Source organism: Phyllobates terribilis, unplaced genomic scaffold (genome assembly GCF_046119375.1).
Source record: "Phyllobates terribilis strain yellow unplaced genomic scaffold, ASM4611937v1 Scaffold_13__5_contigs__length_258822181, whole genome shotgun sequence".
Lineage (NCBI taxonomy): Eukaryota > Metazoa > Chordata > Amphibia > Anura > Dendrobatidae > Phyllobates > Phyllobates terribilis.
In genome coordinates, this window is record NW_027362773.1 from 122,165,310 (window position 1) to 122,309,488 (window position 144,179).

At 45.2% G+C, this 144,179-nt stretch overlaps 2 protein-coding genes across 4 annotated transcripts in view; one reads left to right on the top strand and one right to left on the bottom strand.

Moving 5' to 3' along the window:
* Window positions 1-8,571, bottom strand: part of POLA2 (DNA polymerase alpha 2, accessory subunit) — a 70,398-nt gene extending 61,827 nt beyond the window's left edge. Inside the window, exon 1 of one of the 3 annotated variants that reach the window (XM_073658572.1) lies at window positions 8,347-8,571. The gene's annotated coding sequence lies outside the window, so the exon portion shown is untranslated. Of the gene's footprint in view, window positions 1-8,327 lie in introns of all 3 variants that reach the window. The other 2 variants (XM_073658571.1, XM_073658570.1) reach the window with 2 other exon arrangements.
* A 42,501-nt stretch (window positions 8,572-51,072) lies between these two features.
* On the top strand, window positions 51,073-113,000 carry LOC141174584 (solute carrier family 22 member 6-A-like). Its single transcript, XM_073659526.1, has 10 exons — window positions 51,073-52,295; window positions 59,359-59,462; window positions 61,292-61,446; window positions 62,394-62,562; window positions 66,513-66,636; window positions 88,721-88,836; window positions 100,825-101,039; window positions 101,935-102,043; window positions 102,179-102,382; window positions 111,326-113,000. The coding sequence occupies exons 1-10, from the start codon at window positions 51,930-51,932 to the stop codon at window positions 111,432-111,434; spliced, it is 1,671 nt and encodes a 556-aa protein (XP_073515627.1). The 5' UTR covers window positions 51,073-51,929; the 3' UTR covers window positions 111,435-113,000.
* The last annotated feature ends 31,179 nt before the right edge of the window (window positions 113,001-144,179 follow it).

Here is a 144,179-nt window from a genome sequence, read left to right on the forward strand (position 1 = left end):
GCCCCACTTACAGCACCCACCCCCCCCACACACACACACCGGCCTCTGCCCCACTTACAGCACCCACCCCCCCACACACACACACCGGCCTCTGCCCCACTTACAGCCCCCCCCACACACACACCGGCCTCTGCCCCACTTACAGCCCCCCCCACACACACACCGGCCTCTGCCCCACTTACAGCCCCCCCCCACACACACACACACGGCCTCTGCCCCACTTACAGCCCCCCCCACACACACACCGGCCTCTGCCCCACTTACAGCCCCCCCCACACACACACACCGGCCTCTGCCCCACTTACAGCCCCCACACCCACATACACACACCGGCCTCTGCCCCACTTACAGCCCCCCCCACACACGGCCTCTGCCCCACTTACAGCCCCCCCCCCCCCCCCCCACACACACACACACACCGGCCTCTGCCCCACTTACAGCCCCCCCCCCACACACACACCGGCCTCTGCCCCACTTACAGCCCCCCACACACACCGGCCTCTGCCCCACTTACAGCCCCCACACACACACACACCGGCCTCTGCCCTACTTACAGCCCCCCACACACACACACACACACCGGCCTCTGCCCCACTTACAGCCCCCCACATACACACACCGGCCTCTGCCCCACTTACAGCCCCCCCACACACACACCGGCCTCTGCCCCACTTACAGCCCCCCACACACACGGCCTCTGCCCCACTTACAGCCCCCCACACACACACCGGCCTCTGCCCCACTTGCAGCCCCCCACACACACACCGGCCTCTGCCCCACTTACAGCCCCCCACATACACACACCGGCCTCTGCCCCACTTACAGCCCCCCACACACACCGGCCTCTGCCCCACTTACAGCCCCCCACACACACACTGGCCTCTGCCCCACTTACAGCCCCCCCCACACACACACTGGCCTCTGCCCCACTTACAGTCCCCCCCACACACACACTGGCCTCTGCCCCACTTACAGCCCCCCACACACACACACACACACACACACACACACACGGCCTCTGCCCCACTTACAGCCCCCCACACACACACACCGGCCTCTGCCCCACTTACAGCCCCCCACACACACACACACTGGCCTCTGCCCCACTTACAGCCCCACACACACACACACCGGCCTCTGCCCCACTTACAGCCCCACACACACACAGGCCTCTGCCCCACTTACAGCCCCCCCACACACACACCGGCCTCTGCCCCACTTACAGCCCCACACACACACACACCGGCCTCTGCCCCACTTACAGCCCCACACACACACAGGCCTCTGCCCCACTTACAGCCCCACACACACACACACACACCGGCCTCTGCCCCACTTACAGCCCCACACACACACACCGGCCTCTGCCCCACTTACAGCCCCACACACACACAGACCTCTGCCCCACTTACAGCCCCACACACACACACACACACCGGCCTCTGCCCCACTTACAGCCCCACACACACACACACACACACCGGCCTCTGCCCCACTTACAGCCCCCCCCCCCCACACACACACACACACACACTGGCCTCTGCCCCACTTACAGCCACCCCCCCCCCCCACACACACACACACACTGGCCTCTGCCCCACTTACAGCCCCCCCCCCCCCACACACACACACACACACACACACACACACAGGCCTCTGCCCCACTTACAGCCCCCCACACACACCGGCCTCTGCCCCACTTACAGCCCCACACACACACCGGCCTCTGCCCCACTTACAGCCCCACACACACACACCGGCCTCTGCCCCACTTACAGCCCCCCACATACACACACCGGCCTCTGCCCCACTTACAGCCCCCCACATACACACACCGGCCTCTGCCCCACTTACAGCCCCCCACATACACACACCGGCCTCTGCCCCACTTACAGCCCCCCCCACACACACACACACCGGCCTCTGCCCCACTTACAGCCCCCCACACACACACACACCGGCCTCTGCCCCACTTACAGCCCCCCCACACACACACCGGCCTCTGCCCCACTTACAGCCCCACACACACCGGCCTCTGCCCCACTTACAGCCCCACACACACCGGCCTCTGCCCCACTTACAGCCCCCACACACACACACACACCGGCCTCTGCCCAACTTACAGCCCCCCCCCCCCCACACACACACACTGGCCTCTGCCCACTTACAGCCCCCCCCCCCCCCCCACACACACACACACACTGGCCTCTGCCCCACTTACAGCCCCCCCCCCCACACACACACACACACACCGGCCTCTGCCCCACTTACAGCCCCACACACACACCGGCCTCTGCCCCACTTACAGCCCCACACACACACCGGCCTCTGCCCCACTTACAGCCCCCACACACACACCGGCCTCTGCCCCACTTACAGCCCCCCACATACACACACCGGCCTCTGCCCCACTTACAGCCCCCCACATACACACACCGGCCTCTGCCCCACTTACAGCCCCCCCCACACACACACCGGCCTCTGCCCCACTTACAGCCCCCCCCACACACACACCGGCCTCTGCCCCACTTACAGCCCCCCACATACACACACCGGCCTCTGCCCCACTTACAGCCCCCCACACACACACACCGGCCTCTGCCCCACTTACAGCCCCCCCCACACACACACACTGGCCTCTGCCCCACTTACAGCCCCACACACACACCGGCCTCTGCCCCACTTACAGCCCCACACACACACACCGGCCTCTGCCCCACTTACAGCCCCCCACACACACACCGGCCTCTGCCCCACTTACAGCCCCCCACATACACACACCGGCCTCTGCCCCACTTACAGCCCCCCACATACACACACCGGCCTCTGCCCCACTTACAGCCCCCCACATACACACACCGGCCTCTGCCCCACTTACAGCCCCCCCCACACACACACCGGCCTCTGCCCCACTTACAGCCCCCCCCACACACACACCGGCCTCTGCCCCACTTACAGCCCCCCACATACACACACCGGCCTCTGCCCCACTTACAGCCCCCCACATACACACACCGGCCTCTGCCCCACTTACAGCCCCCCACATACACACACCGGCCTCTGCCCCACTTACAGCCCCCCCCACACACACACACACCGGCCTCTGCCCCACTTACAGCCCCCCCCACACACACACACTGGCCTCTGCCCCACTTACAGCCCCACACACACACACACACCGGCCTCTGCCCCACTTACAGCCCCACACACACACACACCGGCCTCTGCCCCACTTACAGCCCCACACACACACACACCGGCCTCTGCCCCACTTACAGCCCCACACACACACACACCGGCCTCTGCCCCACTTACAGCCCCACACACACACACACCGGCCTCTGCCCCACTTACAGCCCCACACACACCGGCCTCTGCCCCACTTACAGCCCCCCACACACCGGCCTCTGCCCCACTTACAGCCCCCCACACACACACACACACACACAGGCCTCTGCCCCACTTACAGCCCCCCACATACACACACCGGCCTCTGCCCCACTTACAGCCCCCCCCCCCCCCCCCACCACACACACACACACACACACACACACAGGCCTCTGCCCCACTTACAGCCCCCCACACACACCGGCCTCTGCCCCACTTACAGCCCCCCACACACACCGGCCTCTGCCCCACTTACAGCCCCCCACACACACACCGGCCTCTGCCCCACTTACAGCCCCCCACATACACACACCGGCCTCTGCCCCACTTACAGCCCCCCACATACACACACCGGCCTCTGCCCCACTTACAGCCCCCCACATACACACACCGGCCTCTGCCCCACTTACAGCCCCCCCCCACACACACACACACCGGCCTCTGCCCCACTTACAGCCCCCCACACACACACACACACACACACCGGCCTCTGCCCCACTTACAGCCCCCCACATACACACACCGGCCTCTGCCCCACTTACAGCCCCCCACATACACACACCGGCCTCTGCCCCACTTACAGCCCCCCACATACACACACCGGCCTCTGCCCCACTTACAGCCCCCCACATACACACACCGGCCTCTGCCCCACTTACAGCCCCCCACACACACCGGCCTCTGCCCCACTTACAGCCCCCCACACACACACACACCGGCCTCTGCCCCACTTACAGCCCCCCACACACACACCGGCCTCTGCCCCACTTACAGCCCCCCACACACACACCGGCCTCTGCCCCACTTACAGCCCCCCACACACACACCGGCCTCTGCCCCACTTACAGCCCCCCACACACACACACACACACACACCAGCCTCTGCCCCACTTACAGCCCCCCCCACACACACACCGGCCTCTGCCCCACTTACAGCCCCCCCCACACACACACCGGCCTCTGCCCCACTTACAGCCCCCCCCCACACACACACACACACCGGCCTCTGCCCCACTTACAGCCCCACACACACACACACACACAGGCCTCTGCCCCACTTACAGCCCCCCCACACACACCAGCCTCTGCCCCACTTACAGCCCCCCACACACACCGGCCTCTGCCCCACTTACAGCGTGCCCCCCCCCCCCCACACACACACACACACACACACACACACACACACATCGGCCTCTGCCCCACTTACAGCCCCCCCCCCCCCCACACACACACACACCGGCCTCTGCCCCACTTACAGCCCCCCACACACACACACCGGCCTCTGCCCCACTTACAGCCCCCCACATACACACACCGGCCTCTGCCCCACTTACAGCCCCCCACACACACCGGCCTCTGCCCCACTTACAGCCCCCCACACACACACACCGGCCTCTGCCCCACTTACAGCCCCCCCACACACACACACACACACCGGCCTCTGCCCCACTTACAGCCCCCCCCACACACACACACACCGGCCTCTGCCCCACTTACAGCCCCCCCCACACACACACACGCCTCTGCCCCACTTACAGCCCCCCCCACACACCGGCCTCTGCCCCACTTACAGCCCCCCACACACACACCGGCCTCTGCCCCACTTACAGCGTGTCGTCCCCCCCCCCCACACACACACACACACACAGGCCTCTGCCCCACTTACAGCGTCCCCCCCCCCCACACACACACAGGCCTTTGCCCCACTTACAGCGTCCCCCCCCCCCACACACACACAGGCCTTTGCCCCACTTACAGCGTCGTCCCCCCCCCCACACACACACACCGGCCTCTGCCCCACTTACAGCCCCCCCCACACACACACACACACCGGCCTCTGCCCCACTTACAGCCCCCCCACACACACACCGGCCTCTGCCCCACTTACAGCCCCCCACACACACCGGCCTCTGCCCCACTTACAGCGTCCCCCCCCCCCCCCACACACACACACACACACACACACACCGGCCTCTGCCCCACTTACAGCCCCCCCCCACACACACCGGCCTCTGCCCCACTTACAGCCCCCCCACACACACACCGGCCTCTGCCCCACTTACAGCCCCCCACACACACCGGCCTCTGCCCCACTTACAGCCCCCCACACACACACCGGCCTCTGCCCCACTTACAGCGTGTCGTCCCCCCCCCCCCCCACACACACACACACACACACACAGGCCTCTGCCCCACTTACAGCGTCCCCCCCCCCCACACACACACAGGCCTTTGCCCCACTTACAGCGTCGTCCCCCCCCCCACACACACACCGGCCTCTGCCCCACTTACAGCCCCCCCCACACACACACACACACCGGCCTCTGCCCCACTTACAGCCCCCCCACACACACACCGGCCTCTGCCCCACTTACAGCCCCCCACACACACACACACACACCGGCCTCTGCCCCACTTACAGCCCCCCCCCCACACACACCGGCCTCTGCCCCACTTACAGCCCCCCCACACACACACACACACACACACACCGGCCTCTGCCCCACTTACAGCCCCCCCCCACACACACCGGCCTCTGCCCCACTTACAGCCCCCCCACACACACACCGGCCTCTGCCCCACTTACAGCCCCCCACACACACCGGCCTCTGCCCCACTTACAGCCCCCCACACACACACCGGCCTCTGCCCCACTTACAGCCCCCCACACACACACCGGCCTCTGCCCCACTTACAGCCCCCCACACACACACCGGCCTCTGCCCCACTTACAGCGTCCCCCCCCCACACACCGGCCTCTGCCCCACTTACAGCCCCCCACACACACACCGGCCTCTGCCCCACTTACAGCCCCCCACACACACACCGGCCTCTGCCCCACTTACAGCCCCCCCCCACACACACCGGCCTCTGCCCCACTTACAGCCCCCCCCCCACACACACCGGCCTCTGCCCCACTTACAGCCCCCCACACACACCGGCCTCTGCCCCACTTACAGCCCCCCACACACACACCGGCCTCTGCCCCACTTACAGCCCCCCACACACACACCGGCCTCTGCCCCACTTACAGCCCCCCCCACACACACCGGCCTCTGCCCCACTTACAGCCCCCCCCACACACACCGGCCTCTGCCCCACTTACAGCCCCCCCCACACACACCGGCCTCTGCCCCACTTACAGCCCCCCCCACACACACCGGCCTCTGCCCCACTTACAGCCCCCCCCCACACACACCGGCCTCTGCCCCACTTACAGCCCCCCCCCACACACACACCGGCCTCTGCCCCACTTACAGCCCCCCACACACACACCGGCCTCTGCCCCACTTACAGCCCCCCCCACACACACACCGGCCTCTGCCCCACTTACAGCCCCCCCCACACACACACCGGCCTCTGCCCCACTTACAGCCCCCCCCCACACACACACCGGCCTCTGCCCCACTTACAGCCCCCCCCACACACACACCGGCCTCTGCCCCACTTACAGCCCCCCCCCACACACACACCGGCCTCTGCCCCACTTACAGCCCCCCCCACACACACACCGGCCTCTGCCCCACTTACAGCCCCCCCCACACACACACCGGCCTCTGCCCCACTTACAGCCCCCCACACACACACACACACACCGGCCTCTGCCCCACTTACAGCCCCCCCCACACACACACACCGGCCTCTGCCCCACTTACAGCCCCCCACATACACACACCGGCCTCTGCCCCACTTACAGCCCCCCCCCACACACACACACCGGCCTCTGCCCCACTTACAGCCCCCCCCACACACACCGGCCTCTGCCCCACTTACAGCCCCCCCCACACACACACCGGCCTCTGCCCCACTTACAGCCCCCCACACACACACACACCGGCCTCTGCCCCACTTACAGCCCCCCACATACACACACCGGCCTCTGCCCCACTTACAGCCCCCCACATACACACACCGGCCTCTGCCCCACTTACAGCCCCCCACATACACACACCGGCCTCTGCCCCACTTACAGCCCCCCACATACACACACCGGCCTCTGCCCCACTTACAGCCCCCCACATACACACACCGGCCTCTGCCCCACTTACAGCCCCCCACATACACACACCGGCCTCTGCCCCACTTACAGCCCCCCACATACACACACCGGCCTCTGCCCCACTTACAGCCCCCCACACACACACCGGCCTCTGCCCCACTTACAGCCCCACACACACACACCGGCCTCTGCCCCACTTACAGCCCCCCACATACACACACCGGCCTCTGCCCCACTTACAGCCCCCCACACACACCGGCCTCTGCCCCACTTACAGCCCCCCACACACACACACTGGCCTCTGCCCCACTTACAGCCCCCCCCCACACACACACACTGGCCTCTGCCCCACTTACAGCCCCCCCACACACACACACACACACACCGGCCTCTGCCCCACTTACAGCCCCCCACACACACACCGGCCTCTGCCCCACTTACAGCCCCCCACACACACACACTGGCCTCTGCCCCACTTACAGCCCCCCACACACACACACTGGCCTCTGCCCCACTTACAGCCCCCCACACACACCGGCCTCTGCCCCACTTACAGCCCCCCCCACACACACACTGGCCTCTGCCCCACTTACAGCCCCCCCCCACACACACACACTGGCCTCTGCCCCACTTACAGCCCCCCCACACACACACACACACACACCGGCCTCTGCCCCACTTACAGCCCCCCACACACACACCGGCCTCTGCCCCACTTACAGCCCCCCACACACACACACTGGCCTCTGCCCCACTTACAGCCCCCCCCACACACACACACACACACACACACACACACACACACACCGGCCTCTGCCCCACTTACAGCCCCCCCCCACACACCGGCCTCTGCCCCACTTACAGCCCCCCACACACACACACACCGGCCTCTGCCCCACTTACAGCCCCCCACACACACACCGGCCTCTGCCCCACTTACAGAGACACACACGCACCACCTGGGCCTCTGCGGGGAAATCCGGAGACAAGGGCTCGGCACCGAGTTCCCTACACGCCACGTATAACAGTGGCCCGGTACCGCGCTTCTACACACAGCAATACGGTAACAATCTTCACACTGTCCGGACCGGATGGAATTTCCCGCGCTCAGACATTGTAACAACAGCGCGCGGGGAAACAGGACGCTGCGTCCTGACAGTCGGCCAATCAGCGACCCGTTGCTAAGGCACCAATGGGCGTGGTTAGAAATATGACATGGATACGGAGAAGGTTGAAAGGGAGGAGCCGCGTGATTGGCGGCGATAGGGAGATAGTGTGTACGGGGCCCTGCGGGAAGTGGCGGCCGGGGTAAGGGGCCGAAGTACTAAGTAGACGACTGCGGGCCGGGCAGTGCTGGTGCCATAGGTAGGGGGTGGTAATTTCCGGCTGTAACTGCATTAACCCCTGAGTTACCATTTTTTTTTTAATTATTCCAATACTTCCAATAGGTGGCGCTATAAAGTACAAGTCCTCTTTTTCTCTGAAGAGGCAATTTGCATATTTTTTATTATGATTTTTGTGCTTTTCTTTTTTTATCCACAACTTCTTAAAGGAGCCATAACTTAAAAAAAATCCCTCTTTTTAGCTCCTGAGAGCTTTTTCTTTTTTTTTCCGGGAGAGTCATAGTTTTGAATAAAAATAAAACATTAATTTTATCATATGATGCACCAGAAAACAGGAATATAAAAACTGCTGAGGTGACATTAAGGGGGGGAGGTCGCAGTTGTTCACCGTGCGGTAAAAATGACGAAAAAAAAAAAATGAAATTTTAATATTTTTGTTGTTGGTGTCGCTATTTTCTGCCACCACAGATTATCTGCTCCGGTGTTCTGATTTTATGTTTGGCGTTTAATATATGGTTTAAATAACCTTATACACTGCTCAAAAAAATAAAGGGAACACTCAAATAACACATCCTAGATCTGAATGAATGAAATATTCTCATTGAATACTTTGTTCTGTACAAAGTTGAATGTGCTGACAACAAAATCACACAAAAATTATCAATGGAAATCAAATTTATTAACCAATGGAGGCCTGGATTTGGAGTCACCCCCAAAATTAAAGTGGAAAAACACACTACAGGCTGATCCAACTTTGATGTAATGTCCTTAAAACAAGTCAAAATGAGGCTCAGTATTGTGTGTGGCCTCCACGTGCCTGTATGACCTCCCTACAACGCCTGGGCATGCTCCTGATGAGGTTGCGGATGGTCTCCTGTGGGATCTCCTCCCAGACCTGGACTAAAGCATCCACCAACTCCTGGACAGTCTGTGGTGCAACGTGACGTTGGTGGATGGAGCGAGACATGATGTCCCAGATGTGCTCAATCGGATTCAGGTCTGGGGAACGGGCGGGCCAGTCCATAGCTTGAATGCCTTCACCTTGCAGGAACTGCTGACACACTCCAGCCACATGAGGTCTGACATTGTCCTGCATTAGGAGGAACCCTGGGCCAACCGCACCAGCGTATGGTCTCACAAGGGGTCTGAGGATCTCATCTCGGTACCTAATGGCAGTCAGGCTACCTCTGGCGAGCACATGGAGGGCTGTGCAGCCCTCCAAAGAAATGCCACCCCACGCCATTACTGACCCACTGCCAAACCGGTCATACTGAAGGATGTTGCAGGCAGCAGATCGCTCTCCACGGTGTCTCCAGACTCTATCACGTCTGTCACATGTGCTCAGTGTGAACCTGCTTTCATCTGTGAAGAGCACAGGGCGCCAGTGGCGACTTTGCCTATCCTGGTGCTCTGTGGCATATGCAAAGCTTCCTGCACGGTGTTGGGCTGTGAGCACAACCCCATCTGTGGACTTTGGGCCCTCATACCATCCTCATGGAGTCTATTCCAACCGTTTGTGCAGATACATGCACATTTGTGGCCTGCTGGAGGTCATTTTGCAGGGCTCTGGCAGTGCTCCTCCTGTTCCTCCTTGCACAAAGGTGGAGGTAGCGGTCCTGCTGCTGGGTTGTTGCCCTCCTACAGCCCACTCCAGGTCTCCTGGTGTACTGGCATGTCTCCTGGTAGCGCCTCCAGCCTCTGGACACACTACGCTGACAGACACAGCAAACCTTCTTGGCAAATGCCAAGCGTCCTGCACGGTGTTGGGCTGTGAGCACAACCCTCATCTGTGGATGTCGGGCCCTCATGCCACCCTCATTCTAACTGTTTGTGCAGACAGATGCACATTTGTGGCCTGCTCGCATTGATGTGCCATCCTGGATGAGCTACACTACCTGAGCAACTTCTGTGGGTTGTAGAGTCCGTCTCATGCTACCACGAGTGTGAAAGCACAACCAACATTCAAAAGTGACCAAAATATCAGCCAGAAAGCATTGGTACTGAGATGTGGTCTGTGGTCCCCACCTGCAGAACCACTCCTTTATTGAGAGTGTCTTGATAATTGCCATCTATTGTCTATTCCATTTGCACAACAGCATGTGAAATCAATTGTCAATCAGTGTGTTAGGCATTGGGCTGTTGCTGGATTCAAAATGGGTCCAGAACCTTCTGTGGACTCCCATTTTAGTCTAGCCAGGGCTGATGCTGTGCAGCATCATCATCAGCCCCAACGCCTAGCTGGTCCACGAGACGTCTCTCTGGTATTTGTGCCTAGCAATGTTAAGCATAGGTTGCTGAGGGAGACAGGGCTGTTGGAGCCTAAGTCCAGGATTCTCCGAACTGAGCATGTCCGTGACCTGGCGGACCGTGATTGGTGCTTTGGCAACCACCTGATCTGGTGACCTGGCACCACCTGATTGGTCGCGGGTGACGCCACCAATAGTGCGAAGGTGGGCAGGGCTTAGTCTTTAAAAGACCCGCCCACAAACATGGCAGCGCGCTCTGATCATTGAGCAGTGATGCTGATGTGTGGACGACTGTGTTCCACGTAGTTTCTATAGGCAGGCTAGTGGAAATAGGCAGGTAGCTTCGCCTAGCAGTCTGGCTCTGCCAAAGGGGTCGCCTAACACGCCAAGCGGCCTGCAGGCGTCCTATCCACGGCTATCGCCTGTCAGCCACGTGGAGTAGTACCCTTCAGTCCGGTAGCACGCCGGCTGGAGGCATGTGTACCCGTCGGCGTAGTCACACACGCATCCTAGCGCCGCCAGTGTAGCCCCTGTGCAGTTAACAGGGCTACAGCTACTTCCCCGGTCGCGCATCTCCCGTGTAGTTAACAGAGATAGAGCGAACCGCTATATCCGTACCTGTGTGCAGTAACACGGAAGGGTTATCATTTAAGTTAGTTACTTTCCTTTCCACCCGGAAAGTGTTCGGCAGCAGTCCACCAGGCTGCATCGCGGACCCTGGGGTCGGTTGCGTTCCATTATAATAAAGTTGTCTGCAACCGCCCTCCTAACACAGTGTTGCTTCCTGAGTGGACAGTTTGATTTCACAGATTGATTTATTTGGAGTTATATTCTGTTGTTTAAGTGTTCCCTTTATTTTTTTGAGCAGTGTATTTTGATAGATTGGACTTTTTTGGTGGATATGGCACCGCTTCTAATCTTAGCCTTAGATTTGTTAGGCCAGAAGAAATACACTATTGTGTTTGTATCACAACACAAACTTGTGCTTATCACAGTAGTTTCAGCAGGAAGATATCCAGAATGACTTAAAATAAATAATACTTATTTCATATAAGTTAAAATCAACATTAGTAAAAAACAGGAGCTTTCAAAATACAGATCACCGCCAATTTACAAGCTGAAATCACCATCCCACAACAATGATTATTATCTGCTAAATACTAATATCCTATTACACTTATTCTCATAAATAAGGTGCTGCTTTCAACAGAATGCTCTAAGGAATTCCACACAAAGAAAACATGAAAATTCCAAAAGAAATTCTTTATATATGCATGTAAAGTATCCCCATATTCTATAGTCCTCTTATATAGATATAAAGTGCCAAGTGCCATGAGATTACCATCTAGCAAAGGGCCATTTAATACCCCATTATCCTTGTGACTGTTCTGTATGCCTATGTAAAGTGCAAGTACCAAAAACTGCTACAAGAACTGTTAAATCAGATAGGGATTTTGACTAGTGTTATGGGAATATTGCTATCAGTATAATTATTAGTGGAGAGAGCATACTTACAAATTGCAGTGTCAGGAAGTAAATGGCGGTGTTAATCTTTACCCCGATGACGACGTTTCGCTTTGGGCTATTTCCAAAAAGGCACTTGATTAAATCTCATTTACTTAGTTATATATACCTAGTTTCTCAGCTGTTCCTAATCCCCTTACGGAGGCAAGACTGCGGCGCTTACGTAAATCATTCTTCATCCTTGTATGCTAAAGGGACTTCCGGTAATGCGGTGCTTGGAACGCATGCGATGGAACGCATGCTGTGTTCACTGCGCAGGTCCATAAGTCATAAGGATAAGTGAATCACACCGCATATGCACTCATTGCCCGGATTCCCCATATAGCAGTGGCGCTGTATGCGAGGGGCATGGCTAATAAAATGGCGATTAGTGAGGGGAGGATTTGAAAACTATGAAGGATTCTATCAACTATACATAAAAAGGGGACGTAACTAATATAATTAATGAGAAGCGGATTTACGGTCTATTAACAGTTTTAACACTTAAGAATACCAGGGTAAGCCCGAAATATCGGTCTAATATGATCAATCTAATTAAATAGATATAAAATATATATAAGAAAAATACATATAAAAAAAAAAGAGGTAAAGAACATGCATTTCATTTAGTAGAATTAGGCACAAATATGATTAAAGTGAGATATGTGAATGAAAATAAAAAATGTGAAGGATAAAATGCACCAATAGCTAATATGTAATGATAATTCCAAATAAATCTTATGTGGGAATATGAGTATATGAGTATAAGTGTGTATCCGTGAGTACTCATATATGGGTGTTTGTATAAATGACAGTGTTGAAGTGAAAATAAGTGATGAAGGAAATAACAAAAGAATGTATATGAAGAATTAAATATGTGGAATGTGGGGTATGAGAATGAGTGATGAAGGAAATAACAAAAAATATATATTTAATGAATTAAATATGTGGAATGTGGGGTATTTATCAAAAATGAACATCAAGTGTCAAGTAATCATTGTATGAAGGTGTGAGTGTATGTGTGTGGGTGTACACCGGTGAGTGCTCGCATGTGAGTGTTTGTGTAAGTATCCGTGTCAGGATAAAAAATGAATAAATGTGAAAGGGGAAAATAAAGTGTATATAGGGGATTTAAATATGTAAGGTGTGAAGTATGTATCAATGAAGTGAGATACATAGAACATACACATAAATCCAACATAATCAGTACATAATACATACATTAAATTCTTGTGATTTTTACCCCCTGAAAAGGAGGGGGCTTTCCCCTCTTCAAGCTGTCATGGTCAAAATATACATGAACCCGGAAAGTCTCAATTAATAAAACGTTGACCATAATCCAAATCTTCACTCCAGGCCTTCCCTCAGCCTTTATCAATTAAACGGAACCTCTGGTGAAGTATAGTTGCTGATAAAATTTCATACATGATTCCAGTTCATTCTTAGTGCATGATGTCCTCACAGATGGATTTTCTCTCACCACCATAGCAGCCACAATTCTGGGCAATACCTCCTAATCTTAGGTCGCCTCCAGATGCCACACCATGACACAAGAGCAGCAACAACAGCTATAATCTAAATAATTAAAACATAATTTAAATTCTACAAATTTAAAAACCGGTTTATAAAAGAATGCCAAGCAGAATCTAGGAAAGGGTAAGAACCACAGATTTTTAAGGAATTCAACATAAATCAGTTCTGGCTACAGATTATAAATGTAGAAAAAGTGGCCGTAGACCTCAAAGAGTTTTTCCAAATTAATAATGGAACAGCATCTACTCCAATGGTCTGGGAGTCTATGGAGGCCTACCTAAGAGGGATATTCATTAGAGAAATAACTAGGAAGAAAATGAAAACTAAAAAAACAGATCGGGCCATATTTCAGGAACTCAGGCAGGCTGAAATCAACGTGATAGTTAATCCTACACCTGACGCTCAAAGAAGGCTTAAAGCAGCCCACTCCCTGGCTGCACGCATCATATTGCAAAAAGCTGAGAGGAAAAAAGCCTTTCAGGGAATCACCTTTTTTGAAGACGGTGAAAGAGTATGGCATTTACTATCTCTTGTTACTGCAGCGCAAAGGGATCTGACCCATATTTACAAGCTTCGCTCTGAAAATGGGGGTTGGGCAAAGTCTACGGGGGAGATTCTGGAGGTTCTGCTTTCATCTTACGAGACATTATACTCTTCAAAGGTTAGACCCTCGGAAGGAGAAATATCAAATTTCTTAGAAATGGCCAGGTTGCCCACATTGTCTGAAGATGAGCGGAGGGCTCTGGATGGTCCCCTGTCACTGGAGGAACTAGAAAAGGCTCTAACTTCTATGCCGGATGGAAAAGCTCCAGGAGTATATGGCCTCCCTGCGGAGGTGTATAAACGGTTTAACAAGATACTACTCCCAAATTTGCTACAACTATACAACCACTCCCTTGCAGTGAGGTTTCTACCACCTTCCATGAGAGAGGCAATTATTATTATTATCCCTAAATTAGGGAAAGATCCTCAGCTCCCTGAGTCATATAGACCTATTTCTCTATTGACGGTGGCTATCAAAGTATTGGCTAAAATATTAGCTAATAGGCTGTCAGGAATTATGTCTAAAGTGATACATCCAGACCAAACGGGCTTTATGGCCAACAAATCCACAGCAATTAATTTGCGCTGCCTCTTGTTGAATATGCAGCTCCCAGCAGATAACATTGGGCATAGAGCGATGCTGTCGTTGGATGCACCTAAGGCATTAGATAACATAGAGTGGAACTTCCTCTGGGAGGTGTTAAAAGAAATGGGGTTCGGACCCACATTTATATCATGGGTACAGTTGCTATATACTCCACTCCTACAGCTAAAATCAAAGCAAATGGTGAGCTGTCTCCAAGCTTCCGATTATATAGAGGCACAAGACAGGGGTGCGCTCTGTCCCCATTATTGTTTGCCATTGCAATTGAACCTTTAGCGGCAGTAGTGAGGAATTCTTCTGAAGTTAGAGGATTTTAATATGGTAACATAGAAGAGAAGATTGCATTGTATGCAGATGACCTTCTGCTATTTCTGAGAGACTATGGTAGATCCCTGAATAGTGTAATGGATCTACTTAAACAGTTTGGGCGGTTGTCAAGTCTGACTATTAACTGGGATAAATCTGTACTATTCCCCTTAGATGGTCCGGTAGACCATTCAGACATTCAGCATACCCAGATAGAGGTGGTTTCCCAGTTCAAGTACTTGGGGTTGGTGATATCGTCCCCTCTTAGAGATTATGAAAAACAGAATCTACTGCCTCTTCTAGACAAAATTAAGTGCAAAATAACGGCATGCCTCTTCTAGACAAAATTAAGTGCAATATAACGGCATGGTGTAAACCCCAACTCTCTGTGGTGGGCAGGTTAAATCTTATTAAGATGATGTTAATGCCTCAGATTTTATATATTCTACATAATACTCCCATTTGGCTCCTGCTATCTAGATTCCATAAAATAAACTCGCTTTTCAGAAATTTGATCTGGCGTAAAGGGCAATCCAGAAAAAGACTAGAAACTTTGCAGAGACCAAAAGACGACGGTGGCCTGGCACTGCCCAATGCATGGTTATATTTCCTGGCGGCTCAATGCTAACATATGAAGGGATGGAAAAAAAATGACACGGGCAGTTCGGTCTGCAAAATTATTCAAAACACTGTGGGACAGGGGCCCCTTGTGGAAAGCTTGGGTCAGGGAAGTTTGGTGGTCTCTCAGTATACCCTACATTGGACTTAATATTCAAGGTTTGGTGTAAAGTCAAACAAATAAGAGAGGTCATACACTTATCAATGTACACACCTATTTGGAATAATGACTTACTTTCAGAATTTGCCAAATTAACTGAGTTCAGGAACTGGAAGAATATGAGTATACAGTACGTTCACCAGGTGATCAGCAATGAGGGACTTCAATCCTTTGACTATCTGCAAAAAGAGATCCATCCACCTGATAATTGCTTCTACCAATACTGTCAACTCAAACATGCCTATAGAGCCCAATGTAAAGTGAAAGATGTTGAAACTCAGAGAGATGTGGTATTGGACACTATTTGCTCAGATGGAGCCACGGAGGGGCTAATATCCAGTGTCTACAATGACCTTCTCTTTGTCTTCCTTAAGAACTTCTCTCTGTTGGTTAAACGGAAATGGGAGATGGATATTGGTGTTATCACAGATGATGAGTGGGCTTCGGTGCTGGAGTACATGCCCAATCTTTCGCTTAGTGAGCCCAAACGACTCTTGCAGCTATATGTCATTCGCAGAGTGTACAGATCACCCAAAATGAAGTTTAAAATAGGTGTTAGAACTGATTCTGGATGCCCGAGGTGCGCCCAACAGGAAGCGGGGATATTGCACATGTTATGGTCATGCCCGCGTTTACACACATATTGGGGAGCGGATTTGGGCTATATAGAGTCAGCCTATGGGTGCGTGGTGACCAGTAACCCTCTGACCTGCATACTGGGATATGTAGGCGAGCTGAGTACTGTTGAGACTTGGAAACTTGCCAAAGCGCGATTACTATACATGGCTAGAAAACTGATTGCTAAAAACTGGATTTCTGCAACTCCCTCGACAGGCAGAGAGTTTATTAAACAAGTTGAGTCCCTTACATCATTGGAAAAAGGGGTATACCTCAAAAGGGATAGAAGTAAATATTTTGATAAACTATGGGGTCCGTGGCTCGAAAACAACCAGTTATCAGCCTTGATAGGGTCTTGTCAGATGTTTTGCAGTTGTTATGGAATCACTAAACATTGTGTTAACAAATGCCAAACGGCTCTGTGCCTTTCAACTTGGCTGGTCTTGATCGGCCTGATTTATTCTGTTTTGTGTGGACATATACCTATGATATGGTATTCTGAATAACATATGTTGGGGGGGTTGGTTTCAGGGCATCTTGTGCCCCCATGTACGCAAACCTGTACTTAGGGGCATGGCATCATTTTCCATAATGATGAAATTGATGTTATCCACCTCGTACAAGGGTGGATCAGATTTATAGATGATATCTGGTTTATCTGGGAAGGATCTGAGGTTGGCTAAACAAGATTGATGGATCAACTAAACAAAAATGACCTGAATATAAAACTTACGTATCAACATGGAAGAACGGTGAATTTTCTGGATCATTAGCACTACCGCAAACGGGGTCATTGTGATAGATGTCTTTCGGAAGCCTACCGTCACCGATACGCTACTACATGGCACTTCATCTCATCTTCCCTCCACTATCAGGGGGATCCCGACAGGCAAATTTCTGCGCCTAAAAAAGATCTGTACTAGCGAGAGGAATCTTTCCAAGATCAAGCCCGTGATCTAACAAGACACTTTAAAGACCGGAGATACAGTGACAGGAACATCAAAAAAGGATTCAAAAGGGCCACAAGAACGAGCAGGGAGCAACTTCTCTATGGCAAAAAGACGGAAAAGAATGAGAAAAAATGCTCCATCAGATTCATTACTAACTATAATAGTCAGTGGCCAGAGTGTACTAATATCATTAAAAAAACATTGGAATTTGTTGATGGATCCTGTTTTACAGAAAACCTTACCACCGGTTCCATCTATTGTAGCCAGACGGTCAAAAAATTTAAAAGATACCCTGCTTCATAGTCATTACGAGCCCAAGTTAGAACTGAAAGATAAGTCCAAATATGGCTTTTTTACTTGTGGAAGGTGCAAGGCTTGTAAAAACCTAGTAAAGGTCATGAACTTCTGCAATCATAACAACAGCAGGACATTTGACATCAGGAAAACTCTATATTGCACTTGCAAGGGTGTAATATATCATGTGCAGTGCCCATGCGGAAAAGTCTATGTGGGACTAAGAACTCGCTAGTTCAAAATAAGGACAAGAGAACATGTCCTGGATATTGAGAAGTCTGCTACGATAAATGATACTGCCTCTTTGAGAACGCTACCTCCACACTTTAAGTTATACCACAATAGTGACCCCAAAGGATTACAAATAAGGGGAATTGATCAAATAGATATGGGCATAAGGGGAGGAGACTTAGGCAAGGCACTGGCCCAGTTGGAGGGTAAGGGCCCCGTCACACTAAGCGATGCAGCAGCGATCCCGACAACGATACGTCCTGTCAGGGATCGTTGCTGCATCGCTAATACATCGCTGGTGAGCTGTCAAACAGGCAGGCTCACCAGCGATCAGGGGAGCAGCGATATCGTGGAAAGAATCGTTCCACGATGTCCTGCTCCCGTTACCAGCCTGCTGCAAGCAGGAGCAGGCTGGTAACTATGGTAAACATCGGGTTACTAAGTGCGCGTGTGCCCCTAGTAACCCGCTGTTTACCATGGATACCACTCTGCTACGGTGCGCGGGAGCCTCCGTGCACCGTAGCAGAGTGGTATCCATGGTAAACAGCGGGCTACTAAGTGCGCGCGTGCCCCTAGTAACCCGATGTTTACCATAGTTACCAGCCAGATCGTTGGTCCCGCTGGTCACACACAGCGATGTGTGCTGGCCAGCGGGAGGCCAACGACCAAAAAATGGTCCAGGACACTTTGCAACGATCAGCGACCTCACAGCAGGGGCCTGATCGTTGCAAAGTGTCACACACAGCGACATCGCTGGTGAGGTCGCTGGTGAGTCACCAAAACCGTGACTCAGCAGCGATATCGCTAGCGATATCGCTATGTGAGACGGGGGCTTTAGTGTATCTTCAGGTAGGGCACACTATCTCCACAGGGGCTTAACGAACACTTCGGTTTTGGTGCCTATCTCTAGCTCATAAGTCTCACTCTGTCTTAATGTGGTGGTGATACTCTGGCTGTTGCTCCATGTTGAATTCCTTAAACATCTGTGGTTCTTAGCCTTTCCTATTTTCTGCTTGGCATTCTTTTTTAAACCATTTTTTAAATTTGTAGATTCTAATATATGTTTTAATTATTTAGATTATACCTGTTGTTGCTGCTCTTGTGTCATGGTGTGGCATCTGGAGGCGACCTAAGATTGGGAGGTATTGCCCGGAATTGTGGCTGCTATGGTGGTGAGAGAAAATCCATCTGTGAGGACATCATGTGACTCACCCCCTGGGCCGTGGGGCTCTCGGATCCGGGCAATAGGGGAACGATGGGGGTAGTAGTAGCTACCCGGTTCCGTGGCTCAGGGTGGTCAGACCAATGGTAGTCTGCTATGCGCTGTTGGTATGTCAGACTACGCCACCCGTGGATTGCGGTCAGTGCGAACCGCCGCTGTCAGGCAGACCGCTGGGGCTGATGATGTATGCAGCTGGGGTAGTGTGACTCCCCACGGGAAGAGTGCGGCCCCAGGGCAGTATAATGGAGGATGGGGGTGATGGTGTAGGGTGTCCCAGTACCGTTAGTGCTGGAGGAGCAAGGAGCACACAGACAACAGGTTGCAGTCCAGGGTCTTTACTAGAACAGGTGAACTGACCCACAAACAGTCCCGGCTAAGAGGGGACCTGGATGTCTGAGAGCAAATGGGGAGTTGGCCCTGGTCAGAGTGAGGGTGTAGGCCTACCGTGCTCTCTGCGCTCCTTCTGGCTATCTCCTCCTTATAGGGTAACAGCCCACGTTCCCGAGCTCACCGTGTCCTCTCGCCCTTATGGTTTGCAACGTGGGTCCCTTTCTACTCTCGGCCTGGTACGGCTTTGCTGGTCCCTTCTGCTGTGGCGGAGCCTCCGGGCTTCTTAGGCCAAGGAACATACAGTCCCCCGCGGACTGGTTATCTGCTGCAGGACGTGGAATCCTCACAGCCTCAGACACCAAAGTCTGGTAAATTTGGTTCTTTGTCTGCCAGGACAGGCGTACTTCACCTCTTGTCCCTGGCTTGTGGCTCTCCTACTGCCACACGTCCTCTTAGGCTGCAACACAACTGTTTCTCTCTGCTCTGGGACACCTCTCAATCCAGAGACAGGTCGTCCAATTCTCCCTAACCCTGCCCCCAGTTCCAGCTTTTATAGGGGCAGCCTGCTCCCCCTACTAGCCTGAGACAGGAGGTATTGCATGCTAATGTTCCCCTGACTAGAGAACCTCGCCCTTGCTCTCAGACACAGCTTTATTATATTTGTGGCATCCAGGCCAGGGTGACCCACATGCACTAAGAATGAACTGGAATCGTAAACCCAAAGAGAAAAACCGAACACACTGGTCATACACACTAAAATGAAGAACTAACCAACAATGGTGTTAGATTAAAAAACCTTTATTCAAAGTCCATGGTTCTAGGTGGCACTGAACAAAAGTGCACACACGGATATAAGAACAACTAAAATAAAAGGACTGCTTGGTGCATCAATATCCATAATTAATAAGAAGCCAGATTACAACATAATTTATACCATATTTTATACATGCTATACACAAGATATGCCTATATATATATATATATACTCTATATTAAATGCTCTGACTCAAAGTAAATTGCAGCTCTGTCATTATATGCGCATACATAAGGTCATAGACCAGATACTACTAAAAAACCTCATCATGTGAATGTTATGGGCACACATAATACTCAAAGAAAGAGGAGCATATATAGTAAAAAGAGAGAGGTGTGTATAAAACATTAATGCATGTCGATGTATAAGCTTGCCGCATTAGTCAAAGGCTACGAATATGCACAGCATGGAAAGAAATCTCAGTACCTGGTGGTCCGTGGGTCTGTGTCATGCACACCGACCCCGACGCACGTTTCAGCACACCTTCGTCCAAAGCACCAGTGATCATTAAAAAGGCAGTCATGTCCAATGAGGAGAGACCAGTCAAAAAGGATGCATCCGAGGTCAGGAGGACCTGCGAGTTAAACCACCCTCCGCGTCATGTGACCCACGATGCAGTGACATGCCATCCGCGTGATCATGCATCACGGGGCACATATAGATACAAGGGCTACACGTTCCGATATTATGAGTACCAATAGAGAGGTCAGTCAGGTCTAATAGTGAATTCCACATCCTCATATAACAATACTGTTAGAACCCTCCTGTTTGTTTTTTCCATCTTGTGTTTTGTGGTCACGTGACCATCTGCCTTTATATTCCAGCTCCGCCCTTTTGGCTGTGCTGGACTTCAGTGTTATTTGACTGTTTTGCTAGCCAGGTGCTTCTGTGCTTTTCTCTGTCAGTTCACTTGGTCCTTCTGGGACCTCTAGTGCCTTTTTGTCAGTTTATCTTTTTGTGTTCTGCAACAATCTTCTCTGTTTAGGAGGTGTCCCATTTTGTTCCAGTCCTTAGTTCTTTTAGGGACTCCTCCCCTTATGCTATAGGTCTTCGTTCCGACTAGCCGAGGACTAAGGCGGGTCTGTTCGCAAGGAAGAGACAGCCCCCTACATCATAGGGATTCAGCTTAGTCTTACTATAGGGATAGCTTTCCCCTTTCTTTCCTTAGTACTTGTTGCAGAACAGCCCAAAAAAACTAAAGGAAAGAAATTCGGGGATCAGTATGGCTTCCGTTCAAGTTTTGGCTCAACGCTTGCAGGGATTGTCTCTGGAGGTGGCCGAGCTCCAGTAACACGTGAGTAGCTGTTCTGGAGCGTATTTTGTGGAACCCAAGGTAGGACTGTCTGATGTTTTTTATGGTAAATAACAAGATTTTTTTTCCTTTAAAAATGCTTGTTTGTTATATTTTCATTTGAGACCAAGGTCCTCTGGGAATGAATCACAGCGCATTGGTTTTATTATGTCACTTTTGCACAATGAACCACAGGGGTGGGCCTTTTCTCTCCAATCTAATGATCCATGCTTAAGGTCTGTAGAACAATTTTTTTCTGCTATCGGTCTATTATAAGACAATCCTGATCGAATCAGGGGTCAGGTGATGTTGAAAATTATTGCACACATTTTAGAAGATGGGCTTCTGAAGTTAAATGGAATGATCCTGCTCTGAAATGTCTATTTCTTGCTGGTCTGAGTGAAAGGGTTAAGGATTTCCTAATTGCATTCCCCGCACCTGAGACTCTGCAGGATGACATGCAATTAGCTGTTCATGTGGCTAGGAGGCTGAGATTTAGGCAGAATGAGGTAAAGACTCCTGTAATGCCAGGTCCTAGTCCCCAGAAAATCTGCTCAGACAGCGGAGAACCGATGGAGGTTGGGGCGAAGTCGCTCCCCTCTCAGGAAAGAGACCGAAGGTTCGCCGAGGGATTGTGTCTTTATTGTGGTAAAGCTGACCATTTGATTAAGTATTGTGAGCTTCGTTTAAGTAAAGAAAAAAAAGAGGTCAGGTACGCCCGTATAGCTTGTTTACGCTCTGCAGGAGTATTTCTTTCAGGGAGTACCACTTTGCAGGAAAATTTGATTGAATTTCAGGTATTTATGGATGGTGGTTCAACACTTAATGTGATTGATAAAGGGTTTTTGGAAAAACTTAAATTGAAATCCAAACCTTTGTCTTCACTTATTTCTGTGATTACAATTGATAACACTCCTTTGAAATGTATTACTCACAAGGTTGCTACATTTCCCCTCACTATCAGTGGTCTTCACCAAGAAATTTTGGACTTGGTGTTATTAGATAATTTACCGGTCGTTCTAGGATTGTCTTGGTTAAACTGCACAATCCTTTGCTGGACTGGTCTACTAATATGATAATGTCTTGAAGTCCGAAGTGCTATGATAAATGTTGTAATGGTCGCATTGCAGCTGTGGAAAAAGGGGAATTACCTGTGCCTATTAAAGATTTTTGGAGGTTTTTTTCAGAGGAGGATTCACAAGTTTTACCTCCTCATAGGGATTATGATTGCGTCATTGAGTTTGTTCCGGGAGCTACTTTTCCCAAGAGTTGCTTGTTTAATGTGACTATCCCTGAAAGAAAGGCCTTGGAGGAGTACATACAGACTAGCCTCGCTGCTGGTCACATTAGACCTTCTAAGTCGCCTGTGGCAGTTGGATTTTTCTTTGTTAAAAAATAGGACGGCGGTTTACGTCCATGTCTGGATTTTCGTGAAATTAATAAGATTACCGTACGCAATTCCTACCCATTGCCGTTAATTCCTGACTTGTTTAACCAGTTAGTGGGGGCCAAGTGGTTCTCTAAGATTGATCTCCGGGGGGCATACAATTTGTTACGAGTGAAGGAGGGTGATGAATGGAAAACTGCCTTTAACACTCCGGTAGGTCATTTTGAGAATCTGGTGATGCCTTTTGTTCTTACAAATGCACCTGCATTTTTTCAGAAACTTATTAATGACATCCTGAGACCTTTGATTGGTAAGAATGTGGTTGTGTATTTGGATGACATTTTGATTTATTCGCCAGATCTGGAGTCCCATTGGCAGAGTGTACATGAAGTTTTGCAGTTATTGAGTGATAATTCACTCTTTGCTAAGCTGGGGAAATGTGAGTTCGCTGTGCAGAAAATTAGTTTTTTTGGACTACATTGACTCCAGTGAGGGCTTTGAGATGGACCCTGTGAAGGTTCAGGCTGTGCAGGAATGGCCTAGGTCTATTGGTTTGAAATCTATACAGAGATTTTTGGGTTTTGCCCATTATTACAGTAAATTCATTAAGAATTTTTCTGTAATTGTTAAGCCTCTGACCGATCTCACCAGGAAAGGTGAGAATACGGTCCAGTGGACTACTGAGGCCATTGAAGCGTTTAAGTATCTCAAAGAGAGGTACAGTTCTGCCCCTATCCTTATGCAGCCTGATGAGACCAAGCCTTTTTTTGTCGAGGTCGATGCTTCATCGGTGGGGGTGGGAGCAGTTTTGTCACAGGAGAACAGGGATGGAGTACATCCTTGTGCCTTTTCGAAAAAAATTTCGGAAACCGAACTGAATTATGATGTTGGAAATCGTGATTTGCTGGCTATTAAACTCGCGTTTGAATATTGGCGTCATTTTTTGGAAGGCGCTAGATTTCCTATTCAGGTTTTCACAGATCATAAGAATTTGATCTATCTGGATGATGCCAAGCGCTTGAATGCCCGTCATGCTAGGTGGTCACTTTTTTTTTCTCGGTTTCATTTTTCTGTTACCTATATCCCTGGTACTAAGAATGTTAAAGCCGATGCTTTATCTAACAGCTTCTCTCCTACGGTCGGTGCCGAGGAGGAGGAGAGCATTTTACAGAAAGGAGTTGTGGTGGCGGCATTGGACTCCGTTTTGGAGAATGGGATTCTGAATGCTCAAGATGATGCTCCATCTAACACTCCCCATGGGTGGTTGTTCGTGCCTAGAACCTCTAGGAGAGATTTGTTTGTGGAGTTTCATGAGTCTCGGTTGGCAGGTCATCCAGGAGTTTCTGAGACTAAGAGACTTATCAGTCGCAGTTTTTGGTGAACTGGATGGCAGAAGGAAGTCATCAAGTGGGTGCGTCAATGTACTGTGTGCGCTAGGTCAAAGACTTTACATACTCCTGCTGCGGAGTTGCTTTGCCCTCTGGAGGTTCCTAGTGCGCCTTGGACGCATCTCACAATGGATTTTATTACTGATCTGCCTGTGTCCGAGGGTTTTACTGTCATCTGGGTGGTCGTGGACCGTTTTAGTAAGATGTGTCATTTGGTTCCATTCATTAAGTTGCCCTGCACCAAGACTCTCGCTAAGGCGTTTGTTAAGGAGATTGTCAAGCTTCATGGCGTTCCCATGGATATTGTTTCTGATAGAGGACCTCAGTTTGTGGATCGCTTTTGGCGTGTTTTTTGTGACAGGTTGGGAGTCCATTTGTCATTTTGGTCTGGGTATCATCCTGAGTCTAATGGACAGACTGAAAGAAAGAACCAGGATGTAGAACAGTTTTTGCGTTTTTTTGTGGCGGACAATCAAAAGGTGTGGTCTGAGTTTCTGCCTCTCACAGAATTTGCTCTTAATCATCATACATCCTCCTCAGCTGGGTGTTCTCCTTTTTTTTGCTGTACTGTGAGACATCCGTCTTTTTGTTCGTTCTCCAAATTCAGGTCGGCGGTGCCGGAGGAGGAGAATTTTTCCGGTGATTTGGAGAGAGTTTGGACTAATGTACGTTGCAACCTTCAAGAGGCTAACAAGAAGTCGAAGAAATATTTTGACAGGAAACGTAAGGAGGTTTTGTTTACTGTGGGTGACATGGTTTGGTTGTCCTCAAGGAACTTGCGGTTGAGGATTCCCTCTAAAAAACTGGGTCCTAAGTTTGTGGGTCCATTTAAAGTGCTTCAGGTTGTTAACCCGTCTGCTGTTAGGTTGGATGTCCCTACTTCCTGGAAGATTAATCCTGTGTTTCATGTTTCCTTGTTGAAAAAAGCTGATGTATCAGATAGGGACGCCACTGTCACAGTTCCTCCTGTGGTGGAAGACGGCGAATATGAAATTTCTCGTTTCTTGAATTCTAGATGGCATAGAGGGAGATTACAGTATCTCGTCTCCTAGAAGGGTTTCGGTCCCGAAGACAACTCCTGGGTAAGGGCAGATGATGTCTCTGCTCCTAGGCTTGTTAAAGCTTTCTACAGGAGGTTTCCTGATAGGCCTGGGCCTGGAGGATCCAGAGGATCCTCATAAAAGAGGGGGTACTGTTAGAACTCTCCTGTTTGTTTTTTCCATCTTGTGTTTTGCGGTCATGTGACCATCTGCCTTTATTTTCCAGCTCCGCCCTTCTGTGCTGGACTTCAGTGTTATTTGACTATTTTGCTAGCCAGATGCTTCTGTGCCTATCTCTGTCAGTTCTCTTGGTACTTCTGGGACCTCTAGTGCCTTTTTGGCAGTTTATCTTTTTGTGTTCTGCAACAACTTTCTCTGTTTAGGAGGTGTCCCATTTTTGTTCCAGTCCTTAGTTCTTTTAGGGACTCCTCCCATTATGCTATAGGTCTTCGTTCAGACTAGCCGAGGACTAAGACGGGTCTGTTCGCAGGGAACAGGCAGCCCCCTACATCGTAGGGATTCAGCTTAGTCTTACTGTAGGGATAGCTTTACCCTTTCTTTCCTTAGTACTTGTTGCAGATCATAACAAATACAAGTGGAGCATATTTATGTGTGTCCTTAGAACATCCAAAAAGATGTGCTCACATATTAAAAATAAAATAACAATAAATATAAATGAATATACACTGCTCAAAAAATAAAGGGAACACACAAATAACACATCCTAGATCTGAATGAATGAAATATTCTCATTGAATACTTTGTTCCGTACAAAGTTGAATGTGCTGACAACAAAATAACACATAAATCATCAATGGAAATCAAATGTATTAACCAATGGAGGCCTGGATTTGGAGTCACCCGGAAAATTAAAGCAGAAAAACATACTACAGGCTGATCCAACTTTGATGTAATGTCCTTAAAACAAGTCCAAATGAGGCTCAGTATTGTGTGTGGCCTCCACGTGCCTGTATGACCTCCCTACAATGCCTGGGCATGCTCCTAATGAGGTTGCGGATGGTCTCCTGTGGGATCTCCTCCCAGACCTGGACTAAAGCATTCGCCAACTCCTGGACAGTCTGTGGTGCAACGTGACGTTGGTGGATGGAGCGAGACATGATGTCCCAGATGTGCTCAATCGGATTCAGGTCTGGGGAACGGGCGGGCCAGTCCATAGCTTCAATGCCTTCATCTTGCAGGAACTGCTGACACACTCCAGCCACTTGAGGTCTGGCATTGTCCTGCATTAGGAGGAACCCAGGGCCAACCGCACCAGCATATGGTCTCACAAGGGGTCTGAGGATTTCATCTCGGTACCTAATGGCAATCAGGCTACCTCTGGCAAGCACATGGAGGGCTGTGCGGCCCTCCAAAGAAATGCCACCCCACACCATTACTGACCCACTGCCAAACCAGTCATGCTGAAGGATGTTGCAGGCAGCAGATCGCTCTCCACAGCATCTCCAGACTCTGTCACGTCTGTCACATGTGCTCAGTGTGAACCTGCTTTCATCTGTGAAGAGCACAGGGCATCAGTGGCGACTTTGCCAATCCTGGTGTTCTGTGGCAAATGCCAAGCATCCTGCACGGTGTTGGGCTGTGAGCACAACCCTCATCTGTGGACGTCGGGCCCTCATGCCACCCTCATTCTAACCGTTTGTGCAGACAGATGCACATTTGTGGCCTGCTCGCATTGATGTGCCATCCTGGATGAGCTGCTCTACCTGAGCAACTTCTGTGGGTTGTAGAGTCTGTCTCATGCTACCACGAGTGTGAAAGCACAACCAACATTCAAAAGTGACCAAAATATCAGCCAGAAAGCATTGGTACTGAGATGTGGTCTGTGGTCTCCACCTGCAGAACCACTCCTTTATTGAGGGTGTCTTGATAATTACCAATAATTTCCATCTATTGTCTATTCCATTTGCACAACAGCATGTGAAATTGATTGTCAATCAGTGTTGCTTCCTAAGAGGACAGTTTGATTTCACAGAAGTTTGATTTAGGGTATGTGCACACGATGCAGAAATGCTCAGGATTTTTTCCTGAGCGTTTCTGCATTTCTCTGGCAGGAAAAAACGCATGCGGATTGTACATGCGGTTTCCTGCCAGGGACATGCGGAAATGAAGCGGTCTTCACTTTCATTTCCGCATGCGGGTTGACAAGCGCTTCCCAAGCGATTTTAGCATCACTTGGAAAGTGCTTGTCAACTTCACACTATATAAATCCATGCAACCGGCATGGATTTATATAGTGTGTGAATGTCAAAAAATAAAAAATAAATCTATACGTTACCCTCTGATGGCCCCCGGTGTCCTGCTTCGCTCGGTCCCGGCTGCCGGCAGTGAAGACTGTAGGACCTTCCGACGTCAGCGTCACGTGACCCGTCACATGACTCTGACGTCAGCGAAGGTCCTTCATTCAACCGCGAAGTGCGCGGGAAGCCGGCAGGACGCAGCGCGGGCCGTCAGAAGGTGAGTATATATATATTTTTTATTTTATTCTTTTTTTTTTAATGGTACCTGGGTCTGGATGAGAGTCCTCTCATCCACACCCGGGTACCATCCGCACATTAGACCGCATGAAAAGCGCATCAACATATACAGTGATGCGGATTCCATGCGGTCTAATGCAAGTCAATGGCGGCAAAAGAGCAGCGTTTCCGCAAAATTAATTGACATGCTGCGGATTTTTGACCGCAGCGTTTACGCTGCGGAAAAATCCGCATCATGGGCACAGCACATGCGGATTTCCATTGGGGAACATTGCTGCCCTTCTACCATGCGTTTTTCATGCTTTTCCGCGGCGTTTACGCAACTGCAAAAACGCCGCGGAAACGCACGAAAAACGCATCGTGTGAACTCAGCCTTACTTGGAGTTATATTCTGTTGTTTAAGTGTTCCCTTTATTTTTTTGAGCAGTGTAAATGCCCTATATTATTTTCATGCACAATTTCTGTTTATTTATTTATTGCAGGGTATTTGCTTATTATGTTTCTGTCTTTGCTTTTTTCTGTTTAGTGGAAAGGTGTGAAATTGCAGTTACATGCTTCAAGCACACCAATTTATATCCCAGTTCTTTTTTTTAGTTTTTTTTTTTTCATTATTATCCAAGCTGTTTACAACCCCCAAATTATAGTCTCCTTCCTCCACACTGTAGATTGAAGCCATGAGAATCAGTAGAATAAGGATGTCTGAAATGAATTACTACCTTAGTCAAAGAGCTTTTGTTTTCATTGTAATAGCACTCATAATGCATAATCACTGAAGGAATGATATAGAACTTTGACCCTGAAAACAAAATAGATTTAGATATAGATTAGACTCTTAGGCTATGTGCACACGATCAGGATTTGAAGCAGAAATTTCCTGAGCATTTCTGCATCTCCTTGGCAGGAAAAACGCTGCAGAAATTACGCACATTTTTGACACGTTTTTTGAAGCGTCTTTGTACATCAATGAATGCTTTTTGGAGCAAAATAAAGTTATTTTGTGGGACATTGCTTAAACCCTTGCATTACTGTCAGAACTGGGGTGAGTATATTGGTTAATTTAAATGATTAAAGAATATGTCTGTTGTGTTTCAAATAAAATGTTTGCTCTGTGTCTGTGTGTTTATTTAACTCTTTACTTTACTTTAATTAGGTTTGGTCATGAAAAAGTCTGATTGACACCTTTACAACATCACCAAACAAAAGAGCTGGGTGTCAGCTAATCCCATTCACTCAGTCTTCATTAGCATTTCTATTCATGTAATTTCTGGGGCAGCTGTGAGCTGCTATTTTTAGCCTAGTAAGGTGCCATTAGGCAAACATGGTCCCTGGCTATTATTCACAGCTCACAGCTATTTTATTAGCCTCTACGTCCCCACGAACATCAATAAGCAGCGCTTTGGACACAGCATATTTTTGTTGCGTCCAAAATGCCGTGTTCTAATGCCGCACTCTTGTTGTTGGTACATGTGAATCCACTGCATGTAATGACATTTCAATCGGTTAAAATCTGCAGCGGAGACTAGCGTGTCCGCTACAGAAAATGACATGCTGCGGGTGAGCTTCGGTACGTGCCCACGATCAGGAGCTGCTACAGGTTTGAAGCTGCGTGTTTATGCAGCGTCAAACCCGCAGCATTTAGATGTTACAGCATAGTGGATGGGATCTCTAGAAATCCCATGTCCACTATCCATGCATCAGAGGCTGCGGATCACCCATGGACACTGACATGCGGTGCGTCTTTCAGGACCTCAGCATATCAAATTCTCTTGTGGAGTCACTAGTCTCCGCAACAGAAATTTGAAAACTAGAAAGTATAGAATGCTGTAAATATGCATGGTTCAGTGAACACATGCGGATTTACCTGCGTTCAATAGAATGCAACGTTTTGGACGCAGCAAAAATATGCGTCCAAAGCGCTGCTACGTCAAAAACGTGGGCAAAGAGCCTAAAATTTTAAAAAAATGGCATGGGCTCCCGCGTCATTTTTATAACCAGCTGAGGGAAAGCTGACCACTGGGTGTTGATATTAGTAGCCAGGGAAGGGGCCAATAGCCAACACTGTTCCCTGGCTATTAATATCAGCCCACAGCTGTTTGTTTAGCCTTTACTGGCTAGATTACAGGGGGACTCCAGAAATTTTTTTATGTAGGGTCCCCCTATAAAATCTAACCAGAAAAGGCTAAACAGACAGCTGCGGGCTGATATTAATAGCCAGGGAAGGGGCCATGCTTACTAGCCCCCACCACGCCTAATAATATCACCCCTCAGCAGATGCACCAAATCTGGAGCTTAGCCTCCACTCTTCCCACTGCCCTGTAGCGGTGGCGTGTGGGGTAATGGGGTTGGGGTTCACGTCAACCTTCTATTGGCGGCTGACGTGAAGCCCAGGTTAGTAATGGAGCGCGTCTAAAAGAATCTCCCATTACTAACTGCGTAGAAAAGTGGACGTTGCTTTTTGAATAAATATACGGCCAGAGTAAAGTATTTTAATGAAATCAAAAACACACGGTTTTAAAATTTTTTTTATTATTCTCTCAGTCCCCAAATCCCTCAATCTTCTGAAAAAAAGTAAAATAACAAACAACCATATCCCTCACCTGTCCGCCATAATGACGTAGTCCACGAATCCTTGACGATTGTCCCTGAGTGATCCGGGTCACTTCTACAGCAGTGGCATCAGCAATTACTGATGTCACTGCTGTAGAAGACAGCAATGTATACTGACAGGAGTGTAAAATCTCTCATGTCAGTATACATGCTGCTGCAGGAGTGAGGTCATTGGGGTTCATCAGCTGAAGATCACCTGATCAGCCCCGGTGAGCTCACCACCAGTACTGGTGGAAACATTCTTGAGAATGTTCCCACGGTGAGGCCACGTGAGCGATCAGCTGATCGCTCACTTTACCGCAGATCCTGGCAGCGCAGTACACTGCATCACCGAGGACCAGGAGGACACCGGGGGACACCGGACAGGTGAGAACAATGTTTTTTTTTATTTTTTTTAATTTTTTTACTGTGAGTGGTTTCCGGCTCGACTGAGGGCACTACTGCTCCTCTCAGTCGCGCCACTCTCGCTGTTATCAGCGGGAGCTGCGGTCGGATGAGAGTAGTAGTCCTCCTCTGCCTACCCGGGTACCACCCGCAGCACATTTCCACAGCGTTTCACCGCCCATTGGCTTTAATTGAAACACAGCAAATCTGCAGGTATAAATATTATACCTGCGGATTTGCTGCGTTTCAATTAAAGTCAATGGGTGGGAAACGCTGGGCATAATAGACATGCTGCGTTTTTTTCTGCAATGGTAATCCTGAATGGAAATTTCCACATCATGTGCACAGCACATCAGGATTACCATTGCAATAGCTGGCAGACCATTTTTGATGCGTTTTCGCACAGAAAAACCGCCGCAAAAACGCATCAAAAATGCTACGTGTGCACTTAACCTGAGCCTGTGTTTTGTGGTTAGCTTTTGTGTCTGGGTGCTTAGTTTCTGTTATCCTTGCTGCTGTCTTTTTAGGATAACAGGTGTTTTCATTTTCTCATTTGTCTGCCCTATCACCTTTTGGATGCGGCTTTATATAATTTACTATTCGTAGTACTATTTACTATTCGTTGAAGTGCAGGACTCGCCCGAAACGGCCGCTGTCTTCTTACCCCCCACATCCCAGAACTTTCACCACCCCTCCACATGTGTAATCCCGAATAAACAGGACTATTATCAAGCAACACTGTTGGTGAGTGCATTATCTGTTCCATTTTTATAGCTTTTATGGCTCAAGTTTCACTATATGTGGAATTTGCACCACCTGGCTCGCATGCACATGGCTAGTGCCCTGTCTACGTGGTTTCCAAGCTAACACTCTTTCATATGCAGAGGGCAGCGATTAGTGCTCGACAATTGAAAGCTGCATAGTGTGACTGGTGCCTTACTATCTCTTTTCATATGCTGGACACTTGCATTTATATATTTTCCCCCTGCTGGTATTTTCTGCTGGTGATAGTCTCATTTGGATGTTCAGCCACATTGCTGTAATTTAAGACAGTCAGTGAAAGACCAGCTAGGGTTTATCTCTCTGGTGTTTATGTTCTTTACCCTGCACCTATCTTCTGTTTCTTGTTAGGAAGTACGCAGCATATTATCTAACAGTATGTACTTAATCCTTTATTTTGTATTTTGTGGTTTATTTTACTCACTCTGGGATCTTTTTCTATTTCAGCACACTTTCCCTTCTGTAGGTAATTCACACTCTGCTCTGCTCTCCAGTTCTTTAGGAGGAAAGTGAATCGCTCGACAGCCTTTCAGGCAGCATAGGTCCGAGTTGCCATTATCTAGTCTGTGGTTAGGGCTATCTTAGCTCACGCACGAACCACTGGGGACTGTGGAGTCAGGATCTCTAGTCTGTACAGGAAGCGGTAGGGTCAGTTGCCGTTTTTAGTCTGTTACTGATATTCCAGAGTGAGTTGTTACACTATCATAAAACCCAGCTGCCATGTCTCCACAATCGCGTCGCCTGATGCCTACAGAACCCTGCTGCCAACTCATTATCACCCAAGCTGCTTCCAACCCCCAAATTATAGTCTTCTTCCTCCACACCTTAGATTGAAGCCAGGAGAATCAGTAGAATAGGATGTCTAAACTGAATTATTATTACCTTTGTCAAAGAGCTTTTATTTTCATAGTAATAGCAGGTTAGGGAATCAGTGACCACTGCACACATAATATATAATCACTGATGGAAGAAAATAGAATGTTGACCCTGAAAGCTAAATAGATTTAGATCCTCATTTGACTCTCAGGCAAAATTTGATTTCATGAAAATCATTGTTTATTTGCTCCTAGTGTAAAAGACAAGCACCTTATGCCATCAAAATGCTCTTCAAAGATAAAGAACTAACATGCAACAATTGAACAAGATAAAATCTATAGATTTCCCTAACCCCTGATGAAGCCGAGTTAATGGTGAAACACATGTGGAACTCTGACCCACACACTTAGACCTAGGAATATAATATTTTCTTACTCTTTCAACTTGATTTTGATACCTAATTTCTTACATTTATTTTAAAACCACTTCTTGCTTGTATCTCTTAGCTAATTGCATATTCCCTGGGTTTGTGTGTCATAATTTTGTGGTTTTAACCTAGATATATTGTTTAATGTTAGTGTTTTTAAGTTTGTTTATGCTCTGTGTATAGAATCAATGAATTAATAAATCCCTTATGTGCAGGGTAATATTGATTTTTGACATGACAGGTTCAGTGGTAATGCTGTTGCCACAGTTTTACCAACAACTCAAAAACATCTGTCTTAAGGCTCATGCGGACGAGCATAGAAATCAGACGTGTGCTGTATGATTCTCGGGCCGAGTGTCCATGAGAAAAAGATAGCAACATGCACTACTTTCTTCCAAGTCTTGGATGAGACTCACACATTCAAGTCTATGGGTGCGTAAAATCAAGTCTATGGGTGCTGTCAATCTCTGACAATGGGATTTAACACACGCTGGCAGAGAGGACATAATTCCATCCGCGCACCAGTGACGCGCCTGTCACTATGATCCTCCTGTGAACGCTAGCCCGTGGCTGACGTTCATAGGAGATCGTGATTTCTGCTATACATAGCAGTGCTAGATGCACTGCTATGTATAGCACAAGCGATCAGATGATTGGAGATTAAAGTCCCATAAGGGGTCTAACAAATACAGTAAAAAGAGAAAAAAGATTTTCAAAATATGAAAGAAATAAAAAAAGAACAAGTTTAAATCACCGTCCTTTTGCCTATTAAAAAAAATAATAAAAAATACACATATTTAGTATCACTGAGTTCAGAAATTATTGATCTATAAAAATCTAAAATAAATTAATCCAATCGGTAAACAGAGAAACAAGAAAGAAAATCAAAACTCCAGAATAACTTTTTTTTGGCCGCCGCAACATTGTAATAAAATGCTATAAGAGGCGATCAAAACATTATAGCTACTCTAAAATGGTATCAGTAAAAATGTCAGTTCATGGCGCAAAATTAAGCCGTCATCCAGCTCCATAGCCAGAAAAATGGAGATACTATGAGTCTTGGAATATTACGACACAAGCAAAAAAAAATGTTCTTATAAATTTCCAAAATTTTTCTCACCATTTAAATAAAAAAAAAAACTATACATGTTTCATTTCTGAGTACTCGTACTGACCTGGAGAATCATATTGCCAGGTCAGTTTTACCATATAGTGAACATGGTAAGTAAAAAAAACAAAAAACAATGGTGTAATTGCATTTTTTTTTTCAATTTCAACGTACTTGGAATTTTTTTCCTGCTTTCCAGTTCATCACATGAAAAAATGAATGATTTCATTCAAAGTACAAATCATCCCCCAGAAAACAAGCCCTCAAACGGCTATATTGAGGGAAAAATAAAAGAACGTTCTGGCTCTTTGAAGAAGGGGAGGAAAAAAATGAAAAAATAGATATGTATGAGGGCTTTGTTTTTATGGGACAAAATGTTGTTTTTACTGGTACCATTTTGGGGAACATTTGACTTTATTATCACTTTTTCTTTTCTTTTTTTCAGAGTCAAGGTAACTAAAAGCTATTCTGGCTTGATTTGGATGGTTTTAGTCTTTTTAAACAATGTTCACTGGGGGGATAGCTAATATGCTTAATTTTATAGTTTGGGTCGTTACAGACACAGCAATACTAGATCTGTAAAATTAGATTAGATTTTAGAACTTTTTCATAGTAACAATCCCTTGAATGTCTTTTCAATACATTTTTTTCAATACATTATTGACACAATCTTACCAGCTTCCACCATCATCTTCACAAGGTCTTTTGCTTTTGTCCTTGGGTTGATATGCACATGTGGGGCCAAAGCACGTTCATCTCTGGGACACAGAACCCGTCTCCTTTCTGAGCGGTATGGTGGCTGGACATTCCTATCTTTTTTGTCCTTGCGTATAATTGTTTGTGCAGATGAACGAGGCACATTCAGGTATCTTGAAATTGTACCCAAGGATGAGCCAGACTTGTGCAAGTCCACAATTCTCTTTCTGATATCTTGGCTGATTTCTTTAGACTTTCAGCTGTTTCAGCTGTGCATTCAAATACATCCACAGGTGTGTCTCTAACTCAGATGTTGCCAAAAACCCTATCAGAAGCTCCAAACACATGACGTCACCATATGGGCAGTCCAGAATTGTTTAAAGGCATAGTAATCTTAGTGTATGTAAACTTTTGACTTTGCAATAAGTAATAAAAATGCCTTAAAACATTCTCTCTCTCTCATTATTCTGACATTTGGCAAATCTTAAAAATTATGGTAATCCTAATTGACCTAAAACAGGAAAGGTTTATTCTGATTTCATGTCAGATAATGAGAAAAACATGAATATCTGTCTTTTTATATAGTGTATGTAAACTTCTGGTTTCAACTGTATATATACGTCATCGGTCATGTCCCTGTCTTTGCTATGTGCTTTGGTGCTGAGCCCGCATTTTTCCCTGCACTTGATGGCTGATTTAATCAGCTGACACGTGCCTCTAACAACTTTTAACCAGTTAAATGCCACTGTCAATCACTGACAGCAGCATTTAACACACACTGGATGGATGAGCGTCCTAAGTCCCGCCCATCGGCTCCCCTGTCACGTAATCGTGGGACGTTGATGGGTTGTCATGACAGCCTGGGGTCTGCATCAAAATGCCAGAATTACTTTTTTGGTTGCCGCAACATTGCAATAAAATGCAATAAGAGGCGATCAAAACATCGTATCTACAGCTGTGCTCAAAAGTTTGCATACCCTGGCAGAATTTTTGCTTTCTTGGCCTTGTTTCAGAGAATATGAATGATAACAAAAAACTTTTTCTCCACTTTTGGTTATTGGTTGGGTGAAGCCATTTATTGTCAAACTACTGTGTTTTCTCTTTTTAAATCTTAATGACAACCAATATATATTCTCTACTACTATTTCCTCTACAATCACTAGAATTCTCCTTGATGGGAGAGACGAGGAAACATGGGCAATTGTTGTTATTGGCGCTCATTTGACGCCACTGTTAAAGTTTACTTATTACTTCTCTTTAGTCAAATCAACCATTTATTACTCTAGTTCCTTTGTTTATATATGTTTTTGTAATCTGAAAAATGTTAGTAAAAACATTTTAAAAAAATATAATAATTGCATTTTCTTTTTTTAGGGCTAGCGCACACTAGCGTATAACACGACCGAGTTCTCTCCGATGTTTTATCGGATTGCACTCGGACTAATGTTATCCTACCGGGCAGTGCTGATCTGCTAAGTGCTTTAGCACTTCAATGATTATATATATCGGTTATTTATGCGTATGTGTTAGCAAATTGATATTGTCACCCCCAGACATGATTATGATTTACATGTGCATTTCTATCTAGTCTACCTGTTTTGCTCTATTTTTTCACATGGCAGTTTCTTCTGATGTTTTTATCTCACATCAATCTGCTTGTAATTTTTAAATAATAAAGACTATTTTTTGCACGTTATGGACGTTATCATCATTATGACGTCTCTCCCCTGAACGCTATATATAATGATTTGTCCTTTAGATGGTCCCAAATCTGACAGCCACTATTACTATTATACATATGAAGATGTCTAGTATTTATTAACATGTTTGGCTGATTTCTGCTAGCTATCTTTATCTGGTATTTGCTGTGTCTTGCACAGGTTCTACTTCAGAAATGGACTATAAAGCTAAGGAAAAAGCTTGACTCTCCCAGGTTGAGCAGGTTTTTTTTGTGTTGATAATGGTGGCGCTCAAATAACTGGTGATCACAAATGGGAGGATCAATTCTCTACAATTCAGTCTTTACTAATTAAAAGGACTAAGCTCTGGTGGAACTGAGCATTTTTGGAAAAATATATGAAATGTAAACTGATCCCTAGAGGTCTTCAGATACGTGTCACACCAACCTTTTTTATGGATGACGAAATGTTTATTGTGAAATGGGAAGAAGCATGCAATAATTGCTCTAATATCTTTATGCAACTGTTAGTGGAATCTAATACTACTGCCATTACAAATCTAGATAAATTGATTGATGCAGCACAGACTGGTCTCAGATCCAACTGTCCATCTGAAAAAATACAGGCTTTTGATACCCAGATTGACAATACCTTGGATGTCACGGTGAAAAAAATTCATGAGACTCAAACAACCAAACTCAATCGTGACATAAGGGATTATCAATCTAAGACAGTACACCGTTGGAGACAAGCACCTTGGTCCCGTACGCCACCCTCCCGTACCCCATCGGTTACCTCTATGTCATCTCAGAGTGACATATCAGATGCATTGACTACGTCTATGGTTACGCGGTCTGGCAACTCCCTGAAACAACGTGAATATAACTACCATCCCTATAAACGCCATGACTTCCAAGCAGCAGATAAGAAAAAGAGGGATAACAAGGTAATTAACCTAAGTAAGCATAGTCTTTCTTCTGTCGATCTCTCTCTACTCAATAAGGGTCTGTCTTTTTCTCCATCTTCTGGGTTTGATAGTTTTACCGCCATAAAAGACCTACACATCTTTGCACGGTCATTGATTTTTAAATGCCATTTTTATAGTGATGATCTCTATAAATTGTTCCCTACAGAGAAAGAACAATTGGCCCTAAGGACATTGGAGGAGCTATCCATTGAACGCAACACAACTGAAAATGGTAAGATACCGTCATCTATTCGACAACGTTCAAAAAAATTCCCCCCCTCTCGGCATGTACAAACGTGGAACTATTTCTGCAGATCGTCACTAACGAATTTCAAAAGATTCCTCGGTATATCAGGGGTGACAATCTCACTGGCGAGGAAAGTAATAGACTCAAGGTATTGAGTGGTTTGACAGATGTTGTATTGAAACCAGCATACAAGGGGGTAATATTGTCATCTGGCCGGTGGAAATGTACGAAAAAGAGGCATTCCGCCAACTTAACAACAAAACTTGCTATAAGAGGCTTACATATAACCCCTTGTGTGCTTTCAGACAGCAGCTGCAAACCATTCTAGATAATGCCGTCGGCGGTGGGGTTGTCACCCGTGAGCTGGCTTCAGCACTATCGGTTATTGAGCCTACAATACAGACATTTTATTTGCTCCCAAAACTCCACAAAAATTCGGAGACACCTCCGGGGCGTTCCATTATATCTGGAAGGGGCAACTATTTGGAGCATGTGAATAAGTGGATCGATTCTAAATTACAGCCCTTAGTTGAGGATCTCCCTTCATTTCTGAAGGACACAGTGGATCTATTGCAGAGGGTAGATGGGGTATATTTAGAACCTGATGTTAACAGCAGACATAGAATCCCTGTATACTAACATAAGGCACAATGACGGTCTAAGAGCAACTAAATTTTTCCTTGATAGTTCTAATTTACCAGTGACCATCCGCCAATTGGTGATTGAGCTGTTAGAATTTACATTGACACATAACTTTTTTGTTTTTAAGGGGTCCTTCTTCCTGCAGCTCCAGGGAACAGCCATGGGGGCGGCCTTCTCTCCCTCGTACGCCAATCTGTTCCTGGGGCTGTGGGAGAGGGACCTCTTCCTGTCAGATCGGTGTTCATCGATGGACCACGTCCTTTCCTGGACGCGGTACATCGATGACATACTACTGATCTGTCAGGGCTCTGCCCAACAGTTAGAAACTTTTATGTCTAGCCTAAAATTTAATGACCTAAATGTTCATATTACATACGAATATGATCCAAATAAGGTGGTCTTTCTAGATGTTACACTTAGGAGAGATAATGGGAATGCAATACAGACCAATATATATAGGAAGCACACGTCTACTAATATGCTCCTCCATGCAAAATCTTCACACCCTAAACATATGGTCCAATCTGTTCCTATGGGGCAATTCCTGCGCCTATGCAGGATCTGCTCCACCGATCAAGATTTCGAAAATCAGGCCTTAGACCTAAAAAATAGGTTTTATGATAGAGGGTACAGCCATAGGATGATTAAAAGAGCATACCATAGGGCCAAGTATGCATCTCGCCATAATCTCCTGTATGGTTCCTGTAACACCAAAGAGGGCGACCTGGTGAGATTCATCACTAAATATCATTCACAAGTCCCTGCAATAAGGGAAGTGTTATGTAAAGCATGGCCAATCTTGAAGGTGGATCCAATAGTCTCAAAATTTATACCTGAGACACCTGCTATTGTGTTCAGACGATCTAGGAACCTCCGTGATCGTCTGGTGAGGAGTCACTTTGTGGGTGAACCTGTAGCAACATTTTTGGACGGTATCACCAGGAAATATGGATGTGCTCCATGTGGACGCTGTGTGGCGTGTCCCAATGTGGAACGCTGCACTGATTTCTCTGATTCTAGTGGTACTACTAACTACAAGATAACAAAACATATTACATGCTTATCGAAAAATGTAATTTATTATGCTACATGCCCGTGTCGGTTAACTTATGTTGGACTCACGACACGTCAGCTTAAAACACGTATAAGGGAACATGTTTTGGGCATAACTGCGGCAGCAGAACATATGGATACATCCACCCTGAAAACGATCCCAAGACATTTTAAATTACACCATCAGAGTAATGCTAATTTACTAAGGGTGAGAGGAATTGATTTGATCGAGGTGGGCATCCGAGGCAGACAAACATCTCAACGCCTTGCCCAACTTGAGTCCAGGTGGATATGGACTCTTAATACTGTCCATCGGCCGGGCTTAATGAGAATTTGAGCTTTGCTCCATTTTTGTGATCACCAGCTATATTAGAGCATATATCCTTGCCCATGTCACCTATTCTATTGCCATGTGTTGTTTTTATGTGTTTTTAACTTACTTTTATTTTTATAAGGTCCTTTGGTCCTGTGGCATCTACCTTGAATGGGTTGGCGTCCGTCTCTTGTTTTTTCTGGGGTTCTTCTTGGCTGCAATGATGGGATCCATCTTATTCTTCGACACAAAAGGAAGATTACATAATCCTGTGTGCGAAATAGAATAATACTATGTTATGAAATTTCATAGTTTTAGCACTTCAGTGATTATATATATCGGTTATTTATGCATATGTGTTAGCAAATTGATATTGTCACCCCCAGACATGATTATGATTTACATGTGCATTTCTATCTAGTCTACCTGTTTTGTTCTATTTTTTCACATGGCAGTTCCTCCTGATGTTTTTATCTCTCATCAATCTGCTTGTAATTTTTAAATAATAAAGACTATTTTTTGCACGTTATGGACGTTATCATCATTATTTAGGCGACGCAGTGGTCTCTCCCCTGAACGCTATATATAATGATTTGTCCTTTAGATGGTCCCAAATCTGACAGCCACTATTACTACACTGTGTTCCAAATTATTATGCAAATAATATTTTCTCAGATTTTCCCAAATTACCTATATGAATTGCAGTCATTGTAATTTTCCAGTCAAATAACTATTAGAGTACAATTGAAAGGTTTTTGTACAAACTGCCTATGATAACAGTATATTTTTTAAAAAATGAAAAACTCAAACTGCGCTCAAAATGCATGTTCCAAATTATTATGCACAGCAGAGTTTTCAACCTTTTCATTTTAATAAAGAACAAAAAAATGGTCATTTTTGAAATTATAAGCATTAGCAGGTTATTACAAACTGAAATCAAACAGTTTTCAACTAAAAATTTTATTCTAGGTGATGTTACATTTGCACATAGGACCGCTTGTTCGAAAGGAGCTTCTGAACTCTCTCGCCCATTGAATTTGTCAGGTTTTGGATGGTTTCTGCTTTAATTGTTTTGCATGAGGACAGAATACCCTCCCAGAGCTGTTGATTAGATGTGAACTGCCTCCCGACATCATAGACACTCCTTTTGATGATGCTCCAGAGGTTCTCAATGGGGTTGAGGTCAGGGGAGCATGGGGGCCACACCATAAGTTTGTCCCCTTTTATGCCCATAGCAGCCAGAGATGCAGATGTGTTATGTGCTGCATGAGACGGGGCATTATCATGCATGAAAATGATCTTGCTGCGGAATGCACGGTTCTTCTTCTTGAACCATGGCAGGAAGTGCTGTTTGAGAAACTCAACATACATTATGGAGTTCATCTTTACCCCTTCAGGGATCCTAAAAGGGCCGACAATCTCTCTCCCCATGATTCCAGCCCAAAACATTACTCCACCTCCTCCTTGTTAGCACCGTAGCCGTGTTTGCATTGGGTGTCCATCAACCAGCCATCCTCCACTCCATCCATCTGGACCATCGAGATCATTTCATGCATGATAATGCCCCGTCTCATGCTGCACATAACACATCTGCATCTCTGGCTGCTATGGGCATAAAAGGGGACAAACTTATGGTGTGGCACCCATGCTCCCCTGACCTCAACCCCATTGAGAACCTCTGGAGCATCATCAAAAGGAGTGTCTATGATGGCAGGAGGCAATTCACATCTAAGCAACAGCTCTGGGAGGGTATTCTGTCCTCATGCAAAACAATTAAAGCAGAAACCATCCAAAACCTGACAAATTCAATGGACGAGAGAGTTCAGAAGCTCCTTTCGAACAAGGGGTCCTATGTGCAAATGTAACATCACCTAGAATAAAGTTTTGAGTTGAAAACTGTTTGATTTCAGTTTGTAATAACCTGCTAATGCTTATAATTTCAAAAATGACAATTTTTTTGTTCTTTATTAAAATGAAAAGGTTGAAAACTCTGCTGTGAATAATAATTTGGAACACGCATTTTGAGTGCAGTTTGAGTTTTTTATTTTTTTAAAAATATACTGTTATCATAGGCAGTTTGTACAAAAACCTTTCAATTGTACTCTAATAGTTATTTGACTGGAAAATTACAATGACTGCAATTCATATAGGTAATTTGGGAAAATCTGAGAAAATATTATTTGCATAATAATTTGGAACACAGTGTATTATACATATGAAGATGTCTAGTATTTATTTACATGTTTGGCTGATTTCTGCTAGCTATCTTTATAGCGTATAACACGACAGAGTTCTCACCGATGTTTTATCGGATTGCACTCGGACTAATGTTATCCTACGGGGCAGTGCTGATCTGCGATTATTTTCTCATGTCGATATGGTATGCTGCAAATGTCACGCCAGGTGTGGGAAAGACTTAGTGCTACACAAAGGGAAGAGGGAAAGGGACCCCAGACCCTAGGGAAAGGGGGAAGTGGAGACCTCCTAGTCTGGTTTAGTGTCACCCTGTCTCAACTAGCGACCCTATATTGGCTTTTCACCAATCGCCGCACGCGTGCCTCGCCCTGACTTTCCCTGGCGTATGGCTAAGGCTAGGGAAGGGAGGAGATGAGCACTAGTCCACCTCACTAAACTCTATAGACAACAAGGGTAGACAAACATTGAGAGATTTCTTAGCTTTAGACGACTCCAGACAAATGCGCACTCGGCCTCAAGCTCCAGAGAGGACGAAGTACTGCTCTTGCTAAGCCTTCACAAGTAGTAATGAATATAGCCGGCACCTCCCTCTCAGATACACCAGGTATTTATACACCCAGGCCAGGGGGCTAAGTAGCCAGAGGGAGGTAGCCACTTGGTCCTAGAGACAGCCTCTCATCTAAGAAGATGCCTGTAATGCCAAACGTAGAGATCTACTGCAACCAACTGCAGGGCGACTGTCTGCCACCTCTGATACACCCGTGACAGTACCCTCCCCCCCTACAGGTGGACTCCGGACACTCAGCGCCGGGTTTCTCAGGAAAAGAGCTGTGAAATGAGCAAACCAATCTGGGAGCGTTCACCTCTGACGCTGAAACCCACACCCTCTCCTCTGGATCCTAGCCTTTCCAGTGCAGCAAGTATTGCAGAGAACGATGTTGGAGACGAGAATCTACAATTCTCAAAATCTGGAACTCCAGGTTACAATCAACCATTACTGGGGGTGGTTGTAGAGGTGAGGGCTCAAGAGGTTCAACATACTTTTTGAGTAAGGACATGTGGAACACATTGTGGACCTTAAGGGCCTGAGGAAGTTCAAGACGAAACGCTGCTGGGTTAATGACAGTGGTTATTTTATAGGGACCAATAAACCTAGGTCCCAGCTTCCAAGATGGAACTTTCAATCTTATATTCCTAGGAGACAACCACACAGTCATTCACATTCAGGTCCAGACCTGGCCAGTGTTTTCTGTCAGCCAGATGTTTATACCTGTCTCCCATGATCTTTAAATTACTCAGGACACCCTGCCATACCGAGGAGCGTGACGAAGCGAACCGTTCCTCCTCAGGAACTCCTGAAGCTCCTCCCCCACTAAAGGAACCAAACTGTGGGTGATAACCGTTTGCACTGAAGAATGGTGACCTACCAGTGGATTCTTGACAATGATTATTAATGGCAAATTCTGCCAGCGGTAAGTAGAATGCCCAATCCTCCTGATTTTCAGAGACTAAACACCTGAGGTAGGTCTCCAAATTCTGATTGACACCCTCCGTCTGACCATTTGACTGAGGGTTGAAGGCAGAGGAAAAGGACAGATGCACTCCCAGTCAAGAACAGAATGCCTTCCAGAACTTGGAAACAAACTGGATCCCCTGATCTGACACCACATCGGAGGGAACCCCGTGTAGCTTCACAATCTCATTTATGAACACCTGAGAAAGTGTCTTGGCATTTGGTAGTGCAGGCAATGCGACGAAGAGAACCATTTTACTGAACCTATCTACTACTACCAAAACCACCGTTTTGCCTGCAGATACCAGTAGATCAGTAAAAAAAAACATGGACAAGTGTGTCTATGGCCTACTAAGGATAGGTAGCGGAAGAAGAGTACCAGACGGACGAATATGTGAAACCTTGTAACGCGTGCAAATACTACAAGCAGCTATGTGTTCAATCACATCCCGATGCAACCCCGGCCACCAAAAACGACAAGAGAGGAGGTCCGCGGTTGCCTTCCCACCTGGATGCCCAGCAAGCACAGAGTTATGATGTTCCTTAATTACTTTGCGGCATACATCAGATGGTACAAATAAGTTTCCTGAAGGGCACGAAGCATGGGCATCCCCCTGTGCCTCCAACACCTCACCCTCCAGTTCAGGATAAAGTGCTGAAATGACTACCCATTTCTATAATATTGAGGCAGGGTTCTCATTGTCACCACCACCAGGGAAGCTCCGGGACAAAGCATCAGCCTTGACATTTTTGACCCCTGGACGAAAAGTGACAACAAAATTGAACCTAGTAAAAAACAGGGACCATCTGGCTTGCCTAGGGTTGAGACATTTAGCTGACTGGAGATATGACAGGTTCTTATGGTCAGTAATAAGACAATTTTTTAGAGAAGAAGGCGCATGGACGCCATTTACCAGGGGACGGACCCTGAGACAACAGAGCCCCAACCCCGACATCCGACGCATCAATCTCCACAATAAAGGGTTGAGAAACATCGGGTTGACTGAGTATAGGTGCAGTGGCAAAATGATTCTTTAAAGAAGAAAAAGCCTGGAGGAAAGCATCCAACCATTTGGAAAAATCAGACCCCTTCTTAGTCATGTCAGTAAGTGGTTTCACAATTACAGAGTAATTTTGGATGAATTTCTGGTAAAAATTAGAAAAGCCCAGAAAACATTGTAGAGCCTTCAAGTTCTTGGGATTTTCCCAGTCAAGGACTGCACAGAATCCATCCGAAAACCCAAAGATGACAACAAGTACCCCAAAAACTGCACCTCCTGAGCAGCAAAAACACATTTTTTTAGTTTGGCATAAAGATTGTTATCCCTTAATATCTGGAGCACCTGCTTAACATGCCCCCGATGAGTCTCAAAATCAGGTGAGTAAACCAAAGTATCATCCAGATAAACCACCACAAACCTCCCCACCAAATGATGGAAAATATCATTTATGAAATGCTGGAATATCGCAGGTGCATTGGTCAAATCAAAAGGCATAACCAGACTCTCTAAATGTCCTTCAGGAGTATTGAATGCTGTTTTCCATTCACCCCCTTCTTTGATTCTAAACAGGTTATAGGCTCCCCTTAAATCCAGCTTGGAGAAAACCTTAGCTCCCACAACCTGGCTGAACAATTCAGGAATCAGAGGAAGAGGGTACGGATGGTAATTTAATTTAATTCCCAGAAATCTAAACAGGGAAGTAGACCGCCATCTTTTTTCTTCACAAAGAAAAACCCTGCCGCCACAGACAAAGATGTGGGTCTGATATGTCCCTTCTCCAGACTTTCCGCAATGAAATCCTTCATGGCTTGTTTCTCATTGCCAGAAATATTATACATTCTGGACTTCGGTAGTTTAGCTTCGGGGGTCAGGTTTATAGGACAGTCATAAGCACGATGAGGAAGCAAATCCTGACACCCCTTCTCAGAAAAAAAGTCCTCAAAACCAGACAGAAAAGTAGGTAATAAGCAAGGGAAATATCTAAACAGTTCTCCTGGCAGCAATCTCCCCATTCAATAATCTCCCCGGTTTGCCAATCCACCAACGGATTATATTTAACAAGCCAAGAGATACCCAAGACAATCGGTGTGGGAAGATTATCCAGGACATAGCACGGAATTATTTCACAATGAACTGACCCCACCCTCAGTTTTACATTATGTACAATCTGAGTAAATGCTTTCTGTGCAAGTGGCGCCGAGTCGATGGCAAAAATGGAAATAGGTTCAGCTAAAGCACAGCAAGCAAGACCATGAGTTTTCACAAACTCAGCATCCACCATGCTGACTCCGGCTCCACTGTCAACAAACACAGAAATTTTCTCGGTTTTGCTCTCTAGCACCACCTCTGCTGTAAGGACAAAGCGGGAACTGCAGTTTGGCCACAAATGCACCCCTTGTTTATCCAACTCCAGACTACCAAGATTTAATCGAGTCTCCTTTTGTTTAGGAATTGAAGGACAGGTCCCAACAAAATGTCCCTTTTTCCCACAAAAAAAACATACGCCTTTTTTCTTGCGAATCTCCGGGGAGATGTATGATGCAGATGTAAGGTGCCTCAGCAAGGTAGTCATGGGTGAGCTGTAGTCCAGGCTCGATCTGGCACCCTACAGACAATACGTGTCCTCCATCTGATGTGTGGCTGTGTATGTAGTGCTCTCCACTTACTTCAGACCATCTGATTGCGGCTGTCTCCAGGCATTTCTCTTCTGGGACCAGGGCAGCAATAAATTCAGAGAACACGAGGTTCTTAACCATAACTTGAATTTTGCTTGGGAAAGAGGAATATGTACAATATTTACAGGCAGATATAATGGATAAGGCCCGACAGGTTATCATTTCCCTCACAGGCGCTGGCAACATTTTCAGCCCTGGTTCCCTCTTTAAGTGAAGCATCTCTGTGACTCTAATCTCTAGCCCAAGAGAATCTTCCTCACAATCGACAGTGTTTCTGGATCCTATATCCCCCCCACGTCTTAGCCTGGAGTCCTATCTTCCTCTGCTGCCTGCAGACTGAAAGTGCCCCGGGTCCTCCATACCTCCGTTGAGTTTCTCCGGCCGGCTAACAGGACTCTTTCATAGGGAGATCTTCACACTGGTGATCCTACTGTCTAGGATACGGAGCTCCCGTCTACCCTAGCAGCCACCATATAATTAAGCTGCCCGTACAGTTCTCTGTCCAAACTCTCACTGAGTTCTTTCTGGAAACACCACAGGTTTTCCTAGAGTGCCCACCCTCTGTAGGCTGTCCTTTTACTCAATTAGCTCCTCACTATCACCCTGCTAGCAGACTCTTACTAACAGCTGTACCCGACAGTGGCATCTTGTGGCTGGTTACAAGTACTGCAGCCCACAAGGAATTATGTTAAACTAAGCTCTAGACATACTCAATGTCTGACCATGGCACCAAGTTCCCCCTCTACTCTACGGACTGGACCACTGCAGCTAACCCCTTAGCTTGGCCTAACAACAGTTCAGAGAGGACTAACTACGGGAACATTTTCTTTAACTACTTCAGTGCCAAAGAAAGGTTACATCCTTCCTCACTATTACACAGAGACACCCCCTAACTGCATGGATTCCTCCACCTCCCCCAGTACTGGTTCACCCCCAGACTGCTCCCCTGGCAGAGGTACATAACCCTGACAAGAAGGCCCTGGAGAAGGTGGTCTCACCCGTCTATCTGAAGGTGTCTATCAAGACGTATAGCCAACGACATGACAGCCTCCAAGGACTGAGGGGTATCATATACTGCCAAGGCATCTTTCAACCTTTCAGTAAGCCCCTCACAAAATTGACTTCTAAGGGCTGTGTCATTCCATTTGGAATCCGTTGCCCATCTACGGAATTCTTTACTGCATGTCTCCACTGACTGATTCCCCTGCCTAAGGCGACGTAGCCTAGACTCAGCCAAGGCGACTTGATGAGGGTCATAATAGATGAGGGCCAGAGCCCCGAAAAATCCCTCCACAGACTGGAGACAAACCGAGTCCTGCGGTAAAGAAAACGCCCAGGATTGAGAATCTCCCTGCAGTAGAGAGAGCATAATACCAACCCGTTGGTCCTCATTTCTGGAGGAGTTGGGGCGAAGTTTAAAATACAGTTTGCAGGCCATCTTGAATACAAAAAACTTGTCCCTACCTCCATAAAACCCTTCCGGGAGGGCAACCTTGGGTTCAGGGTGGGCAGGCCTACCTGCAGAGAACCCCATTGGCGGCCTGTCGCCACTGATACTGTGGTTGAACCTCACAGTGGAGGTCATTCACCTCCAGAGACAGATGGTGGACCTGTTCTGTGAGCTCTGCAACTGCACCCAGCTGGCTATAATGTTATGCCAGGTGTGGGAAAGACTTAGTGCTACACAAAGGGAAGAGGGAAAGGGAGTCCAGACTCTAGGGAAAGGGGGAAGTGAAGAGCTCCTAGTTTGGTCTAGTGTTAACCTGTCTCAACTACCGACCCTATATTGGCTCTTCACCAATCGCAGCACGCGTGCCTCACCCTGTCTTTCCCTGGCGTATGGCTAAGGCTAGGGAAGGGAGGAGACGAGTACTAATCGATCTCACTAAACTCTATAGACAACAAAGGTAGATTGCTTAGCTTTAGACGACTCCAGACAAATACACATTCGGCTTCAAGCTCCAGACAGGACGAAGTACTGCTCTTGCTAAGCCTTCACAAGTAATGATGAATATCACCAGCACCTCCCTCTCAGTTGTTATTTATAATGTATTGTATTTTTAGCTTTGCTTTGTATTTGTTTTGTGTTAGGCGTCAGTTTGGTGCTGGATTTGAAATGGGTCCAGGACCTTCTGTGGTCTCCCACTTCAGTCCAGCCAGGGCTGATGTTGCTCAGCATCACCTTCAGCCCCAACACCTAGCTGGTCCACGAGCACTGTTTGTCTCCCAGGTAGTTGTGCCTAGCAATGTTAAGCCTGGGTTGCAGAGGGAGACAGGGCTTATCCCGGTATTCTGGAGGGGTCCGGCTGGGCATATTAAAGATGCTTTATCTACCAGAGAAATCCCAACCTCTCTGGAGGAGTTAATATCTCTCGCTGACCGTATTGACTTGCGTCATGCGGAACACAAGTTAGAGCTGGAGGTTGCCAAACCTCAGTATCTGTTGGCACCATCCGCCTTTAGACCCATTTTCAAACCCAAGACGCTGGACCCGGAGCCTAAGGCTACGGATGTACCCCGGTCAAAGTCGAGTTTCTCTCGTTCCCGTTCTGCACATATCTCGGAGCACCCCGTAAATAAGGGTTCCAAGCAGCCGGTAAAACGAGTAGGTCTTACCACCGTTGGTGGGGGTACATTAAATTCTGGGTCCCCTTCCTCCAAGTTATCATATAAGGTGATCTTGTCCTTCGGTAAATCTGCAGTTACTGCCAAGGAGTGGGTGGACTCTGGTGCTGAGGGCAATTTTTTATCATCTACATTTGCCCAGAGACATGCCATCTCTACTGAGCCACTCTCTAGTCCAATAAACATTAGTGTTGCCAATGGTTCACTCCTGGATGTGCAAATCACCCACCGGTCGATCCCTCTCACCATGTCATTTCCTCAGGGCCACCGGGAGGTTATCTCTTTTCTTATCATTCCAGGTGGATTAGACGAGGTGTTGTTGGGTCTCCCCTGATTACGTTGTCATTCTCCACACATTGACTGGAGGTCGGGGAGAATTTCTTCCTGGAGAGGGAATTGTGCATCTCAGTGTTTGGGCAAAGTCACCCGGAGGGTAGTCTCTGATGCTTCTATCATTGCGACATCCGGTACAGATTCCTTGTCTGTTTCCAGGACCCGGTCCTTGTCTGATTATGTCGCAAAGAACTCTCAGAAAGAGAGGGTGGCTGCAGTGTCTTCCAACCCGGGTTCTGTCGGGGAGGATGTTTGTTTCCCCTAATCTATGGAGTATGGTGCTCTCCTGGGCTCATGCCCCTAAGACCGGAGCTCACCTGGGGGTCAAACGTACCACTAAGTCCCTTCTACGGTCCTATTGGTGGCCCCGGTGGCGCCAGGACGTCAAGGACTTTGTTCTCACGTGTCCCGTCTGTGCGAGAGATAAATCTTTTCGCCAGAGACCGGCGGGTCCTTCCTCCCTGTCACCCATGAAGGATCCTACGCATAGAGAACCAGTTGTCACTGCTTCCCATCCTAAAAAAGGGCACCCTGTACACCGGAGAGGTCACTGTTTCATGAATCCTCTCTGTGACCTGTTGGACCACATCCTTGCCCACCCAGCTCATGGAGGAGAATGAGCATCAGGTGGAGGGGAATGTTAAAGGGGGGGTAAAGTTAGGCAACAGTTTGGTGCTGGATTTGAAATGGGTCCAGGACCTTCTGTGGTCTCCCATTTCTGTCCAGCCAGGGCAAATGCTGCTCAGCATCACCATCAGCCCCAACACCTAGCTGGTCCACGAGCACTGTTTGTCTCCCAGGTAGTTGTGCCTAGCAATGTTAAGCCTGGGTTGCAGAGGGAGACAGGGCTTGTGGAATCCAGGATTTGCCGCACTGAGCATATCCGTGACCTGGCGGATCATGATTGGTGGGTTGGCACCCACCTGACCCGGTGACCTGGCACCCCCTGATTGGTCACGGGTGTCGTCACCAATGGTGGGACAGTGGGGCAGGGCTTAATCTTTAAAAGGCCCGCCCACAAACAAACGCCTGTGAGCTATATAGAGCGGGTTTGCTCAGTCCGGTAGCACGCCGGCTGAGTGCTCGAATATCCAGCGGGAATCACACCCGCACGCTAGCGCCGTCTCCTATAGCGCCTGGGCTACTGACAGGGCTACTGCTCCTAGTCAGGTCACACGTCTCCCTGCTTTTTCTTGGAGATTGTGTGAACCGCTTTAGCGCCAATCCCCATAGCGTAGCGCCTGTATCAAAGACAGGGCTACTGCTTTTCCCACGGTCGCACGTCTCCCTGCGGTTCTTGGAGATTGTGCGATCCGTCTTACCCTTCCGTGTGCTTTTACACGAAGGGCTAAGATTGTTGTTAGGTGCGTAGCCGGTCGCTCTCCCTCCGTGCAGTTAACGGAGATAGAGCGTACCGCTTTACCCGTTCCTGTGTGAAGAAACACGGAAGGGTTTAACATTTAAGTTGTCGTTTGCCTTTCCACCCGGAAAGTGTTCGGCAGCAGTCCTCTAGGCTGCATCGCGGACCCCGGGTCGGTTGCATTCCATTAAATAAAGTTGTCTGCATCTGCCCCCCTAACAATATGTTTCTATTGTTTTCCATTTATTCTATGGTACTCATGCTGACTAACCTTTCCTTTCCCTTATAGGGTTAATATTCAGCTGAACTTTTAATTAACATGCTCTGCTTGCTGGTTTTTCCGGTTTGCAGCTTCATATGTGAATTTTCCTTCCATAGTAGCTATACCATGATTAAAGCGATGAGCTGTTGGTCTGTTTCTCCTTTTTTCTCAGATCTCATTTGGTGACCTGCTTCTACAGTTTTTAATGCGATCAATAAATTTCACTTTATATATATTTTTTTGGCTACCGCTAAAGGATTTTCTTGTTTTTCTGCTATTTGTCTCCTCTGGGACGGATCCATGCGCTGCCTAACAGATAAAGACTGCTAATTAATGTCTGGTGAGCTGACTATTCCTTTACCCCGCATTTCCCTTTGTTTTTTCTAGACTAGAAAATTAGTATACTATTTATCTCACCAAGTGAACAGTTTAAAATAAGTGCAGAACAAAAAAGGCACAATATATCGACATAACGGACTTTCTAAGAAGAGAAGAAGTGTTCAACTGCAAAGTAAGCAATGAATGCAGCTGGTGATTGATCCGTTCTTTATTGGCGTACAGTAGGTCTTTAACGGTATCAATTATTGCTGATGGTTGGTAGCTAATTGCTACTGTTAGCCTTTCATCCATATCTGCAATAAATCTGGTATAACAATGTCAAACGGTGAGGTTTTAACTTTTACAGAAATAACATTGCAACTTGAGGAATGACTATTGGCCATTATACACATGAGCAGTTCTCCTCCCTCTTCACTTATATTCTGGTCCAAATCTATGGCATAGAGAATATCAGCCGTGCCTTACACCATGCCAAGACAGACACAGTCACTTTGACATCTATCCCTCGGAGGTAGAGCTACAAATCCACTATTGGACTTGCAAATTCCAATTTTATTTTCTTCTTTTCTGTCCACAGGGCACTAACTAGAAAGTGATTTATAATGGGGTTTAATGACGTCCTAGAAATAGTTGGGGGACTAGGAAGATTTCAGGTGATCAACACTGCAATGCTTTTGATCCCAATGACTTTTATGGCTTCTCATAACTTTCTTCAAAATTTTACTGCTGCGATACCGGCGCACCGCTGTTGGGTACCTGGTGTGGATAATTCTACAGTTAATTATAACCAAAGTTACTTGGCTGCATTTATACCACTGGATGAGGATCAAAATGCCAAGAGTTGCATGCGGTTCACAAATTCTGAGCATCTTTATTGGAAAAATGGAACTTTTAAGAATCAAACTGAAGCTTGTAAAGATGGCTGGGTCTATGATAAGAGTGCCTTCTCCTCCACTATCGTCACTGAGGTATGTGCAAATTCTGTTTATCCATCTATTATGATACCAGTATTCCTTTCATGTTCATTCCATGTTTTTTTGTGTAAAGTCCTTTTAAAGGGATCCTGTCATCAGTTTCATGTTACCCTACTACCGGCAGCATAAATCCGAGCTTGGCTGCGCAGTTGCAGATATGTGTGTTTAACTCTGAAACGCTGCGGCATTTCAGAGAACACATAATATGAAAAAGGGAATAAAAGGATTTTCAGGATCCTAAAATTATTACTAGCCCTATAAATATTTTGTTATAATACATTCTCTGTCAGGAGTATTGCTATAAAACACAGGGTGTCCCTCTAACCTCACTGAATACTTAAAGAGGTTGTCCACTATCCCTCGGATAGACCATCAATGTCTGATCTTCTGGGGTCCGACACCCGGCACCCCCGCCGATCAGCTGCTATAGGTTCCGCCGCCACCCAGAAGTACTTACTTGCTGAGCTTAGTCCTACACATCCACCTCCTATTCTGCCCCCCTGCAGTCACTACATGTAGACGGCCAAGCTTGGCAATTAAGTACTTCCGGTCGTCGGTGGCACTGATAACAGCTGATTGGTGGAGGTGCCGGGTGTCGGACCCTGGCCGATCAGACATTGATGACATATCCTAAGAATGTCCTAAGGATAGGCCATCAATGTAAAAGTAGTAGACAACCGCTTTAACCCCTTTCTGATGCTTCAGAGGCCCCTTCAGAGGCTGTGCGGGTGCGATCGCCGCCGGGTGTCAGCTGATTCTCACAGCTGACACCCGGTACTAGGTGCCACGAGCAGTGCTGCACCGCTCCCGGCAGATTAACCCCAGAAATTCTGCGATCGAAGTCGATCGCAGCATTCTGGGAGCAAGGAGAGGTAAGCGTTTCCTCCGAGTTCTCCGGTTTCCTCCCACACTCCAAATGTTATGATCTGCAACATGTACTAAGGAAAGATAAGGGAAAACTGTCCCTACAGTAAGACTAAGCTGAATCCCTACAATGTAGCGGGCTGCCTGTTCCTAGCGAACAGACCCACCTTAGTCCTCGGCTAGTCTGAACGAAGACCTATTGCTATGATCTGCAACATGTACTAAGGAAAGATAAGGGAAAACTGTCCCTACAGTAAGACTAAGCTGAATCCCTACGATGTAGTGGGCTGCCTGTTCCTAGCGAACAGACCCGCCTTAGTCCTCGGCTAGTCTGGACGAAGACCTATAGCATAAGGGGAGGGGTCCCTAAAAGAACTAAGGACTGGGACAAAAATGGGACACCTCCTAAACAGAGAAGTTGTTGCAGAACACAAAAAGACAAACAGACAAAAAAGTACTAGAGGTCCCAGAAGGACCAAATGAATTGACAGAGAAGGCACAGAAGCACCTGGCTAGAGAAACAGTCAAACACTGAAGTCCAGCACAGCCAAAAGGGCGGAGCTAGAATATAAAGGCAGATGGTCACGTGACCGCAAAACACAAGATGGAAAAAACAAACAGGAGGGTTCTAACACCAAAGACATATTGATAGGGAATGTAGATTATGAGCCCCAATGGGGACAGCGATGATAATGTATGTAAAGCGCTGCGGAATATGTTGGCGCTATATAAAAATAAAGATTATTATTATTAAGTGCGATCTTCTTACCTTGTATCCGGCATCCCGCGCTGTGAGTGCTGGTTACGGATAGTTGTCATGATGACCCGATGTCGTCATGATGACATCTGGGTCACCAGACATCAGGAAGTTAGGTAGATCGTGCTTAGTGCACAATCTACCTAACTTGAGTGTGCAGAACTGACAGCCTTCATAGCATAGAGATGCCCCTGCAGCTGCTGCGTCTCAATGCTATGCAAGCGATCAGCCTGCAAAACATGAAAGTCCTATAGTGGGACAAAGTATAAAAGTAAAAAAAAAGTGTCAGAAAGTGAAAAAAAAGTGTAAAAATATTTAAAAAAATATGAAAAAATAATCCAAAAAAATAAAAATATACTGTACCCATAAATAAATATTATTATGAAAAAAACAAAACAATAAAAGTACACATATTTGGTATCGCTGTGTCCGAAACAACGTGACCTATAATACTGTCCCACTAGTTAACCCCTTTAGTGAACACAGTAAAAAAAATAATAAAAAAACAAGCAAAAAAGATAGTTTATCATCATACTGCCAAGCAAAAAATGGAATAGAACGCGATCAAAAAGACGAATGTAAATAAAAATGGTACCGCTGAAAATATCATCTTGTCCCGCAAAAAACAAGCCATCATACAGCTCCATCAGCCTAAAAATAAAAAAGTTATAGCTCTCAGAATAAAGCAACACACAAAAAAAATCTTTTTTCTATATAAGTTTTTATTTTGTAAAAGCGCCAAAACACAAAAAAATTATATAAATGTGGTACCGCTGTAAACATACTAACCCGAAGAATAAAGCTGCCTTATCAATTTTACCACACGCGGAACGGCATAAAAAAAAAAAATTCCTGAAATGTTGGTTTTTGTTTATTCTGCCTCCCAAAAATTGGAGTAGAAAGCGATCAAAAAATGTCACGTGCCAGAAAATGGTACCAAGAAAAACATCAACTTGTCCCGCAAAAAACAAGCCCTTGCATGTTTCTATCTGCCGAAATATGGAAAAATTATAGCTCTCAAAATATGGCGATGCGAAAACTAGTCTTTGCAAAAAAAAGTTTTTTTTAGTGTGTGACAGCTGTCAATCATAAAAACCCGATATAAATCTGGTATCGCTGTAATGGCACCAACCCGAAGAATAAAGTCATCTAATCATTTATACCTCACAAAGAACGGTGTAAAAAATAAATGCTAGGGTTAGGGTTGTGCTAGGGTTAGGGTTTTGCTAGGGTTATGGTTGTGCTACAGTTAGAGTTGTGCTAGGGTTAGGGTTGTGCTAGGGTTAGGGTTGTGCTAGGGTTAGGGTTGTGCTAGGGCTAGGTTTGTGCTAGGGTTAGGGTTGTGCTAGGGTTACGGTTAGGATTGCATTAGGGTTAGGGCTGTATTAAGGTTAGGGTTAACTCACTACTTGAGTTTGCATTGCGTGCTCGGGTATGCACCGAGTATCGCAGGTGCTCGAGTGACATGCTTGTGTCTCCGCCTCATATGTTTCGTGGCTGTTATACAACCAAATAAAACACGCGGGGATTGCCTGCCATGCACGGACAATCCCGCATGGCTTTTTCTGGGTGTCTAGCAACCGTGAAACATGCTGGATGGGGACTCCAGCATCTCACTCGAGCACCCACGATACATGGTGCATACCCGAGTACCCGATGCAAACTCAAGTAGCGAGCACTTGCGCTCAAGACTAATGACAACTTATTCAATATGATGACCTAATGTTATCAAATTCTGTGTCATAAATCTGAGTTCAAAATGTTCACTATACCCCTTGATAAAATCCTTGAGGGGTTTAGTTTCCAAAATGGGGTCACTTGTGGGGGGTTTCCACTATTTAGGCGCATCAGGGGCTCCCCAAACGCGACATGTCCGCTCTCGATTCAAACCAATTTTGCATTCAAAAGGTCACACTGTGCTCCTTCCCTTCTGAACCCTGCCGTGCGCCCAAACAGTGTTTTTTCCCAACATATGGGGTATCGGCGTATTCAGGAGAAATTGCACAACAAATTGCATGGTGCAATTTCTCCTGTTACCCTTATTAAAATGCAAAATTAAGGTCTGAAAAATATTTTTGTGGGAAAAATGTGAAACTTTTATTTTTACGGCTGAATGGTATAAACTTCTGTGAAGCACCTGGGGGTTCAAGGTGCTCACCACACATCTAGATAAGTTCCTTGAGGGGTCTAATTTCCAAAATATGGTCAGTTGTGGCCAGTTACCACTGTTTAGGCACTTCAGGGGCTCTCCAAACACGACATGGCATCCGCTAATTATTCCAGCAAATTTTAGATTTAAAAAGTCAAATGGCGCTCCTTCCCTTCTGAACCCTGCTGTGTGCCCAAACAGTGGTTTGCCCCCACATATGGGGTATTGGCGTGTTCAGGAGAAATTGCACAACAAATTTTGGGGTCAATTTTTTCCTGTTACCCTTGCGAAAATAAAAAAATTTGAGTCCAAAGTAACATTTTTGTGAAAAAGTTAAATGTTCATTTTTTTCTTCCAAATTCCCAAAATTCCTGTGAAGCACTTAAAGGGTTAATAAAGTTCTTGAATGTGGTTTTGAGCACCTTGAGGGGTGCCGTTTTTAGAATGGTGTCACATTTGGGTTTTTTCTGTCATAAAGGCCCCTCAAAGTCACTTCAAATGTGATGTGGTCCCTAAAATATGGTTTTGTAAATTTTGTTGGAAAAATGAGAAATCGCTGGTCAACTTTTAACCCTTATAAAAAATTTGGGTTCCAAAATTGTGCTGTTGTAAAGTAGACATGTGGGAAATTTTATTTATTAACTATTTTGTGTGACATATCTCTTTGATTTAAGGGGATGAAAATTCAAATTTTGAAAATTGCTAAATTTTCACATTTTTTGCCAAATTTTAAATTTTTCACAAATAAACCCAAGTCATATCGAAGAAATTTTACCAATATAATGAAGTACAATATGTCACAAAAAAACAATCTCAGAATCAGTGGGATCCGTTGAAGCGTTCCAGAGTTATTACTTCATAAAGTGGCAGTGGTCAGAATTGTAAAAATTGGCCTGGTCATTAACATGCAAGCCACCTGGGGTAATGGGGTTAAAGGGTTGTCTCATCAAAAGTTGCTACAGCTTGTAGGGAAAATGTCTGACTGGTAAAGTTTCCCCTCCAAAAATCAACTAGTTGCTGGGGGAAACCTCCCAGCCAAACAAACATTTCCTTTGCAGGTGAAATGTAGTGCTACATGTCATAACAGGGTTTGCTGCACAAACAAAGTACATTTTTAAATGAATAGATCTTGGAATAATAATAAGTTCTACAAATGGATATGTTAAAAAATGTTCCTAAGCCGAGATAATCATATAAATGTGCCCCTCATGTGTACTGTGTTATGGCTGTGTCTGACTATGTAGAGCTCCTCTAGTTCATGGTCTTCACATACCGCAGCTCCTGGCCAGAGGAGATAGCATAAGTCACTTGTGATAAGTGAGTATAAAGACGAAACAGTAATGACTTGAAGCTGCTGTTTTATTAGATAGCACATTTCTCTTCCTGAGGTAACACATTTCACTGGCTGTTTTATCACAGAAGTGAGTGTTTCTGCCATGTCTCCAGCCTCTGAGCTCATCATAAATAAAGTCAGTAACAAAGGAGCTCTAGCAGCCACTGAGCTTATATGTCATTGACTTTTTTTTAGCATGAGCTCACAGCACTGGTTACATAGCCGAAACACTCCCTCCTGTGTTAAAACAGGGAAATGTGTTACCTCAGAAAGCAGCAGTTGCGAGGTCCTGCTGTTTTGTCTGTATACTTTCTTATCATAAGTGATTTATGCACGGGCACATTTATAAAATCATCATAGAAGGGGAACAATTTTTTTAAACCTGCTATAATTATTCTACGATCTATTACCGTATATACTCAAGTATAAGCCGACCCGAATATAAGCCGAGGAACCTAATTTTACCACAAAAAACTGGGAAAACTTATTGACTCAAGCATAAGCCTAGGGTGGGAAATGCAGCAGCTACTGGTAAATTTCCCCATCCTGGTAAGTATTGCCCCCTCATTCCCAATCCTGGTAAGCATGGCCCCCTCTTCCCCAATCCTGATATGCATGGTCCCCTCATCCCCCATCCTCGTATGCATGGCCCCCTCATCCACGATCCTCGTATGTATGACCCCCTCATCTCCCATCCTGGTATGCATGGCCCCCTCATCCACCATCCTCGTATGCATGGCCCCCTCATCACCCACCTCATATGCATGGCCCCCTCATCCCCCATCCTCGTATGCACAGCCCCCTCATCCACCACACTCGTGTGCATGGCCCCCTCATCCCCCATCCTGGTATGTATGGCCCCCTCATCCTCCAATCCTGGTATGCATGGCCCCCTCATTCCACAATCCTGGTATACATGGCCCCCTCATCCCCCAATCCTGGTATGCATGATCTCATCATCCCCCAATACCCCTCATCCCCTCTAATTAAAAAGTACTTTGTTGGTGGGACAACCCCTTTAAATCAGATAAATGCATGAGTCTGTCAGATCATGAGTCCTGATTTATTCACACAGATTGTCTTCAGGAGACTAAACCTTAAAATATTACCTCCACTTAAGGCCTCATTCAGACGTCCAGTTTTTTCCTTCGAGTGCTATCCATGGTTTTCACAGATAGCGCTCGTACCTGTGATAGTCTATGGGGCCATTCACATGTCTGTAAGTTTTCCCAGACCGGTCATTCCGCAGAAAATCGTGGAGACATGTCCTATTTTTAATATGAGCGTCGGATCAAAATCAGCAATGCAAGTCTATGGGTCCATGAAAAAATATGACCGCACTGGGATGACATCCAGGTGTGGTCCGATTGTCAGAGACTGTCACAGAGGAGCAGATGGAGAACCTTTTTTTTTCTCCATGTGCGAGGAGAAAAACTGATGATACTCTGACCACACTCTGATCAAAGTCTAATTGGTCTGTTTTTCTCATTTGTAAAAAATACTGACATGTGTAAGAGGCCTAAGGTTGAACATGCTGTAATCGGCAGAATTGGCTGACCATTGGTTGACCAAATCTTCCTTGAAAGATGATGTTCTCTAGGAGAAAAGCCAACACCAGTACTGTTTGGCATCGGATTTCACTTCTCTCCCCAATAAAAACATATGAACTCGCAACCATGCTGAAAGTTCATGTTTCGGAGCAAATTATAGGAGTAGCTTTCGACCAACTGCTATCACATGTGCATAGCCAATTTTAGACCTGACTGCAATCATTTCCCTATTTTCCCACATATCGGCATGGCTGACACAAGGTAAGCATGCCTGATTTCATTATTTTTAACACATCCATGCCTCCTGTAATCTTCTTGCTTGGGCCAGACATCCCTTTTTAAGAATTCAATAAACTTATGTTGCTTTGTGTGATATGACTTAAAGTTTTCTCTCTCTCCCGCAGTGGGACTTAGTCTGTAACCATCGTAAAATGAGGCAAGTAGCTCAATCAATTTACATGGCCGGGGTGTTGGCTGGAGCTTTCATGCTCGGGAGTTTGTCTGACAGGTAATCTTACATAATATGTATTTATGGTGGTTCAGGTGGTGGGTACACATTTAGAGCGCAGTCAGACAGCCATATAACATGGATGATGATCGCATCGCAGTGCACGAACTGGCCGGCGGCTCTCCTCACCCAAGTGTGACAGCTACATAGAAATACCGGCTGTCATGCTTGGGTCAGGAGAGCCGCCAGCCAGCTCGATCATCGTGCAGAGACAAGTCTGGCGGAAGGCACAATCGGCTGAAAAAATTAACAAGGCTAGAAAAAAGGTTAACCGAGTCATATCAAATTTCGTGTCACGGAACAGGGGGGGGGGGTTGGCAGTAAGGCATCTACATTTAGAAGACAGCTCAGAAAAATGTTGGTGGCCAGATGGGGGACACTTGAATAATGTGGGGATAGATCTATGGACTTTGACACTGGAAGGGGGCATCGGCCAAGCATTATTTTTCAAGGAAAGGGGGGGTCTCGAGAATTTGAGGAGGTCAAATGTTCTCGTGTTGGTGTGCGTCAAGGTCCTTGAAGTTGGTAAAATTTTGGTTGGGGCATTCATCAAGACTAGGATCCCTTGGGATACTTTGGTTGGGGCCTGGTGATTTTTGGGGCTTGCGGCAAAAGAATGCCGGGCCCCTGGTTGGAGGTTATCCGTTTATAAACCCTTTGGGGTTATGGGTTCTACTGAGCCTGTGGTAGCAGCTGAGAGTAATTACTGGCTGGTTAATTGGTTGGTCACCAGATTACGAAGCTACAAGGACTTTATCATATGTTCTTTACGAATGTTTTTACATGTTTGTATTGTTTGTAATAAAGGCCACAGTGGCTGAGATTTATCCAACCTTGCGTGGTTCTTGGGGTAAGGTCATGTAAGGTTGGGTGATGGATTATAAGGGATTAAGGGATTATAAAGGGATTATAAAGCAATTAAGGGATTGTAAAGGCGGATTCAGAGGACCACACTGATAGTAGACAATACTAGCATCATGGTTCTTTTAATTATATTCATTAAAGGTTACATTTTATTATACCCACTACCCTGCTTTAAACTTCTCTATGGTCGGTAGTTCTGCTTCTAATTTCTATTTTTAATGGAGGTGTAATAAAGCTGCATATATTTTATCAGAGACGCTGTTTTTTTTTTCGTTGCATTGGATTTCTTGATTCCGTGCTGAAATTTAATATACACCAAGTCAATTAGATTTCACCCTTTGTCAAATTAATGGTTCTGTAAAGAAAAACCAGACAGCACCCGGATGCCATCCATGTGTCACCCAAGTGATGTCTGTGTTTTACTGTGTAATAGGTAGGAGAAGCTTGGAAATTTTGTGGTGGTTTTTTTTGCATAAAAGAAACATGAATGAAATACTAATGGTAAAAGAAGACACACGGATCAAAAATGGATACAAAGCATATCTGCCACAACACTGCACAGCAAAACTGTTTTTCTTGTATGCAAAAAAAATCAAAAACCCAGATAACAACATTTTAACTAATTACAGCCTCTAACAGGGTTTAAGTTTAGCCCCTTAGATGTTGCGTCTAATAGTGATCGCAGCATCTAAGATCCTTGACAGAGGGAGAAGGCTCCTTCTGTCACCCTATTGCCTGCCCTGATGAATGTGAGATTTTTGGGGGTCAATATAATTCTGTGGAGACTACAGGTATTAACAGCTTAGCAATGTATCTAGTGAATGTTGTCTTGTATAATGTATATTATAAACAATACTTTAGAATCAAGTAGTTTAGGTTAAACTTGATTAGAAAAAAGTGAAGAAAGACGGGTTGTCCTATTGTTTTATTCAATAAACAATACATTTTGATTTTGTATTTATTAGGTTTGGACGAAAAGCCATTCTGTCTAGTTCATGCCTGACGATGGCTGCATCGGGCACGTGTGCCGCCTTCCTTCCCAGCTTCGTGACTTACTGCGTCTTCCGGTGCTTGTGTGGGATGGCTTTCTCTGGGATTGTACTCAACACCATCTCTTTGTGTACGTGGACAAATCTCCACGTTATCCAATATCTTCGAAAATTGACAATTTTACATATAATATAACATTAATTTATTAAAAATGAAAAGGTTATTCTCATGATCCTATCTTCAGGAGCGCACTGCTCCCCTGCCTTCTGGCTTCCTGTTTGCACTTTGCAATTTCACCCATTTATGATTATGAGAAAACTCCTTTAAAGGTTTGCATACGCTGTATGGTTTCTTGACTTTAGAGCAAATGGGGCATCATTTTTAATTATTTTTATACATTAGTTTTCCAACTAGATCTCTGTAAATGGGTTTTCCTCAGTTGGAGAAAAAACTTTCCAAAACTGCACTGCACCTGTCCACATGCTGTGCACCGTACTATAACTCTGGAAAACGCCTTAAAAACTTCATATGACAACCACGTTCAGGATGCCATATAAGTACTCTTAAGATGTATGCGATTTTTCTAACTTTTCACTTAAAGGGAATCTTTTGGTTGTTTTTTCCTATGTAATTTGAGTGCTGTACGATGTAGAGGCTGAGACCCCGATTCCAGAGATGTATCATTTACAGTACTAGGATGTGTGTTGCTGTTTCTATAAAATCAGTGTTTTATCAGCAGGAGATTATCACTGCCGCCTAGTCAACTGCTCTGTTAACCCTGCCCCCCACCACTCATTGGCAGCTTCCTGCCAATCAGTGTTGAGGGCGCGGTTATAAAGGGAACGAGCTCTACTACATCAGCAACAGAGAAACATTGGCTCAAAATAAAGCATGCAAACCAGCAAGTGATACGTCATTGGAATCAGGGTCTCAGCCCCTACATCATGCTGCTCTCAGATTACAAAACAAAAATATGCTGATAGAGTTTTTTTTAAAGAGTTTCTACGATCAGATTATGCATTGAAATCAGTGTAACATCTGGCACTCAAAGTCAACCAAAACTATTCACTTTTGCAGGTCTAGAATGGACGGCACCCAGGGGACGGACTGTGGTCGGCACACTCTTTGCTTATGGTTTTACATGTGGACAGCTGGTTCTGGCAGGAATTGCATATGGGGTTCGAGACTGGCGATGGCTTCAGTTTAGCGTTTCTGCACCATATTACATCTTCTTCTTGACCTCATGGTAAGGATGTATATTCCAGAAATTAAAGCTGTCATTTTCCTCCTGACACCAAAAAGGTGGCGATAACAAGTAGCCCCCACTCAGCAGTTATCATGTATTACGTCGTTGCCAATTTACGTGGATTTATAGTGTTAAATCTTCATCTTGACCACATTTCTTTTTAGCTATCAGGATGAATGCAGCTCATGCAGACGTCTATGCAAAACGGTCCAAGCATGGACTGTAATGCACGGAATGGCCGGGGGTCTCCCGACCCGAGCATGACAACGTCATATGTTTCTATGAGGCTGCCAGGCTCAGGTCGGGAGAATCGCTGCTATTCCGTGTATTGTGGTTCTTGCTTGGACTAAGATTCACGGATGTCTGCATGAGCCCTTAGGGTAAGACTTACAGTTGTGCCGCAGTTTTGATGCCGATTTTGCAAAAAAACAGCACAGTTTTGACAGTGTTTTTTGATGGCCTGTTGTTTCGCAGGGTCCTCACCACAGTTATTCTGTGTTCATTTTATTGATCCATTAAAGGGGTACTCCCATAATTGAAAGTTATGCCCTAGCCATAAAATAGGGGATTAATTAGTGATAGCTGAAGGTTCAGCCGCTACGAATGAGACTCTGAAAAGTGGAGATCAGCAAGCTCGATTATCGTACATTCATTGTCTATGGCAGGGTTCCCCAACTCCAGTTCTCAAGGCCCACCAACAGGTCATGTTTTCAGGATTTCCTTAGTATTACACAGGTGATAATTGCATCACCTGCACAAGCAATAATTCCATCACCTGTGCAATACTGAGGAAATCCTGAGAACATGATCTGTTGGTGGACCTAGAGCAGAGGTGTATCTAGGTTTTCCGGCACCCAGGGCAAGAATTCAGTTTGGCGCTTTCCCCCCAAGCACATATGTGATTTGCACATTTAGTCACATGCCAACTAGCTTGCCCTCCCTAATTCTATCAATGTTTAGTGAAAAAATGAAGAAAAGCTAGTTGTCACTTGTCTGCAAGTATGAAAATCGCATATGAGTGAAGTGGCCATGTGATGACTGATGGAACCTGCAAGCAGAGCTGAATCCTGACAGTGAGTATATTACACGCTATTAGGATTCGCATGCTACAGGGCTTCATTTTATAATTAAAGGGCTCGTCCACATTTGAGATGAAAGTCTGCAGTCACTCTATGTGACTGCAGGCTTCTGAATTCTCACAGCTTATGCACTTCACACTTTTAGGATTCTCCCCTGTCGGTGGCAAGAGTGGGCAGTCATGTGAGCACAAGTATGTAATTTGTATACTTCTGGCCACATTGCGACTAGACGTGTCTTGCTCAATTCATTTTCATTGAGTGAGGCCATGCATGTCTAGTTGGCACATGACCGCAGGTATGCAAATTGCCAGCACCAGAGAATCCTAACAGCGTGCAGTGCGCACTGAGAGAATTCAGAAGTCTGCAGTCACATAGAATGACTGCAGATTCATCACAAGCTTGGACAACCCCTTTAATGCTCCTAACATAAATAAAAATATGAGAATTAATCAGTATCACAATAACAAATTATGTCTAGGTACACGATAGATGATGTCTCTGATTTCAGTCGTTCTCTTTTGTTTCATCACACTCCCCCACCTTGGCTTACTGTCCCCTTATGTCTGTGCCCTTACACTGTCCCCCCCATGCTATCTCCCCACACTACTCAGTTTTTATTCTGTGCCCACTCATAGTTTTCTCCCCCATACTGTCTCCTCCTCCTATTTCCCTCAACAGTCTTCTCCCACATTTCCCCCTCCCCCCACTCACCATACTGTGTCTGCACCCATCCTCTCACTCACTCCCCATACTATGTCCTCTTACATCGCCCCTTCGCTCCCCATAATGCGTTCACACTTATCCACCCCATTCTGTGTCCGCACCATCCCCTCACTCACCATACTGTGTCTGCTCCCACCCCCTCATACATTTCCACTCCTCACTTTTCATACTGTGCCCACACAATCCCCCACTCATCATACTGTTTGCACCCATCCCCCCATACTGTTTTCTCATACATGCCCCCCATCTCCCCCCTTGCTCCTCATACTGTGTCTTCAAATTTCTTCCGCTCCCCATATTGTGTCTGCACCTGTCGCTTCCTCGCTCCCAAAACTTGTGTCCTCAAATATTGCCCCGTTGCACTAAATCTCCTCCATCTCTCCCCCTCACACTAAATCTCCCCCACCCCTCCCCCCGCACACTAAATCTCCCCACAGTAAATCTCCCACACACAATAAATCTACACACAGTAAATCTCCCACACACACTAAATTTCCCCCAGTTACACTAAATCTTCGATGCCTTCAGCTCCACTGGTCTGGTGCACTTACCACCAATGTTCTTCGCGCCTCTGTGAGCCGGTGAGTGACATCCTGACCTGTCGATCAGTGTGTAAGAAGGTGACTGGATGCAATGCACAGATGAGCACAAGGTGGAATAGACAGTAAAACTATTTGTTGCTTCCGGTATGGCGGGAATTTGTGGAACTGGGGAAGCAGTTTAACAGTAGAAAACAGTACAAACACAAGTGGGTTATACAATGCAAAACACAGAATAAGTCTCACAGTTCAGTCTGAATAATTGGAGAAGTCTCTTAAAAGATTATACTAGGGTCTCTTCGACAGGGGTGGTACACCCCTGGTGGTTCCTGGGAGAGCTGCTATGCTAGCTCCTGTTGACACAATGGCCCTAGTGGGGGTCACCAGGTGTGCCCGCTAGGCCACAAGAACTCCTAACGAAGTCTATCAAGGAATGTTGAGCCTACTTCACCCAACCGACCCCCACCCCACCTTGCCCAGGCCAACCCCTGTACTTTACGTTGGTGTAGGAAGTGACGACCCATCTCACTCGTGTCTCCCTCTAATCACTGCAAGCATCTTCCCCCGGTCAAAGTCTCCTCTTGGATCTTTGTTGTTTGACTGACAGCCGGTGTCTCCTGGACCTAAGGGAAAGAGGGCTTGGTTCCGGCTCCCGATCGTTGTTGTCTGGTCTCTGGACTTTGACCGGCACAGATCAAGGATTTGGACCTTGATAAGGTACAGTCTGGGCTCTGGCTCTTGACTGACATAGATCTGGTTCTCGAGTCTTGATCGGCATAGTCGGGTCTTTGGATGTCACTGGCCGTCGTCCGGGCTCTGTCTGACAGCTGCAAGCACCCTGCTGGCACACGCTCTACGCTGAAGCCTGTCACACTGGCTTCAGCGTTGTCTCCAGCCCACTTCCACACCGCACCTCTCCTTGGAGAGGACCTTTTTATCCGGGAACTTTGTCATCCAAAGCACCTAACTGGGTCCCGCACATGAACTCATTCCCACTGCAACTCTTCTGGTTGGTTCTGCATGGTTCCATCTGGCCAGTAGCTGGTAGCCTTTCCGCACTAATGCCACAGGCGCTCTTCAGGGGTATAGTCACCTCCCCTTACAAAAGCTTCAATTGTACTTGCGTCTGAAAGACACGAGTACAATTGTTCACTGGGAGCCAGCACGCTGCACCTTCTCTGAGCCAGCTGTCAGCTTAAAAACCCGCTCAAAGAACAGCCGACTCCCAGCTCGGGGAGGCAAAATGCAGCCGCTAGTGAAAACACTTCGGACCGTCGCATTAGGCGCCCCGACTGCGCCCCCCCCTGCCGGCTGCGCCCGGGGCAGATGCCCTGCCTGCCCTCCCCCCTAGATACACCTCTGGCCTTGAGGACTGGAGTTGGGGAACACTGGTCTATGGAACTGCTAGAGATAGTCAGGCGCTGTACTCCGCTTTCTCCGGCATTCCTATTGACAATGAATATAACAGAGGTCAGGTTTGCTCACCTACTCGCCATTCTAGATGCAAATTTATAATAACATTGATTGCACAGTCACAATACAGCATGATGAAGGTTCTAACGTGTCGCCATTGTATATAATGTACTCCTGGGTGATCCTTGTGCTACAGGTGTGTTCCAGAATCTGCCCGCTGGCTCATCATGAATGGCCGATCCCATCAGGCACTGAGAAATTTACAAAGAGTAGCCAGGATCAATGGAAAGGCAGAGGAAGGCAAAAAGCTTTCAGAGAAGGTAACATTTCAGTACAGTGGTACTTTGACTAATGAGTTTGATTCATTTTGTGACCGAGCTCTTAACTCAATTTGCTCTTATATCAAATTAAATTTCTCCATTAAAATGAATTGAAATGCTATTAATCTGTTCCAGTCCCCCAAAACCATACCAATTTTTGTTAGGTGTTATTAAATAAGAAAAATGAACTTTATTGATAACAAATACAGTAATGTACAGTATGAAAAACTATTTTTTTTATTATTTATTTTTTTATAACCTCACTTAATCATCTTCACACAATAAATATAGCAAATATTGAGCCCTAAATCCAACACTCAGTGTCAGAGAGTGCACATAATATTGCAGTATACTGTACCTAGCTGCACATGTGAAATAACATAAAGTACTGCCACAGAAAAAATAGCAGAAGCAGAAAGCAAAAAATAACCATTATCCTATGTACAGCCAAATGCATGCAGCATGCAGTGCTAAAAATACTGTCCATCCCAGGAAAGTGATTAACAAGAAAAGGTCAAAAGTGCAACAGCAATGAAGGAGATGCTTGCATGGCAGAATAACCGCATGGTGAGTGTCATAAGCTCACTCGTTCGTAACTCAGATCGTGTCTCGCATCATAAAACAACAAATCAACCGGCTCGTATCTCGGAAAATTCATAAGTAGATGCACTCGTTAGTCAAGGTATCACTGCACTTGTAATATTATTTACTTCTAACATATAATGTAATACTGATACTGTGTCATGTAATCTTCTATAATAGAAGAATAGCTTATGGGGCACACGGTGGATCATGTTGTGTTTGCAAACTTAACTAAACTATTTGAGAGTTTGCAAAAAAAAAGAGAGAATTACCTGACATGTCGTGCAAGTTTGCCTCAAAGCTGCAAGGCATCCTAGGAGAAAAAAAACACGCCCCACTGTCAGTATTCGGTCAGTATTTTTTCTCAGGAGTGGGAGCCAAAACCAGTTGAAGGCTTTGTTGTAGTCTATTAAGCAAAAATATATCTTCTTGTTGTATTATTTGGCCTTTTCCATTATCCATCTAACGTTAGCAATCACATCTCTTGTTCCTCTACCTTTTCTGAATCCTGCTTGTTCCTCTGGCAGCTCTTTGTCAAAGTAAAGCTGTAGCCGTCTTTGTAGGATCTTCAGTAGTATATTACTGGCATGAGGTATGAGCAGGGCTGCCACCAGGAATTTCAGGGCCCCATACTGGCGGCAACATTTTCGGCCCCCCTTGAGACTCTGCACGGGCTCCACCTTAGTTCCACCTCCACCCCTCAAACCTTCCACAGTCCCACCGCCCACTCTTGGAAAAACTCCACTTCTGAACCATGTCCTTACCAATCACACATTAACAGTTCCCATGGAACACTATATCACATACATAGTCATCAGCATTTGTTTTGGCCAAAAGATTTTTTAAGCCTACCACCATGAAAGGGTAGACTCTTTTGACCGAGCCCTACTCTACTCTAACCTATTAAAAAATTCTTAAAATACCCAATTGTCATAGAAAATATTAAGAATCTCTCTCTCCCTCTGAAATCCCTCTCACTCTTCCCCCTCCCCTATACCATTTGTCAAAGGAGCAAGAGCTTGCAATCTACAAGACTGCTTCTATGTGTCACGGGTATGTCAGAAGTGACAGACAGTCGCTCTGCACTTGTTTGCAGGAGATCTCTGCGTTTGGCATTACAGACACCTTCTTAGATGAGAGGCTGTCTTTAGGATCCAGCGGCTACCTCCCTCTGGTTAATTAGTTCTCTGGCCTGGGTGTATAAATACCTGGTGTGTCTGAGAGGGAGGTGCCGGCTATATTCATTTCTACATGTGAAGGCTTAGCAAGAGCAGTACTTCGTCCTCTCTGGAGCTTGAGGCCGCGTTCACATTTGTCTGTAGTCGTCTAAAGCTAAGCAATCTCCTCCTATTTGTCTACCCTTGTTGTCTATAGAGTTTAGTAGAGATCGACTAGTGCTCATCACCTCCCATCCCTAGCCTTAGCCATACGCCAGGGAAAGACAGGGCGAGGCACGCGTGCGGCGATTGCTGAAGAGGCAGTATAGGGACGGTAGTTGAGAAAGGGTGACACTAGACCAGGCTAGGAGGTCTCTACTCCCCCCCTTTCCCTAGTGTCTGGGCTCCCTTTCCCTCTTCCCCCTGTGTTGCACTAAGTCTTTCCCACACCTAGCATGACATTATAGCATTATAGCCGGCGGAGCACGTTTTGAAAAAGGAAAAAAAAAGAAAGAAGAAAACTGACATTTTGTTTTTGTTTTTTTCTTCTTTATGTGTTTTTGGTCGTGGACCCTTTTTTTCCTTACTCCCTTGGTATGGTTTAAGAGCTTGCAAAGCGACTGCACAGGCTATCTCTGGAGGTGGAGGTGAATTACCTCCGCGGTGAGGTTCAGCAGCACCATCGGCTACAGGTCGCCAATATGGGGGTCTCTGCAGGTAGGCCTGCCCAGCCTGAACGCAAGGTTGCCTTCCCGGACAGGTTTTCTGGAGGTAGGGACAAGTTTTTTGTATTTAAGGAGGCATGCAAACTGTATTTTAAACTTCGCCCCTATTCCTCCAGAAATGAGGAGTAGTGTTGAGCCACCCCCATAGTGTTCGAGTTCGGTTCGGTTCGTCGAACACCCTTATGTTCACCGAACTGTTCGTCGAACACCTTCGAACACCGTTAAAACCAATGGCAGGCAAACAAAAACACATAGAAACACATAGAAAACACCTTCAAAAGTGTCCAAAAACTGACAAACTCCTCAGAAGACACAACTATCACATGGAAAAGTGACAAGTACATATAGTCATGCGAAAAGAAAAGAGGTGGAGGAGTAAAAGGAGGGGGAGACACAGATATAGGCATGTCATGCCCTTCTAAAACCAAAAAAGTGCAAAGCCGACACGGCCAGTCCGTTCCTGCCCGTGCGCCCTCCGTGTCGCCGGGTTTGTGCCAGAGCTGCGGTAGACCCTAATGGCCAGACCCCTCTCCCAATACTGGTGCCTGTCCGCTGGTGGGTCGAGCGAGTCCCCCTGCGGTGGAGGCAGGTCTAATCTTTTTAATTTAAATTGTCTCTCTAATTTGAATGAATACACTTTAAATCCTTTTACAAGGATCTATTGGAGGGCAAGTCTCATGCCAGCAGCCGCGGTAATTCAAGCTCCAGTAGCGTCCACTAAAGCTACTGCAGTTAAAAAGCTTTTATAAGGATCGAGCTTGGCGGCCCACCGCAAGGCGTCCTACCGCCAGTCCCAGCCCCTGTGCCTTGGGGTGCCTCCCCGATGTTCTTCATTGAGTGTCCCGGGGGCCCGAACCATTTCCTTTGAAAAAATTAAGTGTCCAAACTACAGGTGGTGTAGCTTGCTTAACAGCTGGGATAATCGGCTGACTAGCAGACACTGCTACTAGGCACAAAGTATTTTCTGGGATAGATGCAGTTAAAAATTTATAATTAGATACCCTCGTTGGATGCTGAGAAAGCATTCCATAGAGTCTCCTGGCACGCCATATATTATTCTCTTAAAAAGCTTGGGGTAGGGGTCTAGTGGACCCTTTTATAGGCAAAATCACGGCCCTGTATCGCAATATGTCACCTAGGCTGTAGATAAATGGAACATTTTCATCACCTTTCATAATCACCAATGGGACAAGACAGGGATGTCCTCTGTCCCCTCTCTTATACATCCTAGTGACGGAGCACCTGCTCTCATCAATTCGCCATAACCCTAATATTAGGTGGATTGAGGTGGGAGGCACTGAGTACAAGTGCTCTGCATTTGCTGATGATGTCCTAGTATATATCACTCAATCACATATATCCATCCCTGCTGTTATGGCTGAAATAGATCACTTTGTTACATGGTCAAATTTTAAAATCAATGCAGCGAAGTCTGAGGCCCTCGATGTCTCCCTCCCCAAATCCATACAGGATTCCATCCAGTCCAACTTTCCCTTTGCCTGGCCCTCACAGGGTATCAAATACTTAGGAATTCGTATTCATAGAGAGTTCTCCCGTCTATGTTATCTTAATTTTGGGCCCTTTATTGAACAACTCCATACAGACCACAGTTGGCAAGTTAGAACTGTAAGATTCACTACGTGAACAACTGGTGTTTTGTGGAAAAGCACATGTACACCGCGTTCCAAATTATTATGCAAAAAGTGTTTAGGAGTGATAAGGTAAGAATTTTTTTGTTTGTCAGTTAAACTCATTGATGGTGATGTGTGTCAGGGCTCTTTATATCACTGTAAGCAATTGCACACACCTGTGCTAGATGTTACAACTCTCCTGTTAGTTTTTTTTTAGTTTGCTGGTCACATGACCATTTTTGCCTATTTAATCCGGCTCCGCCCTCCTAGCATTGCTGGACTTCATTGTATTTACTACTGTTGAGCTAGCTTGGTGCTCTGTTGCCGTTCTCTGTTAGTTTTGCTAGGTCTTCTGACCTCTATGCTTTTTGTTGTGTGTTTGTCTTTGACTGCTACGATTTCTGCTAGGAGGTGTCCAACTTATCCCAGTCCCTAGTTCTTGTAGGGATCCCTCCCTCACATCTATAGATCTTCGTACAGACTAGCCGAGGACTTTAGCGGGTCTGATCGCAGGATCAGGTTCCCCGTTACATCGTAGGGATCTAGTTTAGTTCTATTGTAGGGACAGATCTCCTGTCTTTCCTTAGTCTCTGTAGCAGATCATAACACTAGATAGTTTGGCAGGTGTATCCAATGAAAGGCAAGACTACTTAAGAAGGCTGTCCCACATTATTAAGCAGCCTACATTTTCTGCCAAAATGGGAAAGAAAAAGGATGTGTCGGCTGCTGAGAAGCAACAAATTGTGGAGTGTTTAGGTCAAGGCATGACTACAATCAACATTGCCAAGACACTTCATTGTGATCATCGCACAATCAAGAAGTATGTAGCTGATTCACAGTACATACGTGTGCGTGCTGATAAGGGAAAATTGAGGAGTCTTTCCTACAGGCAATTACGTCAGGTTAAAAGAGCAGCGGCAAAAAAGCCTTGTCATAGCAGCAGACAAGTTTTTGAAGCTGCTGGTGCCTCCAACATCCCCCGAACAACAAGATGCAGGGTCCTTCAGAGGTTTGCAGCTGTGCGTAAGCCATCCTGTCGACCTCCTCTATCCACTGTACACAAGCAGAAACGGCTGCAGTGGGCCAAACAATACATGAAGACTGACTTCAAAACTGTTTTGTTCACCGCTGAGTGCCGTGCAACGCTCGATGGTCCAGATGGATGGAGTGGAGGATGGCTGGTTGATGGACACCCCATGCAAACACGGCTACGGCGCCAACAAGGATGAGGTGGAGTAATGTTTTGGGCTGCAATCATGGGGAGAGAGATTGTTGGCCCATTTAGGATCCCTGAAGGGGTAAAGATGAACTCCATAATGCATGTGGAGTTTCTCAAACAGCACTTCCTGCCATGGTTCAAGAAGAAGAACCGTGCATTCCGCAGCAAGATCATTTTCATGCATGATAATGCACCGTCTCATGCTGCACATAACACATCTACATCTCTGGCTGATATTGGCATAAAAGTGGACAAACTTATGGTGTGGCCCCCATGCTCCTCTGACCTCAACCCCATTGAGAACCTCTGGAGAATCATCAAAAGGAGTGTCTATGATGGCGGGAGGCAGTTCACATCTAAGCAACAGCTCTGGGAGGGTATTCTGTCCTCATGCAAAACAATTGAAGCAGAAACCATCCAAAACCTGACAAATTCAATGGACGAGAGAGTTCAGAAGCTCCTTTCGAACAAGGGGTCCTATGTGCAAATGTAACATCACCTAGAATAAAGTTTTGAGTTGAAAACTGTTTGATTTCAGTTTCTAATAACCTGCTAATGCTTATAATTTCAAAAGTGACCATTTTTTTGGTCTTTATTAAAATGAAAAGGTTGATCGAAGAGTGTGGGGGATCTAAGTGTGTGGCAACCCAGTAGTCAGGATTATTTCAAATTCTGACAATCTGATGGTCATGTTGCAGGTAGTGCAGCAAGAAGACACTCATGTGTCTTGCGCATCTAGGAGCCCCAAAATTATTTTCCAGGCTAGATGCAGCTAAAAATTATTATTAATTTGAAAGCTGGTGGAGCTTAGTATAGATGGCCTAATAGAATCAGTACTGCAAACTGCTACAAGGCCCGAATTATTTTCCAGCCAAGATACAGATAAACATGATTAGTAATTTTAAATCTGGTGGAGTTTAGTATAGATGGCCTAATAGAATCAGTACTGCACACTGCTACAAGGCCCAAATTATTTTCCAGCCAAGATACAGATAAACATGAATAGTAATTTGAAAGCTTAAAATGGTTGGTGAGATGATTTTAACAAATAATCAAGCTTTTACTCTCCCCAGGATGACACAGGGGTAGAAAAGTCGTTTCGGATCCATGATTTGTTCATCTCTATTATCAGTGGAGAGCCGCGTGCGCTTATCTGTCAGCACACCACGAGCAGCGCTGAACACACGTTCAGACAGAATTCTGGCTGCGGGGCATAACAAGATCTCCTGTACCATCGTCTCTAGGCGTTGACTATGTGTCAGACTTCTTGTCTCCTGTGGCCTTGCAAAGGATGGGCTAAAAAAGTGGTGAAATGATTCCACAAAATTGATGTTACCAGCAGATACTGTGTTTCTGTTACGTTTTGAGTGCTGAACACTCGACGGTCCCACGGTTGGCAAGTTGGAACTGTGAGATTCACTACGTGCACCACTAGTGTTTTGTGGAAAAGCACATGTAAGATTCTGCAACAGTCTGTGCTGATACTCCTGCATGCGTGCATCTCTTTCTATGGCAGGAATAATTTCTGCAAATTTACTTTTGTACCGGGGATCTAACAGTGTGGCAACCCAGTAGTCAGGATTATTTCTAATTCTCACAATTCGAGGGTCATGTTGCAGGTAGTGCAGCAAGAAGGCACTCATGTGTCTTGCGCATCCAGGAGCACCAAGTCCCTGTTGTGTTGGTGGCGAGGTAACAATCATGCTTCCTTCCTCTGCCCTCTCCCCCCAACCTCGCTCAACAGAAATGTGATCAAGGTCTCCCTCATCTGATGAGTCTTCCATCAGTTCGTCCTCCACTTCTTCCTGGGCTCCTGCACCTTCCTCACTAGTTTGGCTGCTACCATGCGCCCTGGTAAAACCATCTCCCCCACCCTCACATGCCTGCCGCCTTTGTGCTGCCAACCGTCTGGACCTTGCAGATGTTAGCCCTTCCGCATACAATTCCTCCTCCTCTACTTCCTCCACCTCCTCTTGTGCCACCACCTGACTCTGAATTCTGTTTAACAAGTGCTCCAGCATGTAAATCAGCGGAATAGTCATGCTAATAATGGCATCGTCAGCACTAAACATCTTCGTCGCCATTTCAAAACTGTGCAGAAGGGTGCATAGGTCCCTGATCTGAGACCACTCCTCCAGTGTGATTTGCCCCACCTCTGGATCTCGTTGGCCCAGGCTATACGTCAGAATGTATTGCACCAGGGCTTGTAGGTGTTGCCACAGTCGCTGCAACATGTGCAAAGTTCAATTCCACCGGGTAGGCACATCGCATTTTAGCCAGTGAAGTGGCAGGCCCAACGACTTCTGTAAAGATGTAAGTCGCTGAGCTGCGGGATGCGAACGGCGGAAGTGAGCACACAGCGACCGTGCCCTCTGCAGAAGGCCATCTAGTCCGGGATAGTGGGCTAAAAATTGCTGGACACAAGGCACGTGTGTGACATTGCCCCGGCGAAGGGCCGCACCCAGGTTTGCAGCATTGTCGCACACGGCCTTCCCTGGTTTCAGGTCCAGTGGAGACAACCATTCATGAAACTGGTTCTCCAGAGCTGACCACAACTCCTCAGCTGTGTGACTCAAATTTCCCAGACATTTCAAAGTAAAAACCGCCTGATGACGTTGAGCCCTGCTGCCAGCATAGTAAGGAGGTGTGCAAGATCCCTTCTGCGCAGTTAGAAAGCTTGTGGCATGACCAGACAGGCTTTGGGTGCAGGTGGAGGACCGAGAGGAGGTTGAGGAGGCAGAAGCAGTGGAGGAACTTCGAGATAAAGAGGATTGACGCACAACTTGTGGGGACGGCAAGACTTGGACAGCAACCCCTTGTCCTGCTGTCACCATAGTTACCCAGTGCCCAGTCAGCGACATGTAACGCCCCTGTCCATGCCTACTCGTCCAAGTGTCTGTGGTGAAATGCACCCTGTCACACACAGAGTTTCTCAAAGAAGCGGTGATGTTGTGTGCGACATGCTGGTGGAGCGCAGGCTCACCTTTCTTTGAGAAGTAGTGCCGACTGGGCATCTGGTACTGGGGCACTGCGACGGACATAAGGTCTCGAAAATCTTCTGTGTCCACCAGGCGGAAAGGCAGCATTTCTGTAGCCAAGAGCTTGCAGATGGTGAAATTCAACCTCTTAGCTTTCTCATGGCTAGGAGGAAATGGTCTTTTACTTGTCCCTTGTCCACATCTGAGGGACCGAGGGCTGGCTGTTGTGCTTAGACTGGGTTGAGAAGAGTGTCCCCGGCAAACTGCCAGTCTGTGAGGAAGATGCAGGCGGAAATGTTAGGTTGCCTTGATCCAAAGTTGGTGCTATTGATGTCGGACAGCGCTGAACACCAGCTGGTGTTTCCACCTCCAAATAAAATGATGACCTGTCAATCACGCTGGCTGTTGCGGGTAAAGAGGTGGCAGGTCTGCGTCCCAAAACAGGTGTGACTGCTGTCCCCCCAGTCACAGAGGATGAAGAGGCCGCGGATGCACAAGATGTGGCAGACGGTGGTTGGCCCGGCCGGCTAGGCCGCATTGTAGCACAGTGAGCTTCCCACTGCAACTTATGCTTCATATCCATGTGCCGGTTCATGCATGAAGTACTCAAACTATGTATTTTTTGGCCTCTACTTAGCTTTTGCTGACAAATGTTACAGATAACACGAGTTGGGTCATCCTTATCGATCTGAAAAAATGCCCAGGCTATGCAAGGCTTAGCACCCATGCGACCTGAAGAGCCACCACGACTTGTGGTCAGAGGCAGAGTTGTGGTTGAGGATGCAGTTGTTGACGTGCTTCCAGTACTACATCTCTGTCCAGGAAGGCGCAATCTGACCTCGTCGTCACTAGCATCCTCCTCCACCTCCTCTGCTGACCTCATCGACTGGCTGACTGTGGGTTTACAGTAAGTGGGATCTCCAACCTCGTCATCATCACCCTGTGTGTTATCACACCCGTCGTCCTCAGAGCCAACCTCTTCCTGCCCTGACAAAAAACTAAAGTTGTCACTCCAATCAGGTATTTGAGTCTCATCATCGTCTTCCTCATTGTCTCCACCAACAGGAGTTACAGTTTGGGAACGAGGGTCTACATTATGGTCAGAACCTTCTGCGTCTGGTCCTGGATCCGACTCATAAATATTCTGGGCATCAGTGCAGATCATTTCCTCGTCTGGATTCACAGAAGCTCTGGAGCCGACCTCTGATTCCCAGGCTATAGTATGAGTAAACAGCTCTGCAGACTCAACCATCTGTTCTACCCCATACTCAGATGGGCAGCTGGAGACTTGGGAGCTGTGAGGAAGCAAGTGCGATTGGGGTGAAACCTCTGAGGACTGGAGTATTTGTTATGTTGAAGTTGAGGTGGAGGAGAGCCCACTTAAAGGAGCACTTGATATCCATTGAAGCACCTGCTGTTTTTGTGCCTCATCTGGAATTTGTAGCGATTGGCGTGGCCGTAAGAAAAGGATCTTATCACATTGTCCGCTAAAAGAAGTAGACATCTTAGTTTGGCTGGAAAATGGTCTTTCTTCTGCAGATGTTACTGTTGCTTTAACACCTACCCCACGGACACAACCTTTTTTTCCCTTCACAACACGCCTATTGCCCTTTTCACCAGCAGCAGGCCTTTTTCCACTCATTTTGGTGGTTAACTAATTGACAACTCTGGAGTTGTTTGCACAAAAAACAATGGATGGGAACCGAGCAGAGCTGAGTGGCCAAACTGTGGTATTAGCCCAAAAGCATTGGCTGGGCTAGATGCAGATAAAAATTATTTTGAATTTGCAACCTGGTGGAGGTTAGTATAGATGGGCTAATAGAACAAGTCCCACACACTGCTACAAGCCGAAGCCAAAATATTTTTTCAGAGCTAGATGCAGATAAAAATTATTTTTAATTTGCAACCTGGTGGAGGTTAGTATAGATGGACTAATAGAACAAGTCCCACACACTGCTACAAGCCGAAGCCAAAGTATTTTTTCAGAGCTAGATGCAGATAAAAATTATTTTGAATTTGCAACCTGGTGGAGGTTAGTATAGATGGACTAATAGAATGATGCTATGCCCAAAAGGTTTTACTTCACTAGGTGCAGTAAAAAAATTGTATTCTATACACAGGTGGTGTAGCTTGCAACACAGGTAGGCTACTCCACTGACTAACACACACTGCAAGAGGCCAAAAAGGATTTGCTTTGCTAGATTTAGCCAAATGCTGTGAAAAAAACCTGCACAGCACTGGCACAGACCTGCCTGGCAAAAAGTGATAGGAACTGATGTAACCTAGCCCTCAAAAGGACTGCAATTACAATTAGTCTTTACTCCCAACCTATCTATTTAAGAGCACAGACCTGCCTTATAAAAGTGATAGGAACTGATGTAACCTAGCCCTCAAAAGGACTGCAATTACAATTAGTCTTTACTCCCAACCTATCTATTTAAGAGCACAGACCTGCTTGATAAAAGTCGTAGGAAATGATGTAACCTAGTCCTCAAAAGGACTGCAATCACAACTATTCCCTACTCCCAAGCTATCTGTAGATTTGTGCGAAAATTGGCTTGAAATTAACACTGAAAGTATAGCGCACACAGCAACAGCGGTGCCGTTTAAGACGCAGCTGCAGCAGTGAGAAAATGGTGGCGACGGGGAAAATGGCTGGGTCTTATAGGGCAAGGACATGTGACATACACTGCCAATGACACATGCCCTTGCTTGTGTGAAAAAAAGCAGTTCGCTCCGTGTGTGCGCTGCTGATAGGCTGACAGATTGCACCTCCCCACTGTAAATGCGGGAAAGAGAAAAAAAAATAGAGATCTTCATTATTTATGCAGAGATCCATCCCCTGCCCCTCCCCCCGCCCCGCTGTACACTCAAACTGCGTATTAACATTAATTTTTAGCATTACTGAGAAAAAATCCAGTTATGATTTTGGTGCACGAACAGTTATCGAACATAACCTCGAACAGCCGAATTTTTTTCAAATTGTTCGTGTTCGCTGAACGGCTCGAACACCGCCCAAAACAGCTCAAATTTGAGATTGGCGAACAGTTCGAGTCGAACACCGCTCATCTCTAATGAGGAGCAACGAGTTGGAATTGTGATCTCTTTACTCCAGGGAGATCCTCAGTCCTGGGCGTTTTCTTTGCTGCAGGACTCAGTTGGTCTCCAGTCTGTGGAGGTTATTTTTGGGGATCTAGCCCTCATCTATGATGACCCTGACTGAGTCGCCTTGGCTGAGTCTAGGCTACGTCGCCTTCAGCAGGGGACAGTGGAGGCGTACAGTTCGGAATTCCATAGATGGGCAACGGATTCCAAATGGAATGACTCAGCCCTTAGAAGTCAATTTTGTGAGGGGCTTACTGAAAGGTTGAAAGATGCCTTGGCAGTATATGAAACCCCTCAGTCCTTGGAGGCTTCCATGTCGTTGGCCATACGTCTTGATAGACGCCTTCGGGATAGACGGGTGAGACCACCTTCTATGGGGCCTTCTTGTCGGGGTTGTGTTCCTCTGCCAGGGGAGTGTTCTGGGGGTAAACCAATGCTGGGGGAGGTCGAGGAACCCTTGCAGTTGGGGGGTGTCTCTGCATCATACATCTCCCAGAGATTCGCAAGAAAAAAGGCGTATGTTTTTTTGTGGGAAAAAAGGACATTTTGTTGGGACCTGTCCTTCAATTCCTAAACAAAAGGAGACTCGATTAACTCTTGGTAGTCTGGAGTTGGATAAACAAGGGGTGCATTTTTGGCCAAACTACAGTTCCCGCTTTGTCGTGACAGCAGAGTTGGTGCTAGAGAGCAAAACCAAGAAAATCTCTGTGTTTGTTGACAGTGGAGCCGGAGTCAGCATGGTGGATTCTGAGTTTGTGAAAACTCATGGTCTTGTTTGCTGTACTTTAGATAAACCTATTTCCATTTTTGCCATCAACTCGGTGCCACTTGCACAATAAGCATTTGCTCAGATTGTACATAATGTAAAACTGAGGTTAGGGTCAGTTCATTGTGAAATAATCCCTTGCTATGTCCTGGACAATCTTCCCACACCAATTGTCTTGGGTATCCCTTGGCTTGTTAAACATAATCCGTTAGTGGATTGGCAAAACAGGGAGATTATTGAATGGGGAGATTACTGCCAGGAGAACTGTTTAGCTATTTCCCTTGCTACTGTCTCTACGGAAATATTACCTGCTTTTCTGCCTGGTTTTGATTACTTTTTTTCTGAGAGGGGGTGTCAGGATTTGCCTCCTCATCGTGCTTATGACTGTCCTTTTAACCTGACTCCCGGAGTTAAACTACCTAAATCCTGACTGTATAATCTTTCTGGTCCTGAGAGATAAGCCATGAAGGATTTCATTGCGGAAAGTCTGGAGAAGGGACATATCAGACCCTCATCTTCGCCTGTGGTGGCAGGGTTCTTTTTTGTGAAGAGAAAAGATGGCGGTATACGTCCCTGCTTAGATTTCCGGGAATTAAATCAAATTACCATCCATGATCCATACCCTCTTCCTCTGATTCCTGATTTGTTCAGCCAGGTTGTAGGAGCTAAGGTATTCTCCAAGTTGGATTTAAGGGGAGCCTACACCCTGGTTCGAATCAAAGAAGGAGACGAACGGAAGACAGCGTTCAATACCCCGGAAGGACATTTCGAGAGTCTGGTTATACCCTTTGGTTTAACCAATGCACCTGCGGTATTCCAACATTTCATAAATGATATTTTCTATCATTTGGTGGGGAGGTTTGTGGTGGTCTATCTGGATGATATTTTGGTTTACTCCCCTGATTTTGAGACACATCAGGGGCATATTAAGCAGGTGCTCCAGATATTAAGGGATAACAAACTTTATGCCAAACTAGAAAAATGTGTTTTCGCTGTTCAGGAGGTGCAGTTTTTGGGGTACTTGTTGTCATCTTCGGGTTTTCAGAGGGTTCCGGAGAAGAACCTGATGTCTCTACAACGTTTTCTGGGCTTTACTAATTTTTACTGGAAATACATTCAAAATTACTCTGTTATTGTGAAACCCCTTACTGACTTGGCTAAGAAGGGGTATGATTTTTCCAAATGGTCGGATGCTTCCCTCCAGGCTTTTTCTTCCTTAAAGAATAATTTTTCCACTGCACCTATACTCAGTTAACCCGATGTTTCTCAACCCTTTATTGTGGAGGTTGATGCGTTGGATGTCGGGGATGGGGCTGTGTTGTCTCAGGGTTCTTCACCTGGTTTATGGCGTCCATGCGCCTTCTTTTCTAAAAAATTGTCTTCAGCTGAGAGAAATTATGATGTGGGTAATTGGGAACTTTTGGCGATCAAATTGGCGTTCGAGGAATGGCGACATTGGTTGGAGGGGGCTGTCCATTCTATTACTGTTATTACTGACCATAAGAACTTGTCATATCTCCAGTCAGCTAAACGTCTCATCCCTAGGCAAGCCAGATGGTCCCTGTTTTTTACTAGGTTCAATTTTGTTGTCACTTTTCGTCCAGGGGTCAAAAATGTCAAGGCTGATGCTTTGTCCCGGAGATTCTCTGGTGGTGGTGACCATGAGAACCCTGCCCCGATATTACAGAAAGAGATGGTCATTTCTGCACTTTTTCCTGAACTGGAGGGTGAGGTGTTGGAGGCACAGGGGGACGCCACTGCCGCCTGCCCTTCATGAAAGTTATTTGTACCATCTGATCTACGCTGCAAAGTAATTAAGGAACATCATAACTCTGTGCTTGCTGGGCATCCAGGTGGGAAGGCAACCGCAACCTCCTCTCTCGTCATTTTTGATGGCCGGGGTTGTTTCGGGATGTGATTGAACAAGTAGCTGCTTGTAGTATTTGCGTGCGTTCTAAGGTTTCGCATACCCGTCCACTCTTCTTCCGCTACCTATCACTAGTAGGCCAAGGACACACTTGTCTACGGATTTTATTACTGACCTACCGGTTTCTGCAGGTAAAATGGAGTTTTTGGTGGTAGTAGATAGGTTCAGTAAAATGGTTCACTTCATCGCATTGTCTGTACTTCCAAATGCCAAGACACTTTCTCAGGTGTTCATAAATGAGATTGTGAAGCTTCACGGGGTTCCCTCCGATCTGGTGTCAGATTGGGGGACCCAGTTTGTTTCCAAGTTCTGGAAGGCATTCTGTTCTCGACTTGGGGTGCAGCAGACCTTTATCTCTGCATTCCACCATCAGTCGAGTGTCAATCAGAATTTGGAGACCCACCTCAGGGGTTTCGTTTCCTCAAATCAGGAGGATTGGGCATTCTACTTACCGCTGGCAGAATTTGCCATTAATAATCATCATCAAGAATCCACTGGCAGGTCACCGTTCTTCGGTGCATATGGTTATCACCCACAGTTTGGTACCTTTAGTGGGGGAGGAGCTTCAAGAGTTCCTGAGGAGTAACAGTTTGCTTTGTCGCTCTCCTCGCTATGGCAGGGAGTTCTGAGTAATTTACAGATCATGGGAGACAGGTATAAACGTACGGCTGACAGACAACACTTGCCAGGTCCAGACCTGAATGTGAATGACTTTGTGTGGTTGTCTACCAGGAATATAAGATTGAAAGTTCCTTCTTGGAAGCTGGGACCTAGTGTCCCGGGTGTGTCAGAGGTGACAGACAGTCGCCATGTAGTGGTTTGCAGGAGATCTCCACATTTGGCAATGCAGACAGCTGCCTAGTTAGTAGGCTGTGTTTAGGACCCAGCGACTACCTCCCTTTAGCCTGAGTGTATATATACCTGATGTGTCTAGGTGGGCGTCGCAGTTATACTCATTTCTACTTGGAACTTGGCTGAAGCAGCATCACGTCCTCTCTGGAGTCTTGAGGCCGTGTGCCCTGTTGGAGTTTTTCTAAAGCTGACTTGCTGTTCCCCTGTGTTGTCTTCCACCTTTTATCTTTAGAGTGCTAGCGGAGGTTGACTAGTGCTCATCTCTTTCCACCCCCAGATATAGCCTTACGCCAGGGATAGTTGGGGCGAGGCACGTGATCGGCGACAGCTACGGAGGCTGTATAGGGACTTTAGGGGAAGACAGGGTGATGCTAGTCCAGATTAGGAGGTCACCTCTTCCCCCTTTCCCTAGTGTCTGGGCTCCCTTTCCACTCTGTGTTGCACTCACACCTGGCGTGATGCTCTGTGTTGCACTCAAACCTGGCGTGACACCTAGGTTTATTGGTCCCTATAAAATAACCGCCGTCATTAACCTAGCAGCGTTTCGTCTTGAACTTCCTCAGGCCCTTAAGGTCCACAATGTGTTCCACAGGTCCTTACTCAAAACGTATGTGGAACCTCTTGAGCCCTCACCTCTACCACCGCCCCAGTAATGGTTGATGGTAATCTGGAGTTCCAGATTTTGAGAATTGTAGATTCCCGTCTCCAACGTCATTCTCTACAATACTTGGTGCACTGGAAAGGCTATGTTCCAGAGGAAACAATGTGGGTTTCAGCGTCAGAGGTGAACGCTCCCAGATTGGATCGCTCATTCTATGCCTCTTTTCCTGAGAAACCCGGTCCTGAGTGTACGGAGGCCACTCGTAGAGGGGGGGGGGTACTGTTACAGGTATGTCAAAAATGAAAGACAGTCGCCCTGCAGTTTGTTGCAGGAGATCTCTGCGTTTGGCATTACAGACATCTTCTTAAATGAGAGGCTGTCTTTAGGACCCAGTGGCTACCTCCCTCTGGCTAATTAGCTCTCTGGCCTGGGTGTATAAAATAACTGATGTGTCTGAGACGGAGGTACCGGCTATATTCATTTCTACTTGTGAAGGCTTAGCAAGAGAAGTACTTCATCCTCTCTGGAGCTTGAGGCTGAGTTTGCATTTGTCTGGAGTCATCTAAAGCTAAGCAATCTCCCCCTGTTTGCCTACCCTTGTGGTTTATAGAGTTTAGAGGAGATCAACTAATGCTCATCTCCTCCCATCCCTAGCCTTAGCCATACACCAGGGAAAGACAGGGCGAGGCATGCGTGTGGCGATTTCTGAAGAGGCAATATAGGGACGGTAGTTGAGACTGGGTGACACTAGACCAGTCTAGGAGGTCTCCACTCCCCCCTTTCCCCAGTGTCTGGGCTCCCTTTCCCTCTGTGTTGCACTAAGTCTTTCCCACACCTGGTGTGACACTATGCAAATGGCAGGGCACAAAAGAAGTGGCAAACTCAATTACCCAGTCTAATTACCATACCAAATGGAGAGACATGGGTGATGAATAGACACCTTTGAACATATGGGCCAGAGACTGAAAGGGATGGGAAACATCTCGTTAAGACTTAAAAGGGGATCTACCACACTCCTCAAAATAGCTGGGTCATTCTCATTTGCACATGTGTTGAATCTGCAGTCTTGTGGGCACCGAAATGAAATATGGAATATCAGAAGTTCTATAATTCCGATTGTGAAGGGACACATTTTTAGTGGCGGGGCTAGCTAAGGAACAATATGCATATTTTTCCGTATCTGTGAACCCTTTCGGTGAGCTGTAACGCAAGAACACAAAAATAATAAATGTCATGTGTGGTCTCTAAGTAAAGGTAAAATTGCAATAAAAAAGGTGGCATCACTTGCTAACTTCTGCGATCAACCAGCGAGGAGTTATCACAGAAAATTTGAGATTTAATAAAACCATGAAGGGCTGGGACCATCCCACGTGAGGTCATCACAGGGAAGTGTGTGGGCAGGGCCCCCATCAGCATAAAAGATCAAGCCGAATATTGATCTCTACTCATGCCGGGAGATACATATTTGTGTAAGCAGGGGTCCTGTTCCATAACTGTACAGGTAATACAGGGATCACCAGTGACATTGTACATAGGAGCTCTGTATATAGTGTACAGGTAATAGAGGGATCACCAGTGACATTATACACAAGAGCTCTGTATATAGTGTCAGTGTACAGGTAATTAAGTGATCACCAGTGACATTATGCACAGGAGCTCTGTATACAGTGTATAGTATACAGATAATGCAGGGATCACCAGTGACATTAAACACAGGATCTCTGTATATAGTGTACAGGTAATACAGTGATAACCAGTGACATTATACACAAGAGCTCTGTATATAATATGAGAGTACAGGTAATACACTGACTCACCAGTGACATCTCTAGTTGAAGTCCTTCATCTTCACTTTTCTTCTTCATCCAGCTCAGACCACCATCATTTCTTCCATCCAGGACTCATCTCTGCATAAAATAGCACAGTTATCTAGAGCACCTCTTCCAGTGCACATACCCCACTTTTTCCCCAACTTCTACACTACGCAGCTGAATACAGACGTGTACCCACTATTAATATATAATTAGTTATTATGCAACCCACCATTCCAAATTGTAATCCACCACTGTGCCCCCACTAACTATAAATAGCCACTTTCCCCACCCAATAAATATATAAATTAATTAGCACCTGTACTCCTTCCCGCAATTCAATATCAGTCACACTCCTGCATCTTCAACTCCCACTCTGTACCCCCCCGCTCCCCTGATTCATTATATTTACATGCCCTCCTCGACCCCAAATCATTATTTCATGTCCTCTCTCTCCCTCCCCACCCTCTATTCATTAACAACTGCTCTCCCCCACCCTCAATTTATCATTATTTGCTCTCCCCCACCCTCCACCCTCAATTCAGCATTTGTTGTTGCCCACCCTCAATTCATCATCATTTGCTCTCCTCCACCCTCCACCCTCAATTCATCATCATTTACTCCTCCCACCCTCAAGTCATCATAATTTGAACTCCCCAGCCTCACCTTCAATTCATAATTTGCAGTCCCCCGCCCCCAACCTTAATTTATCATTTGCTGTCACCCACCCCCAATTCATCATTATTTGCACTCCCCCATCTCAGTGCATCATCATTAACTGTCCCCCGTCCCACACCCTCATTTCATCATCATTTGGTCCCTCCCACGATTATTTAATTAATTTTATTCAAAAAATGAAAAAAGTTTTTCATACTTACCTCTCAGGATCCCCTGCAGGCGCCAGCTCCACTTATGGTTTCTTGACGTGGCGCATGTGATGATATTATCGTGTAGGTGCCATCACCAGCACTGCAGCACATCACAGAAAAGGTGGAGTGACTTCCCCGGAGCTGCACAGCCGTTCTGTTTTGATGGCCATGGAGCTCCAGGAAAGCTCCCTGCGCTGAGATGTGTGCAGCCAATGGCAGTGCGAGAGTGCACAATACTTTATTATACCCTGGGGCCCGGTGAGCAGAAGCAAAAAAGGAGGGGGCCCAGACTTTGCTTCTGCTCAGCGGGCCCAATACACCAGTAAGGGCAGTAATGCCCTGATGGCGGCCCTGGATATGAGCGCAATAGTCCAGTCGGTAGCATCTCCCTTCTAGAATAGAAATAAACACAGATCTTGTCCAGTCCTTGGGCCATTTACCAGCAGTGAATAGATCAGTGTATATACAGGGTTTCATCTTGCAAAAGGTGCTCCAATAAGGCTCTCTCCATAAATCTAAATTATCAAACTTCAGATAAATAAGTGGTGCACTTGTAAAATTGTATTCAAATGCTTCTTTATAAAATATTCAAGTACGTAACTTCCATTACAATGTAGTAATATGCCCATCCTGGTCCCCATCTTGTAATGTGCTCATCCTGGTTCCCATCTTGTAGTAATGTTCCCATCCTGGTCCCCATCTTGTAGTAATGTGCCCATCCCGGTCCCCATCTTGTAGTAATGTTCCCATGCTGGTCCCCATCTTGTAGTAATATGCCCATCCTGGTCCCCATCTTGTAATGAGCTCATCCTGGTTCCCATCTTGTAGTAATGTGCCCATCCTGGTCCCCATCTTGTAGTAATGTGCCCATCCTGGTCTCCATCTTGTAATGAGGTCATCCTGGTCCCCATCTTGTAGTAATGTGCCCATCCTGGTCCCCATCTTGTAGTAATATGCCCATCCTGGTCCCCATCTTGTAGTAATATGCCCATCCTGGTCCCCATCTTGTAATGTGCTCATCCTGGTTCCCATCTTGTAGTAATGTGCCCATCCTGGTTCCCATCTTGTAATGTGCTCATCCTGGTTCCCATCTTGTAGTAATGTGCCCATCCTGGTCCCCATCTTGTAGTAATGTGCCCATCCTGGTTTCCATCTTGTAATGAGCTCATCCTGGTTCCCATCTTGTAGTAATGTGCCCATCCTGGTCCCCATCTTGTAGTAATATGCCCATCCTGGTCCCCATCTTGTAATGTGCTCATCCTGGTTCCCATCTTGTAGTAATATGCCCATCCTGGTCCCCATCTTGTAATGTGCTCACCCTGGTTCCCATCTTGTAGTAATGTGCCCATCCTGGTCCCCATCTTGTAGTAATGTGCCCATCCTGGTCCCCATCTTGTAGTAATATGCCCATCCTGGTCCCCATCTTGTAATGTGCTCATCCTGGTTCCCATCTTGTAGTAATGTGCCCATCTTGGTTCCCATCTTGTAATGTGCTCATCCTGGTTCCCATCTTGTAGTAATGTGCCCATCCTGGTCCCCATCTTGTAGTAATGTGCCCATCCTGGTTTCCATCTTGTAATGAGCTCATCCTGGTTCCCATCTTGTAGTAATGTGCCCATCCTGGTCCCCATCTTGTAGTAATATGCCCATCCTGGTCCCCATCTTGTAATGTGCTCATCCTGGTTCCCATCTTGTAGTAATATGCCCATCCTGGTCCCCATCTTGTAATGTGCTCACCCTGGTTCCCATCTTGTAGTAATGTTCCCATCCTGGTCCCCATCTTGTAATGTGCTCATCCTGGTTCCCATCTTGTAGTAATATGCCCATCCTGGTCCCCATCTTGTAATGTGCTCACCCTGGTTCCCATCTTGTAGTAATGTGCCCATCCTGGTCCCCATCTTGTAGTAATGTGCCCATCCTGGTCCCCATCTTGTAGTAATATGCCCATCCTGGTCCCCATCTTGTAATGTGCTCATCCTGGTTCCCATCTTGTAGTAATGTGCCCATCTTGGTTCCCATCTTGTAATGTGCTCATCCTGGTTCCCATCTTGTAGTAATGTGCCCATCCTGGTCCCCATCTTGTAGTAATGTGCCCATCCTGGTTTCCATCTTGTAATGAGCTCATCCTGGTTCCCATCTTGTAGTAATGTGCCCATCCTGGTCCCCATCTTGTAGTAATATGCCCATCCTGGTCCCCATCTTGTAATGTGCTCATCCTGGTTCCCATCTTGTAGTAATATGCCCATCCTGGTCCCCATCTTGTAATGTGCTCACCCTGGTTCCCATCTTGTAGTAATGTGCCCATCCTGGTCCCCATCTTGTAATGTGCTCATCCTGGTTCCCATCTTGTAGTAATATGCCCATCCTGGTCCCCATCTTGTAATGTGCTCACCCTGGTTCCCATCTTGTAGTAATGTGCCCATCCTGGTTTCCATCTTGTAATGTGCTCACCCTGGTTCCCATCTTGTAGTAATGTGCCCATCCTGGTCCCCATCTTGTAGTAATGTGCCCATCCTGGTCCCCATCTTGAAGTAATGGCCCATGCTGGTCCCTAACTTGTAAAACATTCAACTGAAAAGAATCACTGACTTCGATGGCCCTCTGGACCAGGCCACAATCATTACGTGGGCTCCGGTGCCTGCGGGCCGCATGAAGCAGCCTCAGGGGCTGCATGCGGCTCTCGGGCCTCGTGTTTGAGACCCCTGCTCTACACTGTGATATATGAAGGGCTGCCACAGTGTAAAGGGATTATCCTTATTCTCATTTGCACATGGAAACACAAAAAGCAATGGAGTGAAACTGAATGGGAGGAGACACAGATTAGATATTAGAAAAAACTTTTTGCCAGTGAGGGGGATCAATGAGTGGAACAGGCTGCCACGAGAGGTGGTGAGTTCCCCTTCAATGGACGTCTTCAAACAGAGGCTGGACAGACATCTGTCTGAGATGGTTTAGTGAATCCTTCATTGAGCATGGGGATGGACACGATGACCCCGGAGGTCCCCTCCAACTCTAACATTCTATGGTTCTATGAAATACAATTCTACGAGTGCACCAGTTATTTATATGTAGATCTGCGTATAGACACTTCCTGCAGTAAAAATTAAAGTTGAGAAAAAAGTTTTGCACTGCATAATAGAAACTCGTGCACCACTTCTGCATTTTTTTCTGGATTTGACTGACACTGATGCAAAATACTGACCAAATACTGAACATGTGAACGTGGTCTTAGTCCACATTGTACCGATCTTTGCTTTAGTGCAACGGGCAGCAGGTTCAGTAACAGGATGCAGGGTTGTTTTAATTTTTTATGAAACATTCCCATTCAACTTAAAGGTTTTCCGGCCTTGAAGCTCAAGTCTGCAGTCAATCTATGTGACTTCAGACTTGTAAATCTTCACGGCGCGATGTCAAGATTCTCTGGTGTCGGGAGCGTGCGGCCATGTGAACGCAAGTATGTGATTTGCCGATTAGACATGTGGCGGCCTTGCTCATTGCAAGTGAATTGAGTGAGGCCAGACACGTCTAGTCAGATTGTGGCCGGAAGTGTGCAAATCACATACTTGCATTCACATGACTGCCCGCTCCCAGCACCAGAGAATCCTGACAGTGCGCTGCAAGGACTCACAAGTCTGTAGTCACATAGTGACTGCACACTTTAGCCCCAAGCCTGGACAACCCCATTAAGGTCTCATGAAGGACTAAGTGCTTATAGTGGTATAAGTCACAGACTTACTAAGACCGTGTTCCCACGTAACATAAATGCTGTGTTTTTTTCTGCTGCGTTTTTTGCTGAAAAAAAACCCGCAGCATTTACATCACATGTGAACACGGCCTAAGAAATACAACACATTTTTGCAGGTTCTTATCGCTCACATGCAGTCTGAGCTGAGTTGTGCGAAGCAGGCTCATTCACCCCTGGACCTAGTCCGCACTGCAGGAATGCGCCAAGTCACAATCTGTCTGATGTTAGTCTGGTGAGTAACCTTCGCTAACGCTCAGGATTTTTAATGTGTTTTCAATTTTTTTTTTAGTTTTTTTTATAGTTTGTTTTCTTTACAACACACAAATATAAAAAAGCAATGCAAACCTCAGAATGATGCTTTATAATCCCAGCAAGCAGTCCAATTCATGTCTTGTATAGAGTTATGGTGCCATCTAGTGGTCAGCATAGGAACTGTAGTCAAAAAAACAAACTGGGAACTGCACACATTAAAGCCAAACTCCAGAGATCAAAAGTAAAATATATTTAATATTCAGATGCAAAACCCATTTTATTACTGTGTGTATTGCAAACTATAAACCAAGTATATGGCAGACACACATATCTTGCAATAACAATCTCACAGGCTTCTCACTTCTGCAGACCAGGAGTAGTAGTAAATATATATATACAGTAGAGACCAAAAGTTTGGACACACCTTCTCATTTAAAGATTTTTCTGTATTTTCATGACTTTGAAAACTGTACATTCACACTGAAGGCATCAAAACTATGAATTAACACATGTGGAATTATATACTTAACAAAAAAGTGTGAAACAACTGAAAATATGTCTTATATTCTAGGTTCTTCAAAGTAGCCACCTTTTGCTTTGATGACTGCTTTGCACACTTTTGGCATTCTCTTGATGAGCTTCAAGAGGTAGTCACCGTAAATGGTCTTCCAACAATCTTGAAGGAGTTCCCAGAGATGCTTAGCACTTGTTGGCCCTTTTGCCTTCACTCTGCGGTCCAACTCACCCCCAAACCATCTCGATTGGGTTCAGGTCTGGTGACAGTGGAGGCCAGGTCATCTGACGTAGCACCCCATCACTCTCCTTCTTGGTCAAATAGCCCTTACACAGCCTGGAGGTGTTTGGGGTCGTTGTCCTGTTGAAAAATAAATGATAGTCCAACTAAAAGCAAACCGGATGGAATAGCATGCCGCTGCAAGATGCTGTGGTAGCCATGCTGGTTCAGTATGCCTTCAATTTTGAATAAATCCCCAACAGTGTCACCAGCAAAGCACCCCCACACCATCACACCTCCTCCTCCATGCTTCACGGTGGGAACCAGGCATGTAGAGTCCATCCGTTCACCTTTTCTGCGTCGCACAAAGACACGGTGGTTGGAACCAAAGATCTCAAATTTGGACTCATCAGACCAAAGCACAGATTTCCACTGGTCTAATGTCCATTCCTTGTGTTCTTTAGCCCAAACAAGTCTCTTCTGCTTGTTGCCTGTCCTTAGCAGTGGTTTCCTAGCAGCTATTTTACCATGAAGGCCTGCTGCACAAAGTGTCCTCTTAACAGTTGTTGTAGAGATGTGTCTGCTGCTAGAACTCTATGTGGCATTGACCTGGTCTCTAATCTGAGCTGCTGTTAACCTGCGATTTCTGAGGCTGGTGACTCGGATAAACTTATCCTCAGAAGCAGAGGTGACTCTTGGTCTTCCTTTCCTGGGGCGGTCCTCATGTGAGCCAGTTTCTTTGTAGCGCTTGATGGTTTTTGCAACTGCACTTGGGGACACTTTCAAAGTTTGCCCAATTTCTCGGACTGACTGACCTTCATTTCTTAAAGTAATGATGGCCACTCGTTTTTCTTTACTTAGCTGCTTTTTTCTTGCCATAATATAAATTCTAACAGTCTATTCAGTAGGACTATCAGTTGTGTATCCACCTACACAACACAACTGATGGTCCCAACCCCATTTATAAGGCAAGAAATCCCACTTATTAAATCTGGCAGGGCACACCTGTGAAGTGAAGACCATTTCCGGTGACTACCTCTTGAAGCTCATCAAGAGAATGCAAAGAGTGTGCAAAGCAATCATTAAAGCAAAAGGTGGCTACTTTGACAAACCTAGAATATAAGACATATTTTCAGTTGTTTCACACTTTTTTGTTAAGTATATAATTCCACATGTGTTAATTCATAGTTTTGATGCCTTCAGTGTGAATGTACAATTTTCAAAGTCATGAAAATACAGAAAAATCTTTAAATGAGAAGGTGTGTCCAAACTTTTGGTCTGTACTGTATATATATTGGCAAATATTAAAAAATTATGGTAATCCTATATATACATACAGATATATATACACCGCGTGCAGAATTATTAGGCAAATGCGTATTTTGATCACTTTGATACTTTTTATACATGTTGTCCTCCTCCAAGCTGCATAGGCTTGAGAGCCAACTACCAATTAAGTAAATCTGGTGATGTGCATCTCTGTAATGAGGAGGGGTGTTGACTAATGACATCAATAGACTATATAAGGTGTGCTTAATTATTAAGCAACTTCCTTTCCTTTGGCAAAATGGGTCAAAAGAGAGATTTGACGGGCTCTGAAAAGTCCAAAATTGTGAGATGTCTTGCAGAGGGATGCAGCAGTCTTGAAATTTCCAAACTTTTGAAGCGTGATCACCGAATAATCAAGCGTTTCATGGCAAATAGCCAACAGGGTCGCAAGAAGCGTGGTGGCCAAAAAAGGCACAAAATAACTGCCCATGAATTGAGGAAAATCAAGCGTGAAGCTGCCAAGATGCCATTCGCCACCAGTTTTGCCATATTTCAGAGCTGCAACGTTACTGGGGTATCAAAAAGCACAAGATGTGCGATACTCAGGGACATGGCCAAGGTAAGGAAGGCTGAAAAACGACCACATTTGAACAAGAAACATAAGATAAAACGTCAAGAATGGGCCAAGAAATATCTTAAGACTGATTTTTCAAAGGTTTTATGGACTGATGAAATGAGAGTGACTCTTGATGGGCCAGATGGATGGGCCAGAGGCTGGATCTGTAAAGGGCCGAGAACTCCACTCCGACTCAGACGCCAGCAAGGTGGAGGTGGGGTACTGGCAGGGTCGGTCTGGGCTGGCGGGATACCGGGAATTTTCCCGGTGGGCCCCGCCCCCTGCTGCAGAGGAGAGGGGGGAGAAGAGAGCAAAAAAAAAAAATCCTGCGGTTTTAAGGGGCACGGGCCCTTTAAAAGCGCAGGCATAGTGTATGCAGGGACGCGCGCACGCGGCGTTCATTACCTGAACCACCGCGGCGCACGTCCCAGTGAAGCAGCTGAAGCTGCGCGTCTCCCTTCGCCGGCCGGCGTATGACGTCATCGTCATGCGCCTGCTGTGAAGGAGGCGCGCAACTCAGGAGAAGGAGGACACCACACGGGAGCACAGGAAGGTAAGAGGTGTGTGTGTGTGTGTAATGGTCTGGGCCCCTGGCTGGACACACAAGGGGGGACCCAGCTGGACACACAAGGGGAAGCCCAGCAGGCCACACAAGGGGGGACCCAGCTGGACACACAAGGGGGAGCCGACTGGACACACAAGGGGGGGCCAAGCTGGACACACGAGGGGGGCCAAGCTGGACACACAAGGCGGGAGCCCTGGCTGGATACATGAGGCAGGAGCCCTGGCTGGATACACAAGGGGGGCCCTGGCTGGACACGCAAGGGGGAACCCTGGCTGGACACACAAGGGGGGGGCCCGGATGGACACACAAGGGGGGGCATTGGCTGGACACACAAGGGGGGGCCCTGGCTGGACACACAAGGAGGAGCCCTGGATGGACACACAAGAGGGGGCCCTGGCTGGACACACAAGGGGGGGGCCTGGCTGGACACACAAGGGGGGACCCTGGCTGGACCCAGGCAAAGGGGGGTGGGCAGGATGGGTATATGGGGGCAGGCTGGACACATGGAGGCCAGGATGGATATATGGGGGGGCAGGCTGGACACATGGAGGCCAGGATGGATATATGGGGGGGCAGGCTGGACACATGGAGGCCAGGATGGATATATGGGGGGGCAGGTTGAACACATGGAGGCCAGGATGGATATATGGGGGGGGGGACAGGCTGGACACATGGGGGGCTAGGATGGATATGTGGAGGGGCAGGCTCGATACACGTGGGTTAACATAAATATATGGAGGGGCACGCTGGATATATGGGAGGTGTCAGGATGGATATATGCAGGGGGTAAGGGCAGGATGGATATATGAGGAGGCAGGCTGGACACATGGAGGCCAGGATGGATATGTAGGGGGGGCAGGTTGGACACATGGAGGCCAGGGTGGATATATGGGGGGCAGGCTGGAAACATGGAGGCAAGGATGTATATGGGGGGGCAGGCTGGCCAAATGGGGAGCTAGGATGGGTATATGGGAGGGGGCAGGCTCGATACAGGTGTGCTAGGATAAATATATGGAGGGGTCACACTGGACAAATGGGGGCCAGAAGGGATATATGTAGGGGGGGTGTCAGGATGGATATATGGAGTCCAGGATGGATATATGGGGGGGCAGGCTGGAAACATGGAGGCAAGGATGGATATGTGGGGGGGGCAGGCTGGCCACATGGGGGGCTAGGATGGATATATGGGGGGGAGGGCAGGCTCGATACATGTGGGCTAGGATAAATATATGGAGAGGCCACCCTGGACATATGGGGGCCAGAAGGTACATATGGGGGTGCCTGGCTGGACAAGGGACTTAATTACTGTTTGGGGGCCAGATTGAGGAACATACTTTATTAGTTTATGGTGGCCAGTGGGGAACATTATTACTTTAGATTCTAATTATTATTATTACATTATTACTTCTGTAATATAATTTACTTTTTAGGAAACTGTTTTCCATGGGATGGGACAAAAGAGGGGTCCTGTTACTGTGCAGGATGGCGCTATGTTGCTTTTTTTCTTCAACTGGTATAGTGTAGAAGTCTGGGGGGGGGGAAGTGGGAATATTCTCTAGAAGAGATCAGTTATTGGTAACTGTGTGTTATTTTCTGCAGAGACGATTCCTGGCTGGAAGAAGTGATGGCCGTCTGTACCTGATGAAGAAGAAAAGCGAAGATGAAGGACTTCACCTAGAGACGTCACTGGTGAGTCAGTGTATTACATGTACACTTACACTACACACATGGTCAAAATTGTTGGTACCCCTCGTTTCATGAAAGAAAAACCCACAATGGTCACAGAAATAACTTGAATCTGATAAATTACAAATTTTTGAAAATGAACAAATGAAAGTCAGACATTGCTTTTCTGCTTCCACGGAATTTAAAAAAAAAATTAACCTCATGAAATCGGCCTGGACAGAAATGATGGTTCTTCTTAACTTAATATTTTGTTGAACAACCTTTTGAGGCAATCACTGCAATCAAACGATTCCTGTAACTGTCAATGAGACTTCTGCACCTCTCAACAGGTATTTTGGCCGACTCCTCATGAGCAAACTGCTCCAGTTGTCTCGTGTTTGAAGGTTGCCTTTTCCAGACGACATGTTTCAGCTCTTTCCAAAGATGCTCAATAGGATTTAGGTCAGGGCTCATAGAAGGTCACTTCAGAATAGTCCAATGTTTTCCTCTTAGCCATTCTTGGGTCATTATCCTGTTGCAAGACCCATGACCTGCGACTGAGACCAAGCTTTCTGACACTGGGCAGCACATTTCTCACTAGAATCCCTTGATAGTCTTGAGATTTCATTGTACCCTGCACAGATTCAAGACACCTTGTGCCAGATGCTGCAGAGCAGCTCCAGAACATAACAGCCTCCCCCATGTTTCACAGTAGGAACAGTGTTCTTTTCTTGATATGCTTCATTTTTACGTCTGTGAACATAGAGCTGCTGTGCCTTGCCAAAAACTTCCATTTTTGTCTCATCTGTCCATAGTACATTCTCCCAGAAGCTTTGTGGCTTGTCAACATGTAGTTTGGCAAATTCCAGTCTGGCTTTTTTATTATTTTTTTTTCAACAATGGTGTTCTCCTTGGTCGTCTCCCATGAAGTCCACTTTGGATCAAACAACGATGGATAGTGCGATCTGACACTGATGTTCCTTGAGCTTGAAGTTCACCTTTAATCTCTTTAGAAGTTTTCCTGGACTCTTCTGTTACCATTCATATTATCCGTCTCTTTGATTTGTCATCAATTTTCCTCCTGCGGCCACGTCCAGGGAGGTTGGCTACAGTCCCATGGATCTTAAGTTTCTGAATAATATATGACACTGTAGTCAAAGGAACATAAAGCTGCTTGGAGATGGTCTTATAACCTTTACCTTTAACATGCTTTTCTATAATTTTCTTTCTAATCTCCTGAGACAACTCTTTCATTTGCTTCCTCTGGTCCATGTTGAGTGTGGTACACACCATGTCACCAAACCTCACAGTGAGTATCTGTAGCCCTATATACAGGCCCACTGACTGATTACAAGATTGTAGACAAATGTGAAGCTAATTAGTGGACACAACTTGATTTAACATGTCCCTTTTGTCACATTATTTTCAGGGGTACCATAATTTCTTTCCAGACCTATTTCATGAGTTTAATTTTCTTTTAAAATTCTGTGGTAGCAGAAAAGCAATGTCTGACTTTCATTTCTTCATTTTCATAGATTTTTAATTTATTATTACTTTTGTCAGATTCAAGTTATTTCTGTGACCATTGTGGGTTTTTCTTTCATTAAACGAGAGGTACCAACAATTCTGACCACGTGTGTGTATAGTATATACAGAGCTCCTGTGTATGTCACTGGTGATCACTGTATTACGTATACACTATATACAGAGCTTCTGTGTATAATGTCACTGGTGACCACTGTATTACCTGTACACTATATACAGAGCTGCTGTTTATAATGTCACTGGTGATCACTGTGTTACCTGTACACTGACACAATATACAGAGCTCCTGTGTATAATATCACTGGTGATCACTGTATTACCTGTACAATGACACTACATACAGAGCTCCTGTATATAATGTCACTGGTGATCACTGTGTTACCTGTACACTGACACTATATACAGAGCTCCTGTGTATAATGTCGCTGGTGGTAATAACAGGGTTGTTAGTATTGTGGTTTGTATTCATGATCAGTATTGTAGTATTTGGTCACTTTGGGGTGGTAATATGTGGTCTGGTCATGGTGTGGCCATATTTGTTCCTTGTATGTGGTATTATTCGGTCACTTTGTGGTGGTAATATGTGATCTAGTCATGGTGTGGCGATATTTGTCCCTTTTGTATGTGGTATTATTGGTGTTGATATAGTGAACTGTGTTGTGTATGGCGGTCATTTTGTTCTTGCTGATATTAACTAGGAAAATATTTTTTTCCATTAGGCCACAGCCCCACCATTAGTATTTGGTTAGTATTTTTTCTCAGGAGTCGCTGCCAAATCAAGTAGTGGGTGATAAATGCAGAATTGGTGACTTGTTTCTATTCTACCTTTTCTCTGATTTTTCCTCACCTGGTTTTGGCTCCCACTCCTGAAAAGAAAATACTGACCGGATACTGACCAAATACTGATAGTGGGGCCGTGGCTTTAGAGATTAAATACTTGGACCAGAGCGGCAGAGATGCTCTTACAGGGGTTCTCCGGTGAAAACAAGCAATCCTCCCTCCACAGGATCAGTGATAATATTGATTGGTGGGGGTCTGACTGCTGGGACACAATGGGCAGAATGTGGAGCTTTTCTCCCCATTAGACTGGAGCGGCATGTGAGATGCGACCACTGGTCCATTCATTCCTTCAGTGGCTGTGTGCGCTGCTCTTTTTTGGAAGCCCCCCAAGAGAATGAATGGAGCTGCGGTCAGACGTCCCACCTGTCGCTGCATATTAAAATGGGGATAAGTGTCCTGTCAGGGATAAAACTTCCCCATTCTTCCGATAGGTGTGTTTTCCAATGTTCGGACCCAAACGATCAATAAGTGATCACCGATCCTGTAGAGCCCATGGATCGCTGATAACTTATTTTAACCAAAGAAGCCCTTTAATGCAAACTACAGTAATTGTACATCCCAGTTAGTGTCGCACAATAGATGTGCAGGAGCCGCCAGTCAATGCTCCACTATAACGGGGATAGCGGATAACAGATATTTTCATATGGCTGTAGGTGGGCCCCTAGAGTCAGTTCTCCCTATGGGCCCCAGACACCCCAGTCCGACCCTGGGTACTGGTATGGGCTGGTATCATCAAAGATGAACTTGTGGGACCTTTTCGGGTTGAGGATGGAGTGAAGTTCAACTCCCAGACCTACTGCCAGTTTCTGGAAGACAACTTCTTCAAGCAGTGGTACAGAAAGAAGTCGGTATCGTTCAAGAAAAACATGATTTGCATGCAGGACAATGCTCCATCACATGCAACCAACTACTCCACAGCGTGGCTGGCCAGTAAAGGTCTAAAAGAAGAAAAAATAATGACATGGCCCCCTTGTTCACCTGATCTGAACCCCATAGAAAACCTGTGGTCCATCATAAAATGTGAGATCTACAGGGAGGGAAAACAGTACACCTCTCGGAACAGTGTCTGGGAGGCTGTGGTGGCTGCTGCACGCAATGTTGATCGAAAACAGATCAAGCAACTGACAGAATCTATGGATGGAAGGCTGTTGAGTGTCATCATTAAGAAAGGTGGCTATACTGATCACTAATTTTTTGGTTTTCGTTTTTGCATGTCAGAAATGTTTATTTCTAAATTTTGTGCACTGATATTGGTTTACCTGGTGAAAATAAACAAATGAGATGGGATTATATTTGTTTTTTATTAAGTTGCCTAATAATTCTGCACAGTAATAGTTACCTGCACAAACAGATATCCTCCTAAGATAGCCAAATCTAAAAAAAAACCCACTCCAACTTCCAAAAATATTAAGCTTGGATATTTATGAGTCTTTTGGGTTGATTGAGAACATAGTTGTTGATCAATAATAAAAATAATCCTCTAAAATACAACTTGCCTAATAATTCTGCACACAGTGTATATACAGTGCCTACAAGTAGTATTCAACCCCCTGCAGATTTAGCTGGTTGACACATGCGGAATTAACTTGGCATTGTGACATTTGTACTGTAGATCAGCCTGGAAGTGGGAAATGCACTGCAGCAATTTTTTTTTTTTTTTTTTTAAACGTAAAAAGTTAATTCAGAGTGTCATTTATTATTCAACCCCTCAAACCACAAGAATTCTGTTTGGTCCCCCTAAAGTATTAAGAAGTAGTTCAGGCACCAAGAATAATGAGCTTCACATGTGTGGATTAAAGATCTCTTTTGCCAGCCTTTTCTGACTATTTAAGACCCTCCCCAAACTTGTGAACAGCACTCAGACATGGTCAACATGGGAAAGACAAAGGAGCATTCCAAGGCCATCAGAGACAAGATCGTGGAGGGTCACAAGGCTGGCAAGGGGTACAAAACCCTTTCCAAGGAGTTGGGCCTACCTGTCTCCACTGTTGGGAGCATCATCCGTAAGTGGAAGGCTTATGGAACTACTGTTAGCCTTCCACGGCCAGGACAGCCTTTGAAAGTGTCCTCCCGTGCCGAGGCCAGGCTTGTCCGAAGAGTCAAGGCTAACCCAAGGACAACAAGGAAGGAGCTCCGGGAAGATCTCATGGCAGTGGGGACATTGGTTTCAGTCAATACCAAAAGTAACGTACTCCACCGCAATGGTCTCCGTTCCAGACAGCCCGTAAGGTACCTTTACTTTCAAAGCGTCATGTCAAGGCTCGTCTACAGTTTGCTCATGATCACTTGGAGGACTCTGAGACAGACTAGTTCAAGGTTCTATGGTCTGATGAGACCAAGATCGAGATCTTTGGTGCCAACCACACACGTGACGTTTGGAGACTGGATGGCACTGCATACGACCCCAAGAATACCATCCCTACAGTCAAGCATGGTGGTGGCAGCATCATGCTGTGGGGCTGTTTCTCTGCCAAGGGGCCTGGCCATCTTGTCCGCATCCATGGGAAGATGGATAGCACGGCCTACCTGGAGATTTTGGCCAAGAACCTCCGCTCCTCCATCAAGGATCTTAAGATGGGTCATAATTTCATCTTCCAACAAGACAACGACCCAAAGCACACAGCCAAGAAAACCAAGGCCTGGTTCAATAGGGAAAAAGTCAAGGTGTTGGAGTGGCCTAGTCAGTCTCCTGACCTTAACCCAATTGAAAACTTGTGGAAGGAGCTCAAGAATAAAGTCCACATGAGACACCCAAAGAACCTAGATAACTTGGAGAAGATCTGCATGGAGGAGTGGGCCAAGATAACTCCACAGACCTGTGCCGGCCTGATCAGGTCTTATAAAAGACGATTATTAGCTGTAATTGCAAACAAGGGTTATTCCACAAAATATTAAACATAGGGGTTGTATAATAATTGACCCACACTTTTATGTTTAAAATTTAATAAAATTCAACTGAGCAACATAACTTTTTGGTTTGTAAGATTTATGCTTCTGTTCATAAAACCTACTCTCGTTTGCAGTTTGAAGGCTCTAACTTATTTGCATCTTATCAAACCAGCTAAATTTGCAGGGGGTTGAATACTACTTGTAGGCACTGTATATATGTACACATATATATATATATATATATATATATATATTTATATACTGTATAGGATTACCATAATTTTTTAATATTTGCCAAATGCCAGAATAATGAGAGAGAGAGAGAGAATGTTTTAAGACATTTTTATTACTTACTGCAAAGTCAAAAGTTTACATACACTAAGATTACTATGCCTTTAAACAATTCTCGACTACCCATATGATGATGCCATGTGTTTGGAAGCTTCCGATAGGTTTTTTGACAATATCTGAGTTAATTAGAGACACACCTGTGAATGTATTTTAATGCACACCTGAAACACACTGCTTCTTTGTGTAGCATCATGGGAAAGTCTAAATAAATGAGCCAAGATATCAGGAAGAAAATTGTAGACTTGCACAAGTCTGGCTCATCCTTGGGTACAATTTCAAGATACCTGAAGGTGCCTCATTCATCTGTACATACAATTATACGCCAGTACAATCAAGATGGGACTGTCCAGCCATGATACAGCTCAGGATGGAGACGGGTTCTGTGTCCCAGAGATGAACATGCTGTGGTCCGACGTGTGCATATCAACCCAAGGACAAAAGCAAAAGACTTTGTGAAGATGATGGTGGAAGCTGGTAAGATTGTGTCAATATCCACAGTGAATTGAGTACTGTATCAACATGAGATGAAAGGCCACTCTGCCAGGAAGAAGTCATTACTCCAAAAGAAACATAAAAAAGCCAGATTAATGTTTGCAAATGCACACAGGAACAAAGACCTTAATTTTTGGAGACATGTCCTGTGGTCTGATGAAATTAAAATTTAACTTTTTGGGCATAATGACCATCATTACATTTGGAGGGAAAAGGGAGAAGCTTGGAAGCTTAAGAATAGCATCCCAACTGTGAAACATAGGGGTGGCAGCATCATGTTGTGGGGTTGTTTTGCTGCAGGAAGGACTGGTGCACTTCACAAAATAGATGGCATCACGAGAAAAGAAGATTATGGGGCATTACTGAAGCAACATCTCAAGACATCAGCCAGGAAGTTAAAGCTTTGGAGGAAATGGTTCTTCAAAATGGACAATGACCCGAAGCATACTGCCAAAATGGTAACAAAGTGGCTTAAGGATAAAAAAGTCAATGTTTTGGAGTGGCCATCTCAAAGCCCTGATCTCAATCCTATTGAAAATGTATGGGAAAAGCTGAAAAGGCAGGTGCGAGCAAGGCGACCTACAAACCTGGATCAGTTACACCAGTTTTGTCAGGAGCAATGGGCCCAAATTCCGACCAACTATTGTGAGAAGCTTGTGGAAGGATATCCCAAACGTTTGACCCAAGTCATTCAGTTTAAGGGCAATGGTACCAAATACTAATGAAATGTATGTAAACTTTTGACTTTGCAGTAAGTAATAAAAATGCCTTAAAACATTCTCTCTCATTATTCTGGCAATTGGCAAATATTAAAAATTATGGTAATTCTAATTGACCTAAAACGGGAAAGGTTTATTCTGATTTCATGTCAGATATTGAGAAAAACATGCAGATGTGTCTTTTTTATATAGTGTATGTAAACTTCTGGTTTCAACTGTATATAGATAGATAGATAGATATTATATTATTTATCTCAGATGTGCTATCACTCTGCTTCTTTCAGGTTTTCCACTAGTTTTGCGTTTTACGGTCTTGGCATGGACTTACAAAATTTTGGTGTTAATATTTTCCTGTTGCAATTTCTCTTTGGAGCCATTGATTTGCCATCTAAGCTGATTGGTGCCATCCTAATGAGCTGTACTGGGCGACGAGTGACGCAGTCTGCTTCCATGATACTGGCTGGTGTAGCGTTGCTGTGTAATGCCTTTGTACCTCAAGGTGAAATTATCTATCATTTATGTTAAAGTTCTGCATTCTGGTATTTAACATTTCTAGCTTGTAAAATCCAACTTCAAGAATGGCTACATTTTTGCTTTTTTCACTATAATTTCCCAGTATTATTTTTTATTTAAGCACTGTAGAAAAAAATCTGTATTTGCTATATGTCAAGAAGCTGCTGTTATTGATCAGTTATAATTATTGCTTTCTTTAGGCTGATTTCATACATCTGATTTTTGAGTCCAGACTGTAATGTCCGGGTTTGCCACTCTCAAGCTCGACAGCCTTTATATATGCTCAAACCGGTTCGGACATCATGGTCTGTACTCGGACTGTGAAAGTCAGAGCTGTGAAATCGGTCTTAGTATGGTAATTCCTTGTTAAAGGGAATCTGTCACCTCCAAAAACACTATCATGTTAAATCATGTCTGGAGCTGCGGCTACAGGGAGAAGATGAAATTTTATTCTCCCAGGAGCCGATCTCTTCCAGCCATCGGGGCGGTGCAGAAAGCAGTTACAGTCACCGATCACTACTCTGTCATCACTCCAAGGTACTTTGATTGACAGCTGGTTTTTAAGGTGGTTGAAAATACACCAATGATATTGATAGCCTATTCTAAGGACAGGAGCAGATGACCAGACATTCTCTCATGGGGTCTATTATGCAAATCACATCCTGATCAGAGTTTGATCAGTGTGATCCGATGCTCTCGGATGAGGAGAAGATGTCGAAAAAAATTTCTCCAGTTTGTGAGACCTTGGAAATCGGACTGCACTCAGATGTCATCCGAGTGCAGTCCAATAGTTTCCGTGCACCTTTTATCAGGGATATCAGGTTAGTGCTTTTTTTTTTAAAATTTATTCTAATTATTTCAATGCAATTTCTCTTTTTCAGAGGTGAAGATGGCACGGCTAGTATTGGCCGTGTTTGGCAAAGGTGCTCTGGCCTCATCATTTTGCTGTGCTTACATATACTCAAGCGAGCTGTTTCCTACAGTAATTAGGTAATGTCAGGCATTCATCAATAGCGCACATGGCAGCCTTGGTGAGGCTACATTCTCTTTTGCCCAGTGAGAATCCAGCATTGTAATACTTGGATTCATGCTGCCGCTAATCCTTGTCCTTCTTCTCTCTTGCAGACAGACTGGGTTGGGAGTTGTTGGCATGAAAGCTCGAGCAGGCTCCATGGTGGCCCCTCTTGTGTTGATGCTCTCGGAGATTTCTCCTATTTTCCCCCCTGCTATCTATGGCGTTGCTGCCATTATATCTGGGACTGCGGCAGTATTTTTAAATGAAACATCCAACCAACAATTACCAGATACTATAGAAGAAGTGGAAGCCAGGTAAGGTTACCACGCCCCAAAAAATGCTCTTTACTCGGTACCGGTCTACGTAATGGTAGTGGACCACATGAGGTTTCCCTTGAACTTTATGCAAAGTAAATGGAAGTAATAGTCTAAAAGAAGTTGGTGACAACTTTTTTCTTACTTATTTGTATGGGTTTTTTTTGGCTAAAAATAATTTTTAGAATTGAGTTTCATTAAAAATTTTGCAACATTGGTCTTCTATAGCCTCTGTGTATGGCTGGCTGCAGAATGGGTTAACCGAGAATCTGTCAGTGAGCTCATTCTGATGGTCCAGTGGGAGCATTTCTAACTCTTGTCTCTGTCTTTTCTGAGATCCTCTCAGCTGACTTACACCCCCACTAAAGTAGAATGTGTTGGGCAACAAAGCCAAAAATGGTGCAAATGTTTTCGAAAAAAGCCAAATTGCAAAAATTTTTTTTTTAGCATTAAAAACATGCATTTAAGTAAACTTTTTACATGCACATTTACATTATATATATATATACAGTACAGACCAAAAGTTTGGACACACCTTCTCATTTAAAGATTTTTCTGTATTTTCATGACTATGAAAATTGTACATTCACGCTGAAGGCATCAAAACTATGAACTAACACATGTGGAATTATATACTTAACAAAAAAGTGTGAAACAACTGAAAATATGTCTTATATTCTAGGTTCTTCAAAGTAGCCACCTTTTGCTTTGATGACTGCTTTGCACGCTCTTGGCATTCTCTTGATGAGCTTCAAGAGGTAGTCACCGGAAATGGTCTTCCAACAATCTTGAAGGAGTTCCCAGAGATGCTTAGCACTTGTTGGCCCTTTTGCCTTCACTCTGCGGTCCAGCTCACCCCAAACCATCTCGATTTGGTTCAGGTCTGGTGACTGTCGGGCGGGGCCAGGTCATCTGGCGTAGCACCCCATCACTCTCCTTCTTGGTCAAATAGCCCTTACACAGCCTGGAGGTGTGTTTGGGGTCATTGTCCTGTTGAAAAATAAATGATGGTCCAACTAAACGCAAACCGGATGGAATAGCATGCCTCTGCAAGATGCTGTGGTAGCCATGCTGGTTCAGTATGCCTTCAATTTTGAATAAATCGCCAACAGTGTCACCAGCAAAGCACCCCCACACCATCATACCTCCTCCTCCATGCTTCACGGTGGGAACCAGGCATGTAGAGTCCATCCGTTCACCTTTTCTGCGTCGCACAAAGACACGGTGGTTGGAACCAAAGATCTCAAATTTGGACTCATCAGACCAAAGCACAAATTTCCACTGGTCTAATGTCCATTCCTTGTGTTCTTTAGCCCAAACAAGTCTCTTCTGCTTGTTGCCTGTCCTTAGCAGTGGTTTCCTAGCAGCTATTTTACCATGATGGCCTGCTGCACAAAGTCTACTCTTAACAGTTGTTGTAGAGATGTGTCTGCTGCTAGAACTCTGTGTGGCATTGACCTGGTCTCTAATCTGAGCTGCTGTTAACCTGCGATTTCTGAGGCTGGTGACTCGGATAAACTTATCCTCAGAAGCAGAGGTGACTCTTGGTCTTCCTTTCCTGGTGCGGTCCTCATGTGAGCCAGTTTCTTTGTAGCGCTTGATGGTTTTTCAACTGCACTTGGGGACGCTTTCAAAGTTTTCCCAATTTTTCTGACTGACTGACCTTCATTTCTTAAAGTAATGATGGCCACTCGTTTTTCTTTACTTAGCTGCTTTTTTCTTGCCATAATACAAATTCTAACAGTCTATTCAGTAGGACTATCAGCTGTGTATCCACCAGACTTCTGCACAACACAACTGATGGTCCCAACCCCATTTATAAGGCAAGAAATCCCACTTATTAAACCTGACAGAGCACACCTGTGAAGTGAAAACCATTTCCGGTGACTACCTCTTGAAGCTCATCAAGAGAATCCAAGAGTGTGCAAAGCAGTCATCAAAGCAAAAGGTGGCTACTTTGAAGAACCTAGAATATAAGACATAGTTTCAGTTGTTTCACACTTTTTTGTTAAGTATATAATTCCACATGTGTTAATTCATAGTTTTGATGCATTCAGTGTGAATGTACAATTTTCATAGTCAGGAAAATACAGAAAAATCTTTAAATGAGAAGGTGTGTCCAAACTTTTGGTCTGTACTGTATATATATATACATATATATATATATAATTTGAAAAATTCAATTATATATATATGCCAGGGATTCCACAGCGACAACACCGGGGAGACCACTCTATATCTCGCCGTTGCCGTCACTCGGTCAGGATTTGGTCAGGGATCCGTGAGCACACGATCCCCACTACTCCCTATGTAGGTATCGGCAAGCGACCAGTGAGCATATGGTGTCACACCTCCGGATTCCAACGCATGGAATATGTGTATACGCCCCCCGTATGGTCACTGCCGGCTTCACGATAGCCCAATTATTATTCTCTGCCACCACCTTCCAGATTTGAAATATAATACAGGCCTGGGCGGATGCCTGCGTTCTGGTAGCATATATGGCTTCGGGGGAGGGAACAATTACAGGACAAAAGAAACAGGACTATTAAATTTTATATTTAATCCAAAAGGGAGGCAGTGTTTAGGAAAAATATATACAAGGATGTTACAAAGGAGACAATACAATACATAGGCCGTTACACAAAATAATAAGGATTAAAGAGGAAACTTACTCTATACAGTTCGCAGGAACGAATCAGCATAGGTGGAGGAGGGGCTCCCCGATTTGAGCATTATCGAATGCGATCCGTTGTTTATAGTATCTATACCCCCTGGCACAGAACCTGGATCAATCTTCCGTTGGCTCTTTTATGCCTAAAAGGAGATCTGCCCACACACCCCTGTGGTAACATCATGTGGGCTCGGGCTCCACCCTTCATGTTTTTATTAAAATAACTAACTTCCGCCATAACTTATCCCTGCTTGCTCGCAGAAGCTTGCAAGTGGCGCCATTTTTTCCATTATGAATTTGCATTTCCGTAGCGACCATGCATGGTGTACTTGCGATCTGCTATTTTTTTCTTTTGCGCCACAGCCCCCTGGAGGGAATTATGGCTATGAAAAAATAAGCATCTTGTTCCTTGGCTGACCCTGTCACTAAAAATATGGGTCCCATTATTATTGGACGTATGGAATTTACAATATTCCATATTCCTTATCGGTGCCAGCCTGACTATAGATTTCCTTTTGAAGCTCGGGAGTACATTTTCCTCATCTCACTGTAAATTATCGCAAGCCTGTGTCTAATTATCCCCTGCTTCTGCCAGGGAGAAGTACCCTCGCATTTTAATTAGGTTGTAGCACTTCTTGGCTGGCATCTGTCTACAAGGCATTTCTCAGGCGTGTGTTAATTGCATACAGACAGAGCTCTCAGCTCTCCTCTTGTGACAAATGGTGAATAAGGGAGGGGTGATGAGGGGCTTGGGGAAAAATGGTTAATATTTTCTTAATATCTCCCTGACATTTCCCTATGATCCCCGGGTTTCTCCCCGTCCTTTCCCGTTACCCCTGGAGCCGTGCTAGTCATGGGGCAGCTACCACCGACCATGTCACCATCTGGCGTGACCCTGGTCACCTGCATGAGACGACCTGCTTTCTGGTGTCCATGCCTGCCCCCTTGCCCCTAGCACTTATGCTGACTCGTTTTAGGGGATCCTCAGCAGCATCACCCCGCGGTGTGAGGTGGCTGAGTTCCCCTTTACCACAACACATACTTTTATTACACAACACATTGACATTTTTGACAGTGGCATTATATGACATATTAGATCTGGGAAGGTTGTCAGGAACATATCGGGCAACCAACCCTCTCAGATCAGTTCCCAATAGCACATTAGTGGGGAGATTCTCCGACACCCCCACTTCCCTTAACCCCCTCCCCACACCCAGTCCAGGAAAACTCGAACCATCGGTATGGGACAGCGAACACCCCCAACCACGGTAACAGTCAGGGTTTTCTCCGGAATGAATTCCTCTGGTAACACGAACTCAGGGCGGATGAGTGTACGTTCTACGCCAGTGCCCTTAAGGCCCACAGTAACGGTGTTGCCCACAGTAACCAGTTGTCAGTTCTCCCGGGCCTTGCCAACCACCCCAACCACAAAAAGAATGGCTGCAGTAGGCCCTGAGGCCTCAGGTGTGAGGTCTATCTTCTGCCTCTCCGGGCAGACTAGGCTGATGTGACCCATTTGGTCACAAGTATAGCACTTACGGGAGTCAAATGCAGTCCAGGTGCTGGCAGATGGGGCAGAACCCGCTGAGGGCTGGCTGGCTGCAACACTGGGGGTGGTTGTAGGCTTACCCCCCTTGCAGCTGATGGCGGCTGGCTTCCGCACCTCTGGTGTGCGGTTGGTCTCATAGGTATCTGTGATCTGGGCTGCCTTGGTGGCCTCTCCTGGCTCCAGGTCCAGCACAAACTGTCCACTTCCACTGGGCAAAGACGAAGAAACTGGTCCTTCACCATCAGATCCTTCAGGTCCTCAAAGGTGGTGACTAACAGTCCTCGGACCCACTGCTCAAAGTTGGTCCTGAGCCCATACATCACATCACTGTAGCTATCATATGGCCCACGTTGGAGGACTCTGAACTTTTTCCAGTAAACCTCCGGAGTCAACTGGTACTTTTTTATCAGGGCCTGCTTGACAGCCTCAAAGTCTCCATCGTGTTATCGAGGGAGAGAAGCAAACACCTCCAGAGCTTTTCCTCTGAGCCCTGCAGTTAAGTACCTTGCCCACAGGTCGGCAGGCCGCTGATGCTGTCTGCAGGCTTTTTCAAACCCTCGTAGAAATATGTCCAAGTCTCTGTCCTTCTCCATTACAAGAAAATGCTCAAGACAGGGTTTAAAGCCGTTGGTGCTGTTGGACTCACGGGTCTGTGTGGAGAATGGCTCCTTCTGGATCCAGGCTAGCTCCAGCTGGTGCTGTCGGTCAGTTTGGGCCTGTCGCTCAGCTCTCTCAGCCTGGGCCTGTCGCTCCTCTCGGTCACTTTTGGCTCGTTGCTCTGCTCGCTCCTGGAATTTCAGGATTAGCTGCAGTCATCCCTCACGATCGTCAGCGGCAAGCTGCTCCAAGGCCTTCTGCAGGTGGGGGTCCACACTACCTTGGCTGCGGGTCTGGCTGGCGATCACAGGTGGGACCCCTGCATCAGCGCCATCCGGGCCTTGACTGGCCGCCCCATCATCAGGTCTCTGCTGTCGGACGTGCTCTGCAGCACTTTGCAACAGTTCAGCAATCATTTGGGCCTTGTTTTTGCCCATGGGGTCAATCTGTCTCAGCTCACAGAGAGCAGTGAATGTGTCCTCTTACTGCTGGTGATACCAGGGCTCTCCAGGTGTAGCCATTATTGCCAAATAAAAGATAGGACAGAAAAACAAGAGAAGGGAAGGGGATGCAACTGCTACACATATAGTAATGTCCCAGATAAAAAAAATATTAAAACACTGAGTCTGATTTCCTAAAACTCTGCGCAAGAACCGTGCAAGTTTTCAGTGACAGGAATGATTGTTCAATCCAGCCACTGATGTTCTGTAATATCCCACCACTTGCCACCAATTTGTCAGGGATTCCACAGCGACGACACCGGGGACATCACGCAATATCTCGCCGTTGCCGTCACTCGGTCAGGATTTTGTCAGGGATCCGCGAGCATACGATCCCCACTACTCCCTATGTAGGTATCGGCAAGCAACCAGTGAGCATATGGCGTCACACCTCCGGATTCCAACGCATGGAATATGTGTACACGCCCCCCCCCATTTGGTCACTGTCAGCTTCACAATAGCCCAATTATTATTCTCTGCCCCCACCCTCCAGATTTGAAATATAATACAGGCCTGGGCGGACGCCTGAGTTCTGGTAGCATATATGGCTTCGGGGGAGGGAACAATTACAGGACAAAAGAAACAGGACTATTAAATGTTATATTTAATCCAGAAGGGAGGCAATGTTTAGGAAAAATATATACAAGGATTTTACAAAGGAGACATTACAATACATAGGCAGTTACACAAATTAATAAGGATTAAAGAGGAAACTTACTCTATACAGTTCGCAGGGACAAATCAGCATAGGTGGAGGAGGGGCTCCCCGATTTGAGCGTTATCGAAAACGATTCTTTGCTTATAGTATCTATACCCCCATGGCAAAGAACCTGGATCAATCTTCCATTGGCTCTTTTATGCCTAATGGGAGATCTGCCCACACACCCCTGTGGTGACATCATGTGGGCTTGGGTTCCACACTTCATGTTTTTATTAAAATAACTAACTTCCACGATAACTTATGCCTGGTTGCTCACAGAAGCTTGCAAGCAACACCATTTTTTCTGTTATGAATTTGCCTTTCTGTAGGGACCACGCATCGCGTAGTTGCATCTGCTATTTTGTTACTTTTGCGCCACAGCCCCCTGGAGGGGATTATGGCTACAAAAAAGATAAGCATCTTATTCCTTGGCTGACCCTGTCACTAAAAATATGGGTCCCATTATTATCGGATGTATGGAACTTATAATATTCCATATTCCGTATCGGTGCCGGCCTGACTATAAATTTCCTTTTGAAGCTCGGCAGTACATTTTCCTCATCTCACTGTAAATTATCGCAATCCTGTGTCTAATCATCCCCTGCTTCTGCCAGGGAGAAGGACCCTCGCATTTTAATTAGGTTGTAGCACTTCTTGGCTGGCTTCTGTCTACAAGGCATTTCTCAGGCATGTGTTAATTGCATACAGACAGAGCTCTCAGCTCTCCCCTTGTGACAAATGGTAGATAAGGGAGGGGTGACGAGGGGCTTGGGGAGAAATGGTTAATACTTTCTTAATATCTCCCTGACATCTCCCCCTCTTTGAGGTGGCGTAGGGGCTGATTTACAGGTCACCCCTTAAGCCCACCTCCTGACCCACCCTCCCTGCTGATCTGACAAGCCGTGGACCCAACTGGCCCACTACTCTGACCGACTGGGGATCCAGCTTTCCGATCACCCTGACCGGTTCAGGATACATTTTTCCCACACCTCTGCCAGGCTATGGGTACCTTCCTCCCATACTCTTGACAGACAGCTCTCCTCTTGTGACAAATGGTGGATAAGGGAGGGGTGACGAGGGGCTTGGGGAGAAATGGTTAATACTTTCTTAATATCTCCCTGACAATATATATGAAAAAAAATAAAAAAATTATATATATACAGTAAAGACCAAAAGTTTGGACACACCTTCTCATTTAAAGATTTTTCTGTATTTTCATGACTATGAAAATTGTACATTCACACTGAATGCATCAAAACTATGAATTAACACATGTGGAATTATATACTTAACAAAAAAGTGTGAAACAACTGAAAATATGTCTTATATTCTAGGTTCTTCAAAGGAGCCACCTTTTGCTTTGATGACTGCTTTGCACACTCTTGGCATTCTCTTGATGAGCTTCAAGAGGTAGTCACCGTAAATGGTTTTCACTTCACAGGTGTGCCCTGTCAGGTTTAATAAGTGGGATTTCTTGCCTTATAAATGGGGTTGGGACCATCAGTTGTGTTGTGCAGAAGTTTGGTGGATACATAGCTGATAGTCCTACTGAATAGACTGTTAGCTGCTTTTTTCTTGCCATAATACAAATTCTAAGTAAAGAAAAATGAGTGGCCATCATTACTTTAAGAAATGAAGGTCAGTCAGTGCGAAAAATTGGGAAAACTTTGAAAGTGTCCCCAAGTGCAGTTGCAGAAACCATCAATCGCTACAAAGAAACTGGCTCACATGAGGAAAGGAAGACCAAGAGTCACCTCTGCTTCTGAGGATAAGTTTATCCGAGTCACCAGCCTCAGAAATCGCAGGTTAACAGCAGCTCAGATTAGAGACCAGGTCAATGCCACACAGAGTTCTAGCAGCAGACACATCTCTACAACAACTGTTAAGAGCAGACTTTGTGCAGTAGGTCTTCATGGTAAAATAGCTGCTAGGAACCCACTGCTAAGGACAGGCAACAAGCAGAAGAGACTTGTTTGGGCTAAAGTACACAAGGAATGGACATTAGACCAGTAGAAATCTGTGCTTTGGTCTGATGAGTCCAAATTTGAGATCTTTGGTTCCAACCACCATGTCTTTGTGCGACTCAGAAAAGGTGAACGAATGGACTCTACATGCCTGGTTCCCACCATGAAGCATGGAGGAAGAGGTATGATTGTGTGGGGGTGCTTTGGTGGTGACACTGTTGGGGATTTATTCAAAATTGAAGGCATACTGAACCAGCATGGCTACCACAGCATCTTGCAGCGGCATGCTATTCCATCCGGTTTGCATTTAGTTGGACCATCATTTATTTTTCAACAGGACAATGACCCCAAACACACCTCCAGGCTGTGTAAGGGCTATTTGACCAAGAGGGAGAGTGATGGGGTGCTACGCCAGATGACCTGGCCTCCACAGTCACCAGCCCTGAAACCAATCAAGATGGTTTGGGGTGAGCTGGACCGCAGAGTGAAGGCAAAAGGGCCAACAAGTGCTAAGCATCTCTGGGAACTCCTTCAAGATTGTTGGAAGACCATTTCCGGTGACTACCTCTTGACGCTCATCAAGAGAATGCCAAGAGTGTGCAGAGCAGTCATCAAAGCAAAAGGTGGCTACTTTGAAGAACCTAGAATATAAGACATATTTTCAGTTGTTTCACACTTTTTTGTTAAGTATATAATTCCACATGTGTTAATTCATAGTTTTGATGCCTTTAGTGTGAATGTACAATTTTCATAGTCATGAAAATACAGAAAAATCTTTAAATGAGAAGATGTGTCCAAACTTTTGGTCTGTACTGTATATATATATATATATATATATATATATATATATATATATAAATTATAATACATGTGTGTGTCTGTCTCAAACTCCTCAATCAGTCTGTACTCCTAGTATCTGTATAGGTACATAAACTCAACAATCATTTTTTTCATTGCAGGTCTAAAAAGAAAGAATTACAAAAGGTCATCTATAAAGAAGAGGTGCCTCTTACCCAAAGCCAGAAACAGCATCATGTGCAAAAAAGACATCTGATAGACACTGTGTGATTACCCCAATATTAGGACTCTCCATAAGATTGATATTAGAGGATGCGGACACCTTTGAGGGACAAATTCTTTACTCAATACATGTATTTTGTGCTGATGATCATTTTTTCAATTGGGTTTCATTAAAAGCTTTGCACCGTTTGGCTTTTGCAGTCTCTTTTGTTTCCATGAATATTTGTTGGCTCCAGAATGAGTTATCGAAGTGTCAGTGAGTTCGGTCTGACGGGAGTTTGTAACAGTTTTTTCTGTCTTTTTCTGAGCTCCTCTCAGCTGATTTATGACCACAAAGTTCAGCTCAACCTTCATGTGCCCATAATTCAGCAGAAGTAGATAGAGTTACAAACGCCTATCAGAACGAGCTCAATGACGGATTCTTAGCTAACTCATTCTGCAGCCAGTACACAACTGTGCAAAATTGCTATTGAAACCCAATTGCAAAAATGATTTTTAGCTAAAAATGCATATATTTAAGTAAAAAAATGCCTTGAAGATGCCCATAGCCTTTAGGTCACATTCACATGTTCAGTATTTGGTCAATATTTTACATCAGTATTTGTAAGCCAAAACCAGGAGTGGGTGATAAATGAAGAAGTGGTGACGTGTTTCTATTCTACTTTTCCTCTGATTGTTCCACTTCTGGTTTCGGCTTACAAATTCTGATGTAAAATACTGACCAAATACTGAACGTGTGCATGTGGCCTTAGGTATATAAAACGCAGGCAGGACGAGATCCATACAGGTTCTGACTCTAGATTTAACAGGAATATTTTCATCCACTGACAACAAACAGTGATCTTAAAAAAAGTTTCAAGTTATAAAGTTACACCATTTTCACCATAACATGAGAAAACCCATCCACAACTTATTTTTGATACTATACAGATGAGCAGATGACATTTAGCACCACAGATATTTTTTTTAGCAGAAATTTAATGCAACATTTTCCAAAAGTGGTAGTTTGGATAGGTTTGGGGTCTCTAAGGAAGATCTCAGCCCCCTCATACTGAAATTCGGTGGTGATCCCAGGTCATAGAATTCATCGATGTTCTCTTCTGACACATATTTGACATTTCTAAAAACTTATTTCGGTTGGAGTTCTCCTTTCAGTCACTTTTTTAACACCGTAAAAACACACTTCCAAGTATTGCACATGGAGAACTACCTGCAAACCTCTTATGGCGGATGACACCGGATATCCAAGCTGTTATGGCGGCATCACTATGAATTAAAGGGCTTAGTGACAAAAACGTATGCGGCGCCATTTGGTCACAGAATAATTTATAAATGCAAATTAAAGTGTAAATGTAATTAGAATATTTATAACACAATATACTTTTTTTTGCCAAAATAAACTCCAAGCAAATAATGCACTTCCGCGGCACGGCTGACAGAAATTATGACCTATGGAACAGTTATTTTCTGAGTCATATTTTATTATTCTGTGTCAGAAAATGACACAAGTTTATTTCATGTTACAAAATGTCACTAAAGAATGTCAATTATCAGATGGGTAATGGCACTTAAAGTCAACATCATATACACAGGCTCGGTCTAACATTACTTTAACTAAGTAAAGAGAACCGTAGAGTTAAAATTAATAAATCTTTATTAGAATCGCTTAAAACAATCTAAAATAAAAGAGTGCCCAGTAGGGGGGGATACCTCTCTATCCTATGGAATTACTATATTATTGTTATTTTCATTAGGTAGAAAACAAATTAAATGAAGTCGTCAAAGTCACGTAACCTCCCTGTCCAGAATATAACATTTATTAATGTGCCCAAATAGTCACTTTGCTGGAAATGAGTATTGCTGGTCAAATTATACTGTTTTAGAAAAGGAATAGAATTCAATTTACAGCAGTATGGACTGACACTACATCAACTCCAGATGTAACTATAGTCAGCTCAAACAAAGTAACTATGTAGTTAAGTATAGACAGATTGATACCTGGGGACCAGATCAATATGGCTTCACATATAAATATAATCATATGAGCACTAAGCCACAGAATGAACATGATTCATACACCCACATGGACTATCACAGAGTTATACTGTGATTATATGGAGAGTAAATAATACCTGTGTAGATGATATAGCAGGAGTGGAGTAGGTCAGTCAAGATAGGATAGAGGCAGCTTCCTCCTCACCCCGACGTGCGTTTCGCCATCAGCTTCTTCCGGGGGTACTCTGGTATTTTAGATTGTTTTAAGTGATTCTATTAAAGATTTATTAATTTTAACTCTATGATTCTCTTTACTCGGTTAAAGTAATGTTAGGCTGAGCCTGTGTATATGATTTTAAAGAATGGTAGGTTTTGCACGGAATACACTGCTGTAGTGTGGCACGAAAAAACATTTTGTAACACAGAGTAATCTACTTTAATAGATAATACAGTTCTCCGACCCAGAAGATATTAGTTATTGCTTCAGAATTTCATTTTGTGATGCCGATATATCACTGACACATTGGTTGCAAATTTTCTTGCCACTTTCTAAACTTAAATCCGCAGAGTTTCTGCATCTAAAATCCACACATGTTTTCCATATTTTAAAAAAAGCGCAAAACAATTTAGAGTCTTCTTTGAAATAAATGGATTAAATTCACATAAAAAAAGATCTAGGTGTTTTGGCTGCAGTGGTGATGTCAGGTTGACAGCGTGCATCATCACTGAGCTCAGCGGCTCGTGCTGTCTACCTCAGTGCACAATGGTACGTACATTGTGCGTACATAGTGTGTACATTGTGCATACATGGTGCGTACATTGTGCATACATGGTGGGTACATTGTGCATATATGGTGCGTACATTGTTCATACATAGTGTGTACATTGTGCATACATGGTGCGTACATTGTGCATACATGATGCGTACATTGTGCATACATGATGCGTACATTGTGCATACATGGTGCGTACATTGTGCATACATGATGCGTACATTGTGCATACATGGTGCGTACATTGTTCATACATAGTGTGTACATTGTGCATACATGGTGCGTACATTGTGCATACATGATGCGTACATTGTGCATACATAGTGTGTACATTGTTCATACATAGTGTGTACATTGTGCATACATGGTGCGTACATTGTGCATACATGGTGCGTACATTGTGCATACATGGTGCGTACATTGTTCATACATAGTGTGTACATTGTGCGTACATAGTGTGTACATTGTGCATACATGGTGCGTACATTGTGCATACATGGTGCGTACATTGTGCATACATAGTGTGTACATTGTGCATACATAGTGTGTACATTGTTCATACATGGTGCGTACATTGTGCGTACATAGTGTGTACATTGTGCATACATGGTGCGTACATTGTGCATACATGGTGCGTACATTGTTCATACATAGTGTGTACATTGTGTGTACATAGTGCGTACATTGTGCATACATGGTGCGTACATTGTGCATACATGGTGCGTACATTGTGCATACATGGTGCGTACATTGTTCATACATAGTGTGTACATTGTGCGTACATAGTGTGTACATTGTGCATACATGGTGCGTACATTGTGCATACATGGTGCGTACATTGTGCATACATAGTGTGTACATTGTTCATACATGGTGCGTACATTGTGCATACATAGTGTGTACATTGTTCATACATAGTGTGTACATTGTGCGTACATAGTGTGTACATTGTGCATACATGGTGCGTACATTGTGCATACATGGTGCGTACATTGTGCATACATAGTGTGTACATTGTGCATACATGGTGCGTACATTGTGCATACATAGTGCGTACATTGTGCATTCATAGTGTGTACATTGTGCATACATGGTGCGTACATTGTGCATACATGGTGCGTACATTGTGCATACATGATGCGTACATTGTGCATACATAGTGTGTACATTGTTCATACATGGTGCGTACATGGTGCGTACATGGTGCGTACATGGTGCGTACATGGTGCGTACATTGTGCATACATGGTGTGTACATTGTGCATACATGATGCGTACATTGTGCATACATAGTGTGTACATTGTTCATACATGGTGCGTACATTGTGCATACATGATGCGTACATTGTGCATACATAATGTGTACATTGTGCATACATGGTGTGTACATTGTGCATACATGATGCGTACATTGTGCATAAATAGTGCGTACATTGTGCATACATGGTGCGTACATTGTGCATACATGGTGCGTACATTGTTCATACATAGTGTGTACATTGTGCATACATGGTGCGTACATTGTGCATACATGGTGCGTACATTGTTCATACATAGTGTGTACATTGTGCATACATGGTGCGTACATTGTTCATACATGGTGCGTACATTGTGCATACATAGTGTGTACATTGTGCATACATGGTGCGTACATTGTTCATACATGGTGCGTACATTGTGCGTACATAATGTGTACATTGTGCATACATGGTGCGTACATTGTGCATACATGGTGCGTACATTGTTCATACATGGTGCGTACATTGTGCGTACATAATGTGTACATTGTGCATACATGGTGTGTACATTGTGCATACATGATGCGTACATTGTGCATAAATAGTGCGTACATTGCGCATACATGGTGCGTACATTGTGCATACATGATGCGTACATTGTGCATACATGGTGCGTACATTGTGCATACATGGTGCGTACATTGTGCATACATGATGCGTACATTGTGCATACATGGTGCGTACATTGTTCATACATAGTGTGTACATTGTGCGTACATAGTGTGTACATTGTGCATACATGGTGCGTACATTGTGCATACATAGTGCGTACATTGTGCATACATGGTGCGTACATTGTGCATACATGGTGCATACATTGTTCATACATAGTGTGTACATTGTGCGTACATAGTGTGTACATTGTGCATACATGGTGCGTACATTGTGCATACATAGTGTGTACATTGTGCGTACATAGTGTGTACATTGTGCATACATAGTGCGTACATTGTGCATACATGGTGCGTACATTGTGCATACATGGTGCATACATTGTTCATACATAGTGTGTACATTGTGCGTACATAGTGTGTACATTGTGCATACATGATGCGTACATTGTGCATACATGGTGCGTACATTGTTCATACATAGTGTGTACATTGTGCGTACATAGTGTGTACATTGTGCATACATGGTGCGTACATTGTGCATACATAGTGCGTACATTGTGCATACATAGTGTGTACATTGTGCATACATGGTGCGTACATTGTGCATACATGGTGCATACATTGTGCGTACATAATGTGTACATTGTTCATACATGGTGCGTACATTGTGCATACATGGTGTGTACATTGTGCATACATGATGCGTACATTGTGCATACATGATGCGTACATTGTTCATACATAGTGTGTACATTGTGCATACATGGTGCGTACATTGTGCATACATGGTGCGTACATTGTGCATACATGGTGCGTACATTGTTCATACATAGTGCGTACATTGTGCGTACATAGTGTGTACATTGTGCATACATAGTGCGTACATTGTGCATACATGGTGCGTACATTGTGCATACATAGTGTGTACATTGTGCATACATGGTGCGTACATTGTGCATACATGGTGCGTACATTGTTCATACATAGTGTGTACATTGTGCGTACATAGTGTGTACATTGTGCATACATGGTGCGTGCATTGTGCATACATGGTGCGTACATTGTGCATACATGGTGCGTACATTGTTCATACATAGTGTGTACATTGTGCGTACATAGTGTGTACATTGTGCATACATGGTGCGTGCATTGTGCATACATGGTGCGTACATTGTGCATACATGGTGCGTACATTGTTCATACATAGTGTGTACATTGTGCGTACATAGTGTGTACATTGTGCATACATGGTGCGTACATTGTGCATACATGGTGCGTACATTGTGCATACATGGTGCGTACATTGTTCATACATAGTGTGTACATTGTGCGTACATAGTGTGTACATTGTGCATACATGGTGCGTGCATTGTGCATACATGGTGCGTACATTGTGCATACATGGTGCGTACATTGTTCATACATAGTGTGTACATTGTGCGTACATAGTGTGTACATTGTGCATACATGGTGCGTACATTGTGCATACATGGTGCGTACATTGTGCATACATAGTGTGTACATTGTTCATACATGGTGCGTACATTGTGCGTACATAGTGTGTACATTGTGCATACATGGTGCGTACATTGTGCATACATGATGCGTACATTGTGCATACATAGTGTGTATATTGTTCGTACATGGTGCGTACATTGTGCATACATAGTGTGTACATTGTGCATACATGGTGCGTACATTGTGCATACATGGTGCGTACATTGTGCGTACATAGTGTGTACATTGTTCATACATGGTGCGTACATTGTGCATACATAGTGTGTATATTGTTCGTACATGGTGCGTACATTGTGCATACATAGTGTGTACATTGTGCATACATGGTGCGTACATTGTGCATACATGGTGCGTACATTGTGCATACATGGTGCGTACATTGTTCATACATAGTGTGTACATTGTGCGTACATAGTGTGTACATTGTGCATACATGGTGCGTGCATTGTGCATACATGGTGCGTACATTGTGCATACATGGTGCGTACATTGTTCATACATAGTGTGTACATTGTGCGTACATAGTGTGTACATTGTGCATACATGGTGCGTACATTGTGCATACATGGTGCGTACATTGTGCATACATAGTGTGTACATTGTTCATACATGGTGCGTACATTGTGCGTACATAGTGTGTACATTGTGCATACATGGTGCGTACATTGTGCATACATGATGCGTACATTGTGCATACATAGTGTGTATATTGTTCGTACATGGTGCGTACATTGTGCATACATAGTGTGTACATTGTGCATACATGGTGCGTACATTGTGCATACATGGTGCGTACATTGTGCGTACATAGTGTGTACATTGTTCATACATGATGCGTACATTGTGCATACATAGTGTGTACATTGTTCATACATGGTGCGTACATTGTGCGTACATGGTGCGTACATTGTGCGTACATGGTGCGTACATTGTGCATACATGGTGTGTACATTGTGCATACATGATGCGTACATTGTGCATACATAGTGTGTACATTGTTCATACATGGTGCGTACATTGTTCATACATAGTGTGTACATTGTGCATACATGGTGCGTACATTGTGCATACATAGTGTGTACATTGTTCATACATGGTGCGTACATTGTGCGTACATAGTGTGTACATTGTGCATACATGGTGTGTACATTGTGCGTACATAGTGTGTACATTGTGCATACATGGTGCGTACATTGTGCATACATGGTGCGTACATTGTGCATACATGGTGCGTACATTGTGCATACATGATGCGTACATTGTGCATACATAGTGTGTACATTGTTCATACATGGTGCGTACATTGTTCATACATGGTGTGTACATTGTGCATACATGGTGCGTACATTGTGCATACATGGTGCATACATTGTGCGTACATAATGTGTACATTGTTCATACATGGTGCGTACATTGTGCATACATGGTGTGTACATTGTTCATACATGGTGCGTACATTGTGCATACATGGTGTGTACATTGTTCATACATGGTGCGTACATTGTGCATACATAGTGTGTACATTGTGCATACATAGTGTGTACATTGTGCATACATAGTGTGTACATTGTTCATACATGGTGCGTACATGGTGCGTACATGGTGCGTACATGGTGCGTACATGGTGCGTACATGGTGCGTACATTGTGCATACATGGTGTGTACATTGTGCATACATGATGCGTACATTGTGCATACATAGTGTGTACATTGTTCATACATGGTGCGTACATTGTGCATACATGATGCGTACATTGTGCATACATAATGTGTACATTGTGCATACATGGTGTGTACATTGTGCATACATGATGCGTACATTGTGCATAAATAGTGCGTACATTGTGCATACATGGTGCGTACATTGTGCATACATGGTGCGTACATTGTTCATACATAGTGTGTACATTGTGCATACATGGTGCGTACATTGTGCATACATGGTGCGTACATTGTTCATACATAGTGTGTACATTGTGCGTACATAGTGTGTACATTGTGCATACATAGTGTGTACATTGTGCATACATGGTGCGTACATTGTGCATACATAGTGCGTACATTGTTCATACATGGTGCGTACATTGTGCGTACATAATGTGTACATTGTGCATACATGGTGCGTACATTGTGCATACATGGTGCGTACATTGTTCATACATGGTGCGTACATTGTGCGTACATAATGTGTACATTGTGCATACATGGTGTGTACATTGTGCATACATGATGCGTACATTGTGCATAAATAGTGCGTACATTGCGCATACATGATGCGTACATTGTGCATACATGGTGCGTACATTGTGCATACATGGTGCGTACATTGTGCATACATGATGCGTACATTGTGCATACATGGTGCGTACATTGTTCATACATAGTGTGTACATTGTGCGTACATAGTGTGTACATTGTGCATACATGGTGCGTACATTGTGCATACATAGTGCGTACATTGTGCATACATGGTGCGTACATTGTTCATACATAGTGTGTACATTGTGCGTACATAGTGTGTACATTGTGCATACATAGTGCGTACATTGTGCATACATAGTGTGTACATTGTTCATACATGGTGCGTACATTGTTCATACATGGTGTGTACATTGTGCATACATGGTGCGTACATTGTGCATACATGGTGCATACATTGTGCGTACATAATGTGTACATTGTTCATACATGGTGCGTACATTGTGCATACATGGTGTGTACATTGTTCATACATGGTGTGTACATTGTTCATACATGGTGCGTACATTGTGCATACATAGTGTGTACATTGTGCATACATGATGCGTACATTGTGCATACATGATGCGTACATTGTTCATACATAGTGTGTACATTGTGCATACATGGTGCGTACATTGTGCATACATGGTGCGTACATTGTGCATACATGGTGCGTACATTGTTCATACATAGTGCGTACATTGTGCGTACATAGTGTGTACATTGTGCATACATGGTGCGTACATTGTGCATACATGGTGCGTACATTGTGCATACATGGTGCGTACATTGTGCATACATAATGTGTACATTGTGCATACATAGTGCGTACATTGTGCATACATGGTGCGTACATTGTGCATACATAGTGTGTACATTGTGCATACATGGTGCGTACATTGTGCATACATGGTGCGTACATTGTTCATACATAGTGTGTACATTGTGCGTACATAGTGTGTACATTGTGCATACATGGTGCGTGCATTGTGCATACATGGTGCGTACATTGTGCATACATGGTGCGTACATTGTTCATACATAGTGTGTACATTGTGCGTACATAGTGTGTACATTGTGCATACATGGTGCGTGCATTGTGCATACATGGTGCGTACATTGTGCATACATGGTGCGTACATTGTTCATACATAGTGTGTACATTGTGCGTACATAGTGTGTACATTGTGCATACATGGTGCGTACATTGTGCATACATGGTGCGTACATTGTGCATACATGGTGCGTACATTGTGCATACATGATGCGTACATTGTTCATACATAGTGTGTACATTGTGCATACATGGTGCGTACATTGTGCATACATAGTGTGTACATTGTGCATACATGGTGCGTGCATTGTGCATACATGGTGCGTACATTGTTCATACATAGTGTGTACGTTGTGCGTACATAGTGTGTACATTGTGCATACATGGTGCGTACATTGTGCATACATGGTGCGTACATTGTGCATACATAGTGTGTACATTGTTCATACATGGTGCGTACATTGTGCGTACATAGTGTGTACATTGTGCATACATGGTGCGTACATTGTGCATACATGATGCGTACATTGTGCATACATAGTGTGTATATTGTTCGTACATGGTGCGTACATTGTGCATACATAGTGTGTACATTGTGCATACATGGTGCGTACATTGTGCATACATGGTGCGTACATTGTGCGTACATAGTGTGTACATTGTTCATACATGGTGCGTACATTGTGCGTACATAGTGTGTACATTGTGCATACATGGTGCGTACATTGTGCATACATGATGCGTACATTGTGCATACATAGTGTGTACATTGTTCATACATGGTGCGTACATTGTGCGTACATGGTGCGTACATTGTGCGTACATGGTGCGTACATTGTGCATACATGGTGTGTACATTGTGCATACATGATGCGTACATTGTGCATTCATAGTGTGTACATTGTTCATACATGGTGCGTACATTGTGCATACATGGTGTGTACATTGTGCATACATGATGCGTACATTGTGCATAAATAGTGCGTACATTGTGCATACATAGTGTGTACATTGTTCATACATAGTGTGTACATTGTGCATACATGGTGCGTACATTGTGCATACATAGTGTGTACATTGTGCATACATAGTGTGTACATTGTGCATACATGGTGCGTACATTGTGCATACATGGTGCGTACATTGTTCATACATAGTGTGTACATTGTGCGTACATAGTGTGTACATTGTGCATACATGGTGCGTACATTGTGCATACATGGTGCGTACATTGTGCATACATAGTGTGTACATTGTTCATACATGGTGCGTACATTGTGCGTACATAGTGTGTACATTGTGCATACATGGTGCGTACATTGTGCATACATGGTGCGTACATTGTGCATACATGGTGCGTACATTGTGCATACATGATGCGTACATTGTGCATACATAGTGTGTACATTGTTCATACATGGTGCGTACATGGTGCGTACATGGTGCGTACATGGTGCGTACATGGTGCGTACATTGTGCATACATGGTGTGTACATTGTGCATACATGATGCGTACATTGTGCATACATAGTGTGTACATTGTTCATACATGGTGCGTACATTGTGCATACATGATGCGTACATTGTGCATACATAATGTGTACATTGTGCATACATGGTGTGTACATTGTGCATACATGATGCGTACATTGTGCATAAATAGTGCGTACATTGTGCATACATGGTGCGTACATTGTGCATACATGGTGCGTACATTGTTCATACATAGTGTGTACATTGTGCATACATGGTGCGTACATTGTGCATACATGGTGCGTACATTGTTCATACATGGTGCGTACATTGTGCGTACATAATGTGTACATTGTGCATACATGGTGCGTACATTGTGCATACATGGTGCGTACATTGTTCATACATGGTGCGTACATTGTGCGTACATAATGTGTACATTGTGCATACATGGTGTGTACATTGTGCATACATGATGCGTACATTGTGCATACATGGTGCGTACATTGTGCATACATGGTGCGTACATTGTGCATACATGATGCGTACATTGTGCATACATGGTGCGTACATTGTTCATACATAGTGTGTACATTGTGCGTACATAGTGTGTACATTGTGCATACATGGTGCGTACATTGTGCATACATAGTGCGTACATTGTGCATACATAGTGTGTACATTGTTCATACATGGTGCGTACATTGTTCATACATGGTGTGTACATTGTGCATACATGGTGCGTACATTGTGCATACATGGTGTGTACATTGTTCATACATGGTGCATACATTGTGCGTACATAATGTGTACATTGTTCATACATGGTGCGTACATTGTGCATACATGGTGTGTACATTGTTCATACATGGTGCGTACATTGTGCATACATGGTGTGTACATTGTTCATACATGGTGCGTACATTGTGCATACATGGTGTGTACATTGTGCATACATGATGCGTACATTGTGCATACATGATGCGTACATTGTTCATACATAGTGTGTACATTGTGCATACATGGTGCGTACATTGTGCATACATGGTGCGTACATTGTGCATACATGGTGCGTACATTGTTCATACATAGTGCGTACATTGTGCGTACATAGTGTGTACATTGTGCATACATAGTGCGTACATTGTGCATACATGGTGCGTACATTGTGCATACATGGTGCGTACATTGTGCATACATGGTGCGTACATTGTTCATACATAGTGCGTACATTGTGCGTACATAGTGTGTACATTGTGCGTACATAGTGTGTACATTGTGCATACATAGTGTGTACATTGTGCATACATGGTGCGTACATTGTGCATACATAGTGTGTACATTGTTCATACATGGTGCGTACATTGTGCATACATGGTGCGTACATTGTGCGTACATAGTGTGTACATTGTGCATACATGGTGTGTACATTGTGCATACATGATGCGTACATTGTGCATAAATAGTGCGTACATTGTGCATACATGGTGCGTACATTGTGCATACATGGTGCGTACATTGTTCATACATAGTGTGTACATTGTGCATACATGGTGCGTACATTGTGCATACATGGTGCGTACATTGTTCATACATAGTGTGTACATTGTGCGTACATAGTGTGTACATTGTGCATACATAGTGTGTACATTGTGCATACATGGTGCGTACATTGTTCATACATGGTGCGTACATTGTGCGTACATAATGTGTACATTGTGCATACATGGTGCGTACATTGTGCATACATGGTGCGTACATTGTTCATACATGGTGCGTACATTGTGCGTACATAATGTGTACATTGTGCATACATGGTGTGTACATTGTGCATACATGATGCGTACATTGTGCATAAATAGTGCGTACATTGCGCATACATGGTGCGTACATTGTGCATACATGGTGCGTACATTGTGCATACATGGTGCGTACATTGTGCATACATGATGCGTACATTGTGCATACATGGTGCGTACATTGTTCATACATAGTGTGTACATTGTGCGTACATAGTGTGTACATTGTGCGTACATGGTGCGTACATTGTGCATACATAGTGCGTACATTGTGCATACATGGTGCGTACATTGTGCATACATGGTGTGTACATTGTGCATACATGGTGCGTACATTGTGCATACATGGTGCATACATTGTGCGTACATAATGTGTACATTGTTCATACATGGTGCGTACATTGTGCATACATGGTGTGTACATTGTGCATACATGATGCGTACATTGTGCATACATGATGCGTACATTGTTCATACATAGTGTGTACATTGTGCATACATGGTGCGTACATTGTGCATACATGGTGCGTACATTGTGCATACATGGTGCGTACATTGTTCATACATAGTGCGTACATTGTGCGTACATAGTGTGTACATTGTGCATACATAGTGCGTACATTGTGCATACATGGTGCGTACATTGTGCATACATAGTGTGTACATTGTGCATACATGGTGCGTACATTGTGCATACATGGTGCGTACATTGTTCATACATAGTGTGTACATTGTGCGTACATAGTGTGTACATTGTGCATACATGGTGCGTGCATTGTGCATACATGGTGCGTACATTGTGCATACATGGTGCGTACATTGTTCATACATAGTGTGTACATTGTGCGTACATAGTGTGTACATTGTGCATACATGGTGCGTGCATTGTGCATACATGGTGCGTACATTGTGCATACATGGTGCGTACATTGTTCATACATAGTGTGTACATTGTGCGTACATAGTGTGTACATTGTGCATACATGGTGCGTACATTGTGCATACATGGTGCGTACATTGTGCATACATGGTGCGTACATTGTTCATACATAGTGTGTACATTGTGCGTACATAGTGTGTACATTGTGCATACATGGTGCGTACATTGTGCATACATGGTGCGTACATTGTGCATACATAGTGTGTACATTGTTCATACATGGTGCGTACATTGTGCGTACATAGTGTGTACATTGTGCATACATGGTGCGTACATTGTGCATACATGATGCGTACATTGTGCATACATAGTGTGTATATTGTTCGTACATGGTGCGTACATTGTGCATACATAGTGTGTACATTGTGCATACATGGTGCGTACATTGTGCATACATAGTGTGTACATTGTGCATACATGGTGCGTACATTGTTCATACATGGTGCGTACATTGTGCGTACATAGTGTGTACATTGTGCATACATGGTGCGTACATTGTGCATACATGATGCGTACATTGTGCATACATAGTGTGTACATTGTTCATACATGGTGCGTACATTGTGCGTACATGGTGCGTACATTGTGCGTACATGGTGCGTACATTGTGCATACATGGTGTGTACATTGTGCATACATGATGCGTACATTGTGCATTCATAGTGTGTACATTGTTCATACATGGTGCGTACATTGTTCATACATAATGTGTACATTGTGCATACATGGTGCGTACATTGTGCATACATAGTGTGTACATTGTTCATACATGGTGCGTACATTGTGCGTACATAGTGTGTACATTGTGCATACATGGTGTGTACATTGTGCGTACATAGTGTGTACATTGTGCATACATGGTGCGTACATTGTGCATACATGGTGCGTACATTGTGCATACATGGTGCGTACATTGTGCATACATGATGCGTACATTGTGCATACATAGTGTGTACATTGTTCATACATGGTGCGTACATGGTGCGTACATTGTGCATACATAGTGTGTACATTGTGCATACATGGTGCGTACATTGTGCATACATGGTGCGTACATTGTTCATACATAGTGTGTACATTGTGCGTACATAGTGTGTACATTGTGCATACATGGTGCGTGCATTGTGCATACATGGTGCGTACATTGTGCATACATGGTGCGTACATTGTTCATACATAGTGTGTACATTGTGCGTACATAGTGTGTACATTGTGCATACATGGTGCGTGCATTGTGCATACATGGTGCGTACATTGTGCATACATGGTGCGTACATTGTTCATACATAGTGTGTACATTGTGCGTACATAGTGTGTACATTGTGCATACATGGTGCGTACATTGTGCATACATGGTGCGTACATTGTGCATACATGGTGCGTACATTGTTCATACATAGTGTGTACATTGTGCGTACATAGTGTGTACATTGTGCATACATGGTGCGTACATTGTGCATACATGGTGCGTACATTGTGCATACATAGTGTGTACATTGTTCATACATGGTGCGTACATTGTGCGTACATAGTGTGTACATTGTGCATACATGGTGCGTACATTGTGCATACATGATGCGTACATTGTGCATACATAGTGTGTATATTGTTCGTACATGGTGCGTACATTGTGCATACATAGTGTGTACATTGTGCATACATGGTGCGTACATTGTGCATACATAGTGTGTACATTGTGCATACATGGTGCGTACATTGTTCATACATGGTGCGTACATTGTGCGTACATAGTGTGTACATTGTGCATACATGGTGCGTACATTGTGCATACATGATGCGTACATTGTGCATACATAGTGTGTACATTGTTCATACATGGTGCGTACATTGTGCGTACATGGTGCGTACATTGTGCGTACATGGTGCGTACATTGTGCATACATGGTGTGTACATTGTGCATACATGATGCGTACATTGTGCATTCATAGTGTGTACATTGTTCATACATGGTGCGTACATTGTTCATACATAGTGTGTACATTGTGCATACATGGTGCGTACATTGTGCATACATAGTGTGTACATTGTTCATACATGGTGCGTACATTGTGCGTACATAGTGTGTACATTGTGCATACATGGTGTGTACATTGTGCGTACATAGTGTGTACATTGTGCATACATGGTGCGTACATTGTGCATACATGGTGCGTACATTGTGCATACATGGTGCGTACATTGTGCATACATGATGCGTACATTGTGCATACATAGTGTGTACATTGTTCATACATGGTGCGTACATGGTGCGTACATGGTGCGTACATGGTGCGTACATGGTGCGTACATGGTGCGTACATTGTGCATACATGGTGTGTACATTGTGCATACATGATGCGTACATTGTGCATACATAGTGTGTACATTGTTCATACATGGTGCGTACATTGTGCATACATGATGCGTACATTGTGCATACATAATGTGTACATTGTGCATACATGGTGTGTACATTGTGCATACATGATGCGTACATTGTGCATAAATAGTGCGTACATTGTGCATACATGGTGCGTACATTGTGCATACATGGTGCGTACATTGTTCATACATAGTGTGTACATTGTGCATACATGGTGCGTACATTGTGCATACATGGTGCGTACATTGTTCATACATAGTGTGTACATTGTGCGTACATAGTGTGTACATTGTGCATACATGGTGCGTACATTGTGCATACATAGTGCGTACATTGTTCATACATGGTGCGTACATTGTGCGTACATAATGTGTACATTGTGCATACATGGTGCGTACATTGTGCATACATGGTGCGTACATTGTTTATACATGGTGCGTACATTGTGCGTACATAATGTGTACATTGTGCATACATGGTGTGTACATTGTGCATACATGATGCGTACATTGTGCATAAATAGTGCGTACATTGCGCATACATGATGCGTACATTGTGCATACATGGTGCGTACATTGTGCATACATGGTGCGTACATTGTGCATACATGATGCGTACATTGTGCATACATGGTGCGTACATTGTTCATACATAGTGTGTACATTGTGCGTACATAGTGTGTACATTGTGCATACATGGTGCGTACATTGTGCATACATAGTGCGTACATTGTGCATACATGGTGCGTACATTGTGCATACATAGTGCGTACATTGTGCATACATAGTGTGTACATTGTTCATACATGGTGCGTACATTGTTCATACATGGTGTGTACATTGTGCATACATGGTGCGTACATTGTGCATACATGGTGCATACATTGTGCGTACATAATGTGTACATTGTTCATACATGGTGCGTACATTGTGCATACATGGTGTGTACATTGTTCATACATGGTGCGTACATTGTGCATACATGGTGTGTACATTGTTCATACATGGTGCGTACATTGTGCATACATAGTGTGTACATTGTGCATACATGATGCGTACATTGTGCATACATGATGCGTACATTGTTCATACATAGTGTGTACATTGTGCATACATGGTGCGTACATTGTGCATACATGGTGCGTACATTGTGCATACATGGTGCGTACATTGTTCATACATAGTGCGTACATTGTGCGTACATAGTGTGTACATTGTGCATACATAGTGCGTACATTGTGCATACATGGTGCGTACATTGTGCATACATAGTGTGTACATTGTGCATACATGGTGCGTACATTGTGCATACATGGTGCGTACATTGTTCATACATAGTGTGTACATTGTGCGTACATAGTGTGTACATTGTGCATACATGGTGCGTGCATTGTGCATACATGGTGCGTACATTGTGCATACATGGTGCGTACATTGTTCATACATAGTGTGTACATTGTGCGTACATAGTGTGTACATTGTGCATACATGGTGCGTGCATTGTGCATACATGGTGCGTACATTGTGCATACATGGTGCGTACATTGTTCATACATAGTGTGTACATTGTGCGTACATAGTGTGTACATTGTGCATACATGGTGCGTACATTGTGCATACATGGTGCGTACATTGTGCATACATGGTGCGTACATTGTTCATACATAGTGTGTACATTGTGCGTACATAGTGTGTACATTGTGCATACATGGTGCGTGCATTGTGCATACATGGTGCGTACATTGTGCATACATGGTGCGTACATTGTTCATACATAGTGTGTACGTTGTGCGTACATAGTGTGTACATTGTGCATACATGGTGCGTACATTGTGCATACATGGTGCGTACATTGTGCATACATAGTGTGTACATTGTTCATACATGGTGCGTACATTGTGCGTACATAGTGTGTACATTGTGCATACATGGTGCGTACATTGTGCATACATGATGCGTACATTGTGCATACATAGTGTGTATATTGTTCGTACATGGTGCGTACATTGTGCATACATAGTGTGTACATTGTGCATACATGGTGCGTACATTGTGCATACATGGTGCGTACATTGTGCGTACATAGTGTGTACATTGTTCATACATGGTGCGTACATTGTGCGTACATAGTGTGTACATTGTGCATACATGGTGCGTACATTGTGCATACATGATGCGTACATTGTGCATACATAGTGTGTACATTGTTCATACATGGTGCGTACATTGTGCGTACATGGTGCGTACATTGTGCGTACATGGTGCGTACATTGTGCATACATGGTGTGTACATTGTGCATACATGATGCGTACATTGTGCATTCATAGTGTGTACATTGTTCATACATGGTGCGTACATTGTGCATACATGGTGTGTACATTGTGCATACATGATGCGTACATTGTGCATAAATAGTGCGTACATTGTGCATACATAGTGTGTACATTGTTCATACATAGTGTGTACATTGTGCATACATGGTGCGTACATTGTGCATACATAGTGTGTACATTGTGCATACATAGTGTGTACATTGTGCATACATGGTGCGTACATTGTGCATACATGGTGCGTACATTGTTCATACATAGTGTGTACATTGTGCGTACATAGTGTGTACATTGTGCATACATGGTGCGTACATTGTGCATACATGGTGCGTACATTGTGCATACATAGTGTGTACATTGTTCATACATGGTGCGTACATTGTGCGTACATAGTGTGTACATTGTGCATACATGGTGCGTACATTGTGCATACATGGTGCGTACATTGTGCATACATGGTGCGTACATTGTGCATACATGATGCGTACATTGTGCATACATAGTGTGTACATTGTTCGTACATGGTGCGTACATGGTGCGTACATTGTGCATACATGGTGTGTACATTGTGCATACATGATGCGTACATTGTGCATACATAGTGTGTACATTGTTCATACATGGTGCGTACATTGTGCATACATGATGCGTACATTGTGCATACATAATGTGTACATTGTGCATACATGGTGTGTACATTGTGCATACATGATGCGTACATTGTGCATAAATAGTGCGTACATTGTGCATACATGGTGCGTACATTGTGCATACATGGTGCGTACATTGTTCATACATAGTGTGTACATTGTGCATACATGGTGCGTACATTGTGCATACATGGTGCGTACATTGTTCATACATGGTGCGTACATTGTGCGTACATAATGTGTACATTGTGCATACATGGTGCGTACATTGTGCATACATGGTGCGTACATTGTTCATACATGGTGCGTACATTGTGCGTACATAATGTGTACATTGTGCATACATGGTGTGTACATTGTGCATACATGATGCGTACATTGTGCATAAATAGTGCGTACATTGCGCATACATGATGCGTACATTGTGCATACATGGTGCGTACATTGTGCATACATGGTGCGTACATTGTGCATACATGATGCGTACATTGTGCATACATGGTGCGTACATTGTTCATACATAGTGTGTACATTGTGCGTACATAGTGTGTACATTGTGCATACATGGTGCGTACATTGTGCATACATAGTGTGTACATTGTTCATACATGGTGCGTACATTGTTCATACATGGTGTGTACATTGTGCATACATGGTGCGTACATTGTGCATACATGGTGTGTACATTGTTCATACATGGTGCATACATTGTGCGTACATAATGTGTACATTGTTCATACATGGTGCGTACATTGTGCATACATGGTGTGTACATTGTTCATACATGGTGCGTACATTGTGCATACATGGTGTGTACATTGTTCATACATGGTGCGTACATTGTGCATACATGGTGTGTACATTGTGCATACATGATGCGTACATTGTGCATACATGATGCGTACATTGTTCATACATAGTGTGTACATTGTGCATACATGGTGCGTACATTGTGCATACATGGTGCGTACATTGTGCATACATGGTGCGTACATTGTTCATACATAGTGCGTACATTGTGCGTACATAGTGTGTACATTGTGCATACATAGTGCGTACATTGTGCATACATGGTGCGTACATTGTGCATACATAGTGTGTACATTGTGCATACATGGTGCGTACATTGTGCATACATGGTGCGTACATTGTTCATACATAGTGTGTACATTGTGCGTACATAGTGTGTACATTGTGCATACATGGTGCGTACATTGTGCATACATGGTGCGTACATTGTGCATACATGGTGCGTACATTGTTCATACATAGTGTGTACATTGTGCGTACATAGTGTGTACATTGTGCATACATGGTGCGTACATTGTGCATACATGGTGCGTACATTGTGCATACATAGTGTGTACATTGTTCATACATGGTGCGTACATTGTGCGTACATAGTGTGTACATTGTGCATACATGGTGCGTACATTGTGCATACATGATGCGTACATTGTGCATACATAGTGTGTATATTGTTCGTACATGGTGCGTACATTGTGCATACATAGTGTGTACATTGTGCATACATGGTGCGTACATTGTACATACATGGTGCGTACATTGTGCATACATAGTGTGTACATTGTGCATACATGGTGCGTACATTGTGCATACATGATGCGTACATTGTGCATACATAGTGTGTACATTGTTCATACATGGTGCGTACATTGTGCGTACATAGTGTGTACATTGTGCATACATGGTGCGTACATTGTGCATACATGATGCGTACATTGTGCATACATAGTGTGTACATTGTTCATACATGGTGCGTACATTGTGCGTACATGGTGCGTACATTGTGCGTACATGGTGCGTACATTGTGCATACATGGTGTGTACATTGTGCATACATGATGCGTACATTGTGCATTCATAGTGTGTACATTGTGCGTACATAGTGTGTACATTGTGCATACATGGTGCGTACATTGTGCATACATGGTGCGTACATTGTGCACACATGGTGCGTACATTGTTCATACATAGTGTGTACATTGTGCGTACATAGTGTGTACATTGTGCATACATGGTGCGTGCATTGTGCATACATGGTGCGTACATTGTGCATACATAGTGTGTACATTGTGCGTACATAGTGTGTACATTGTGCATACATGGTGCGTACATTGTTCATACATGGTGCGTACATTGTGCGTACATAATGTGTACATTGTGCGTACATGGTGCGTACATTGTGCATACATGGTGCGTACATTGTTCATACATGGTGCGTACATTGTGCGTACATAATGTGTACATTGTGCATACATGGTGCGTACATTGTGCATACATGATGCGTACATTGTGCATACATGGTGCGTACATTGTGCGTACATAATGTGTACATTGTGCATACATGGTGCGTACATTGTGCATACATGATGCGTACATTGTGCATACATGGTGCGTACATTGTGCATACATGGTGCGTACATTGTGCATACATGATGCGTACATTGTGCATACATGTTGCGTACATTGTTCATACATAGTGTGTACATTGTGCGTACATAGTGTGTACATTGTGCATACATGATGCGTTCATTGTGCATACATGGTGCGTACATTGTGCATACATAGTGCGTACATTGTGCATACATAGTGTGTACATTGTTCATACATGGTGCGTACATTGTGCATACATGGTGCGTACATTGTGCATACATGGTGCGTACATTGTGCGTACATAATGTGTACATTGTGCATACATGGTGTGTACATTGTGCATACATGATGCGTACATTGTGCATACATGGTGCGTACATTGTGCATACATAGTGTGTACATTGTGCGTACATGGTGCGTACATTGTGCGTACATGGTGCGTACATTGTGCGTACATGGTGCGTACATTGTGCGTACATGGTGCGTACATTGTGCATACATGGTGTGTACATTGTGCATACATAATGCGTACATTGTGCATTCATAGTGTGTACATTGTTCATACATGGTGCGTACATTGTGCATACATGGTGTGTACATTGTGCATACATAGTGTGTACATTGTTCATACATAGTGTGTACATTGTGCATACATGGTGCGTACATTGTGCATACATGGTGCGTACATTGTTCATACATGGTGTGTACATTGTGCATACATGATGCGTACATTGTGCATAAATAGTGCGTACATTGCGCATACATGATGCGTACATTGTGCATACATGGTGCGTACATTGTGCATACATGATGCGTACATTGTGCATACATGGTGCGTACATTGTGCATACATGATGCGTACATTGTGCATACATGGTGCGTACATTGTTCATACATAGTGTGTACATTGTGCGTACATAGTGTGTACATTGTGCATACATGGTGCGTAGATTGTGCATACATAGTGCGTACATTGTGCATACATGGTGCGTACATTGTGCATACATGGTGCGTACATTGTGCATACATAGTGTGTACATTGTTCATACATGGTGCGTACATTGTTCATACATGGTGTGTACATTGTGCATACATGGTGCGTACATTGTGCATACATGGTGCATACATTGTGCGTACATAATGTGTACATTGTTCATACATGGTGCGTACATTGTGCATACATGGTGTGTACATTGTTCATACATGGTGCGTACATTGTGCATACATGGTGTGTACATTGTTCATACATGGTGCGTACATTGTGCATACATAGTGTGTACATTGTGCATACATGATGCGTACATTGTGCATACATGATGCGTACATTGTTCATACATAGTGTGTACATTGTGCATACATGGTGCATACATTGTGCATACATGGTGCGTACATTGTGCATACATGGTGCGTACATTGTTCATACATAGTGCGTACATTGTGCGTACATAGTGTGTACATTGTGCATACATAGTGCGTACATTGTGCATACATGGTGCGTACATTGTTCATACATAGTGTGTACATTGTGCGTACATAGTGTGTACATTGTGCATACATGGTGCGTACATTGTGCATACATGGTGCGTACATTGTGCACACATGGTGCGTACATTGTTCATACATAGTGTGTACATTGTGCGTACATAGTGTGTACATTGTGCATACATGGTGCGTGCATTGTGCATACATGGTGCGTACATTGTGCATACATAGTGTGTACATTGTGCGTACATAGTGTGTACATTGTGCATACATGGTGCGTACATTGTTCATACATGGTGCGTACATTGTGCGTACATAATGTGTACATTGTGCGTACATGGTGCGTACATTGTGCATACATGGTGCGTACATTGTTCATACATGGTGCGTACATTGTGCGTACATAATGTGTACATTGTGCATACATGGTGCGTACATTGTGCATACATGATGCGTACATTGTGCATACATGGTGCGTACATTGTGCATACATGGTGCGTACATTGTGCATACATGATGCGTACATTGTGCATACATGTTGCGTACATTGTTCATACATAGTGTGTACATTGTGCGTACATAGTGTGTACATTGTGCATACATGATGCGTTCATTGTGCATACATGGTGCGTACATTGTGCATACATAGTGCGTACATTGTGCATACATAGTGTGTACATTGTTCATACATGGTGCGTACATTGTGCATACATGGTGCGTACATTGTGCATACATGGTGCGTACATTGTGCGTACATAATGTGTACATTGTGCATACATGGTGTGTACATTGTGCATACATGATGCGTACATTGTGCATACATGGTGCGTACATTGTGCATACATAGTGTGTACATTGTGCATACATAGTGTGTACATTGTTCATACATGGTGCGTACATTGTGCGTACATGGTGCGTACATTGTGCATACATGATGCGTACATTGTGCATACATGATGCGTACATTGTGCATACATAGTGTGTACATTGTTCATACATGGTGCGTACATTGTGCATACATGATGCGTACATTGTGCATACATGATGCGTACATTGTGCATACATGATGCGTACATTGTGCATACATAGTGTGTACATTGTTCATACATGGTGCGTACATTGTGCATACATGATGCGTACATTGTGCATACATGATGCGTACATTGTGCATACATGATGCGTACATTGTGCATACATAGTGTGTACATTGTTCATACATGGTGTGTACATTGTGCATACATGATGCGTACATTGTGCATACATGATGCGTACATTGTGCATACATAGTGTGTACATTGTTCATACATGGTGCGTACATTGTGCATACATGGTGCGTACATTGTTCATACATGGTGCGTACATTGTGCATACATGGTGCGTACATTGTTTATACATAATGTGTACATTGTGCATACATGGTGTGTACATTGTGCATACATGATGCGTACATTGTGCATACATGGTGCGTACATTGTGCATACATAGTGTGTACATTGTGCATACATAGTGTGTACATTGTTCATACATGGTGCGTACATTGTGCGTACATAGTGTGTACATTGTGCATACATGGTGCGTACATTGTGCGTACATAGTGTGTACATTGTGCATACATAGTGTGTACATTGTTCATACATGGTGCGTACATTGTGCGTACATAGTGTGTACATTGTTCATACATGGTGCGTACATTGTGCGTACATAGTGTGTACATTGTGCATACATGGTGCGTACATTGTGCATACATAGTGTGTACATTGTTCATACATGGTGTGTACATTGTTCATACATGGTGCGTACATTGTGCATACATGGTGCATACATTGTGCGTACATAATGTGTACATTGTGCATACATGGTGTGTACATTGTGCATACATGATGCGTACATTGTGCATACATGGTGCGTACATTGTGCATACATAGTGTGTACATTGTGCATACATAGTGTGTACATTGTTCATACATGGTGCGTACATTGTGCGTACATAGTGCGTACATTGTGCATACATGGTGCGTACATTGTGCATACATGATGCGTACATTGTGCATACATAGTGTGTACATTGTTCATACATGGTGTGTACATTGTGCATACATGATGCGTACATTGTGCATACATGATGCGTACATTGTGCATACATAGTGTGTACATTGTTCATACATAGTGTGTACATTGTTCATACATGGTGCGTACATTGTGCATACATGGTGCGTACATTGTGCGTACATAATGTGTACATTGTGCATACATGGTGTGTACATTGTGCATACATGATGCGTACATTGTGCATACATGGTGCGTACATTGTGCATACATAGTGTGTACATTGTGCATACATAGTGTGTACATTGTTCATACATGGTGCGTACATTGTGCGTACATAGTGTGTAGATTGTGCATACATGGTGTGTACATTGTGCATACATGATGCGTACATTGTGCATACATGGTGCGTACATTGTGCGTACATAGTGTGTACATTGTGCATACATAGTGTGTACATTGTTCATACATGGTGCGTACATAGTGTGTACATTGTTCATACATGGTGCGTACATTGTGCGTACATAGTGTGTACATTGTTCATACATGGTGCGTACATTGTGCGTACATAGTGTGTACATTGTTCATACATGGTGCGTACATTGTGCGTACATAGTGTGTACATTGTTCATACATGGTGCGTACATTGTGCGTACATAGTGTGTACATTGTGCATACATGGTGCGTACATTGTGCATACATGATGCGTACATTGTGCATACATGATGCGTACATTGTGCATACATAGTGTGTACATTGTTCATACATGGTGTGTACATTGTGCGTACATAGTGTGTACATTGTGCATACATGGTGCGTACATTGTGCATACATAGTGTGTATATTGTTCATACATGGTGCGTACATTGTGCGTACATAGTGTGTACATTGTGCATACATGGTGCGTACATTGTGCATACATGATGCGTACATTGTGCATACATGATGCGTACATTGTGCATACATAGTGTGTACATTGTGCATACATGATGCGTACATTGTGCATACATGGTGCGTACATTGTGCATACATAGTGCGTACATTGTGCATACATAGTGTGTACATTGTGCATACATGGTGCGTACATTGTGCATACATGATGCGTACATTGTGCATACATGGTGCGTACATTGTTCATACATGGTGCGTACATTGTGCGTACATAGTGTGTATATTGTGCATACATGATGCGTACATTGTGCATACATAGTGTGTACATTGTTCATACATGGTGCGTACATTGTGCATACATGATGCGTACATTGTGCATACATAGTGTGTACATTGTTCATACATGGTGCGTACATTGTGCATACATGGTGTGTACATTGTGCATACATGATGCGTACATTGTGCATACATAGTGTGTACATTGTTCATACATGGTGTGTACATTGTGCATACATGATGCGTACATTGTGCATACATAGTGTGTACATTGTTCATACATGGTGCGTACATTGTGCATACATGGTGCGTACATTGTGCATACATGGTGCGTACATTGTGCATACATGGTGTGTACATTGTGTGTACATGGTGTGTACATTGTGCATACATGGTGCGTACATTGTGCGTACATAGTGTGTACATTGTTCATACATGGTGTGTACATTGTGCATACATAGTGTGTACATTGTTCATACATGGTGCGTACATTGTTCATACATGGTGCGTACATTGTGCATACATGGTGCGTACATTGTGCATACATGGTGCGTACATTGTGCATACATGATGCGTACATTGTTCATACATGGTGTGTACATTGTGCATACATGGTGTGTACATTGTTCATACATGGTGCGTACATTGTGCATACATGGTGCGTACATTGTGCATACATGGTGCGTACATGGTGCGTACATTGTGCGTACATAGTGTGTACATTGTGCATACATGGTGTGTACATTGTTCATACATGGTGCGTACATTGTTCATACATGGTGCGTACATTGTGCATACATGGTGCGTACATTGTGCATACATGGTGCGTACATTGTGCATACATGATGCGTACATTGTTCATACATGGTGTGTACATTGTGCATACATGGTGTGTACATTGTTCATACATGGTGTGTACATTGTGCATACATGGTGCGTACATGGTGCGTACATTGTGCGTACATAGTGTGTACATTGTTCATACATGGTGCGTACATTGTTCATACATGGTGCGTACATTGTGCATACATGGTGCGTACATTGTGCATACATGGTGCGTACATTGTGCATACATGATGCGTACATTGTTCATACATGGTGTGTACATTGTGCATACATGGTGTGTACATTGTTCATACATGGTGTGTACATTGTGCATACATGGTGCGTACATTGTGCATACATGGTGCGTACATGGTGCGTACATTGTGCGTACATAGTGTGTACATTGTGCATACATGGTGTGTACATTGTGCATACATGGTGCGTACATTGTGCGTACATAGTGTGTACATTGTGCATACATAGTGTGTACATTGTTCATACATGGTGTGTACATTGTGCATACATGGTGCGTACATTGTGCATACATGATGCGTACATTGTGCATACATAGTGTGTACATTGTTCATACATGGTGTGTACATTGTGCATACATGATGCGTACATTGTGCATACATGATGCGTACATTGTGCATACATAGTGTGTACATTGTTCATACATGGTGTGTACATTGTGCATACATGATGTGTACATTGTGCATACATGGTGCGTACATTGTGCATACATGATGCGTACATTGTGCATACATAGTGTGTACATTGTTCATACATGGTGTGTACATTGTGCATACATGATGTGTACATTGTGCATACATGGTGCGTACATTGTGCATACATAGTGTGTACATTGTGCATACATGATGCGTACATTGTGCATACATAGTGTGTACATTGTTCATACATGGTGTGTACATTGTGCATACATGATGTGTACATTGTGCATACATGGTGCGTACATTGTGCATACATGGTGCGTACATTGTGCATACATGATGCGTACATTGTGCATACATAGTGTGGCCAAAGAGTTTAGTGGAAAGGGAAGGCCTCCAACTTCACCTGGCAAGGAGGATTCTTTACTTGCTTCCAGGCTGCCCGGACTTCCACTTCTAGCCAGTACCCTAGTCCCGGCTTGTCTAATCACCACCAGTAAAGACCCTGGGACTGCACTTCCTTGTCTCTGTGTTTCTTGCTGCACCATCAACCCCTGCACTACAACGCCCAGCACAACCTGCAATATCTACACTGCCCTGGAGCTAGCTGTTCCTGTGGAGAGCCACACCATCCCTGCTGCAGTAACATCAGCTTCAGAGGACTGCTCCGCAGCGGCGGCTCCCTTTAGCCGCACTCCACAGGTGGCGTCACGAACTCTATAAAAACACTATAAATCCCCTATACATAACCCCTTTTATTGACCGCCCTGGGTCACGGACCGGGTCACCGCCACTGTGACATTCCCCCAGTATCTACCGGCCCGGCACAGGGTACCCACGGCCCAGGGGGCGCGTCATACTTGGCGTCACGAACAGGATTCACGAAGCCAGGTATAACCCAGTTCTGTGTGCCATAGACTTTATTGAACTGTGTTATCACGTGGTTTGCCGCCCGCCGAGAGGGAAGAAAGAAGCCCCGATCCAGAACCGCCGGGTAAGAGATCCTTCCGCCTGCAGAGCAGCAGACTGGTGCGTCAGGAGACGCCCAGGACCTGGCTGAGGTTCACTAGGGGGGAGGAAGATGCCCAACATGGAGGAGGGTTCAGCCGCAGGTGCGGCCGCTGCCACTGTAATTCCGTTATCAATGCCATATATACCGGGGGCGGCGTGGTTGCCCCAGTACTCAGGGGAGTCGCACACCTTGAACAACTTTGAGGAGAGACTGCGCAGTTTGTTTAAAGTGTACCCCCTGTCTGAGGAGCAAAAAGTCAGCATCCTCATAGGCCAGATAATCGGTGCAGCCCAGAGAGAGGTGAAGTCCTGGCCAGGCAGAGACAAAGGCACTGTAAAAGAAATACTGGCCCGATTAAAGGATACCTTTGACACCCACACTGCAGCAGAAATTAAAATGAAGTTTTACGGGTGCAAACAAAAGATGCAGGAAAGTGTACGGGACTATGCTCTAAACCTGCAGGAGGCGCTGCGGGCCATCAAACAGGTAGACCTGACAGTGTGCATGATGAGAACAGATTGCTGACTGAGCAGTTTATTGAGGGGCTCCTGTCCAGTGCTCACAGGACACAGCTGCGCATTATGGCTCTGCAAAACCCTGATCTGGACTTTGCGCAATTTAAAGACAGAGCCATCCGGGTGCTGCGAGAATCAACACCAGGAGGCGCTGCATCCCACCGGCGCCCAGCTATCACCTACCACCAGGAGGTGGCGTCCTTTTCCCCAGAACCTGTGGAGGCTGACGCGCAGACTCTGGACAATGACCTGTCTGCAGACCTGTGCATTCAGGTCCAGGAGCTGACCAAAAGTGTGGCTGCGTTAACCAAAACCGTGCAGGCCATTCAAGTGTCCCCCAAGGAAAAGATCCAGCTGGCTTCCATTCCAGATGACGTCCCGTGGCGACGACAGAGAAGAATTCCACCGATCAGAGGGAGGAACAGCGATCGCTACCACCAGGACGGACAACCCATCTGCCGCCTCTGTCAAAAGGCGGGGCACTACGCAAGATTCTGCAATTTAAACGAGCAACACCTGGGGCAGAGGGCCAACCCCCAGGAGTAAGACGACCAGGCCCACAAAGCTGGCGAGACAAGTACGTGGCAGGACGGCCGGTCCTACCTGTCGTGCTTGATGGCATCCCAATGAACGCACTGCTGGACACTGGGTCCCAGGTGACCACGATGCCATATATCCTTTATAAACAATACTGGACTGATTCAGACATTACCTACCGTCCAGATGAACATCTTAGCATCTACGTCAGCAATGGTCAGCCCTTGCCTCAGGTGGGGTATAAAGAGGTGACCATAAAAGTTGGCAAAGTAGAATTGCCATCACAAGGAATGATTATTGTTAATATTGATCGCCGAGAAAGTCATCCCATGATAACCTTAGGCACTAATGTGATAGAGAATTGTCTTGGAGAAATTATTCTTTTGTTGCAGCAGGTCGCAGAGACTGCCAGTTCCAGTCAGCAGCGAGTTCTGCAGAAGGAGATCAGAGCCCTGATGAAAAGACAACAGGTAGAGCTGTCTGGTGGTGAAATTGGCAGTGTAAGGATGAGTGATCCGTTCCCCATTGCAATGCCCCCTAGGAGTGAAATGTTGATATGGTGTCGAGCAGCAATTGGTCTCAGGGGTCAAGATTTTCAGGCCCTGGTAGAACCTGTATACTCTGACAGTAGGCCCACCATCTTGACAGCCAGGGGGGTAGTCGATGTCCGCAAGGGGAGAGTGTGATCCGCATCCTGAATTGTGGGGAGAAAGAGGTCCATTTACCCCGGTATGCTACCCTTGCTAAGTTATTCACTGTCAGTAACAACTCAATAAAGACAGTGGAACCCTTGCCTCCATCCAAACCGGCGGAGGATAATGGCTCCAAGGGGCAGATGGAGGATTGGTGTCAGAAGCTACATGTGGGCACTGACTCCACCCCTTTACACCAAAAGCATGGAGTATACCGGGTGGTCCAAGAGTATGAGCGGGTCTTCAGTAAACACCCATTAGACTTTGGGCAGGTAAAAGGGGTCCAACATCATATCCTCACAGGAGATAATTCGCCCATTAAAGAGAGGTACCGGCCTGTACCCCCAGCTCACTATCAATGTGCCAAAGGGATGTTACGGTAGATGAAGGAGGCTGGGGTGATAAGGGATAGCGGTAGCCCCTGGGCAGCTCCATTAGTTCTCGTTAGAAAGAAGGATGGTACAATGAGGATGTGTGTTGACTACAGGCAGATTAACCGCATTACACATAAGGATGCCTACCCATTACCCAGAATTGAGGAGTCACTAGCTGCATTAAGATCTGTTCATTATTTCTCCACTTTGGATCTCACCAGTGGGTATTGGCAGGTTCCTGTGGCAGAGGCAGACAAAGAAAAGGCCGCGTTTACAACACTAATGGGCCTCAGCGAGTTCAACTCCATGCCATTCGGGCTCTGCAACGCCCAAGGAACCTTCCAGCGGTTAATGGAGTGCTGCCTAGGACACAAGAACTTCGAAACTGTTCTGCTGTACCTGGAGCACCTGGCCGAGGTGTTTGAAGCCCTATCTGGTTTTGACCAGAAGGTAAAGCCGTCCAAATGCCACCTGTTGAAGCCCAAGGTGCAGTACCTAGGTCATGTGGTAAGCGCCGAAGGTGTAGCGTCAGACCCTGAAAAAGTCACCGTAATCAAGGACTGGCCAAGACTCTCCACTATCAAGGAAGTGCAGCAGTTCCTCGGGCTGGTAGGCTACTACAGGAGATTTATCAAGGGTTTCACCAAGATAGCAGCACCCATGCAGGACCTCCTGGTAGGCCAGTCCAAGAAGGCAAAGAACCCGAAACCTCCGTTCAAATGGGGTAAACCAGAAGGTGAATCTTTCACCCGACTGAAGATGGCTCTGACCGGAGACGAAGTCCTGGCCTACCCAGACTATGGCCAACCCTTTATACTTCATACAGATGCCAGCAACGTGGGATTGGGAGCGGTGCTGTCCCAGGTACAGCAAGGCAGAGAGAGAGAGTGATTGCCTACGCCAGCAGGAAGCTCTGGCCCACGGAAAGGAACCCCGACAACTACAGTTCCTTCAAGTTGGAGTTTCTCACCATAGTCTGGGCTGTAACAGAGCGCTTCAAGCACTATCTCGCCTCCTCCAAATTTACAGTCTTCACAGATAACAACCCGCTGACGCACCTGGAGACTGCGAAGCTTGGTGCCCTAGAGCAACGATGGATGGCCCGACTGTCTAACTACGAGTTTAACATCAAGTATCGGGCGGGGCATAAAAATGCAAATGCTGATGCGCTGTCCAGGATGCCCAACTTGCGAGATGGGGGAGAAGACCCGGAAGAGCTGGAGGAGATAGAGATACCCGCTTTCCATCGTCATGGGGTGACCCAGTGCTCCCACTGTGTGAGGGACAAGTGCTCCACCAACAGAGAAGCCACGTTCAACCCATTGCCACACCATGGGTGGGCAGAAATGCAGGATAGCGACCCGGCGGTCCGCCTAGTCAAGGAGTTGCTGACGCAAGCTGATTCGCACCCTGATCCAGATGCTCCACCGGAGACCCAACAGTTGTGGAAGGAGAAGGGTAAAGTGTTCATCTACGAAGGAAAGCTGTGTCGAAGAAGCATCAACTCCCGGACACATGAACTGGTCTGGCAAGTGGTAGTTCCGAGGCGGGATGCGTCAATGGTCTTAGAAGCGTACCACGATGGAGCAGGACACTTCGGGTGGAAGAAGTTGGAAGTCCTGCTATGTGAGCGATTCTAATGGGCTGGCATGAGGAAAGTGATCGAGAGATGGTGTCGAGAATGTGGTCCATGCAATCTGAGACGGAAAGACCGTGACAGCCAGAGGGCTCCCCTGCAGCCCATCATCACCAAACAGCCACTAGAACTGGTAGCCTTGGACCACATGAAGCTAGCCCCAAGCAGGTCAGGCTATGTCTACGCTCTAACCATAATAGACCACTACTCCCGGTTCCTGATAGTAGTGCCAGTAAAAGACCAGACGGCTCAGACGGCAGCCAAAGCGTTCCAACAGCACTTTTGTCGCCCGCACGGTTACCCTGAACGAGTGCTTATCGACCAAGGTCCAGCCTTTGAAGCAGAGGTGTTCCAGGAATTCTGTAAGTTGT

Excerpts from the sequence above, each read along its gene's own strand:
- LOC141174584 (XM_073659526.1), top strand. The coding sequence starts at position 51,930 with ATGGGGTTTAATGACGTCCTAGAAATAGTTGGGGGACTAGGAAGATTT. Across the intron at positions 62,563-66,512 it reads ATCTTCTTCTTGACCTCATG|GTGTGTTCCAGAATCTGCCC; the intron begins GTAAGGATGTAT and ends CTTGTGCTACAG. Across the intron at positions 102,044-102,178 it reads CTGTTTCCTACAGTAATTAG|ACAGACTGGGTTGGGAGTTG; the intron begins GTAATGTCAGGC and ends TCTCTCTTGCAG.